The sequence below is a fragment of the Myodes glareolus genome, chromosome 17, assembly GCF_982192425.1.
Source record: "Myodes glareolus chromosome 17, mMyoGla1.1, whole genome shotgun sequence".
NCBI lineage: Eukaryota > Metazoa > Chordata > Mammalia > Rodentia > Cricetidae > Myodes > Myodes glareolus.
This window is the reverse complement of record NC_142042.1, coordinates 35,688,077-35,832,255: the sequence shown is the minus strand read 5'-3', so window position 1 is coordinate 35,832,255 and position 144,179 is coordinate 35,688,077. Positions and strand designations below refer to the sequence as shown.

The window sequence follows — 144,179 nt, the reverse complement described above, 5'->3', positions numbered from 1 at the left end:
TGAGCGCACACGCACAAATACACCTCCCCACCACCCCACTACCCCCACCACCCCATCCCCACCCCCACACAGTAAAATAAGATAAACAACTGCTCCACTTTGATAGTTTGAAGTAATGGGGTATCAGAAAGGTAGTTGAAAACACATACACAAACTGCTTTGGCTTAGGAAAACAAAAATCACTCCAATAGAGCCTTTTAGTTGTACAAGTGCAACCTGGTAGAGGAGGAGGGTAAAGATAAATTATATCACAACCTAGCCAATCACTTAAGCCTGTGCTTAAGAGCTCATTCATCCATTCTTAACTACTTGCTGGCTGGCTTTGTGGGGGGTCCCTAACAACCCTCCCAGTTCACTTCCTCACCACCGGGCCCCTCTTCCTCTTGCTTCCTCCCTTCTCTTTGACCTCCAGCTTTCAGTTCCTGTAACTTTTCTCATACAAGATAATTTAGCTTTGAAAGCTAAATTTCACATCAAAGGTCTTTTCCAAACAAAGAATGCCCTATTTGTGAACAAGTTGGCTTCCATCTTTAACGGTAATATTTTCAGACCTATTGTGCAAAATTTTGTGTGCCCTTTGTATGGATTTTTAGAATCTTAATTCTAGGATCAAAATGGGAGTCGGAAAGGTTTTAATTGACAGAGTCACTGAAGCTTGGAGGGATTGGTTTGTTGAGAAAGATCTTCTGACAGAGACTACAGAACCCTTGACAGCAAGGTGCAAGAAGAGCATTAGCCTTGCAAAAGAGGAGGCGGGCTCTGTGCTCTCAGAAGCAGGAGAGGACCTCCAGCTAAGCAGAAATGGGATATATTTTGAGTGGGGGAAATCCATTCAAGTTGGGAAATGACAGTAAAGTTGACCTTTCTACCCATCAATCAGAGCAGGGCTATGGTCCTCGGAGAGGACAAAGGATTTGAAAAAGCAACAAGAAATCAACCAGCAATTACCCCAAGGAAATTAGGGGGTGCACATTCTCAAATCATTCCTCCTTTTCTCCTTGCCCACCCCCTATTTCCCCTTACTGCATCAGACCTAGGGCTTCATGCATGTCAGGCAAGCCCTCAGCCCCTGCACAACATCCCTAGTCCAAGGCTGGATTCTTCCTCCTGAAACCATCTGCAGTGTACTCAAACACAATTATCTCATTAACTCGTAGAACAGTTCTTAAGTAGTGTTATTAAAATTCTGGTTCTGAGATGAGGAAATCAAAGCACAGACAAGTTTTAGAAACACAGTCCATTTTCCTCTGGCCTAAACCTACCGAGTTAAGCTTCCAGCCCAGCTGGTCACTACTTGCCTAATCCCACTCTCAAAACTGTCTCCCACTCTATAGGGCTCTATCTTTCTCGTTGTTTCTTAGTACGCTCGTGTTTTCTTTGCCCCTAGTTTCTAGGTCGAACTCCAGGCCTTCCCAGAAGGTCTTCCTGTAGCGGAAATACTGTTGGACAGAGCTGGGGAAATAGTCAATGAAGTACTCTCCTGGCAGAGGTTGATCCCCAGAACTCATTTAATGGCACACTCTTGTAATCTTGGCACTAGGGAAGCGTAGATAGGTAGATCCTTGAAACTAGGTGGCCAGAGACAGCTTAGTCTACATAAGGAACAACACCCCAAGGCTACCTCCTGGCCTCCACATTCACACTTGCCCCTATGAGTGCACACACACACACACACACACACACACACACACACACACACACACAATGTCATTTGCACAGGGAACTGCTTGTTATCTTCAAGGATTTTCTTGTGAACCTTTTCAGTGATGACTTCTCGGAGAGGAAGAATTTCTTGTTTGCGCATTGCATGCTGGGAATACGCATGTATGGTGCTACTATTAGCTCGCTCGATTTTTTTTTCCCAAGACAGGATTTCTCTTTGTAGTCCTCTTGGTTGTCCTGAAACTTTCTCTGTAGACCAGGCTGGCCTCAAATTCAGAGATCTGCTTGCCTCTGCCCCCAAGTGCTAGGACTAAAGGCGTGAGCCTCCACACCCAGCTACTGTTAGCTTTCTTGCTGTTATCCTGTGAGTACCTTTGTATCTACAATGATGTGTGCTCCTTAAGAATGCTATAGTCTCAAGGAGAATAGACAATACAATCTGCTCCCAATTCTTCCTTATCTGAGGAACCAAGATGTTCGATAAGAAATAGTTTTTGATAACAATGCTGATAAATAATTGTCAATAAATTCCTCTGCTGGAAATTCTATCATACTGACCAACGTCTAAAATATTTTACAAGGATTTTTAATCAAAAGCACACTTTTCCTAACATTGTATTGTTGTGTCTGGTGAACTATGTATTTTGCAACCTCATCTGTCAAAAGTTTAGCTCTTTTTTTTTTTTCGTTGCTCCTGAGTGACAAGGGGAAGGTTAGTCATTTTCTGCTCTTTTTCAATCATTCAGTTCCTTGCAACTAACCAGATTTACTTTGTCCCGATTTTCCAGAGTTTCTCTATCAAAGAGCACGAACGGCAATGTTATTAAGTCTAAGCTTTTTTTCCCCCCTCACTAAGGACTTAGCTCCTCTGAAGGCATCTCAATTTATTTGAGGGATATCCTAATGGACTTTAATTTCTCACTGTTCGTATGCTGTTACCATTTTAGACACATTTGCGTGCTCACACCCCCAAGAAAGAAAAGAGGCTAAGATACATTCAGTTAAAACCTCATTTAACTGGACAAGTTCCCAGTGGCCCCCCTCACGCGCTGCCACCTTAAGGTATTCCAAGAATCTCTTTGGGTTGTCTGTCTCGAGGGCCCTTCTTCCATCACTGTCTGCTTCAGATTGTCCCGCTCACTTTTACACCCTCCTGCTATTGTTCCAAACACAGAGCCTTTCCCCTTTCTTCTTTTTCAAGTGCGCTAGTTTTAGAAATTGAAGGTGTCGGTTTTTCCCAGGGTACCTTCAACTTATTCTCTGTGTGCGCGCGATGTTTCCTCATTTATTAGTTTGGGGCTGTCAATTCATTTCCTGGTCACAGAGGATTTTTAAGAGTCCTGAAATTGCCTGATTATCCACTTTGTCTCCTAAACCAGCCCTTTGTAGTAGTATCTGGTCTTCTAATCCTATTCAGCATCTTCATTCTGCTCTGTAATCTCCACCCCCCACCACCTTCCAAATGACTGAGCTGTAACCTTGTCTTCTCTCCCGGGCTTTTAGCATCTTGGTTGATTAAACCCGGGAGCTTCTTAGTTTCTTCTGATTAATTATCAAGTTGAAATTAAAAACAAACCAAAAAAAAAACCACTAAAATTTCTTTTTTGAATTCAATCTTTCCTTGCATGCCAAAAACTCACGCGGGGTAAACACACTGACTTTAAGAATAATCGAATTCCTATTTTTATGAAACAATCCCACTTCCCCTTCCCTCCCACAACCCCATCATTATCTTTGGTTATAGAATTGCTATGGTCTTAAATAATTTTGATACTCATCAAAATAACTTTCAAATACCTTTACAGTTTTCTTTTTTAGAATTATCTTGTTTTCCCAATACTTTCATCTAATGCTAATGCTTGCGCTTCTGGAATAAGCTGATAGAAATAATTTTCCAGCCAACCCAACCTTAGATGTGTTTTCCTGGCACAGCAGGGAGAGGGGCAGTTGTTTTGTTTTTATTTGGTTTTTTGTTTGTTTGTTTTAACAATAACTATGCAGACATTCTTATCTGGTATTCATAGTGGTCACGGAACATTTCAGAGAATGCCAAGAATAAAGGCATCTGCCTCAGAGTGAGACTTTGGGATATAAAAGGGTTAGGTTTTGAGCTCCTGCTCTGACAGAGCCCTAGAAAAGCAAGCATTTCTCAGTGACTTCTAGCGACTCTGAACCCCTTTGTTGTGGGCTAGTTTCCTCTGATTGTCATTCATTCTGAGCTCCTTCCTGATCCTCTGTCATGGCTAATTGTTTTTTTCCCACACTGCAGGCTTTTAATTTCCTCCTGTTGAGGCCACATCACCCAGGTCTACATTTCCTCAGCAATTTCTGACACAGCACCTTGCCTTCATTTCTACCCTTCCTCAGTTTGCTGATCCCCAAAATGGGAGTGCTATTTCTCCTGTGCTTCCCAAGGCCAGCTGCACCCAAGCCCAGACAGTCTTGGATAATCTTAGCAATAAAGAACCATAGCCAGCCTGGATTCTGAGGTTATTTTAATGGGCAGTCAATTAGACCCAACAGAAAGGTTAGAAGCTGCAAGCACACACCATGCCTCATCACATTCTCCCAAACAGCCTTTTGGCTCAGCTTTATCTTATATATGTTTATATAAGATACATTTATTTTATACATATTTTCCAAATGAAAATTCTAATTTACTGTATGGAACACTGTCATCCACAAGAGCAATTTTGCAAGTGACGTTTTGAGCAAACACATGAGCTCTATCAGAAAAGATGGATGCTCTCTGACCCGCTGTCCTAAAGCCCGGGGTTGACCTGAGAATCCCACCATGATGTACAGACTCACCAACAGCCTTTGCGTTGGGTTGAGATGAGAAACTTCATCTCTGCAACCTCAACCTTAAAAAGCAAACCAGCAAACAGCGGCTTTTATTTATTAGACCGGTGGGAAGGGTTTTATATTAAACATGGGACATCAGATGGTGAACCCAGAGTGTGAAGAGGTGGGTGGCTTTGGTTCAGACCCACTGTTGATATTTGGTGTCCTGGGCCGTGTGTCCGTGTCCCATTCCCCCCCCACACACACACATACTCCCAGTGTAATTGCTGCTTTTCCCTTTGGTGCAGGGCACCGGGCCTAGAAGGTCTTCTCACCGGAGTGGAGCAGCGGCTTTTGTTTTACGACCCAGGCTCTGATTACACCTGACAGAACTGAAACTGGTCTCTGGCACAGCTTAGCAGAGCCTTATCTTCTCCCACCAGCCACTCACTGTAGGAATGTCACTGACCGTGTCACTGTGGTTCCCCTTTGTACACTGCCTGGCATGGCAACCCAAAAACAAAACCAAAAAATTATTTTCCCCCTTCAAATTAGCTCCAAGGTGACTGCTTTCCCTTCCTTCCTTCCTTCCTTCCTTTCGTTCTTTCTTTTCTTTTCTTTCTTTTTTTTTAAAATAGGTCATCACCAAAAGATTTCTTCTTGAGACTAATCTTAATGTTTCTGCAGAGAGTCTCAGAGTTCACGAATAATCGCATTTAATAAAAATCTGCTTAAGAAAAAGATTCACATAACCTGGGCCATGGCAGTGATTTTGTGGTATTTGGACTCACGTCTACAAAAATATTTGCACAACAGTTGGGGAATTGTTGAGTGCATTCATCCCAAACATTCACACACATAAAACCCTGTAGGGGAAGAAAAATCATCACTGTTTTTTTCCCATCAGTGCCGCATGAGTAATGATTTAGCAACACCTAGAACAAGAAGATTGCTGGGTAGAAACTGAAGCGCACAGTCAGGTATAAAAACTTCAAGCAGCGCTGAAGTTATTTTCTCTCCCTGAAGAACACATACCTCAAGTGCAGCTCACTTTAACAGCTCACCAACTGACTGCACAGTTGCTGAAATCCAAAGTCATGGGCCTGCCTGGGCTGCTCCATCATCCAGCACCTGCTGCCAGCAGGCAGAAGCTAACACCCGGGAGATATCTCAGTTAGAGTACATAGGCACAAGGACCTGAATCCAATCTCCAAAAGCCAGGAAAATAGTGGGGCGTGGTCGAAACATACTTGCAATCCCAGTGCTAAGGACGAAGAAGAGATGGCTGGGTTTGCTGGCCAGCAGTCTAGCCTAACGAGAAAGCGCCAGACTGATGAGAGATTCTGTCTCAGTGAGCAAGGTGGGTGAGAAATGATACCCAAGGTTGACCTCTGACCTCCACACGCATGAATATATTTTAAGTGCATGCATGCACGTCAAATCACCTTGCTGGTGACACTGTCTGAACTGAGACGGACCCAGTTAGATACCGAGTCAACAGCCTACTGCCCGGTCATAAATCCAACATGGCTTCTCTGTAGGTTGACTTCAGGGCTTTGTTGTTGTTCACTTTGATGGTGGAGAATAGAACTCAGAGTCTTGGGCATGCTGAATACCACTCAGTCACATCCTTAAGCCCTTGATTTTGGTTTCAACAGTCAGTTCTCAGCTATCTGCTTTACAGACTGGGGAGGCATATAAAGGCAGAAACAAAACAGTAAGAGAAAACTGAATTTATATTTGCCTGGGGGAGCGTATGCTACGTTGGTGGGAGGGCTGTTTCTGACATCCCACACTGCTCGACAGGCCCTGGTCGTCCTGCGAGAGCAAAGAAGACTATTTGCTGGAAAGAATCTAGCCCTTGCCCATGGGTACACTTTAGTCTGTATCTCTCCAAGGATGGGTCCAGGCAGGTGTTTGGCTTGTTTGGATTCTTGGTTTTTACAAGTGAATACCAAGCTCTTATGTGCAGCCCTGTGTCTAGGCGGTACTACAGAGTTTCGACATGTGACTGCCAAGAAACCCTCATCCCTGACATTAGTGATGCTCACTCTTATGTGAGCTGAGGGCAATGTGACCTTTAGAGAGGAATGTAGTTCTGTGCTTTTTTTTTTTTTTTGCTTTTTGTTTTTAACCAGACATTTACTTACTTTGTGTGTGTGTGCACATGTGCATGCACGTGTGCAGAACTACATTTGAAGTCAATGAGTTTCCATTAGCTGTTTGCTGTGTGTAAATCAAGGGACCTTGAGTAGCACTGACTGTCAAACTAAGACTCTCCACAACTAAGTTCTTCTTAGCGACAAAATGATGTAACTCAAGTACACTATCTTTTAATTATCTGAGTTGATCCAGGATTTGATTTAAAATGCCTAAAACAATTGAATGACTGGGGCTAGTGAGATGGCTCAGTGGGTAAATGTGCTTACTGCCACCAAACCTGGTGACCTGAGTTTGATCCCTGGAACTCACGTGGTAGAAGGAGAGAACCAGTTCCCATAAGCTATCCTCTGACTTCCAAAAGTGTACCATAGTGTGTACAAGCACATGTGCACGTACTCCTTGACTTTAAATGTTACTCTTGATACTAGGGACACAGCAACAGTAAATGTGCGTTGAGGAAAAACTAATTCCTTCTGGTCAAGAGGTTGAAATCCCCCCCACACACACACACATTTCATGTTGGTGGAACAATCACCCGGCCAAGGGACCACCCCTCAGAAAAGCAGGCCCGCCCCTAGGAAGGCAGGCTTGCTAAAAGCTATGCTAAGAATATAGGCGGAATAATTATCCCTTTAGTGAGGTGTTGTGCGTTTCCTTCCCAAAATCCCCACCCCTTAGACCAGTCCCTGTGAGCTGCCATGAGGTTCACTGAGTCTGTCCGCCTAAGGGTGCAACTTTCCTTTTTCTCTCTTCTGAGTCTCTTTGGAGATAGGCCAGACCCTAAGTGTGCTTTTTTTTTTTTTTCTGGAACTCTTTCCCTAAGGCCTCCCTCCCTGCCATGTTGCTGCCTGCCTGCTGCTAGGTCACCAGCCTCCATGCCAGCTTAACTCCGACAACATGGCCTTTTTCTCCACTCTTCTCCCATAGGCAGCTGCTGAGACTTACGGCATGCCTATCCCGGGGGTTTTCTTCTGAGTGCCACAAACTGTACTTCCTTTTCAGTCCATTCATAAATTCTTTTTATTAAAGAACTAAGAACCTCAAGAGGGGACCCCAGTTTTCCGGGTATCATCTAACAGCAGAAAAATGGATATCCAGAGATTTTCAGTAACACCAAATTTCCTTCTGAGGCTTCATGGGAATTTTTTTCCCTACTCTCTAAGCTCCTGGCCTCTGGATGTATCTTACAAAAGACTGTGGGTCCCATAACTGGTCTGTTTTCTTTCTCTCACTGAGCCAAGTCTGTGGTCTCTTCAGTAACCACTGTGTCTTTGTGGTTGGAATTTCTGCCTTGCTCTTATTTTTCTTTGTTCTGATTAATTTCTTTTGATTCAATTATGTCGTTTGCTTTTAATAGATCACCTAAGGTATATTTTGAAACCAGACAGGGATTAAGTGGAATCTTTACATTAATAAAATCATTCTTATGGCATTTTCTAAGCAAATAACAGTAAGCTATACCACACACTTGCTGAATAGACTATCATTGGGTCAATGTCTTGGACACCTATGATAAAAGAGAGACTAGTAAGAGAAATCATACATATTTATTTACTGTAAGTTTTATGTAAACCAGACATAGCATGATCCTGGCACTCAAGAGGCAAGAGGTTCACTACAGGTGTGAAAACAGCCTGCTCTACCTACATAGTAAGTTCTGGGCCAGCCAGAGCTATGTTGTGAGACTCTTTCTCAAGAAAACACATGAGAAGTGGGACTAGGGAGATAACTCAGTTCTGAGTTCAGAACTCTAGCACCACATAAAAAGTCAGGCACTGAAGCCTGTGGTTGTATGCCCAGTGCTAGACAGGTAGAGGCGGGAACATCCCTGGGGTCTATTGGCCAAGCGCTCTAACCAATTAGTGAGCTCCAGTTTCAAAGAAAGACGCTGCCTGAAAATCCGAGGTAGAGAGCGATTGCAGAATATATCTCACACCAACCTCTAACCTTTATACATGTGTGTGCACACGTATACCTCCCCACATGAACATGTACACACATGGGGGGGGAGGAAGAGGAGAGAGGGAGGGAGAGAGAGAGAGAGAGAGAGAGAGAGAGAGAGAAAGAGAGAGAGAGAGAAAGAGAGAGAGAGAGAAAGAGAGAGAGAGACTTAAAAAGAAGAAAAACCCAAGCAAACAAAACAAAAACAATTTTGCTGGAAAGAAACCATTTGGAAATCAAAATTGGAAGAAATAGGGAAACCTATGTATTTTTATGTTGCTCATGAAGAAGTGGGCAGTCTTGCTGAATTCTGCCTGAATCATGGAGGGAAGATCTAATGGTGATAAATTAGGAAGCATATAGCAAGGCCCATCTCTTCATATTCCTCTGTGTCTTTATGTCTTCAAATACGAAGGTCTTCCTTTTTTGAGGGTACAACACAGATGTGTCTGGAATGAAAGATTATTATTATCATCATTTATCATTAATCAAATATTTTTGAAAGGTTTTCTGTATCATCAGATCAGGCCAAATTAATAAGACCAGGTTTAATTTGAGAAGAGCAACTACAGGGTGGTCTGGGAAAAGAGAAAGGAGAAACCACGTGACAGGTCTAGAGATCACATCCTAAATACCCTGTAGGTGTGGCTTTGAGCATCTCAGGGAGGAGCTGCCCCCTTGGTAGGCTTTCTGAGGGGTAGAGTTTGAAGAGGGAGGAGGGGGAGCTGAGGTAGAGCTTCCACTTAAACAATTATTTCATTATAATGAAAGATTATCTTCAGGATTGCAGAGGTGTGAGGGACAGGTGAAGCTAGCTTTCTTGCTACCATAATTTCTCAAATGTCAAGGCACCCAGTTACAAATGAATGAGCCTTGAATTCCAACAAGAGAAAAACCCAAAGGCATGAATAGCTGTGGGAGAATTTGGAAGGATGTTTAAGTATCCAGATAATCGGGAATTCTTTATAGAGTGACACCACAATTAAAAACATGCTTTGGGACAAGTTTATTTCAAACTTACTTGAGGTACAGAATAAGTTGAAAGACATGCTATCTCAGACTGGAAATGTACAGTATTCTTAATCTTGGATAGAATTTTTCTGCAGAGGAAACCAGGGTTTCCATGAAGTTGAGACGGTCCCATCTGCCCCTTCACTGCTGGGCAAGGGCCCGTCTAGGCTAAGGGTTGAAGCCAAGCTTGTTTCATCCAGAAGAAAGGTTTTACTCTGGGGGAATGCCGAAGCAAGGAGAAAAATCTGTTCCCCACAATACAATTCAAAACTTTATTACTTCCCCTTCATCTTGTCTTTCAGGATTAGTGCACTTGAACAAACTATTACTAGGGCCTTCTATCCATTCCTTTGCTTTCCGCGCTGCCCCGACTTGCTTGCTGGACAAGAAGGTATGAAAAGGTAGGAAGTGAATGCTTGGGCTTAAAGTTGAAGGAAGGCATGGAGGCAGGAGCACGAGGTGGCTGGTCACATGACACCTACAGTTGTGAAGGAAAGAGGACAGAAAAGGGACCAGGCTAAGAAATCTCATGGCTGGCTCCAGTGACCAGCTTCTTCCCACTGAGCTCATCTTCAAGGCTTTCCCCGCAGCTGAAGATCAAGTGTTCAAACCCGTGAGCCCATGGAGGACATTTCCCATCCAAACCACACTACTTCCCTCAATTATGAAGCTCATTCATGAAGACACAGTCTATTGGGTACATTCAACACCGTAGCTGTCTCTAGACATAAATAAACGATTCAGGATTCTTGTCCTCAAAAGGATCATCCAACTTGAGCTATTAGGCATGTTCATTCATTCAAACAGTGTTTCCTGAGTATCTGGAAAAGATAGAGATAATTGTGGGAGGGCTTCTAAGTTATAGTAGGGCACAAAGAGCCCACCCAAAGACGTCACTCAAGAGATAGATGAATGCTGCTGATCCAGGAGAGGAGGCTACTGTGCTGCTTGCTGATGGTGTGTGTGGCTCTCCAAGGTGGGCAAGCGAGGCTAGGGGAGGATGAGGGAGAGCATACAGAGAAAGCTGACAGACAAAGAACGTGGGTGAGCTTGTGCTACAGCAAGGCATTTCCTTTTCACCTGCATAGCCACATGGGCACACTCTCCACCCACTCCAAGTCTTAGCTTTAGGGAAGCTTACTCTCTCTACTCCATCTGAGTCGTAGCCTCCCTTCTGTCTGGTTGGCTTCCATCATATCTGTCACCTTTTATCATAGTGATAATTTGCCCTTTATTGTATTTCTATTAGTCATTCTGGCAATGCATGAACTTCGGAAAGAAGGAGATTTTTCTTTGTCTCTTTACTAGTACATCCCCAACATCAGCAACAGGGTCCAGCACTCAGTAGGTTTTCAATCAATAGCTGTTAATTGGGATGGTACTAGAAGTTAATGGTTGTTTTACAGAATCACGTGGTGTCAAGTAATTTATATTTTTGGGAGCTGACTCCAGATGCTGAATGAAAAGAGTGTCTTAAACCCAAAAGCCACTTTTCAATTGCTCTATAGCAATTTCCAAGCTAAGAGGGAGATTTGGCCAAGAAGTCGTATGCCAGGCCCCACCTTTTGTTCTTCCTTCTTCTTTTTAATCACCCAGGTGGAGGGAAGCAAACAAAATGGATACTATGGAGGCTTTAGGCACATGGGTGGGAGCCACAGAATGAAAGCCAAGCACACCATCAAGCAAGATTTGAGCCAGAGGCACATACTGTGCACATGACGACCGACAAAGCCCTAAATAACCGGGATCAGCTAAATGACAAGCTACAAAAGCCGTGTTTGTCTCTCGGTCCTCTTTGCTGAGGCTTGCTACAGCCTCAAGGAAGAAACTGTTTACTTTTCATATGGGATTTTTATTATTATTATTATTATTTTTCTGGTTTCACTCAAAAGCAAAGCAATTTGTACCGGCTACCTCTTTTTGAAGGAGTCTGTTGAAAGAAATCGCCCCGGGATGAGTGCTCGCAACCCATTAAGACAGGATTTACGGGTTACCACAGGCTTAGAAAGCCTGCTCTGGACTGATTCATTCATTCAGCAAATGTTTCTGGAACATTTTCTGTGTGCCTGGCCTCGCCGGAGAGTTAAAGGTGCAGTCCTTTTACTGACTCCTTATAAAGCGTGGCTGGTAGCTGAGGAAATTACATACCTGCACAAGAAGTCGAATAAAGACTTGACAGCGCACAATGTGCCCCCAGGCTCCTGGGCTTAAGCCACAAGCAGGTGGTGGAAGGCAGAGAGGGCTGTGGAGCCAGCTCCCCAAAGCACCCTCTGTCTGGGCGGTTTTCATTTCCCCAGACGGCCACACGATCACGGGAATACAGTCAGTCTTCCAAGGCTAACTGTGCTGCAGCTAAAGAAGTGGCCATTATTCTGAGATGATCCTTTTCACCAGAAAAGATAAATGTATTTTTCTTTAATAGCATAATCTTGAGAGTGGAATTTAGAAAAAAAAGTTCACATTTGTCAAAGCACAGAATTGACAACCCTACATTAGGCTGTATAGCTACTTTTGTAAATACTTGATACCCGTCCCCTCTAAGACACTGCTGCTGTGGAACAAGCAGAATCATAGCCGGGAGAGAGACTGGCCAGGTGGCATAAACCGGGTAAGATTTACAAGGGCAACGGGAGCAGATGCACATCCATATTAGGTCTTGGCTCGTTTTTGTTACACGGATTCAGTCTATGTGGAGATGGGGGGGGCGGGAGATGTAAATGTGGCTGTTGGGTTGGGATGGCTGCTTGGGAGTCCGCAGCTAGAACCATCTGTGGGACTGCTAGAGCAGTGTCCTCAGCCTTCCTGATGCTGTGCCCCTGTAATACAGTTCCTCATGTTGTGGTGATCCCAATCATAAAGTTGTTTTCTTGCACCTGGAAATAACCTAAATGCCCCTCGACCAAAGAATGGATAAGGAAAATGTGGTATATTTATGCAATGGAGTACTACACTGCAGAAAAAAATAACAACATCTTGCAATTTGTAGGCAAATGGATGGAGCTAGAAAACATCATATTGAGTGAGGTAACCCAGACTCAGAAAGACAAATATCATATGTACTCACTCGTAAGTGGCTTTTAGACATAAAGCAAAGAAAACCAGCCTCAATTTTACAATCCCAGAAAATCTAGACAACAATGAGGACCCTAAGAGAGACATACAATGATCTAATCTCCTTGGAAAATAGAAAAAGACAAGATCTCCTGAGTAAATTGGGAGCATGGAGACCATGGGAGAGGGTAGAAGGGGAGGGGAGAAGAAGGGAGGGAAGCAGAGAAAAATGTATTGCTCAATAACATCAATAAAATATTTAAAAAAGTTGTCTTCTTTAGAAAAGACAAGGGTAATAAATACAAGGAACTTCATAACAGTAATTTCATTACTGTTATGAATCGCAATGTAAATAGGCAATGCCCAAGAGATCATGACCCACACAGGTTGAGAATTGCTGCCCTAGAAGAATTATTATTGGAAAATTAGGTTGGTAAATATAACTTGGGCAGATCAAGGAGAGCATTAGAGCTCTAAGTGTGGGCATTAACTGGGAAGCAGGCAGTACTTTAATGACCAGCTGGAACGGGTTTTGGGGTTGTTTTTTTTTTTAGTTTAGTTTGTTTGTTTGTTGTTGCTTTGCTTTGGTTTGTGTTTTGGTTTTTTGAGACAGGGTTTCTCTGTGTTATAGCCCTGACTGTCCTGGAACTCGATTTGTAGACCAGGTTGGGCCGTGAACTCACAGAGATCTGCTTGCCTCTGCCTCCCAAATGCTGGGATCAAAGGCGCCACCACTGCCCAGCCCAACTGGAGGTTTTTAAAGCAGAAAGTGACATTACAGAACCATACTTTTCAACAATTAGTTGAAAAAATAGTCTTTTAAAATATTTTTAATGGCATTGCACCGTGTTACATAAGGCAGTTTTCCAATATAATGTACTTTGAGAACTGGCCCACACCACTCTACCCTCCAAAGATTCATCTTTATGGAAACTATGAACTTATGGTGATAATGACATCTTGCTCATTGTAGGTTAATCAATTTTAAATGTGCTAACTTTTCCAGTATGGAGTGTCAATAGTGGGGAGGTCTGATGAGGAGGCAGGGCAGGAGGAGCACAGCAAGCCCGCAATTTTCTGTTAACTTTTCTTGTGATCTCAGGACTGCCCCCAAAAGCTAAACTCTTTTTTGTTGTTGTTGTTGTTGTTGTTTCCTTTTGTTTTATTTTTTCCTTTTTTTCTTATAGATAAACCTGGCAGCTGAGTGCAAAGTGGAGAGGGTTTGGAGCCGACTAAGAATGTAAAGTTGCAAGTATAAGATATCAAGTACAGCCACTTGAAACAGGCCTCTCTATCCAAGCAAGGTATCCTGGAGCTTAGGGCTGCTCAGATAAATGGCAAACCCACCTTGAGAAGAGAGCCCTCCGAAAGACCAGGAGCTCAGCCAGGAAGCAGTTGCGACTTCTTAGACCTCAAACTCTTAGAGCCCAGAACAAAGCCTCAACAAAGAAAATGAAAACCAGCTCGCGATTTTGGACACTAATGGGAAGGAAAAGCTGTGGTATTTGATGATTCATGGGATGGGCGGAGAACGAGGTCATAGAGGTGACCCTGAGGTTTGACCAGCTGGGTGATAATTGTTTTGCAACCAGAAATAGGGGAAATCAAAACCTAAAAACGCTTGGGGGAGGAGACAAGAAGCTCAGCAGGATGGAGGTGCCATGTGCCTTTGGGTTGAAGCTACAGCACTTTGTGGAGATGGTGGGGGGGTAACACCGTCCGCATTTCCTGAAGGGGCAGACTCAAGCATACCCCCCACCACTCCCGTCCCCCACTCCCCCACCCCGCGCATTAATGGCTGTGAAGTAAATGGATGGGGTGTTCTAAGCCCGAGAGTTTCTGCATCTGAAGAGTACAGCCTCTGCCGGAGGATGTTTTTAATCCCGTGACACTTCCAGTCTTCTTCCCACTGGCCCAGAAATACGACCTCCCCGCCCCTGCACCCCTGCACCCTCACTCCCAAGCCCCAAGCCTCAGAATAAAGACAGGATGCAGTGGCTGCTGCTCACCTTTTCCGGGAGGGACCCAGAGGATGTTTACAGGAAAGATTTCTTGCTGCCCTTTGGCTTAGAGCATTCAGAATAGACATGGGGACCCCAGTGCAGGAGAAGGCCCAAGGGTCAGCTCAGATACAAGTAAAAGATAAAAGCAAAGTGGACTTCCCAAGAGACAGAGCAGGAGGGAGGGGCGAGACTGTCCCTTAGTGCGAGTGACATCGCAGATCCTTTCTCTCCCCTCTTCAGCCCTCCCTACCGTGTTTATTCCCTATTCTTTCAAAATTGGCTTCCAGCTACCAACAAAAATACTGACCCGGGCCTGGGCCAGGACCATCCTGTAACAAACGTATTTCTCCCAATCATCTGAAACAATAACCATTTTCAAAGCCTGCGTCATTGCTACTGCAGTTTGCTTCGGGTGCGATGAGGGAACTGATCAAGTCCACACCTAATTGGCGTGCAGTGGAGTTAGGTTAGACCAGCACTTCTGTTCAGTGGAGAGCTGGCCTCCAATGTCTAGATAAATCCTTACTTATGCCTTCCTCGCCTGGGTAGCTGTGACCACGGACCTAGTGTGATGATTAATATGGGCCGTCAACTCGACAAGATCCAGAATCATCTCACAGAGAGCCCTGGGCATGTTTGTGAGGGTGTTTCTAGGTTTGACCATTGAGCTGGGAAGACCCATCTTAAATGTGGTACCATTCTACAAGCTGGGATCCTGAGCAGAGTCAAAGGAAAGGAAGCCGCGTACCAGCTTTTGTCTGTCTCTGCATCCTGACCACAGATTGCATACAACTAGCTGCCTAACGCTTCCGCTGCCGTGATGGAATGGAATGTACCTCCTCCAACCGGAAGTGGCAATGGATCCTTCCTCACTTAGGTTGCTTTTTGTCAGGTTGCTTTTGGTCACAACAATAAAGAAAGCAATGAATACACCCGCTTTCTTATCTGAGAGGCAGAGCTAAAGGGTTGTCTCATGTCTACAAGGTGCCCATGAAAGCGATCAGCAGAGACGTGGAAAGCAGAGATCTGTGTGGAAGTCTTCTGTAATAAAAAGAAGGTAAATTTAACTTTTGGAAGAAAAAGAACCTGTAATAAAACACAGCTAGCAAGACTGACAGTCTGAGTTTGATCTCCAGGACCCACAGGTTTTCCACACCTGTGCCATCACACACACACACACACACACACACACACACACACACAATACTTTTTATTTTTGAGACAGGGTTTTTCTATGTAGCTCTGGATGTCCCTGACCTTGATCTGTAAACCAGGCTGGCCTCAAACTCAGAGATCCACCTGCTACTGCCTCCTGGGTGCTGGGATTGCCACTGTTTGCCTGGTTTGCAATGCATTTTTTAAAAAAGACCCCCGTGGTAAAATAAATAAATAAATAATTTTTTTAAAAAAAGCGCTCAGCTAAATCCCCTACCAGGGTCTTGAAACCTGTTAAAGCAAGGGAGTTAGAAAGTTGAGCTCCATCAGCTTCAAGGAGACCCTACTGCACAAATATCAAAGTAAGCGTTAGTCCTTCCTGTGCCAGGCCGCGAGCTCTCGATAGGTCCTGGGGTGTGGTGTATCTGGGACATCTGTGCTCGAGCTAGCGGAAGATCACCAAATACCAAAGCAAACTAAATTTTTCATGTAAAGAATGTGATCTGATTTGACAAAACGTCTCAAAGCTGATAAACAGCCGCACGGCGCTTGCAGACCTCTTTGAAAGAAGCCCTGGTCCAGGCGATAGATGAATATGTAGCTAGTGTTTTATCTTTCCATTTAAAACTTGTGATGTGTACACATAACTTACCATTGAGTGTCTTAACCAGCTTTTAAAAGATTTTATTATATTTAGTGTGTGTGTATATGTGTGTGCGCGCATGCATGCATGTGTGCGTGTGTGTGTGTGCACACACACACACACACTCATGTGTTCAAGTGTGGAAGCTGGAGATCCTTCTCGATCACTTTGTGTTTTGAGACAGTATCTCTCACTGAATCTGGAGCCAGCTTCCCCATTGGTTAGACCAGCCGGCCCATGATCTTCAGCAATCTGCCTGACTCTCCCTCTCTAGTGCTAGGGCTACAGATACACACTGTTGCACCCTGCTTTTCTGTGGGTTCTGGGATCTGAACCCAGGTCCTCAGTCTGAAAGGGCAGCCACTTTACTCACTGAGTCATTTCCCCAGCCCCAAGGCTTTTCTCTTCCTTAGTCTATGTCCTCAGGCTTCATCTAATGAGATAATAATTATCAGACTCTCCTTCCTTGCTATGGCTGAGTAATATTACCCTGTATATCTGTACGGCGTCTGTTTGTCCATCTCCTTGCTAATGACGCAACGCTTCTTCATCTTTTAGCTGTTGTGAACATGCTGCTTTGAGAGAGGGTAGAGAGCGAGCATTCAGACACAGCATTAGAACACATGCACCCTTAGGATTGCTGCTTAGGAATGTACCTGGCTTGCTGCTTTCCATTTGTTTACATGTGAATTAGATCAAACGGTGAAATAAATGCCCACAAACCAGAATCAAACTTGACTTCCTGTTTTCATTACCACAGAGGAAGACAGTGGGTCTGGGGTGCCCGAGATTTAGGGCATTGGTCCCTGTAGTCACTGTTTACATTATTATGTGTTATTGGGGCAAAGTCTTTCATGCTGGTGGGCCTATAATTCTTCATGACCTGTAAGAGTTGGATGAGCATTTTCTTTTTAGGGTAGTGGGTCAGTTCAGCCCATTTGCCAAGTCATAAAAAGTCTTGTACCTCACATCAACTGGGTCATTTGGTCATCCTATCTTCAGCAAAGAACCAAACCTGGCACCAGATGGAATGGGCCAAATTAAATGAAATACGGTTATTTATCCTCTTCTACCCACCCTCCCCCTCCCAGAAAAATTAAAAGAGAATCCAACAGCTGAGTCAGCCTAGGACAAAATTCCAAGCATGTAATTTTTAACAGGCTTTTGGGGAAAAGGTTGATTTTAGATCCGGTTAAGAAGTCATCCTCCACAAATGTTCTGGTTAGGGAGGTTTGTGTGTTAACCATTAGACACGAGCTGTTAAAATATCAACCGAGTAACTTAAAATATTTCCTAACTTTGAAAAATAGTTTGACTTCTCGAGAACACTAAACTGGAAGAAACATAGAGGTTTTGCGAGGGGGGGGTTGTTTGTTTGTTTGTTCTTATTTGTTCTCTCAAGGTTTGTATTACTATGCCCCAAGGCAGGCCACAGAACTTTTACCCAAATAAATAAAATTTAAGAGGTTCTTGTCTGATTCATAGCTATCAGGAAATTCTAGCCTGGACTATTTCAAAAGTTTCCCTCTCTTGCCCAGGAATGTGCTGGAATCCCAAATGAACACCTGTGATTCAGCTGGACCCCAGCCCCCATCAGCAGAGAAGGCTGGTGAGGGTGAAGCTGGTGAGGGTTTGAACACCGTTCTAGGAGTGGGAATGGCGTACCCAGCGACAGTTGGTGTGGACAGAAGAAATATTTCAGCTCAGCTCCTTTGCAGTTTTTTAGATTAAGAATATAATTCTCGGTCCATGAACAGCTACAATGCATGGCTGATTTGATGGGGTCTGGGCACGGGGTCCAAAAGACAAGGAAAAAGTAAAGCGAACAGAAACATGTCTCTGAGTCCAGCAATGAGAAGAGAATCCCCCATACTGATTATTTACGTCCTGGTGACTCTTTCCTTGCAATTAATTCACTCTCCACAGATTGAATTACATTTTACACCTTTGCACTCATATATAGTCCAAACCCATATATTAAGACAAAATATACAAGGTAAGAGCTCCTCATTCCCATTATAAGAATGTAGAAATAGACTCCAGAGAACATGAGTCCGATCCACAGACGTATACTATCTAGTGGCCATGCTTGGCTGGGCTCAACCCAGGTCTTCAGAATAGAGATCAAGACTCTTCATAATGCAAATGAAAGCTCTGTTTTTAAAATATTCCTTCTAGTAATTATTTTTGGCTAATCTTTCCCATACTAGCACTATTATCTAAAGATAATCATTAACAAGGGTTTTGGGGGAGTGTTAAAAGAATAGAGAGTCAAAAACAATGCTGGGTAACCGAACCAGAAGAGAAAGAGAAGCCAGCAGAGAGGTCTGAGTCTCGGGGTGGGAGTGGGGATGGGGTTTGGCCAGTGAGAGGGGGCACATAGCTAAGGGAGGTGATAGGGGGAAAGTTCATCTGCAAGTATAACTAAGAAAACCCAAGGTTAGTATTCAAGGGACTACTGATGGGCTCTGAGGACATAATCCCACAGAGTCATGGCACTGGGGATCAGTGGACCCAAATGCATACGCGTAGGTCCAGCACGCTCTCCAGATGTAGACTGCTGCTTCCTTCAACAACACTGAAAAACAAGGCAGTCAGCGAAGGAGGTTGGAAAGCACTACTGAGATTGAATCACCTTTTGGGGAGGTATTTGTGATAGGATTTCTCTGTGTAACTTTAGGAGCTGTCCTGGAACTCACTCTGTAGACCAGGCTGGCCTTGATCTCACAAAGATCTGCCTGCCTCTGCCTCCTGAGTGCTGGGATTGAAAACAAATCCTACTACCGCCTATCAAGGTTGAATCATCTCGAGAGAAGGTCTTAGAAGCCAATGAAGCCAGTGTTTAAGAGCGGTGGGTCATCTCTATGCTCTCTCTCTCTCTCTCCTAACTGTACATACATAGTTTTGTAAAGAAGGCTTCTAATTGGATTCGAAGCTGACTCCATGGAGAAACCGCATGCCTGGAAGTGTAAACCTGGCTAAGAACCCATGTCTGGGAGCTCACAGGCCCCAGGGGTAACCCTATTACTATTATTCTGCTAGATGGACATAGTATCAAACTGTCCTCTAAATTCGTATTTGTATCGCTGTAGATCATCGCAGCTCTTAGACCTCGTTGGAGGAGCTTCTTCGTGCAGTGGATGGGTTAACATGGAGACTCAAAGCTGGTCAGAGTCTGTGGAGCCCTCAGCCATATCAGAGACATATGCGTGCTTTCCAATTTTCAAGGCGTAGGGCCCGTTGCAGGAGAGGTTGTGGAAGGGCTGTGAGAATCAGAGGCTGGGGACCACAAAGCAATGTCTTTGGATTAGGACAGGACCGCTGTGCTTAGGAAAGCACAGCAGCTGTGTTGACCGGCACAAGGTCATTAGTCAACATTCTGGCGTGGCAGGGAAGGGACTCATGAGACCCACCCTCCAACTGAGGAGCTGTTGACAGGTGATGTCTTTGGGGGAGAGAGAGTCAGTTTGTTAGAGGGTGTGGTCTCTGGTAGATCAACTTTTTTTTAAAACCTTATGTGTGTATTTATTTACTCATATTAAATAACGAGAGTTGGAGAGGTATCTGTGGGTCATTTCAAATCTTCCTAAATTCTTTTCTCTGGCTATTATTCTTTTCCTTTTACTGGTGTGCACATGCGTGTGTGCACGCGCACACGCACACCACACTCAGCGTGAGGCTGGAAAAAGCGTGGATGTGTTTGGAAGAGCTGTGAGTATCATGGCAGTGAGCTGATAAGCGAGAAAGAGCATTTTCCAGCATGCTGGGCACTGAGATCAAAGCCCTCTGCAAATATTTTGATAGGAGGCAGCTGTGTTATAACAGAGTGCGCGCTGACTTTCTCTGCCAGGACCTTTACTGGGTTCTGGTCCCGCTGCCCTCTACTTCTGTGACCCTAGTGGAACTATTTATTTCTTCGAACCCTGTTTCCTCCCCAGGTAGAGATAGTGATGACGCCTCTTAAACTTTTGTTATGACAACAAATAAAGAAGCCTTAAAATCTGAAACAAGTGTTAGGGAGTATTACTCTGTATTTCTTTAAAAAGAAAATGGTTGACTGAGTCTCTGACTGAGCTTCCGACAAAGCAGATGCCACTGTGCACCTGGCAACGTGGATGAGAGAAAGGAAGACACTAGAAAGGGCAAGGATGACTAAGTTGCTTAGGGGTGCAATTGTCGGAACCCACACAAGCTCCTGAGGAGTCTTACAGAAAATGAGTGTCAGAAATGTCCACCCAGGGCGACAGTCCTTCCCAACAACCAGGTTAGGGTGACCTATGGTCATCAAAGCCCCCTCTTCAGCATGGCCCACATACGAATGCCATGTGTGTGTCACTGAAGCCCGAGAGGAGAAGGAAAAGGCAGGGTGTGCGATGCAGCCAGGCCATGGCAGGTAGCATGCTTGGGGCTGGCTCTAATGGTTCCCTGGAATGGTGACTGTGGTTAGAGATGAGAACAGGAGGATTTGAAGTGATGGACAAGATACAACTCCACCTGGGAAAAGCAAAATCAAAAATACTGACACGGCACGGCCTTGGGTATTTATATTAGGTATTCTATGCCATCTGTTTGTACAAAAGGAGGGCAGGAGGCTGCAGGCATTCATTTTTAATCCCATTTTTCAGATGCTCTGTATTCCTGTAGAATTAAGGATGATAAACACCTATGTTCGTGTGTGTGTGTGTGTGTGTGTGTGTATTTATAAAATGGTCCACCTGGCTTTTTGCATCAAAGAGACAGCATGAACTGACCGAAGAACCCAGACCAAGGCATCCTCAGATTTACTCCTCTCGTGTTGCTGTAGCTTCGCTTTCCGAAGGAAGAGACAGTTTGCCAGTAGGACATTTGAAACACTGGCTGTCCCTGCGGTTTAGCTATTTTGACTTTCTCCTGAGGAAACTCTGATTTCTCTGGTGAAGAAGGGAGAGAGCAGGAAAGCAAACCAGGAATGTTCCTATTCCTGAACTCAGAGTGCTACCACTCTCCCCAGTTACACTCTATTGCTGTTGGGGTTTGGGGGAATGGAAGGAGGTTCATTAAACAACCTATTTGGAAACACTTTACAAGTAAGGAGAGCTTGTGGTCGTTTGGGTATTAAGTGTTGATTGCTAATGTCTGTTCTCCTCTCAGGATTCTCCCAGAATCAAAGTAATTCGAGTTGTTCAAATTAAAAACAAAAGCAAAAAGCGGAGCATGGTCTGCCAGATTCTATGCAGATGGGCGCAAAGACCTCCTGCTAGCTCCCGAGTGCTAACCACTACTACCTTACAGGGAGAAACCGTATGAGCATCCAGGATCTGCCAGATGAACTAGCCCAAAACAGAAGTCTTGCTTTATTTATTGGATTGTCTTGTATTGGAAGGCCTCTTATGAAAATTATGACCGCTCTCCTCCCTTTAGGGCTTTCACTATTTTATTTTGTATTTTATGAGATGCTTTTTCCATTCTTTTTTCGCTTGTAAGAAACAGAACTTTAGTTGTTTTTTCCAAACAGTCAAATTTTCTGATCCCATTTATTCTATCCTGTCCCATTGTTTTGAAATATATGCTTATCTTAATTTATTCTTATATATGTTAACCAGTCTGTGTTACTGTTTGGTAACTGGTGATTCAATTATTGCCCCTTTTGTTTCTTTCATTTTCTTAGTTTTATGTATTTATGTTTTTGGAACATTCATAATCACTTCATATTTCATTGTAGAATCTCACGGAGTTTGGATTATGATTTGTCTCTATAATCTGCATAGAATATTATTTAAAATCATCTAGTTATGATGAGATAGAAAAGAGGAACAAACGTTTGAAAAGAGCAAGATGAGGGTTGCCACATTTTTCTTCAGGTGAGGGGGCAACCAAGAATTAATAACCTCAATCTCAAGTTTGGGTACTCTTAATCAGTGATGGGCTGTTTAGGAGCAAGCATGGAAAGTGATTTGCATGAACCTCGGCTGCCACTGGTTTTGCAAGAGGAGAGTAAAGAGGGGTGGTGGAGAAAGAGACAGAAAAAAACACTTTCATTTTTCAGTAAACTTAGGATAAAAATAACTGGTTTCCCTTGATTGAAAAGTTGCAAATGGTTTGCTGTTTTTGCTACTGTAAATATTTTTGTAAAATGAAATTATTGATGTGTCTGAAGAAAACTAAATCATAGCTGACCCCTGTATTGTGATGTGTGTATATCTACTATTGTGCTAGGGATGCCTTCCTAGTGACATTGAGCACTCAGTGGTACGAAGCCCTGTTTTCTAAGTGTGTGTATTTTCCTGTAGCATTTTCTTTCTTTGGAATTCAGCATTCCCAACTGCACTCCCCAGAGAATCTGGAAATGTTGGTGCACATCCATCTGGCAACTGAAGGATTTGTCAGAGTGTGGGAAACTTCAGAGGTTATTTTCAGGTTATGACATTTAAATATTTCTCTGCAGGTCCAAAGCAAAGTTTATCTTTTAAAACTATAAAGACACCAGAGTCTTAGTCCTCATTTAGAGAAGAAATTGCTCCCATCTTTAAAAAAATAGCATTTGAAATAAAATCCTGCGTTTGAAAATTGAAGAGCTAAAATTCAGATGAAGCAGCCTGAATGTTTCAAATTACCTCTTGGATTTTTTCTTCTTTTACTTAGTCATAAAACATTAAAGAACGCCTTAAGGAGAGGTCATGAGGGTGAATCCATGGATATTGTAAAACAAACTTTTGAGAGCTGGGTGTGGTAGTGCATGCTTATAATCTTAGCACTTGGGAGGTAGAGGCAGGAGGAACAGGATTTCAAGGCCAACCTCGGCTACATAGGGAGTTCAAGGTCAGCATGAGCTGTGTAAGATATTGTCTCAAAAAGAAAGCATCAAAAAATAAAGATAACACTCTTTTAAAATTTATATTTTATGTGTATGTGTGTTTGGTCAGCATGGATTCTATGCATGAGGTGCCCATGGAAGTCAGGCACCAGACTTCTTGGAACTAGAGTAACTGACCATTGTGAGCCATCATATGAGTGCTAGGAATCTAACCTGAGTCCTCCAGGAGACAGATCAGCAAAAATACTCTTAATCACTGAGCCATCTCTCCAACCCACCTGAAATAGTAATCTATAAATAATAGATACATATAGTCTGCGAACCCAGGCTTCAGCAAGGCTATCCCTGTCTACCCTGGGAATAACTCTAAGTTCTTTTTTCTGGGGCTTTTCAGTCTCAGGATGCTGCGTATTCATACCAAGTTTCTCCCATCCTTACTGTCTGCTTGAAGTTTCTCCCATCCTTACTGTCTGGTTGTTGAGGAAAGACCCAAAGAAACCGTATAAATCCCAAGGATACTCAAGGTCAGCTGCTGCAGCCAGGAAGACATGCTGCCCTGTGCATTGGCTGAGTATGGGATGGTCTCATCAAAGGCTTTTGGCTGCTATTTCCACAGTCCTTGTCAGCATTCAGAGCACTCCCTGTATTTCCTTCAGGCACATGAAACTGGACCTAGGCAATGCTAAATGAGTTGTTATTTCAGTCAACACTCACTGACCCCAACATGTGGGCAGATGTGGTAACCGTGTTATTCAAGAGTTGCCGGCAACCACCCATTCGGCTGCTCTTATCATGCATCGTATGTATGGTCAACCACAACGCATTATCTGAATCTCAAGGGAAGACCGTGAAAGTAAACATGAAATAGCAATGTAGTTTTGGAACATACCACTAAGTAGAATATACATATTTGAGCTGAGTAAGGTGGTACATGCCTTTAATTCCTGCTCTCTGGAGGGAGAGACAGGAGGATCAGGAGATCAAGGTCAGCTTCAGCCGCACAGGGAGATCTTGCCTCAAAATATCGAGGGCCTGGGATTGAGATTGCTGGCAGTGAACTGCTAGCCTTGAAAGCCTGAACTTCTGGCCTGAGTTCAATGCCCAGGGCCTGCAGTTTAAAGAGCTGGGTGTGGCGATGCACACTCGCAATTCCGGAGCTGGGGACGTGAAGACGGGAGGATCTCTTGGTGCTCTCTGGCCAACCAGCCTAGCCTCCTCGGTGAGTTCTGGCTGGCAAGGGGTCCTTTCCCAAATGATGAAGCAAGCAGAAATAAAGGGACAGCAACCGGAGAATGAGAACTTCCACATGCGTGTGCTGGACACACACTCACACAAACATGCACGCACATACATAGCTTTAAAAACAAGGGCTAGAGTATTGCTCAGTAGTAGAGCACTTGTCTAGCGCAAGTAAGGGCTTGGGTTTGATTCCCAGGCTTGTACACACACACACACACACACACACACACACACACACCACATATCCACCCACCCCCTACACACACAGAAAAAGAATATTCAGATTTTCAGTTTTTACTCCTCTTGACACTACCATTACCATTTTCTCCATCCAGTCTTAAGTCAATTTTATCTTAAAAAACATCTCTTTCCTTTTTTGTTTTGTTTTGTTTATTCGAGAAGAGTGTCTCTGTGTAAGTCTGTCTGGCCTGGCCTGACTGGCTTGAAATTTGCTCTGTAGACCAGGCTGGTCTCAAACTCACTGAGATCCACTTGCCTCTGCCTCCCAAGCACTAGAATTAAAGGTGCGAGCCACTATGGCCTATCTTTTCCATTTCTTTATATCCATTGGTATTATTAAGTTCATGGTTCAAGCCTCCTTTTCTCATCTGGTCCCCGGGAGAAGCCTGTTGAAATAGTCTCTCTCATCTTTCCAATATTTACTCTACTTGTAATATTTACCTGCTTAAAGAGTTTTCTGTGGCTCATTGGCCCAGATCATTGATTTTAATTTCTCTAACCTTGGTCCTTACCCATGCTTCCTGCCTCACTCCGTTGTTCATCCGTTGGTGCTTTGTCTCCTACTTCACAGAGATTCTAGCTCTGGTCTTTCTTCCCAGAGGCGATCGTGAAGACACTAAAGAACAGAAGCCCACAGCGAGAGCATGACCGCTCACAACGCTCACTACCAAGGACCCAGTGGTGAGCAGCAACTCTTGCTGCTCATTTCCAGTCTCCTGAGCAGGACCACCTCCGTAGGGAGCTCCGACGATGCTCCCTACAGTTCCCAGAGGACCAGCCATTGAGCCAAGGTTGGAAGGGAGGCGCCCTGTCCTTTAGAAAGGTTTATGGACCTGATCTTTTTCAGTACTCGCTCAGAGATGAAGCATTCACAAGACAGGCACTGCTCGCAGACCTGAAACGACCTCTTATGTTTTCTAAGATATTCTTGAAAAACCCACCACCTCATCTCTGGTTGCTCTATAAACACTTTTGTCTGTTTCTGTTTCCCAGAATTTTATCAGTAAAAGACATCTACCCCGCACACAGGCCCACCAGCAGATCAGTTTTGTGACCAGCCTTGATCTTTTTTTTTTTATTATTTTTATACTGACCAGGAAACCTTATGTCCTGAATTGACCTAAAAGTATGAGGAAAAGTTCCAGCATCTTTTCTAACAAGAAGGAAAGGAAATGATACACGGGCTACTCAATGCAAAACACTAACCTGGCCTTAAGGGAATTCTAAAGAAGGAGTAGACACAATCGCTGTCTGCAGAACTTAGAGCTGGATGTGGACGTTAAGATATGAATAGTTAGAATAATAACACTTACTAAGCAGTTGTAGTCTGGATTGTGTTCAAATAACAAACACCGTGGGAGTGAAGAGAAGAGAGCATGTTTTTTTCCTACATGGAAATGGGTCCTTTTTTTGTAATTTTATTTTCTGTTTATTGGTGTTTTGTATGCTTATGTGAGGGTGTCAGATTCCCTGGAACTTGGGAATTGAACCCGGGTCCTCTGGAAGAGCAGTCATTGCTCCAATTTCTCTCTGAGCCATCTCTCCAGCCCATGGAAATGGGTCTTAAAAGATGGTGTCCGCTTTAATCCATCAAAAGAACCAGCGTATGTGATGGATACAGAGGACATAGAAAAGGAATTAGCATGTGAGAGGCCCTAGGTTTGTGCTTTAGAAGCAAGGGAATAATAATAATAATAATAATAATAATAATAATAATAATAATAATAATAATAAAATAAGAGAACATAGGGAAGGCCTCAAAACTGGCATAAGGCTAAAATTGTAATTGTATCAACCTATAAAAAAGAAATGTACCCAAAAGCAGCATCAAAGAGTTAAACCAGAGATATGTAGCACTCTTAAGTTGCTGAACCGAAGTTTAATATAACCAGAGCAGCATTTAAAATTGTTCCGCAATTTGAAACAACCTCCAAGTCCCATTTAATCAGCTGGAAGCACAGCACTATCAGTCCTCCACTTACGGGGCTGTTTCGGGAGGAATGATATTTACATTGTGAACACTTATTATGTGTCCTAGGTTATCAGGTATTTCTTTTTAATCATGGTAAAATACAGATAGCAGAAACTTGCCATTTCAAATAAATTGCTTTTTAGAGTGCAGCTCATGGCTACCGACTGCATTCACTTTGTTGTAGCGCCCCATCCATTTCCAGAATGCTTTTCCTGTTGCAGATCTGAAACTGCACTCCTTGAGTAGCGACCCCCACTTCCTCGGCTCCCCGGCCTCTAGCAACCGTCAGGCTTTCAGACATGACTACATGAATGTGGTCACTGGGACTGGTTTATTTCATTCGGGATGCCTTCAAGATTCATCTGCGTTTTAGCCTGTCTGAGAATTTCTTTCCCACTTAAGACTGGATAACATTCTATCAAATATCTTATATTGTTGTTTCATCATGAGAAATTGGTTAATGACGTTAACGTGTCCAAAATAGCACAGCTGGCTAGAGAAAGAGCGTGGGGTGGAGGTGGAGGGTGCTGGGCTGATACACCCTAATTCCTAGCCCACCCACATTCCCTGTGTGTCCTACCTGATGCAGGCCAAGGGCTGTCCCCACACCTGGCACAGAAGGGCTACCGTAGGAAGGTTTTCTATTGTTTTTGATTATCTAACATCTTTTCTTCTTCCTTTAAGTGTTTGTTTATGAATGTGTTAAGTGCAATTGTGTGTGTGTGTGTGTGTGTGTGTGTGTGTGTGTGTGTGTGTGTGTGTGAAGGTCAAAAGGGCAACCTTAATGCCATCTATCTGCCTTGCTGTTTGAGACAGGGTCTCTCACTGGTCTAGGAGCTCGATGACTACACTAGGCAGTGCCTTCTACAGTTCTCAGAGGACCAGCCCTTGAGCCAGGGGTGGAAGTGAGGCGCTCTGTCCTTTAGAAAGGTTTCTTCTTCCCCAGTGCTGAGAGTCCAAACATGGGCCACCTCACTTGACTTTCAAAAATGGATTCTAAGTATTAAACTCGGGTCCTCATGCTTATAGGGCAAGAACTTTATCAACTGAGCCTCTCCTCAACCTTAAGGTAGTCTTCAAAATGTTTCCTCCTCCCCCCATTTCTCTCTTCTTCCCTCTTCTCATCCTCCCGCCTCTTCCTACCAGTGCTGGGGTGTTGAACCTAGGGCCTCCAACATGCTAAGCTTACGTTTTTGCCACTGAGCCACACCACCAGTCCATAATCCCCCTCTTCCTTGAGGAACGCCTGCTGTACCACCCACATGAGACCGGTCAGATCTGCACGCCTCATCCTTCAGCTGTGGCTGATTCCAGAGAGGTCACGTGGGTGTGGTCATGTCCTTTCCAACACTCTGAGGAGGGTGTGAGCCAAGAGTTACAGACGTCCACTTTAATCTTAGTGGGGAGATGGCAAGAGAAATACGATTCCGAGTGGCATCTGAGTTCCTAGATCTAGACCTGAAGCCCATTGCCTCTGTCAGCTTCCCAGAGACACGGGGGAATATACTTCTGAGCTTTGTGTTTAAGCTCATTGCAGTTGGGGGTCTGTAACTTGTCAGAGAGAGAGAGAGAGACCTGGCGAGCGTCAGAAAAATCAAGCACAGAGAGAAGAAAACGTTAGGACCTGTGGGATATAAACAAGGGGGAAACACCGGGGTCCTTCAGATACCTGGTGACCAAGGATGAAGCTACTTATAAAAAGGTAGAAGAAGTTGCCATGGGGAAAGATTCAGACTAGAAGGTGTCTGGTATCACAGGAATACAGACTTCTGAAGCCTGCTAGCCACTTTACCGGTCTTATAGAATCTCAACCTTGTGAACATATCCAAGATCTATCTGTAATGGGGCTTTGGGACTCTGACCTTTATCCCCACAACCGCACTCAGTAAGCTACTCTGAGTTTTTCTCCCAAGCTCTTTAAAGTTTTTCCTTGTCCGTGAACCTCCTCGTTTGTGCATTGATCATGCACTCTGGTGATGGCTTGTGGTACGTCAGGCATTGTCAGGACAGTGATTAAAAACACCCATGGTTCTCCATGTTTAAGGAGTTTTTGTTTAGTGGAGAAAACAGGCAAAGAATGGAGCATCAGCCAATAGATTATGATTAAAATGGTGTTAAGGTCTATGAAGAAGAGAGGAGGTGTTTCAGAAGAGGGCAGCATGAGAGGCCTAGAGACTGGTTTACACGGAGGAGAGAGGGAAGAAGGGAGCATATCTTCCCTGGGAAGTAGCTTTGGAGCTGAGTCTGGGCCCAGTGAACTGAGAGAAAGGTGGAAACCTGAGGACCTGGTCCCACTGCCCTTAAGAAATAGGTGAATCACCATGAACAGTGGAAGGCCAGGAGGCTTCCACACGCAGGGTCCTCGGAGCGCAAACCGATAAAATTGGCAGCTTAGGGACTCCAGAGTCACCTTGCAATGATCCTATGCATTTATTCACTAGTTCAAGCACACATTAAGATTTTTTTTCATGGAATTTATAGATGAGGAACATTTTGTTAAAAGTTGAAGTTTTGGCTGCCAGTGGACGCTTGCAGTTTTAATGCTGGAAGGCTGAGACTGGAGTAGCTTGTGTTCGAGGCCAACGCTGAGCTCTGTAGAGCGCTGTAGCAGGACCTGACTCTAAATAAAGAAAGACATAGATGACAGAGTTAATTAAACTGAAATGAATCTGGAGGTATCTGGGAGATGGAAGACAGCCTCCAGCCAGTTCTCAACAGGAGGGTGAATCCAGAGATTCGCCATAGTGGACTTGAGGAAATCCGTTCGACACGACCTAAGGGGAGCCTTTAGAAAGATTCGTTGCAGCTGGAAGTGTGGCTCCTAGTGAGGGACATTTGTTCTTGCAGAGGACCCAGTTCAATTCTCAGCATCCACATGGTGGCTCACGGTCACCTGTAACTCTTGTTCCAGAACCCCACACCCTGTTCTGGCCCCAGGCATGCACACAGTACACGTATGCACAGGCAGGGAAAACAGTCAGACACTTTAACCTAAATAAATGTTTTTGCTTTTAACTTAAAGAAAAAGATTTCTTTTTTAAGGCTCTTACCCTAGGGAGCTTTTTTTTTTCTGTTGTTTTTTACTCAGCTAAATCCAGTCCTCCTAAGCAAAGACAAAAGTCTTTTGCCCACATAAAACTAAGCAGCATGGTAGCCCAACACCAAACACAGTGTGGCTGCCCAGTCTCTCCAGATAAACACAAGGAAAGGTCATCCAAACACAGGAAGACAGCCATCCCCTTCCCTTTTCCTTTGCCCCCTCCCCTTCCTCCCCCTGCTTCTCTTATCCCCGAGGGTGGACCCAGCCTTTCCCAACGTTTATTCTGAGAGCCCCAGCTCTCACAGTGGAACGTGCTTCAGACATGGGAATACAGCAGCCGGGCCAACAGGGAAAACCAAAAATATAAACTGAGATATTTGATAGATTTCTGTTCTCCCTTCCCAAATTGTACCAGAACCGTCCACTAGTGCTGCTTTTACTGTTCTTGATGAAACTCAACCCTTTGGGGGAGGAGGGCGGCTGAAGTTGATAGAATTTGCTGGTTTGCACAAAAGTTGGTCTTGCTTAGAATCCCCGTGCCTTTTGCCTGATCCAGCACAAGAATGCAATAAATGTTAGAAAACAATAACCAAAGAACCCCACCTCTCTCAAACACTGGCAATGAGTTTAACAAGTTCCCCTGATATTACAGGGGAACTCAGAAGGCTAAATTTCCTTTCAATTTACTGCTGGAACTTCGTCAATAAGCAGGAATTCTAGAGCCTATAAATAAAGAGGCATTTTATCTTCTCCCGACACATTCTCATCAAAATCAGTGGCAGGAAAATAAACTTCTCATCACTTCGGTTTTCACTCCTCACTGGAGAGGGGGACAAAAGATTCCTGCTTCGGGATCGTGAGCCCCAGTGATTATAAACCCGTATTTGTGATGAAATGTTCGGAACCAATTTCAAAACAGACCCAGGGTTTGAAAGCAAAGCATGATGGTGACCTTTCTCATTAGCTGTTGCTCAAACAAAGATCTGTTCCAGCAATATCCGACGCTTCCTTCCTGCTGGGCCTCCACCCCATGCCATTTAAAACAGTGTGCCTCATCCAAACGGGAGCAGGGGGTGTGGTGTGGCTGCGTGTGAGAAACACGGTGTTTAGGCTTTAGTATTACTTTTGAAGGTTTTTCATGCTGTACTTGTTTTGTTTCCATGAGTTTATTGCCATGAGTTGGGGGTCATCAGATTAGCTATGAGAACCAACAACAAATGAACTCATTATATGTACCGTTACTCTTCTGTTTCTCTTTTTGAGCAATATAGTTTTTGTTGTTGTTTGTTTGTTTCTTGTTTTCCAAGACGAGTTCTCTCTCTGGCAGATCAGGCTGCCCTAGGGCTCGCTGTAGTCCAGGATAGCCTCAAATTTGCTTGCAGTCTACTTATTTCTGCCTTCCAGATGCAGGGAGGGACGCTCGGATGGGCTTGATGTGAATAACTGCCAGGCTCAGTTCACGTCACAGGTTCTGAATCCCAAGGACAGAGAGTTTTTTAGCTCATTGCTCTTTGGTATTTTTTTATGAACACTCTGGGGTGCAGAAAACAAGCAAAGATTATTTTTTAAGAATCATTTACTTGTTTTGTATAAAACGTTATTAGCATAAACAAATACAAACCCCAGCAAAGAATGTGAGAGAAGAACCATAGAAGGGTTCAGAGAAAGGGAGAAGGGTCGATGCTCCTGAATTAGGTAACAAAAGTTAAAGATGGTCACAGTCAAAATTATCTTTTTTAAAGATTTATTTAGTTTTACTTTATGTGTGTGTGTACTTTATCTGCATGTGTGTGCGTTTATTTCATGTGTTTGCAGACATCAGAAGAGGGCACTGGATCACCTGGAAACAGAATTACAGAGGGTTGTGAGCCACCATGTGGATGCTGGGAACCGAATCTGGGTCCTCTAGAAGAGTAACAGATCCTCTTGACTGGTGAGCCATCTCTCCAAACCCCAGCGTGATAGACCAACAAATAATGAGAATTTTGCTACCGACCAAACAGCCATCAATCCGTAACTAAAATGACAATAAATCTTAGTGCCACTCTGAATGAAGTCATTTATAATTTCTAAAATCAACATGAATTTGTAATAGAAGAAAATCTGATGCACGGCATTGTACAAAACTTTTCATTGCTTTACCACACAATCGGAGAGAGAGAATCTGCTCCCAGCTTTCCCAATAAGGGCCTACACTGCTGAGTAGGCTCAGCTCTACAGCAATTATTGAGACCAGAGAGAGAGAGAGAGACTCAGGACAGGAACTATTTGTTCTTCTTCAATAATGAGGCTAAGAAAAAGGGAGCTCTTATTTTCCCAAATAAAATCTGGGCGCTCCAAAGAAAGAAGAAAAGGAATGGTTAGCAGAGAGACAACCAACTCAGGGCTCAGCAGGCATTGTCATGGGGATCAGATGGGATGGATGTGCGGTAGTTTTAAGAGTGCTTAAGGACTGGAGAAGTGACAGCTGCTGCCGGACGCATTACTAAAAAACATTGTAAACGAGCTTAAAATTTTAAAAAAGAATTTATTGGTTCATATAACCCGAGAGTCCAAGGGCAGAGATAAATTCAAGCATACGAATATTTTCTTTCCATATGGTTCCCTGCGGGAGATGGCTGCTAAGTCCCAAGCCCATCTCTTGGCAGTGGAAGACTCCGTAGAAAGAGAGACCCTGACAATGTCCATGGATCAGAGTTCCCGGAAGAACTGTACCAGGTCTTGCTTGAGTCTCAACTCATCCATTAATCACCATGGATGGGTAGGAAAGGAAAGTAGACTACCTGGCTTGACTATGCCTCACTTGCAGGATGAGCCTTGCAAGAGACAACACAGAAATATTGTCAGTGAGACAAAGATTTTTCTAAACCAAACGGAGGTATTGAGGTTGCTATGGAGAGCTAAGTATGCTGAACATGATGGCAACATGTGGACGCTCACTTAGACTCTAGTTTAGATTTTTTTCTATTACTTGCAACCAAAAAGGTTTAGACTAAGTTTACCAAAACCATCTGCTTGGACATCGTTCTAGTTCTTCAACTTTTCATCTTTTTGGGTTTTCAAGACAGTGTTTCTCCGTAGCTCTGGCTGTCCTGGAACTCATTTTGAAGACCAGACTGGCCTTGAACTCAGAGATGCTCCTGACTCTGCTTCCCAAGCGCTCGGATTAAAGGTGTCTGCAGCCATTGCCTGATCAACTTCTTATCTTCTGAGCACATTTGTTCAGCTACTCCTTAGAAGGGTACTCAGTCCACACAGCACTCTATCTTCTCTGTAGTTACAGCCTCCTACTTTTAATTTCTTCCCTCTGTCACTTAAACTAAAGGTTCATCATTTCAAAAAACATCTTTGCTCCTTTTTGGTTAAAAAAAGAAAAAAGAAAAAAGAAAAGAAAAAAAGGTAAATTTTGTAAAAATTCATCCCATAATCTTAACTGCTAGATTTCTCTCTTCTTGACCATGAATAGTCAAGGAACAGAGAAGACAGTTTCACAAAAGACAGTTTGATTCCAATGATTCATGATCATACCTCCCCAGGACCAATGGTAATCTTTCTGCATTTGCTCTCCAACGAAAGCCTCAGACCTTTCTCACTATTCTCAGGCCTTTCACCAGCTTCATCTCCCATCTTAGAAATCGTGGATGGGGGCTGGAGAGATGGCTCAGAGGTTAAGAGCATTGCCTGCTCTTCCAAAGGTCCTGAGTTCAGTTCCCAGCAACCACATGGTGGCTCACAACCATCTGTAATGGGGTCTGGTGTCCTCTTCTGGTCTGCAGGCATACACACAGACAGAATATTGTATACATAATAAATAAATAAATAAATATTTTAAAAAAAAAGAAATCATGGATGTTCTTTGTTTTGTACAAAATGAAACTGGCAAACTTTTTGTAAAATATAACTTATTTTCTATCTTCGCCTCTCATAATATTTCCTTTTTTCTTTCCTTCCTCGTTCCCTCCCTCCCTTCCTCCCTTCCTCCTTCCCTCCCTTCTTTCCTTCCTTTCTTTCCTGAGACATGGTCTCATTGTGTAACTTAGAAGGACTTTGAATTTATGACCTCCCAAGTACTAGAATCACTAGAATTCCCTACTAGGTCTAGTTAACCTTTTCTACCTGTGCCCTCTCTGTTTATCTAAGACTTGAATTGTGACCCTCTCTTCACTTGTTCGAAGACTGCAGTCTCCGTTTCCCTGTCTCTGGCCTGCCTCTCCCATCCTCCAACCACACCAAGTTGGAGAGCTCATGGTTTACCTAGCCAATGCCTCCTTTTGATCTTCCTCCATTCTTCTCCACACTGGGACTGGCCAAAGTCTGGAGGAGAGAGTTCCACAGACACCTGCTTTCTCCTTTCCGGTCTCCTTCCGGCAGCGGATCTAGAGAGAGAAAAGCCGGAGAGAAAATCTGCTTCCGGAGCCTTCCGAAATGTCATTGCTGTTTAACTGAATTTTCTTTAACCCAACTCCTGAATTCTATATGTTTATCTTTCGTTCACCCTTTCCAGTGGTTTAGCCACGGGCGAGTAACCTGTGGTCCAGCAGATAGCTCCATACCCATGCCACCATACCACATGGGTGGCCCTCGTTAAGCCCAGTGGGTCACCAAGTACAAACAGAAACAACACAAAAGGACATTAAAGAAATATGGAGACTTGATGGAGGAGAGGAGATGGTGGGGATAGGAGGAGGATAAAAGAGAGCGGGGAGGGCTAAGTGTGGTCAGAATAGTGTTTATGTACATACACATACATACATGTGTGTATATTTATATGTGTATGTACACGTATTTTATATATATATATACACATACATACATACAAAAAACTATCAAACAATAAACTAATTTTGAAAGTACAAGTAAGAAAATTATTCCATATTTCTTACCCTGGGGTACTTTACAATCCTTTATCAGGTCTCTATCTTATAACTATAATAAGTAGTTTGTCCTCCTGATTCTTTGTTTCTTTCTTTTTATTTAGTCAGTGTGTCTGCCACATCATACATCTCCATCCCATTCATCTCCCCATCCCTTTGCATCCACCCTCTGTCTCTGAAAACCCTTGCCCAATAAAACAAAGTTTAAGAAAAAAAAAGGAAAAAATTAAGAATCTCGTCAAGGAAGCTGCAGTGTGGCAGAGTGAGTCACACAGTAAACCCCTTTGTCTGCCCTCCTAATTCTAATGTGGTCTTCTGTCTCTACAGAATATGGAATCCGCGTTAGAATCCTAACGGGCATGTCATCTGTTTCCTGTTGACTCTCCTGCTGTGATGAATTGTTTGCATCAGCCTATAAATATGCTCAGGCATCCTAGATGCACACGTCCGTCATCCTTTCCTGTTGTCTGTCAGTGTTAGCAGCCTGCGCGCTTGGCTACATGTTCTACCTTATCATCACTCAGAACCGTTCCGTCTCTGAAATCCTAAAGTCCAGCGTCTAAGCACAACTTGCCTACAAACGAGTGAGTATTTCTCAACTGCACTAAAGGCAGTGAGCACCTGGACAGTGCTCTACATTTCCTCCCACTTTGTTCTCATTTCCTTCTCCGGGCAGCTTAGAAGCCAGAGACCCCCCACCCTTGCCGCCTTTGTCACCAAATCCCTTCCTTTTCGATCTTTCACAAGCCTGTGTGGCAAAATCACAAAACCGCGCCAGCTCAACCGCTCATCTTCTCTACCTTTTGCCCCACAGCTATAAAGAACTACAGATATTTGTAGCATGTGGTGCCACTATTCTTTTAAGATCTCTAACGTCACCCGGCTGCGGTGGTGGTGGATACCTGTAATCCTAGCACTTGGGAGGCAGAGGCAGGCGGATCTCCGTGAGTTCAAGGCCAGCCTGGTCTACAACGTGAGTAGTTCCAGGACAGCTAGGGATGCACAGAGAAAATCTGCCTCAAAAAACAAACCAAAAGGAGAGAGAGAGAGAGAGAGAGAGAGAGAGAGAGAGATCTACAACACTTTCTTGGAATTGGAACTGCCCATCTCATCTGGTAGGCAAGAAGCCTGCCACTGAGAACCACCCCAATTGTCTCATGTCCTTCATGCTCTGTCTCTTGGAGATAGCCTCATCCACCGCCAATGGTCACTAGTATGACCAGCCTGTACATCGATGGTGCGGGAGAATTGTCTGTATTCTGTCAATCATGTTGGTGCGGGAGAATTGTCTGTATTCTGTCAATCATGTTTTAAATAAACGCTGATTAGCCAGGCAGGAGGTATAGGCAGGAAAACCAGACAGGAAGTGGAAATGATGCAAGGAGAGCAGGAGAATTCTGGTGAAGAGGAAGTTGATTCCTCGCACTCCTTCCCAGATCACCGAAGCAGGAGGATGTGAGCTGCCCCACTGAAAAAGGTACTGAGCCACATGGCTAAAATAGATTAGAAAAATGGGTTAATCAAGATGCGAGCGTTAGCTAATAAGAAGCCTGACCTAAAGGGCCAATCAGCTTTATAACTTACGGAGTTCTGTGGTTGATTTTCTCTGGGACTAAACAGCTGTGGGGTACTGGGAGGCACAGAAAACACAAACAAGCCGGCCCTCATGTTACAGAATGGCGCCCACGTGGATAACTGCATCCACAGAAAACCTGAGAAGGCTTGGGAAAGACTAGAGTAAAGCATTTTGGTTTTCAGCCGTAGCAGGAAAAAAGCTGCGCTGTTTTAAAATGTCGGCTTTCTGGGCTGTCCTGCCAGGGAAAAACTCTGACTCTTTCAAGCAGGCAGTCCGGACTATGGAAACACTGTTGCAGCTTGCTTCCTGGCAAGGACCTTGAAAAGCCACAGGAGCTTTTGACTGTTGTTTTCTCCATATTCCTTAGCAAATTAAAGACCCACATGGTCAGAAAGAGAGAGAGAGAGAGATATACAGTAAAGAGAAATTAAAAAAAAACCTCTAAATGATTTAAAATCCTTAAAAAAAAGAAAGAAAGAAAGAGAGTAATTGGATATGGTGGCACACACCTTTAATCCCAAGGCTTGGGAGGCAGAGGCAGACAGACCTCTGTAAATTCAAGGTGTGATGGCAGACACCTTTAATCCCAGCACTGGGGAGGCAGAGATAGACGGATCTCTGGGAGTTCAAGGATAGCCTGGTCTACAGAGGGAGTTCCAGGGCAAAGATATGCAGAGAACCTGTCTCAAAAAGCCAAAAGTTAAAAATAAAAAAATAGAGGTTAAAATAAAGCCACGTAAAGATGGAAAATACACAGAGAATCTTGATACTGTATGCTATTATGCTCTCTTTGAATTGTTTAAATGCTGAGAAAGGAGCAACAGCTGCTAAAAGATGTTTGCTTATAAATGCTGCAGAATTAACCCAAAATAGGTATTTTGAAAATACCTTGGCTTCAGAATTGAAGTCAAAAGGTATGTTACTTTGGAGAAGAGATTTTGCTTTTGTTTCCACAGAAAATGAGAGGCTCTGGATTTATTTGGAGTTAAGAAAAATCATCTTTGACCAAAGGAGACCACCTGAGCAATCTCCGGTAGGAACAGATGGCCCAGATGTCTGAGTTATTCATCCAGAACAGATTCAAGACTGCTGCCTGAAGATGATCAAGACTCACAGGATACTTTAGTCAGGACTTGATCATAACTCTAAATTTTCTTTAGGTTCCCATAAGATTACCAGCACCCCCAACCAGCTGGAAGTAGTCTGGAATACTACACCCACATTCCCAAAAATGGGCTATGGATATTTTCCTTTGTTTTTTTAAAAAAAGGGGGAAAGTGGTGCAGGAGAATTGTCTGTATTCTGTCAATCATGTTTTAAATAAACGCTGATTGGCCAGGCAGGAGGTATAGGCGGGAAAACCAGACAGGAAGTAGAAATGATGCAAGGAGAGCAGGAGAATTCTGGGGAAGAGGAAGTTGATTCCTCCCACTCCTGCCCAGACCACCGAAGCAACAGGATGTAAGCTGCCCCACTGAAAAAGGTACTGTGCCACATGGCTAAAATAGATCAGAAAAATGGGTTAATCAAGATGTGAGAGTTAGCTAATAAGTAGCCTGACCTAATGGGCCAATCAGCTTTATAATTTATAGAGATCTCAGTGTGATTCTTCTCTGGGACTAAACAGCTGGGGGGCAGGGCAGGACAGAAAAACACAAACAAGCCAGCCCCCTCATGTTACACATCGATGCTTGGTAAGTGTCAAATGTTATCCCTAAATTCCAAACTGTTGTAAAAATTGATGAGTCTTTTGTTCGCGTGTTTGATCAGCAGCCACAATGCAATCCGTTCTGTACTAAACAGCACTCTCCGTTCTAGGCTCAAGCCCTACTCTTTCATGTTGAACGGCACGGCACCGTTTTCCACTGTCCTAGTCTCTGAAACCCAACTTTCTAGAACCGTTTTACTAACACAGTAATTCCAACCTAGTCGTGTCTTTGTTTGCTTCTGTTTTGAGTCAAGGTCTCGCTATGTGGACCAGGCTGGCCTTACACTCAGAGAGATCTACCTGCCTCTGCCTCTCTAATGCTTTAAAGGCACAAGCTACCATGCCTTGTGGGACCCGTTCATTTATTATTGAGACCTTGTTGAATCTGTTTCTTTCTTAGCAGTTCTAAAACTTACTCCCTTTCTATTCCTTATGACCTCGTATCTCATATTCTCTCTCTCTCTCTCTCTCTCTCTCCCTCTCTCTCTCTCTCTCTCTCTCTCTCTCACACACACACTTTGGTTTTGATGGTTTCATTTAATTTTGATAGACTTTAAATTTTAAATCATCCTGCCTCAGACTCTCCAGTTCTAGGATTACAGGTACACCCACATGCTTGGCTCTCACCTCACTATCTCTTGCTTGTAACATTATATGCTTTTAATATTATAATGTTGTAACAGCCCTCTAACCAAGCTGTTATTTTTCTAATCTACCCCTCTCCCCAGCAACGAAATGATGATTGCAAAGCTAGAGTCTTACACGAGTTCTCTCTTCAGAAGCTTCAGCAATCCTGCGTTGTTCGGGATGCAGAACCCGTACACATCAACATCCTCTAAAAGCTCCCATGTGGTGCAAGCTCCTTTGTTTGCAAGAAATAAAAAAAAAATCTACCTGTGGTGACCTCTAGTGAAAAAGGAAGCATTTTTATTGGAAAGACGCTGTAGAAGTTCATGGGGCTGAGAGACAGACGCCAACAGCAGAAAGGTCCCCAGCTCTACTGTGCTGGTTGTGCCCTGACTTGGGTGACTTTCTCTCTCTGGGCGAATTTGTTAATAGGATTCAACTAAAAAGACTCTCCGAGTCTATGTCCCTCACTTCCATTTTCAAATTTCCAGAAACAATATATTTATTGGCGCAAAATGATCAAACGGTTAATCTCTAGATACATAGTAGTGTGTGCAAGGGAATCCACGACACAGATGTGGCCATGAGGATCTCTGCCTGCTATGCTTAGGCATCCTGCAGCAACTGGGACTCACTGAGAGCAGACTGCGTGTCTTAAAAAGTCTTCTGTATTCTGTCCTTTCGACCTTCCAGCTTTTTTTCTCCATCGATCCTTGAGTTGCATTTTATTTTGTAGGGAATGAATGTTTGGGTCTCCCCCAAATTCATGTGCTGAAGGCCTCAACCTCAGTGTGATTGTATTTGGAGATCATTCAAGGTAATTATGGTGAAATGAGGTCATAAGGGTGGAGGAATTTGATGTGATGAGTGGCCTTATAAGAAATGAATTCCCCCACATGCCAGGCGCATCACGTAAGGATGCAATAAGAAAACACTTGTCTGGAAGTCAGGAAAAGAGCCCTCACCCAAACCCACCATGTTGGTTTAATACTAATATAAGATTCCGAGCCTACAAAACTGTAAAGATGTACATTTCTGTAGTTTCATCAACTTCTGTGGTCTTTAGGTATGGTAGCCAGAGGTGACTAAGCTACTGTACTTCTCTCTGCCTTTGTTCCCTCTCCCTTCCTTCAGCTAGGAGCACTCTTCGCCGTTAAGAGTCGTTTAAAAGAGCTAACCGTTTCTTGATGAAGTTAGGTTAATCTCACATTCTTTGCCCACCTACCATAACTTTGTGAGCTCAGCTTGGTCACAGTTTTCATTCTTTTTGTTTTCTGTTCATTTGTCATTAACAATCTGTCTTTTCTAACTTGTGAGCTCTCTCTCTCTCTCTCTGTGTGTGTGTGTGTGTGAGAGAGAGAGAGAGAGAGAGAGAGAGAGACGTGTGAGTCTATGGAAGTAAATAGAGCGGTCGTCTCATTGTTGATTCCTAACATGTATTTATGGAGTGTGGAGTGAAGGACTGAAGCTTAGAGCTTCTAGTTCCATGCTCAATATATTTACAGAACCACTCCCACTCCTCCACCTGGGCATGGTGGCACAGGTCTTTAATCCCAGCACTTGAGAAACAGAGGCAGGCAGATTTCTGAGTTCGAGGCCAGCCCTGTCTACAGAACAAATTCCAGGACAGCCAGGGCTACACAGAGAAATATTGTCTTGAAAAAGAAAGGAAAAAAAAAGGAAGAAAGAAAGAGAAAAAGAGGGAGGGAGGGAGGGAGGAAGGAAGGAAGGAAGGAAGGAAGGAAGGAAGGAAGGAAGGAAGGAAAAACCAAACCAAACCACAAAACCAAACAAAAAGCCCAAGCCCTTTCCACCTGTGGTCACTGCACTGTGGCCCAGCTGAGTGGGTGTTTGACCTTCCCTCATGAAATCATGAACAGCCATAGAGCAATTATTTTCATCTTTTATTTTGTATCAACCATGACACGTCCCCCCCATGCTTTTGTACATGTTAAGAAGAATATAATTCTGTTGCCATTGTTGTCAAAGAAATCAGTTCGGTTTTCAAAAAGCAATGCGCTCTAAGCCTTCGTTAACAGATGTTCGGTATAAAGGAGTATTTGGAGTTCTGGTGCCTCCTGTGTGTATCAAATCACATCTGAAATATTATGTTCAATTCTGGGCAACAACCGCGCATTCCTTCCTTCAACAAATGTTTATGGAGTGCCTACACTGAGCCAAGCACCTTTATTCGATGCCAGAGGCTTAGACATTTAGAAGGCAGGATTGAATCTTTTTTCTTTTCTTTTTTCTTTTCTTTTTTTTTTTTTGCCACTTATCACGTGCATCAAGCCTGGGGACCGTAGGCTTTGTTGCAGAAACAATCCAAAACTGTCAGTAGCTGACCATACCCCATCTGTATTCCGCTTTTCTTCCTCACATTCATCGTTGCCTGTTAGTGTCTCTGCTCTGTCTGCTCTGTGTTCCCAGTCTGATAGCGCTGCTTTTGTGGCGGAGAGAAAGTCCAGCCGTCGCGATTCTTCAGTCTTCTGCTTCCAGACGATGCGTGTCGTTCCTGCTCACGTCTGAACCCCCAGGAAACAGTCAAGCCACCTGTCATCCTCCATGAGCCAACCTGCGAAGGTCCCCATTTTACCATCTTTAAGATGGTAAGAACAGTGTGGGCATTGAGGATGGAGGCGAGGCTAGAAAATAATCTAGCGGCAGGGGCGGAGAGATGACTCAGGGGGTTAACTGCTGGCGGCACAAGCATGAGGACCTGAGCTTGGATCCCCTGCTCCAATGTGAAAGGCTGCGCAGGGCAACATGTGCCTCTAATCTCAGTTCTGAGGGCTGGAATGTGTGGGTGCTGGGGAAGCTGGCCCGTCCAGCCAAAATGGCAGAACCCAGGACCATTGAGAGATTATTTCTCAAAATAAGAGAACTTCCACATGCACATGCATGAGAAAGTGCACTTAAACATACATGTGCACACACAGGCAATCAAACACATGCATGCAAGCATGCACCACTCTCACGCCCGCTCACACACTTACACACTTCTATTGAACGTTTACAAATTCTAAGCCAGGGGTGGAGGTGCACCTCTTTAGTCCCAGCACTCAGGAGGCAAAGGCTGGCTGGACCCTGAGTTCGAGGCCAGCCTGATCTACAGAGCGAGTTCCAAGACAGCCAGAGCTACACAGAGAAACCCTGCCTCAGACAGAAAGGAAAAAAAAGTTTAAAAATCCTGATAGTCACTACAAGAAATTGCTGTGGAAAAAAAAAACCAACTCTAATCCCTTATAAATAAATTATTTCCCTCTCTGAAGCTTTCTTTTTAAATTTTTTTTATTTAAAAGTTCTTTTTTATTTTACACATCCACCACAGTTCCCCCTCTCTCCCCTTTTCCCTCTCCCCCACCATCCCCCCACCCAACCCCCATTTCACCCCTCAGTTTTCTTTGAAGACCCACTAAACGGACTCAATTATGCTTCCAGCATTAGCTTGGCAACGTTTTCATCTCTGCTTTTCAACACTAGGCCAGAATCAAAGAAGTGAATGAACAAATAGATTGGATACAATGCTATGGTTTGTTATTTGTTTGGTTTTGCTTTCTTTCTGTGAGGTCCACTTTCCAAATAAGACTCTCAGCAGCTGGGTCTGGGGCCACGTTCCACAGCTTTTGCATCCTTGGAGAATGGGGCCAGGACTAGAGAGTGGCATGATGGTGGAGTGCCCACCCATCTGGTGCAGAACCCTGGCATGATGGTGGAGTGCCCACCCATCTGGTGCAGAACCCTGGGTTTCAGCCCCAGCCAGCAGGAAAAAGCAAGGACGGCCTCCCACCTCTAGACTTTCTGAGTATTGATGAGGATGTTCAGAAGCTGTTGGGATTTTGTCCTCTCTCCCTAGCACCCGTCGATTTTCTTATGCATACTATTTTCTATCAAATAATGTCAGAGCAAAAAGCACGTTTACACAAATTTACATGTAAAGAGGTCCGGATACTGGTAATATCACTTCTGGATTGGTCCACCAGAAAACTAAGTGGAATGCTAATTTATTATTTTTGCTTGTTTTTCATTACTTTTCATAGAATGATTAAAGGAAATGTGTGTGTGTGTGCGTATAAAAAACCGTATGTAAAGAGCTGAAACATCTTTTTTATGATGTACTTTGCTTCAGTTCCATTAAATATTTGGTAACTATGTGCGTTATCAGCAAACTTAGACACAATTATGTAATTGGGGGAATTCCAAAGTAAGACTTTGAAATCTAGCCTGTATCTTCTAATTTAACCTCTGAAGAATCCTCCTTTAAAGCGGGACACTAGAGCAATGTCTGAGAGTCACACGTGTGGCACTTGTCCAGGCTTCTGCAAGCCACACAGTCTTGGGCACCTTGTGTCCATGACAACCAGGTCGTCTTTCCCAGGGTTTCATCTGGTATGGAAGGTGTTGCTGACTATGTAAGGCTTCAGAGATGGGAACAGAGATACCCAGGGAGCTCTTGGGTACAGAAGCATAGAGCTGTCTGTGTTTGCTATTTCATTAAAATAGACTCACTAACAATAACAATTATGCAGAGCTGACACTGAGATTTAGAATGGTAATTTTATGCTGTTTACTTCAGCTTTAGGTCGCTGACCACTGGTCTATGTTTTTGCTAAATGTCTTAATTTGGTATTTATTTGTGAAGCTCTAAATATTAGGGCCTAGATTGCTAACGGAGAGTAAAGTTGGGGAAAATATATCGTTCCTCAGGGCAAGCGTACATATATCCGTTTTTCGAGAGAGAAAAATATTGATTTAGACTAGATGAGTGATTTAGATCTAACTTAATAAATTAGATCTCATTTTATGAAGATGGCCTCAGATATTAATTTCTGTCAGGAACAAGCCACATGGAGAAATCATATCCATCAGCTACACAGCTTTTCTTGTTTGTATGTATGCATACACGTGTGCATGTGCATATGTGGGTGCATGTGCGAGTGTCTGTGGGTGGGTCTGGAGGCCAGGGAACAACCCCAGAAGTCATTCTGAAGGCATGGACCCCCTGCTTCTGAGACAGGGTATCATCATCGTTGAATTTGCTAAGGCTAGGCTGACTGGCCAGTGGGTCTCAGGGCTCCATCTGCTTCTGCTTCCCCAACAGTGGGATTATAAGAGAGTATCTTGTTACCTGGGCTCAGGGGGTGGAATTCAGGTTCTTGTGCTTATCCAACACACGTTTTACTGACTGAGCTATCTCCCCAGCTCATTGTTTTTAAAAAAAGATGGAGTGCTAGGCTCCACCCCAGAAGTATGCATAAAATGTTTTGGATGGTGGGGCTAGAAATCTGTGAAGATTTTTTATTTTTATTTTTTGTTTTGGAGACAGAGTCTTTATATGCTGCCCCAGCTAAGCTAGTGGTTACTACGTAGCTTAAGCTATCCTCAGGTTCACAGCAAGTCTCCTGCCTCCTGGTGGGATTACAGGCATGTACCACCATGGTTATCTGGAAACTGTTTCTTAAAGTCCCTTTGTGATTCTGTTTATCTCCCATCTTCTGGAAGTATTGGTAACACCGAGGAGCTATGGTCTCTGTCCCCGGCAGAAAGGGCTACAACTGAGGCATTGATCATTCTGGTAGCTGGAAATTGGGTCAGAACCATCACTCTCCCTATCACTGAGATGTACCCCATGCTCTCATAGACAAGGAGTGATGCAAATTTGTGATCACAGAACACTCACTTGGAGACTTCAGCGATTGTATTCTCCGTCATAATAGCACTACACTCTTACATTCCAGGGTGGAGATCCCTTAGAGCAAGGCCGCTCAAACTGTCCTTGCTCAGGGTTGACTTTCAGCCACTTCAGCTGTAATCCGTCCTGTTGTTTACACTGTATAGCATTTGTCCAACCCTACGGACCTGGTCCCTGGCTGACTCTATCCAGAACCCCTTTTCCTTGAGTGCCTGTGAGCACTGTTGATTCTATCCAGAACCCCTTTCACTTGAGAGCTCATAAGCAGTACCTGCAGAGGAACTTATTTAATAAGAGAAGCCCATGTGTACATAACTCAAATTCTGAAATCCCCTATGATAACACTATTATGTGTGATTGCAATTCTCCAAATTCCTGTAGCTTATTTCCTGCCACCAGAGTGACGAATGCCCTGATAGGCTCTTGAATTTCTGTGATGCTCTGCCACGAAGTCCTGTAATTCATCTAGCTGACGGTGCTGATCTCGGGGTCAGTTCTAAGTGCTGGGCTGTTCCGAGAAAGAGCAGCCTCCAGCGCACTCCTGCCTGGTGCTTGCCCCGTGAGATATGATGGCATGAGGGCCCCAATTCCTTCCCTTCAGGCTGTCATGTTGGGCAAGCAGGGATTTATGTCATTTTTAGAAAACCACAGGTCCTTGTTTCATAGAGTTTACATGGGCACACACATCAATCTATGTATTTTATAAAGGCGTGGACATGGATACGTGTTTGTATTTGTGTGACTTTAAGACACAAATATCTCACTGCTTTTATGTCTCAAAGAGACATATTGTAATAGTCCCAACAAACACTGATCATCTGCAGAGATACACTTAGCCCTTGAAGAGATTGAACGATTTTACACAACAGGAAGTTATTACTCATCCAGGGAAGGAAGCTCCTGCAAGTTCAGGACTGAGGAACGGGATGGCCCAGCAGGATGGGAAGGAAAATAGCAGTGCATGTCACTTAGTTCTGACCCATCCTCTCAGGTAGAAAAGAGAGATGGACTGGACAGTAGTTTGAAGTTGTCATAAAAAAAAAAGTCGGGATAGCCAGACAGTGGTGGCCCACACTTTAATCCCAGCAGTTGGGAGACAGAGGCAGGCTGATTTCAGTGAGTTCAAGCCAGCCTGATCTACAAAGTGAGTTCGAGGATTCCAGGACAGCCAGGACATTATGTTACACAGAGAAACCCTGTCTTGAAGAAAAAAAAGAGTTGAGGTCAGCCCTGGGCATTCTTCATCTCCTAGAAACGGCCTGGCCTCCTTCCCCTCTACTTCTCTTCCTTTAGTCTTTATTTCCTTAACTTCAGGCCAAAAGTCTTCTGCATTTCTTTTGTACATGATAAATAAACATAATATTGATAATTTCAGCTATGTGTAATGGTGCAATTAAAGCATTAAACCTCTTATTTTTTTCTTTAGACAATGTCTCATGTATCACAGGCTAGCCTCAAACATGCTACATTTAGCTAAGCATGACCTTGAATGCTTAAGGACCTTCCAGTCCTTCCATCTTTACCTCCCAAGTATTGGGATCACGTGTGTGCACCATGACACCTGGTTTGCGAGGTACTAAAGGTCAAACCCAGGGCTTTGTACATGCAAGCATTTACTCTACTGAACTCCACCCCCAGCATCAAATTTCTCCAGTTTCTTAGTGGTAAATTCTATGAGTCTACTATGCCCGTGGTGGCTAGATAGCATGCTTACGAGAAAGATTAATAAGGGATTATGAACAAGAATTCCAGAAGTTCTTCCCACCACACCTGCAGCCAGTCTCTTCCTCTATGTTCCTTGAGCTCCTTTTCAACTGAATTTTTAAAAGATTTGCTTATTTATGAATATGTGTGCTCTGTTTGCATCTGTGCCTGCATGACGGGCAAGAACATTAGATCCCATTATAGACGGTTATGAACCACCATGTGGTTGCAAGGAATTGAACTCAGGGACTCTGGAAGAGCAGCCAGTGCTCTTAACCTCTGAGCCATCTCTCCAGCCCTTGACTGAAGAGATACGTGTATATGTGTGTGTGTGTGTGTGTGTGTGTGTGTGTGTGTGTGTGTGTGTGTGTGTGTATTACTGTGTAAAGTTTACTTGTTGTTCTGGGCTGAGAAGGAAATACCTGCTGACAGTTTCTGGCTTCTAGCTTGCTGTTTATTTGCTACATTTGCTAAAAGAAGCAAGCCAGACCACCACCACCACCAAAAAAGAAATTAAAAAAAAATGGAAAAATGAACAACAACAAAAAAAACCACCACTGAACAAAATGGCAAGTGAAATTGAAATGTAGAAACCTGTAGGTGTAACAAATGCCAAGAGATGGAAAGAGAAGCAAGAATTAAGTCTAATGAGGCAATACCAGCTGAAAAGAGTTTCTAAAGGGAAAGAGATAGCCCTTCTAGAACAGAGCAAACTCAGTGACAGACACACAGGAAGTGATGGGAATTTACTGAATAAACGAATGAGGGCCAAAGACTTGGAAAGGGTAGGGGCGCTCTAGCGACATCCTATAATAGCTGGCTGTGACCAGGATAGATGGCGGAGGCGGTACTAAGATGCCACGGAACAAACCTGGAACCCTAATCATAGCCCCAAAGAGCAATGCTTAGCAAATTCCCTACCAGATGGCTAGAAAGATCCTGAAGGCAATCTCCCTCCGGCTAAGAGGCCCTTCAGGGCTCCAGAGCAGGAATGAGGGTAGAGGTGAGATTCAGGAATTAAAACAGAAGTGTAGACCAGAGAGGAGAAACTATGAACAGAATTATCTGAGGGGAACAAGAAGCAACAGTGTATGCTCACCCTATATGGGTGAAATGCCACCTGTAACCAGCCTTAGAGGTGAAATACATGCAGACACTGTCTTAAAGGAAGGCAGTGAAGCAGAAGCTAGGCAGAGAGGTTGGGAGAGAGGAAGGTGGCATTCTAGGCCAGGGTTACGACACAGGCGAAGGGGCATGAGATTGCCGGGCCGGTAAACATGGTTTCATCCTCCTAGCAGCTGCCCACTAATCTGCAGAAGTATCGGTGCTGGTGGAGATTAGCCATCTGGAGCTAGCTCACAGCTGCGCTTTGAGGAGCGCAGTAGTAAGAGAGAAAAAGAAAGCATGAAAAACACAGCCTTGAACGAAAAGACCCAGGAAGCTAGGAAGTGGGACACTTCCATACAAGTATTAGCAGGACAAACAAGTCGCTAATCACTATGTGATTCTCCCAGGAATAAATTAACCGATGCTATCATCATCGGCTTATTCTCCTATGTATCAGAACTTAATGTTTCCCCCTAAAGATTCCTCAGATCCCATCTGTGCATTTATCCAATAGACTTGGAGACAATTACCATCGCTTTCTCTAAGGACTCTGATATACCAGGTAGCAATACCAGAAGAGCAGGCCCTATGCTTGGAGCTGTTAAGTATTTGTTTGTATTTATTGACAGCCAAGTTGGTTGGAAACCCATCTTTCCAGACTGGCGTACATACTTAGTAATTAAAGTTGGTGCTTTTATACAGCTGTAAAATATTTTAATATGAGCATGCCCTGAGGGTCTCAGGAGAGCTAGGTTTAATAAACTTAATAACCAATTAAGACACCTTTAACTTCACCCTCCATTAGGGTAATTTCTTTAGTGAGTTTCAGAACATCTCAGCATATTCCTTCCAGAGATGCGGTGAGAATCACGTGTGCAGGCACACACACACCTGATATGGATTTTAGCCTTCGATACTGAAAGTCCGGTGTTAACTGTGTCACCTTGGGAGACTCTGTAACTTGCTGTTTTTTCCCTAGGAGAGATTTAGACACGCTTCTCAATGACCCTTCCAGTTCTTATCTTTTACCCATGAAAGTAGAAAAGATGTTTGCTGTGTGTTCTCTTTCCTCTGAGGTTGAAACTTTCTACATTCTACCCTGCAAGGAAGCTCCTTAAGTCAGAAGTTGAACAACTCAAAATAGGTTCAGGAAGTCACTGAAAGTGACCAAACTCGCTAGGCCCAAACTGCTGAGAGTCACACTCAGAAGAGAAAAGCTGCAAAGAAGACTCGAACCAGACTAGCTGACTGGAAGAAGCAGAAGCAAACCAAGCTCCCTGGAAGAGGGTTAGAACAACAGAGCCTCTTGGAAGGGACACTCAGCTCCCTGGAATAGAGTTAGAACAACAGAGCCCCTTGGAAGGGACACTCACCAGCATGTTGAGCCGCTTGCAGGCTGGTCAGTGTGCTCCAGGTTCCCAGATTTTGTGAGTTGTCACCCATTCTGGGTGGGCTTTGGTGATGCAAGCATCTTTTAGTCATTTCTGCTCCTGTAAGTAACCCCTCATCCATAGTCCTGTTAAGTAATCCCAATAAAACTCATTGATCTCCAAGTTGAACTTTTGAGGTATCTTTACTTTGGTCTGTCATGAGCTCCTTATCTGGGGTGGATAGATGTGTGTGTTGTGCCTCCACAGGGAAAGTCTTGTCAGACAACATTGCTGTTAGTACTTCCCTTTAGGGAGGCGGGGTCCCCAGCCTGTTCAGAATATATAGTGTTGGGCTGTGTGTGTGTCTGTCTGGTCTCTCTCTGTATATGCTTAAATAAATCTCAAATGACCTGACAACTTTGCCCAAATTGTAGAATTACCTTAGTGAGTCATGTCGTCGGTGCACGGAGATTCCTGCAAAGGCTGTTTATTACCATTCAATGTACAGATACAGTTCGGAGGGCATTCAGAGTGGCCACGATGTACTGATTGTCTCAAAGCTGACTAGCCCCTCTACTCCAAAGAATTTGCAATGTTTTACTATCAGGAGCTACACCTTAAAGGACTCATCAGCAATTGGTAGCTCTTACCAATCTTACTCCCTGAAGTAGGGATCTTGGGGCAAAACAATTCACCAGCCTATGGCTCCCTTCCTTACTTCTGCCACCCATGCCAGGGCAACCCCACTGTGGGAAAATAACCTGGTAAGGAAGGAAGAGGGTATTACAGAGAAAATGAAAGGGGAAATTTAAAATATTACTTATCTCATTTGCTACAACTGAATAGTTCTTTTTCCCTGGAAGACTTATGGAATGGAACCCCCTACTTTTTCTTATTTTATATTACGATAAAACCAAGCAAGCATGCAAGATAGATTAAAAGGTTGTATAATTTACCTATTGCCTACAAAATACCCACTATTTAAATATACATATTATATATATATATAATATGTCTATATTTATATATATTTAAAACACCAGTTAAATGGATGTTTATCTTCACGTTTTATGGGCGTATGATCTGAGGAAAAGCAATGTCTGAACTTTCTCATTCAGAATGGCCAAGTGCTGATTATCCAAATCCATGACCAATCTGTCTTTCAGTTTCTTTGTGACATCGTTCCCTCCCTCTGCATATTCAACTCATCTTTAAGGAGTTGGCCTGCTTTCCAGTTTCCTCCAAGCTAGCTCTTCCCAGAAGGGCAACAACTTTTGTGTTGTTTTGTTGAAACTCAGTTTGAATTCCCAGAAACTTAGAAGCATCCACATTCAAATGTTAAAATACAAACACTTCCAAAATAAGATGAAACAGTACACTCTGCTCCAAAGAGGGGTGCACTAATTGGGGAAGACCCCGATGTGGCCTGTTTTCAGTTCACTGTTCATAAGGACCTCAGCAACAACTTGAGGGTCAAAGCTGCGGTCAGGCAGCACTAAGACAGAGCACTTGTTATGTAGGTGTTGGGTAAAGCTGGTGGTTTACAATGCTCAGGAATAGAGTGGGGGAAAAAACATAGAAAAGAGATTGAGCAAAATGCAATCTGAGAACCCTTTGTTCCTCCACTTTTCTATTCATCCATTTGGAGGGGATCCTAAGGAGATAACCCCCTACCCTGTAGTTTCAAGCAACACCTGCAATAACTTCATATCCTGATATGGCTTCCTTCTAAAATTGTTTTATAAATTCGTATTTGTGTGCATGTATGTGGTTGTGTGTGTATCTGTCTGTCTGACTGTGTGTGAATGTACGTCACATTTGCGGGTGCCCTCAGAGATCAGAAGAGGGCATTCGGTTATCTTGGATTTGGAGTTATGAGCCACCTACCCATGTGAGTGCTGGGAACTCAACTCTGGTCCTCTGAAAGAGCAGCTAAGCCATCTCTTTAGCACGCCTGTTTTTAGGTTGAAGACTTCTTTACTAGTTCTGTCGTTTTGAATCTACCCAAATATTTGCCCCAACTGAGATAAAAACCAAGACTCTCAGGTCTTTGGGGTCGTGAGTAAAGATGACTCGGGTTTGATGTCTGGAAACCGCATGGTAGAAGAATACTGACTTCCATAAGTTGTCCTCTGACCTAAACACGCGCGCATGCGCACACACACACAGTGGCCTAGCCCTGCCGGTCACTATCTTTCTTCTCTTCCTTTTCTAACTTCTGTTTATAGCCTTTGCTAGCTGGCACTTCCTGACCTACGGGACATTTAATATGAGCTCAAAAGATTGCCCAGCTGCTTGTTGTGTAGCTGCAGGCAGGGTGGAGCTTGCCTGTTTTCACTTATCTACAGGTGCTGGCCTTTGCTACGTAGAGCATGCCAAAAGCACGCGTACAGGCCCGCTCCATCCAAGACCACATTGTTCTTCTGTTACCTAGAGAGGAGCTGCAGACCAGGCTGTTCTCCGGCATATTAGGGCAGCAAAGTCGCCTCCCACACAACAACCTATGAGACAAGCTAATGGCCTTATATGGAAGTGACAGGAAGGTAGGAACTCTGGTAAAGGATCCTTAAAACCATTTAGATGTTCCCTTGCTCCTTACTGAGATGTTTGTACATGTAGTCATGGCAATAAACACTGACTAGCTGGCTGGGAAGGTTGAAAGCAACTTCAGAAATCCTCCTGCTGAGCGGTTTCCAAACATGGTTCACGCACATCAGAAACACTTGTGGAACTTGTTAAAAAGTTGGATTCTCTGGCACTTCGTGAGTGTTTTCAAAATTACCGTAACTAAGCTCAGGATCCCAGAATTCCATTTCAAATAGGGAGGGAGCAGTCCTGTTGCAGAACCCACGGGAGACCAGTGCACATGCGTCCGCTTTCTCTCCCGGTTGTGCTTTGGGCAAAGAGAGGGCAAATGAGGGGTGGCACCCTATCCCATAGGCTTCTGGTTTGGAGCAGGTAACATCAATCCCCATGAGCCTGCATGGAGTCATTAGCATCCATTAGCTGGTATTTTCCTAATCTTTTGTTTGGGGATGGGAGGTTATCCCCATGTAAACTCAGACTAGCCCCAAATTCATAATCCTGCCCCAGCCTCCTGAATGCCGAGATTCCAGGCATGTATCACCACACTTGGCCTGCTTTTCTTTGTAACTTATAGCAACCTTAACTGCGTTCCTTGCTATGTTTTCCTTATGTTATTTCTTATCTTTTTTTTTTAAAGATTCAATCAATATAAAGCTAGACCATTCTCTAGAAATAATGACTTTTGAGCTCAGTCACTTTTTGATGATTAAACTACTCAGATCTGAGGATTAGAGTCTAAAAGAGTAATTATATTTGAAAAAAAAAAAAACAAGAACAAAACCAAGGGTAGATCTTTCGAATGCCTAGTTTGCTATCAGGTGATTGTCTTGTATAAGCTTCAGTCATAACAGAAGGGGGCTCAACTGCACACATGTTCATCTCTCATGTCTCATGCATGTTATCCCATTGCCTCTCAAAGCAAACACAGCAGTTCTGTCACATTCAGTTTTTCTTTCTTTTTTGATTTTTTGAGACAAGTTTTCTTGCTTTCTCTTTGTAACTTTGGAGTCTGTCCTGGAACTCACTTTGTAGGCCAGGCTGGCTTCGAACTTCCGAGTACTCCCGAGTGCTGGGATTAAAGGCATGTGCCACCACTGCCTTTTATTTATTTATTTATTTATTTACTTACTTGCTTACTTACTTACTTATTTATTTATTTATCACAAAGGTTGGAGGAAAAGAACACTAAAAAGAAAATCAATTTCTTTTGGTAACAAGAAAAATCTAAGTGATAGCTAAGAGACCAAGCCAAAACTTTGCATGAATATATATATTTTTTTAACTTGTAAGCCCTGCTGCTGTAAAGCCTACTGGCCAATCCAAAATAAAAATGCTTGAATCCTATAATCAGAAAACCATTCAGCCGAGAAGATTGCAACTCATGCAAAGGAAGCCCGTGTTCTGACTCAGCTAACATTTCATTTAATAGTTTCTCTTGCTGACCACAGAACTAACTGGAATTTTAGCTTTCCTATAGTATTCCAGCCTTGGCACTGACCAGCAGTCTACCTTGTAGGACAAGTAGACAACGCCTACTCTAAATTTGTTAGGTATTCTCCGTCTAAGGACCTGCTGCTGGGACACTGCTCCTGTCTGCCCCATAGGCATTTATCGTGATTGTTAGTATAGAAGTCTACTCTCTCAAGTCTGGGTTTGTGAACTTGGCAATAATTGGAGTAATAATACTTACACATGGATTAGAGTCTGTGTAGATTTAAGCTAATGCTTCTGGAATTTTCATTTCCAAGAGAATAAACTACTTAGTTCTGTGTCACGTATAGTGCCCCTAGAAGCATTCCGCAAGAAAAGACAAGATATGTAAGTGACTTAGGGAAGGCAGGGCCACGAAGGAGGGAGCAAAGGAACAGCTGTCAGGCTGTGGCTCAGATCTGCCACACATAAGAGGAGCGAGAAGGGAGAACTGGGTGGATGGGATCTTAGACCGCAGTGAGACTCTATAGCCCTTTTGGTCAGGACAGTGGAGAGATCCAGAGCTAAGGTTGCTCACCCAGAGGAGTTTTACTTGGGTATACATTGGAACCCACCTCTGTTTTAATCACTGACTGGGATCAGCTGAATGCTCTGTGACTTTGGAGTGAACACTTGGATATCCAAGGTACAGTAGCTGGAGACTGTCGACCAACTCCCTCCTTGAATCCAATTCCCTTGAAGAAAGATAGGACCAATACATCTCAAACTACAAGACAGAATAAACATTTCTTCCTTATGTTGCTTCTTTTTTTTCCTTTTTTTTCTTTTTTTTTTTTTTTTTTTGGTTTTTCGAGACAGGGTTTCTCTGTAGCTTTGGTGCCTGTCCTGGAGCTAGCTCTTGTAGACCAGGCTGGACTCGAACTCACAAAGATCCGCCCGCCTCTGCCTCCCGAGTGCTGGGATTAAAGGCGTGCGCCACCACCGCCCAGCTCTTATGTTGCTTCTTGTGGAGTATTTTGTCACATCAATGAGAAAAGTAGCTATTAGTAATACAGGAGTGATGGAGAGATGATTCTATTTCTTCCTCTTGTATTCTTAGCGAGGACATAAGCTCATAAAAAGGTCTCTAAAGTCTTGTGTTCTGAATGATGGAGCTCCATCCTAGAGGGTATTACCAGCAAACCTGTATGCCTCAGCTGCACCTTCAGCCAGTCAGTTCTATGGAGGCAGGAGGGACTTTACATGCCATGGATGCTTGCTGAGGGACAGCTGATGGTGTAATTGTATTGGTGACCTGAAGATCTGGGCTATATGCTCATGAAATAGATTTGCTTTCCAGTGCTACATCCTATATACACCAAGTCCATCATTTAATGGGTTACTTCTCTGTCTGCTTGACTTTATGACTTGGCATGTCTAAAATAAAGCAAGCCCATAATGGAGAGTTTTGTGTACTTGATGTCTCATTATCATGAATTCCAAGTCTACAAGGACTCAGTTACACACCAAGAACTATTTCTCAAAAGGTGCATGTTTTCTTCGCTCTGTACAGCATGGTGATTCTCCAGGACTGCATAGTTCCATTTATGAGTCTTCCACTGCGCGCGCAGGGGGTGGGGGTAATCAGTAACTCTTCTTTTCCTGTCACTGACATCTCTACCCATTTAAGCCTGACAAGAGACATGGCTAAGCAGTCATATAAGCTTGTAATAGACCTTCTACAGAGCCTTAATCTGCTCTGGGTTCAACTCCATGATCTACAAATACCATGATTCTGGTATATGTAGCACACTATTCCTAGGCATGGAATGTGTTGCTTCTAGAAAGTGAAGGATGTCTTAGACTTGGGTTTCCTAACAAGGTAGAGAATGTGAGATAAGGTAAGGCATCTCTTGTTTTGAAGGCATATTCAAGCAAATTCCTGACCACTAGACCCCTCTCACACCAAACATTATTGAAATAGCAGATTTCTGACTCTTTGGAGATTCCCCTCCCATTTCAGAGTGCTTGTATCTGCCCAGTGTTTCCAGAATCATAACCACCTCTTTTAACTACTCTTTTGGTCTGTTCAGCAAAATGCTAGCAATGTTCTGGGGCAGTCGGAGAATCCAGGTCTCTTTTTCAAAGAATATTAAGACAAACAATAGAATAATGACCACGGATCTAGAACAAAACTGTAGTGAAGCTGCTACAGCACCATTTTCTGTCCTGTGTGTCCCCTAAAAGATGGCAACCTTCTAGCAACACTAGTAGAGGATGGCACGGTGTTCCTGAATATAGAATGTGTTGTTCCCAGAAATCCACAGGGTTGACAAGCTAGCAATGTAGAGAATGTACCTGTCTGTCCCCTTGGGCACCTTGATCATTTCCAGCTTCCAAATTTGCTAATCTCAATTACGTAGCGGGGGCCTAGAAAACCTACTTCCATTTGCATCTAAGCACCAGGTGGATCCTGTGAATTGGGACCCAGTCACAATTTCTGTTATAAGCTCAGGTACTACCCGTTATGTAGTTATTTGTTTATGCCTAACCAATTAACCTATGAGCTATTTGAGAGCTACGATTTGGTTAGATTTCATCTCTGTACCTTAGCACCTCTAACAGTGTGGCCTCACAGTAGGCACTCAATGCCTGAATAAATCTTTATTTATTATTTCAACTTGCATTACTTTATGAGTAAGATTTTCTCTCGACTGCTCTTTCCTCTCCTATCTTCTTATAAAAACATAGCAATTCTCCAGGTATAGTGGCTCAAGTTTGTCATTCCAGCACTCGAGGCAGAGACAGGAGGGTTGCTTCAGGTTCAAGGCTGGACCAGGCTACATGGAGAAGTCTACGTGCGTTCTAGGGGCTACAGAATGGGACTCTGTCTCGAAATAATACTCACAGGGGCTGTTGAAAGTTCAGTGGGTAAAAATCTTTGCTGTGCCAGCGTAAGACACTCTGTTCTGATCCCAGGACTCACGGAAAGAGCCGACTGTGGCCACATGCACCTACCGCCCCAGTGCTGAGGGGGCTGAAGCAAGAAGATCCCTGGGCCTTGTTGGCCATCAGCCTAGGTCCAGGTTCAGTGACAGACTTAAAGGCATAAGGCAGAGAATGACAGAGCAAATCCCTCAGGTCCTCCTCTGGCCTCCCTGTGAACCCACATGCACCTGTGCATATGCCACACATGTGGACACCGCACACAATACACACATACGCCAATAACGATAAGAATGATAAGAACCGCAAAGCAATAATAATATCAACCATACCTTTTGTTTCTTCTGTTCAGGTAACAGACAGTTGCCATCTCAGAGCAGACAAAAGGCTTGGTCCAATCCCGAAATCTTGTTTGTTCAGAGGTGAACGTAGTGGCTGCGGTGCTTGAATGAAAATGTGGCCCCCCCCCCAGGCCCACAGGGAGTGGCACAATTAGACTGTGTGGCCTTGTGGGAGGAAGTGTGTCTCTAGGGGACAGGCTTCGAGATTTCAGCAGCTCAAACCAGGCCCAGAGACTCACTGTCTCTTCCTGCAGATCCAGGGGTAGACCTCTCAGCTACATTTTCAGCACCATGCCTGCCTGCCCGCCACCAGGCTTCCCACTGTGATGATAATGGCTTAAACCTCTGAACTGTACGCCAGCCCCAATCAAATGGTTTCCTTTATAAGAGTTGCTGTGGCCATGGTGTCTCTTCACAGCAACAGAAACCCTAACTAAGACGGTGGCAGTCAGGATGACCTAAACTAAATAGGTGCTAGCCTATTGTGCTCCTTCAGTATCCTGTGGTCGGCTTTGGAGAGACCCATGCATTGTGTTGTAATTGTTCCTGGTCCCTGTATATCACAGCCCTGAGTTTAGATTCCTTAAAGGAAGGAACTTTGTCCTTTAATCATATATAACTAGGACATAGCTCAATGCCTGTCAAAGAATAGGAAGTAAATTAATTGAGTGACTGTTTATGAAGAAGTGAATCAAGTCACCTTCCAGGGGTCAGTAGCAGGCCACAGGTTTAATTTAGATAAAAAGCCTCTTCCTTCTGGATGCAGCTCAAAAGTGCCCTTTTCGAGCACCATGGTGATGGGTTCAGCTGTGGGACTGGTTTGGGGCCAAAACCCGAACTGACTCTGGGAGTTTTGAAAAAGAGCTTTTTCTGGACTTTCACCCCAGGGCATTCTTGCTCTGTGGAACATGTGATGAAGCTTCTGTTTCTTTAGAAATAAACATTGCCTCAAAATAGAGAAAGGGAAAAAATTATATTCTGTTGAGAGAATTAAGTTACCGTACCAGGAAAAATACAATCTTCCTACATAGTGTATGTGTATGTATTTATATACAGATTATGTACATATGGGTATGTGGACACATATATCTGCATACCACTAAAATCTAGCTTGGCTTAGCAGGAGAACATGAAAAGATAGATAGAGATATGGCCCAGTGATTTGTCTGTGTTTTTGTATCATATAAAACAACCCTCTATCAGAAGAGGGACTCAAAATCCCGTTCAAAGCTCTGATAACTTTCAGCATTTACCATTTAGTGTAGCCCTGGTTGTATATGTGGATTATTATGCTGAGATACGTCCCTACAACTATTTCCTTTAGGGCTTTTATCATGAAGGGACGTTGAGCTTTGTTAAAAGTCCTTCCACATCTGTCGAGATCATCATTTGATTCCTGTCCTTAAGTCTATGTGCTGCCAACTTATATCCCAGCACTCGGGAAACAGAAGCAGGAGGATCTCTGTGAGTTCGAGGTCAGCCTGGTCTACAAGAGCTAGCTCCAGGATGGGCTCCAAAGCTACAGAGAAACCCTGTCTCAAGAAAGAAAAAAAAAGTCTATGTGCTGTATTTCACTCCCTCATTTATAGATGTTGAAACAGCCTTAGACCCCTAGAATAAAGTCAACATGGACATGGTGTCTGATATTCACGTGTTCTTGAGCTTGGTTTGCAAGAAATCTACTGAGAAAGTTTGTATCTATGCTCAACAGGAAAACTGATTTATAGTTTTCTCAGTCTTGTGTCTATCTGTGTTGGCATTATGGTAATATGGCTTCACAGGATGAGTTTTGCAGTGTTGACTTCCCTTTCGACTTATTTATTTTTAAAATTTTATGTATTCCTTTTATGTGTACGGGTGCTTTGTCTGCATGTGTATCTGTGTGCCACATACAAGGCTGGTGCTCACAGAAGCCAGAGAACGCAACAGATCCCTTCGGACTGGAGTCACACATAGCTGTCGGTTGTCATGTAGATGCTGGAAATTGAACCCTGATCCACTGGAAGAACAGCTATGAAAGCACGATTAATAAAAACTCAAGAGTCAGAAACTGGGGTTCAACCTGAAGATCCGATAAACGAAACAGCCAGCCGCTGGCTCTTATCTCAACCTCACTCCGAAATGGTGATCTTGCCTCCAGGAATCTTAGAATGAGACTGTCTGAGAGCTGTTTCCTCCCATTTTGTAATCCTCTCTAGTTCTGGGATTAAAGGCATGCACCACTGGAATCAAAGCCAGGCACCACCTGGTTTCTATGGAACCTAGTGTGGTTACTGGGATTAAAGGTGTGTGTTACACTGCCTGGCTGTAAGGTTGCTCAGTGTGGCTGTGTTACTCTCCCGATCCCCAGGCAAGCTTTATTTATTAAAATACAATTGAAATGCCACTACAAGTCAGTATTCGTAACTGCCAAGCCATCTCTCCACCCCCTCTTTCTAATTTTTTTATTTTATTTTTGTAAAAATGGTCATAGATGTATACAATGAAATATGATCATATCCACCCTTCATTTCTTTCTGAGTCCCACTCTGTGCTAGCTAGTTTTATGTCAACTTGACACAAGTTAGAGACATTGGAGGGGAGGGAACCTCAACTGAAAAATTACCTCCATTAAGACCAGACTGTAGGCAAGCTTAACTTTTTTTCTTAACTAGTGGTTGATGGGGGAGGGCCCAGCCCATTATGGGTTGGACCACCCCTGGGCTGGTAGTCCTGGGTTTTATAAGAAAGCAGGATGAGAAAGTCATGAGGAGTAAGACAGTAAGCAGCATCCCTCCATGGCCTCTATATGAGGTTCTGCCTCTAGGCTTATAGGTGGGTCTTCTATCTATCTGTTGTTTCATTGGTTAATTAATAAAGAAAACTGCTTGGCCTGATAGGTCAGAACATAGGTAGGCGGGGAAGACAGAAAAGAATGCTAGGAAGAAGGGAAGTGAGTTAGACGACTCAGGTTAAGATCCTTCCTGGTAAGCCACCACCTCGTGGTGCTACACAGATTATTAGAAATGGGTTAATCAAGATGTGAGAGTTAGCCAATAAGAGGCTGAAACTAATGGGCCAAGCAGTGTTTTAAATGAATATTGTTTCCGTGTAATTATTTTGGGTAAAACTAGCCGGGCGGGAAGAGGCCCACTGCTCCATTTCACACAGGCTCCTGCATTGCTTGAGTTCCTGTCCTGATGGACTGGTACCTGGAAATATAGGAGACACAGACCTGCTTCTCCCAAGTTGCTTTTGGTCATGGTGTTTTATCCCAGGAACAGTAACTCTAACTAAGACACCCTCAACATGTTCTCCTCCCAACCCCATGTCTTCCTAGTCGTTTGAACAATAACTAAGGCCCATGCAGTGCTGCCCATATGTGCATGGCTCTGTTGCCAAACACTGAAGCATGAACAACCAACCGGTAGCCACACATCCAAATAACAATGATTTGTCCCCTCGCTAACAGCTATCAGTTGTCCATAGCTTCTCAGCTGGGGGTAGGGGTACACAATATTAGCCGGTTTGATCTTTCTGCAGATCATCATGCCTGCTGTGAGTTCATGTATGTAATAGCCGTGTCATGCCCAGAAAGCCGCATTTCTCGCATTCTTCAAGCTCTTACGTTCTTTCTGCCTCCTCTTTCCCAGTGTTGGCAAGGACAGAAAGTGAGGAGGTTGAGAGATGTCCCGTTTAAGGTGGTGCCCTCCCAGTCATTAACGCTCAGCACTTTGACCAGTTAGTTACATATCCCTACATTAGCTGCTGCTCATTATTAATGGAAGTTTATCTGACCAAGCTTGAGAGTAGCACAAGTCTATGGGTCATTTTTTCTTTGAATTATCATTCCCACGCTAGTCTTGACCCTGACTTGGGTGATTCCTTCTCTCTTTATCTTCCATGGGATACGATTTTCAGACTTTGATTTCCATTAACCAAGAGACATCTCCCCACCTGCCGCTACCACTCTTGAAGGATGTCAGGAATGGGGATTAAACAGTTAACTGAAGGTCTAAGAAAAGGTCACTGGGGTTTGGAGAGCATTTTAAGCAATCGCTGAAGGTTTGTGTCTTAGTTTCTTCAGATCTAAGAATTTCCCATTTTCCACATTCTTTTGCAAGACATGCCCTGCCTTTGTAGGGGAAAACAAAACCTTCCGGAGTTAAAATAACCGGTCCATACATCTTCTAGGGGAGAGCCAGATCCTAGGAGGAGGCAGAGCCTTTAGGAATGTCAGCTCATGCCTACCTGAGAGATTATGGATACAGCTCACAGGGAAGCCACGTCAAGCTAGCAATGCCAAGGCAGCGAGAATGCCAAGTGGAGAAGTGGGATATCAGAGTGGGCCGGAGGCCAGAGGGCAGGTCTATCGAGATGCCAGCAATGGAGCTTAAACTAATGGAGAGCAGGAAGGACTAAATGGAAGTAGGGCAGAGAAAGTATGTCTGGGGGAGTGAAACGGGGTTTATTACGATGAAACTGGCAAAGAGCCAGAGTCCGTCTATGTACAGCAGGCACACTCCCTTAGTATCCGAAGCAAGGCCTTGAAGTGTCAGTTTCTCGTCAGACTTGTAGTGCCTGGCCCAGGGTATGCTGGGAAGCGACTCAAGCCAGGTGCAAAGCTGGAACAGAAGAGGCAATTCAAAGACAAACGGCCATGAGAGACCAAGGAAATGCAAAGGCATGGTCAGTGTAGTCACATCTCTTAAGTATCAAAGTCACAGCTAACTCAGAAGAGAAGCAGAAAGGGATCATGTCAGTGACCTCTTCCAGAGACCAGGGATAGGGCGGACTGGAACTTTACAAGATTAGAAACTATATATCTATGGAGTGTAAGAGGAAGTAGAAATGAGCAATGGCTGCATAGGCCCTGGAAGTAGGGCATTCATAGGTGTTGCAGGGAAAGCAGATATCACTTTGATGGCAGAACATCACACGTGACTACCCAGAGTAAACTCAAGGGCCCTAGGGAAGCAAGTAGACAAGAGCCATAGAGGAATATCTGGGTCATTAAAGCACTTGTATATTAAGCTTGGGCTCACAAAGAGAAGTACATCTCCAAACTCCACTGGCCAGTCAGTCAAGGACAACTGAGATTCTACCCAATGGCATCTTCTCAGTCTAGCAATGAAGAGTGCAGGCTTGGGACAGCTGGGTACCAATGATGGAGCAAAGGGTGTATGTCATGAGAACCAACACAACCTAACACAGGAGGGCTTAGAGAGGAGCCAGCAAAGAGAGTCTGTGTGACTTACTCTAAGTTACAGGAAAAGAGATTAAAGACTGCTGTAATGAGGAGGCCAACCAAATAACTGTCTCAGCTACTATGTATAGATATATTCTTTCTGGAACTCTATTTGGCTTTACACAGAAAGAGTGATAAAAATCACATATCTAGCTCTTAACAAAAAACTTTCACATTTAGGAATCTAAACTAAGGAAATAAGAATTCCTACACTCAGTTTTATATACAAAGAAGCTCAACACTATATTATTAATATTATATTATTTGTGCCCAAAGAAAATTGGGAACAATAAAAACACTCAAAGAAAGAGAACTGGACAATCAGAAGAAACTTCTGGAAAACAAATTAATGGTTAAGGAGGTTTTTGTTGTAGATATGAGAGAGTGTACAGTCAGAGGCATCTGGAAGAGTCCAGAGCATGGAGGAAAAGCAGCCAATGAAACATGGCCAATAGACTGAACTGGGCCACGAGAAGGGATGGGGATTGGGTGTAGTGGAGATAGCAAGTGAGAGAGGAAGAGAAGAGAGAAGGGCAAGAGGGAGGGGCCCAAGAGAACCAACCATGCTGAAAAATAAAATATTCTATGGCCTCATCAAATCATACTTTTGAAGAATGCTAAATAGCACTGGAAAAAGTCTATATTGGAAATACATAGGAAACTCTCTCTCTCTCTCTCTCTCTCTCTCTCTCTCTCTCTCTCTCTCTCTCTCTCTCTCTGTGTGTGTGTGTGTGTGTGTGTGTTTTATGTAAAAATCCAAGAGAAAATAGGGCACTGCCTCCTTTTATGGTGTTTTGATGTGGGATTCCCCTCTGTATGCTGTGAATACCATTGGTTAATAAAAAACTGTCTTGGCCTGTGAAAGGGCAAAAGGATAGAGCTAGGCAGGGAAAACTAAACTGAATGCTGGGAGGAGGAAGTCAAAGTCAGAGGAGAAGCCATGGAACTGCAAGTAGAGACAGACATGCTGAAACCTTGTCAGTAGGCCACGAGCCTCGTGGTAAAATATAAAATAATGAAGATGGGTTAATTCTAGATGTAAGAGCTAACTAACAATATGCTTAAGTAATTGGCCAAGCAGTGATTTAATTAATACAGTTTCTGTGTTGTTATTTTAGGAGTCTGGGCAGCCGGGAAACAAGCGGCCTCCTTACTGCACTATTTCATAATCATGTATGGCATGTGAACATGGTCAGCATGACTTATAATACCTTTGAGTGCTGTTGTTCTTGATTTCAGGAAATAGCTAGGCACACAGAGCACAGACTTATATTTTTGAGTTACTAAAATTCTTCTTCAATTTTATTTGCCTTGATTATATTGGTGTGGCAGTATGTGTACATGTAACATAGTAAAGCCAAATACACACACACACACACACACACACACACACACACACACACACACATATTCTTTCATCATCTTCAAGTATGGAAATGAAATTACATCAAGTGTGATTGATGCGGTTGTAACCTATGTGCCTTAACATTAAAGCACAGTGGAACAGACAGCAAAGTGATGGGAGGGGGGTGGTATAGGTGAACTTTTGTGTTCTGTTTGCCATCTCCAGAATAAACAACACAGACTTAATATTAAATACAAATGCTTAGCTGTTAGCTCAGGCTTATTACTAACTATCCCTTACATTTTAAGTTAACCCATGGTCCTTATTTTCATTCTTCCATATGGTGGTACCTTTATTAGCATGTTCCATTCATGTTCTGTCCCCTCTGTGTCTGGCTGTCACTCCAGACTCTGCCCTTCTTTTTACAGTGTTCTCCTAGCCTGGCTCTACTGATTAACCTTATTCTGTACACTTATTGGCCAGTCAGATGCTTTATTAACCAATCACAACAACATCTATTCACACAGTGTAAAAGTGTAAAACATCTATTCCATAGCAGAGTGGGGCAAGTGAAAAGGACTGGCCAATACCACTGTCTAGGAGATAGACAGGAGATAGTAGCAAAAGTGTACCCTGGATACATTTGTCAGTGGCACAAGGGGGTTTTATGATCTGAAGTTTCAAGAACAGAAACATGCTTGCTTTGATTAACAGGATCATGGGCATACGTGGCTAAGGATGGAGGACTCATGTGACTCTAAGGAAGTCGGAAAACACCCGACACCGCACTGCTCTGCCTCGTGGAGACAGTGCATCTTTGGACAAATAGAAGCTGTTTTTGAATGCATTACAATTTGGCTCATTGTTTGGGCCTCTTGCTAACAACATCAGCTGCCCTGACCATTGACTGCTGTGCCATTTTTAAGCTGACACAGTTGCTGTTGGTCTGCGCTCTCCTGTTCCCTGCTACTAATAGACAGCTTCCTCTAGTCTTCTGTCTGTGGCCTCTGCTCACTAATAGTGTCTGCCACTCCATGTTTCTGCTTTCTGCATGTTACTCTTACCTCTGTCCCTGCTACAACATCACCACCCAAATCCCAAAATCTTTTATTTAAAGATAAGGCCTTACTGGTACTAGTAGCTATCCTTCTTATTTGGTAGAACTTCCTTACCAGACTCTTTCATAAAACGCCGACAGACCTATGGATGGGCTGTCCTCATAACGGTGGAAATCTGGTTGAGCCTGGCTGGCGATGGTAGGGCATAGGGGCCCGAGGCTCGCTCTTCTCAGAAGGAGCAATGGGCATTGCAGGAGCTGGAAGACTGAGAGGTTTTCTCCAGTGCAGAGTCCATCCAATCTGAAGCAGAACCCTTTGGCAGAGGTTAAAATAAGGCAGGGAAATGAAAACTGGAATAATAGTTCCCAAAGGGAAAGGGAGTGAACAGCTGGTCAGATAGATAGAACAAATATGTGCATGTACATCACACACACACAAGGAGAGAAAGGGAGAGAGAGAGAGAGAGAGAGAATGTAAATGTAAAAAAAAATACTACAAATCCCACTCCGATGATTTCCTTACTTTTGTCACTGAAATGTCAAAGAATATTGTTTATCACAAACTGGCACTTCGGTTTAAATTGCCATTCCTCTTCCTAGTCACCAGGCTTCTGACTTAAAGCCCTGAGTAAAAGTAAGAAAATATCTTCTTACAGACCCAGGAGTTTACAATTTCTTGGTGTTGAGAGTTCAAAAAGGATTCACCCAGTGAAAAATTGGTGAATTTTTGGTGAACCCCAGAGGACAAAGAAAGTTGATTCCTTTTGTGTTGGAAGCAGTGCTCATGGAGAAAGAAGTCTGAGTCAAGACTGACAAGACCTCGGGTCCCGGCTTTTCCAGTTACTACTAGGTGACCTGGTTCAGACTAATCAACCTGTAAGCCCCTGGCTTCCCGCGAGAAAAGTGGAGTAGTAATAGCTTTTTTCAGAGCTGTGCTTGCTGAAATCGTGGTGAGTGAAGACCTAAACCTATTACTCTGGATGGTCTCTTTACTGTGGGATGAGGTAATAGGAGGCCAAGCCACTCATTTCAGGCTATTGCTTTCTGGGTTTTGTTTATCATCCCGAGAACTGCCCAGAGCAGAAGGCTCTTGACTATGATAGTACATCAAAGTCTTTTTGTATGGGCTACATAGCAGTCAAGTTCTCTAAGAAGGGAAATCAGAGAGCATTCTAGAATTCAACGTCTCTCGTCTGTGCTTCTATAACACCACCCCCAGGAAGAAAAAGGTGCAGAATAAGTTATCGCAACAGTTCTGGGGTTCATTCAGCTGTCATAAGGGGTTATGGTGTAATTTACAGTAGTATAGTGTTTTATTCCTCTATAGGATGTGTGTCATGAGGCGATCACATATGTCATAATTACAGGTAGAGACACTGTCGTGAAAGGATGAGTTTGAGAGGAATACAAGCAAGTCTCTGAAAACCTTTAGTGTTTAGGAGTCTCCCTCCCTCAGTGAGCTTGCTTGTAAATCTCCCACGAATCAGAACACCTATGTTGTACAGATATATATTTAAGATAAAATACATCATGAACTATATAAAGATTAATACTGTTATATATATTCTCAGGTATTGGTTAAATTGAAACTGCATTTATGGAAGAAGAGAAAGTCAATTCTAACCACTCACACTGAAGAAATTCTGAGCCCAGAGCAGCAATGAGGATGTGACGTGTTGAGGATGTAACCTATGGAGAGATTCTGAAATGTTCTCCTCTGCCCATTTATATGTGTAAAATATCTATGTATATGTGTAAAATATTCATGTACTGTTTCCAGGATGGATATATTAAAGCTTGTTATTACTTAAAATATTTTATGAATACCAAAAATGCCTTTGCTTGATGGAAGTGGGTCATTTCAAAGTTATAGAGTAAAATAGAGCTAACCATCTAGGGCATATTGGAAAACCCCTGCTGAAGGAGACAGGTGACCTTGTCTAGAATTTAGTCTCTACTATTAAGTCATACAACTTTGAGCAAGTAGTTCATTCTCCTTGAGATATGTTTCCTTTAAACTGAATAAGAGTGTTAATAATAATTGACATTTCATAGACTTGCTTTGAAGATTAATTGAAATCAGGTGTGTGGAAGGACTTTGAACCCTAGAATCAGAAAAGAACACAAAAGTAAACACTTGTTGAGCTTATACTAGACCCCAAATACTATTTCTCCTATGGCTATTACAGTATTTCTACTAAGTAGCCACAAATACCCATCTCAGTTTCAGTGATACTATCCTCCACCTTGTCATACCTCCTTCATTTACTCACAAAGAATTTAGGGCACCCCTTCAAATGTGAGCAGGAACTCACCAACCCCCTCCCCTAAAAGAAATGCAGAATCCCAGTCTTGTAAGCTTCCTGCCTTCTGATTCGGATGACAGTATTACAATGAACATGACGCCCCGCATCATGGTCCACGTGACAGCAGGAGGGATACAGACTCACTGTGACTTGGATTAGAAAGAAGAAATGCCCCACTTCCAGGGTTGGATCATGGCAACTTCAAGCACAACTGAACCTAAAATCTTTACGGGGTAGGTGGAGCTGGTATTGTCGAAGTCTGAGAAATGACCTTGTGTTGCCAGGTTGATGGGATGAAGTACCCCAGCCTGAGTTGTCTAAACAACAGAAAGATGGTTTCCCATGATTCTGGAAGCTGGAAGTCCAAGATCCAGGTGCTGGCATGGATGCTTTCTTAGGAGGGTCCTAGATGCTTGCCTTCTCCCTGTGTTTCCCTGGATCTGCTGTGTGTCTGTGTCCTAACCTCCTCTTCTTCTACCAGCTGTTGAATGAGCATCATACTAAGACCCCGTTTTTACTCAGGTACTCTTTTAAAGGCCTTCCCTCCAGATACACTATCAGAATTCTGTGGTACATGATAGCACTTGGGGGAGTGGTAATGTGGGGTAGGACTTCAACACATTAATTTTGGAGGGGTACAGTTCAGCTTGTAATACTTTCTTGTTAAACCGAAGTAACTTTGTCCCCAAGAAAATTTCCCAAAGCCTGTCTCTGTGTCCCTCTGTCTCTCTCAGTTTCTCTATGTTTGCATTTGTCTCTCCGTGTGTGTGTGTGTGTACATACATCGGTGTGGCTAAATGCATGCATACACACACACACACACACACACACACACACACAGACACACATGAACACACACACACACGGGCATACGCACATATCCCTACCTTGTTTTCTTTCCCCTTTTCCTCCAGTTCTGCCTTGCTCCCAATTCCCAAAACTGCTTGGCACTTCAAACTCTGATTCATAAGTAAAACACTACTGTTGGCATCGGCAGCTTCATTATACTGTGGTACTGGCGTTTAAGATAAGTCCAGGACGTTGAAATACCAGTTCTCTGTGAAACACATTCAAAGGGTCCTTTTAGAATCCTCTGACCTTTGACCTATATCTATGCTTGCTCACTCTTTCCTTCTTCTTTCTTTCTTTCTTTCCTTCTTTTTTTTTTCTTTCTTTCTTTCTTTTCTCTCTCTCTCTCCCTCTTTCTTTCTTTCCTTAAGTATATACCAATCCACCATTTTTTTAGAGTCTGTTTTCTTGGTAGATTTATCTTTTAGTTACTTTTCCTGAAAGGAGCCCTTTTCCCACTGTTCTTGATCTTTAATCACTACCCAGAAAGAACTTCCTAGAACTCGGTGTGACCTTTCTGTTCCCACCCAGATGAACTCACAGGAGAGATCTTTAGATTCCAAAGCACATGCTGCTTTCCTGAGTGAGACAGCTCGCTGTCTGGCTGCCTTGCTGTTCCTCATGCTCCCCACCCCGCGTATACTAAGCCGACGGTTTCAGTGAGCTTACCCAACAGCTGTTTCACCGGGCTTTGGGCTGGTAGGATGGATAGTTATGTCTCTGACATCAGATGTTCATGTGCTGTGCAGCGTCCTGACAAAATCAAACACTGCGTTGAACATCGTACACTAAATACTGCATCAAGTACAATGAGGTGAAGGATGTCCATCTGCCAGTGAAGACCAGTCAGTTTTGTTTGTTTGGCTTAGTTGTTTCCTTTTTAAAGCAGCAACATTTTAAACCAAAACCTTAAAATTTTAATGTCTTTGAAGTAGAATTTTTTTCAATTATTAATTCATACTACTGTTCTCCCCACACCCTGGCCCCCGAAGTAGAATCTTACTATATCCTAGAATGGACTGGAACTTGTCCGGTGGCCTAGACTGCCCTTGACCTCTAGATTCTCTTGCCTCGGGCTCTGGGGTTCTGGGATTACAGGCATGTGTTCAACTCCTCCATTTTCTTCTTTAAGGTCCACATTGCCTGCTCTTGAGATAATTTCAGAGCAAAATAATCTAAACCCAAGTACCTAGATGGTAAAGTAACAACTGTACATTAATTCTTCTATGTTATCAAATGTAAAGTTCTCTTGAATTAACTTAAAAGCAGATTTGTAAATCAAATATCCTTCAGTGTTTATGAGCAGTTAATTTCCAATCCTCTGGCAAGCACACTACAGGCAGTCACCCCTATATAAATATGAAGTTAAGAAGACAAACACTCATTAAATTCGCTAGTGGTAGCATTGTTTCTCAGAAGGCTCAGCAATATTTGTTCAGTGAGTAGATAAAGGAAGAGATTGGCAATGTTTCCCTTGGGTTTTATTCTTTCCTGTAGCTAGCCAGCCTGCCCTTAGGTGGTGGTAGAGTGTGTGTGTGCGTGTGCGTGTGTGTGTGTGCCTGTGTATGTGCGTGCGTGCGTGTGTGTGTGTGTCTGTGTGTGTGAGAGCGCATGTGTGTGAGTGCCAGAATGCTGTAGAAGAACTTTCTGAGTCAACAGCAAACCAAGCTTCTCATTGGTGCTATGCTAAGCCACCCATTTTACGAAAGATTTTTTTGTATTACTTTATTTTTTTTTTAAAAAAAAAGTTTTATTGTTGATTTCCTCCAAGGAAATCTCACTGCAGGAAACAAACTACTCTTAAGGGCAGCTTGGCAGTAGACGCCAACAGAAAATAAATTCAGCAGCATTTTTGGAGGCTCCCTGTCTCATAATGTTGTGGCAGACCTCTTCCTGTGTGTGTGTGTGTGTGTGTGTGTGTGTGTGTGTGTGTGTGTGTGTGTATCCTCCTCCTTCTCCCTTTTTACCCTATAGGTCTTTTGTGTACATATTATGACTTCCAGTTTGCTTTGTCCAATTCTGAAGTACGAGTTTCTGTTTCATCTTTTGTTATGTTATATTATTATTCTACAGAAGCCTGTTTGTTTTCTAATGAGAGACAGAAAGGGGTGGATCCGGATGGGAGGGGAAGTGGGGAGGAACAGGAGGGGGGGTGGAAACTGTAATCCAGATAAACTATGTGAGAAAAAGAATCTCACTTCCATAAAGGGGGGGAAATAAGTTTTATTTTATATAAAAAACCCTTTTCAAATAAAAAATTATACACTAAAATTAACCAGACCCCAAATCTATACAACATAATGAACTTATATACAGTTAGAATTAAGAACTATTACTAAGTCAGAACTTCCGATTACTAGGAATCAATTTACAGAAAAAAATCTTATATTTAAGCATATTAGTATAGCTTACACATTCACATATTAAACTAAGACTGACTTAGGTGGGTCATCTGACATAATTTCATAGACTTACAGAGATTTTAAAACTGTAGCCAATATGCATAGAAAGAATCCTGGTCTTGGTTTCAGTCTACTTAGGCCAGTTACTAACCTGCAGCCTCTGAAGAAAGGAGCTTCCTATAAAATAATTCCTTTATTTTATTCCTATAATATAAAGGGGCTTTCACAGGCCCCTGAGTCAGAAAGCTGAAATTCCGACCAGGCAGTTGTGGCGCATGCCTTTAATCCCAGTACTTGGAAGGAAGGGCAGGAGGAGCTCTGGGAGTTCGAGGCCAGCCTGGTCTACAGAGAGAGTTCCAGGACAGTCTTCAAAGCTACACAGAGAAACCCTGTCTCGAAAACCTTTTTGGGAAAAAAAAAAAAAAAAAGGAAAGAAAAGAAAAGAACACTGGAATTCTGTTGGGGAAAACAGATGTCACTTGATCGTCGTCCAGGGAAGCTGAGAACAAGGAATGGAGGTTAGGGGTGGTTCTGCTTGCTTTCAGAGCCAGCTGACGTCCAGTGCAGTGGGTGAAAGAGAAACGGCAGCCGAGCAGTTTCACCTTTCTGCCTTTAAGGAAGAAGGAAATCACTTCAGATTCTGGAGTTATTTATGGCCCTTTCAGATTGACTTGGCATGTGTTATTACCTTGGTGATTACAGCTAGCATAAAACTGTCGCCTCTCACAGCAATATGGTTCTCTTATCTGATTGAAATTAATCCTTTCCACAGGAATATACTGTTTTTTACAGAGCATTTCACTGATCGGTTCACCCCAAGTCTTATTCCAAGATTTAGGGACACAGCCGTGAGCAAAACAGGCAAAGCTGCTGCTATTGTGGAGCACAGAAGTTCCTAAACACATACTCACATGTATTATAGATAGGACATGTATATATATATATATATGTATATATATATAACACTTGTATAACATGTATATATATATATATATATATATATATATATATATATATATATATATATAACTTGGTATCAAGTCAGTGGAGGATTGGGTGGCATGGTCAACTTTGAAGCAGAGCGAGAAATTTGAGGACACCCGAAGTGCAGCATGTCACTGATGTGGAGGACAATCTAAGAACAGGAAGCAATTCACATAGCTACAAGAGAGGAGCCTATATCAGACAGAGGGAGAAGCGAAGGTAAGAAAGACCTCGTGTGTCTGGAGAAGGGCAGGACAGACTGCCAAGGATAGAAGAGTGATTTCCCACTAGGAGAAATCTGGCCAAGTTTATCTTTATGCTAATATCAATTTTCCTCAAGTCAGGCGGACATTCTTTCTTTTTCAGTTGTAACAAATGTTCGTTGCTGTTGTGCCTGCGTTTACATCTGTGAGGGTGTGGGATCCTCTAGAACTGGACAGTTGTGAGCTGCCGTGTGGGTGCTGGGAATTGAAGCCCGGATCCTCTGGAAGAGCAGCTAATGCTCTGAACTGCGGAGCTACCATCTCTTCAGCCCCAGAGAGCCTTTCTGTATGGAGGGATTAGGATGCATTCTCAGCTGGAGAGTTCTTGCCTGGCATGTGCAAGGTCCTGAGTATGACTCCCAGCGCCACGAAAGAAATCGTTGTGTTTAAGCTTTTGTTATTTGCCTCCGTTTTTCATTTTTAAAATTTGACTAATAATTATATAAGACTGTGATTAAGTTACTGAATAGGAAGCAAACTTAATGCAGTGTCTGGCACAGAGCAAGGCAAGGAAGTCTGGTTAAAGCGATGACTCTCTTTGCAGACGTTGCAATAATGCGTTTGTTTTTTGTTTCTCGAAACTGGGTTTCTCTGTGTAGCCTTGACTGTCCTGGAGCTCACTCTGTAGACCAGGCTGGCCTCAAAATCATAAAGACCCACCTGTTTCTGCTTCCCAAATGCTGGAATTAAAGGTGTGTGCCCCCACTGCCCAGCCAATAGCTGCATTTTTGAGGCCACCGGCCAAACATACATACATACACACACACTAGCTATTTAGCTTTAGGGCAGTTTCCTTTCACACTTAGGATATTATGGAGGATTACAGTATGGAGTAACTCAAGCACAGATACATTTTTGTTTTTGTTTTGAGACAGGGTCTCATGTAGCCAAGGTTAGCCTGTATAAAGACTGGCCTTTGCTACTGGTCGTTTTTAACTCTTTGTTCTTGATTCTTGGGGAGCCCACTACCCAACTCCCAAAGAAATATACACACGGAGGCTTCTTTTTTCTTATGAATGCCCAGCCTTAGTTTGGTTTATTCCTAGCCAGCTTTCTTAGTTAATTATTCCATCTACCTTTCACCTCTGGGCTTTCTCCTTTCCTTACATCTGTGTATCTTTCACTCTTTGTCTGTGGCCGGCTGTGTGGTTGGGTGGCTGGCCCAGAGTGTCTTCCTCGTTCTCTTGCTCCTCCTTTTCTCATTCCTTGAACTCGTTTCTTTTTCTCCTTCTATTTATTCTCTCTGCCTGCCAGTCCTGCCTACCCTTTCTCCTGCCTCGCTATTGACCATTCACCTCTTTATTAGACCATCAGGCGGTTTAGACAGGCTAAGCAACACAGCTTCACAGAGTTAAACAAATGCAGCATAAAAGAATACAACATGGACTGGAGAGATGGTTCTGTGATTAAGAGCACTGGGTGCTCTTCCAGAGGTCCTGAGTTCAATTCCTGGTGACCGCATGGTGACTCACAACCATCCATAATGAGATCTAGTGCCCTCTTCTGGCCTGGAGGTACATGCAGATAGACCACTACATACATAATAAATAAATAAATCTTTTTTAAAAAAGAAGAATGCTACCCATCTTTGTATTATTAAACAAATGTCCCACCGCATAAACAAATGTAACACATCTTAAACTAATATTCTACAGCAGTCCTTAAACTCCTGATCCCCTTGCCTCCCAAGTACTACAATTATGGCCGTACACCCCTATGCCTAGAAATAGGCAGAGGTTTAAACAAGAGCATAGAGATTTATGCCACTGAAATTTCTATAGGAGAGGCTGGAGAAATATCTCAAAGGTTAAAAGCTCTTCCTAATCTTCCAACGGCCTGTTAGGTTCCCAGCACCCCTGTTAAGCAGCTTATAACTAGGGAGAGCTGATGTCCCCTTCTGGAATCGATGAGCACTGTGTACACACACACACACACACACACACACACACACCATTAAAATTTTAAAAATCTTTTAAGTTCTATAAGAATGTGTATAATAACATAAAAATAATGTACTCTAGTAGTAATGCTAATACCTTAATCTATCTAGAAATGAGTTTTATCTGAATACTCGTTTGACTTTTTCTTTGTTTATATTTCTTAGTCCGTTTCCTTTCTTGATGACAGCACAGACTCTGTGAATGTTTGTGATGGCTTTTCCCATTCATTCCCAGCGCATGAGCTGATTGATTCCTTGCTTCTCAATTGCAACCGTCTTAGAGTTAAGATTAATAACCTGCTTGGTGAGTTTTGTCCACTTTGGAATGTGAAGCCTCCCTGTTCCTGGTAGCCTGTCAGGTTTTCATCGCTCTTCCTAACTGCTCAGGCAGCGAGGTCAAGGGCAGCAGCAGACTAGGGCACCTGCCAGTTAGGGCTCCCCTGCCTTTTCCATCGGCTCTGCTTCTCTCCTAAGCAGTGGATCACGGTTTTATTGAATTTAAATAAAATTGGGAGTGGATTTAAAGTTCCCGAATATACCTGCTGTGCTTAGAACAGCGCCTGGCAAATTAGAAGTCTTCAATAAATGTTTGTGAAAGGAATAACAATTAGACAGTCCTGGTGAACAGCGTTGCAGTCTCCACTGCACAGACTGCTACTGAATCAGGAATAGAAGGACGAACACCCGTCCACTGAGGGACTGGGCCCTTGCTCCATCGTCCACATAGAACATGCACCTTTATAATTAGCCTTTCACCTCAGAGCACGTGATCTCAGGAACAGACTTTACTTTAGGCATGAGGTTTTTGTGACCATGGAATTGGTTCCACCATGTATGACGATGAAGTTGAACACAGATGGGGCGGGGGGAATCCCAGAAGAATTTTTACTCCCGAGTCTTCAGATCATCCCTTCAATATCTCTTCAGGAAATACTTAGTGGAGACCCAGACTGCATCTCCTTAGTATAAGCACTACTAAATAAGCATGGCCCCAAAACCCAAATGAATAGCCCATGTTCTTTCTCTCTCTTTTCCCCACCCCCAGTCAAAACCCCAGATCAATTTCAGCTGATCCTGAATTTGTGACCCTGGTGCCTCTACCTCTCCCACTTCCCTAGTGCAGAACTGCAGGAAAACAGCAAGAAGTAGTGTGAGTTTAGGGAGAAAAGGAAGACGCCCGAGTGGAACTGTTATCCTTTATCACAGAAGAAATGAGCAAATCAGAGACGGGAGAGTTATCAGTGTAGGCTGAAATTATAGATAGTAATATAACACCAACTGTTCTTAAAAAATAATGCCCAGTAATTCCTCTGATTCTTGTTTGTCTGCTTATTCCTGGCCTCCAAGGCCATAATCATGAGTCACTTTAACCTGCAAACATTTATTTATTTATTTTTACGGCATGATTCAGGGCATATTCTGGGATACTTTGGAGACTCTAACTAAAGTATTGACTTTTATTGTTTAGGATGTTTTTGCAAAACATCAGGGTTATATTCATTTTATGTTCATTTTTGTTATGTTATGTTCATTGGTCAGTTAATAATTGTACTTTTTAAAAAGAATTTGTTATTTTTATTTTATGTGTATGAATGTTTTCCTTGCCTGTGTGCCTGGTGCCTGCTAAGGCCAGAAGAGGGCGCTGGATCTCAGACCCAGAGTAAGGGCGGTTGTGAGCCACCACATAGGTGCTGGGAAGTGCACACCAGGTCCTCTTCAAGAATAGCAAGTTCTCTTCACCACTGGGCCAGTTCTCCAGACTTTGCCCTTTATTTTAGGATAAACCACCTTTGGTTTCCAGAAATGTTGTCATATATCATCCGTGATTAATAACGAGAACATGGGAAATGTATCTATCATCCACTTAGAAAAAAGGATTTAAGAGAAACGTGAAATTGAGGATTTTTTTTTCCAAATACCTTTTTGTGTTAGTTAGGGTTAAGTGTTGGCGTGACTGTGCCGTTGTTCTCCAGAACAACGTTGGGTTCCAGAGGTGTGGGAGAACGGCGCCGATAAGTGAAGCGGACTAAAGTCTCATGCGATAGCCAACTTTATTCAGAGCATCAGACAATTTATACTGTGAGGATTAAGAGGAGTCATATGACTAAACGTGTACAATCACAAGCGCAAGCCACATGCAACAGAAAAGACACACATGGCCAAAACATGATTTCCCAGAGAGGTGTATAAACAAACAACAATAGCGGGTTGTAATGAACAATCGGAAGTAAACTCACTCCTCACTGCTACACCTGGGAGGGACGCAAGAGCATAATCCAAGAACAAGTCTGTGTTTTTGAAGAAACTGAGGTCGCAAGACTCTTGTCTTGTTTTCTTAGAACTTTCTCACAGGCACTCAGAATTCTCCTGACAAGGCTTCATTCTTGGACTGTGTTCCGACAGGAATTAGAATCACCTGAAAGGTAAAACCCTGCGTGTACCTGTGGGACATTATTTTGATTAAACGGACCAAGGTGGGGCAGCCTGCCCACTGTAGGTGCTACTGTTCCCTAGGCAGGGCATCATGGACTGTGTAAGAGTGGAGCAAGTGGCCGAGGACTAGCAAGCATCTTCGCTCTCTTCTTCCAGCTGTGAGGCTAAGAGACTAGCTGTTTCAACCCCATGGTGCCTTGCATATTGTGAGCTAAAGAAAATCTTTCCTTAAGTTGCTTTGACTGGAGTATTTTACACAGAAACAGGAAAAGAAGACAAGACGCCTTTCTATAAATTTTCCTATTTGTCAACTAGTATTCTTGGGAGCGTTATGTCTCAGCACCAACAGGAAAGGTATTCTTGGTATAGCTAAGTTAGATGTGCCACACTCAATACATTTCCCTTCCCATCTATGACACATAAACCAGCATCTCTGCTTTTTTGTTCTTATCCTCACCGACCACATTAATGGTCCTTGTATCTGGAACATTCGAGGATAAGTATGCTGTATGGTTAGAGGGTTGTGTAGTGAATGAACACTTATCTAATACATCTGTGTAGCGAGATACTATGCATAATAGCTGATGTAACCGAGTAATTTAGTTTTCGGAAAATGTCAGCTGAAGAAAGAACACAGTGGGACAATTTCAAAGTGAGTCATAAGTTTGGTCTTGAAAGGTAAAAGGACGGAGGAGGAAGGAAGTCACCCAAACAAGCTCAAGACTAAAGTCCTAACTGGAAAAGTATTCATAGTGCCTGCAAAACGGCCAATTAGACCAGGACGGAAGGGTGGTTCCCATATGGAGTTTTGGATTTTTTTTTTCTTGGTGGGTCCGATTGCCGAGTTGGGACCAACCCGAACCACAGGGACTTTGGGACCTTGATCACCCCCAGACGCCTAGTGGGGGAAGAGAGCAAGGCCGGCCCAAACCCACACCTGTTTTGGTCCCGCCCCCGCAGCAGTTGGCTCCGCCTCCCTAGTGCGAGAGCCAATGGGCTGGACTCCAGGAGGCGGGCCCCAGAGGGCGTGAGGCGTGCGGCGTGGGGCGCGAGGCCGGGGCGGGGCGTCGCGTCCGCGGCTGGCGCGGTCGTGGCGGTGGCTGCTGGGGAGGTGGCGGCGGCGGCGGCTCGACTGGGCGTCCGCGGGCCAGCCGTGGGGGATGGGGGCGGCGAGCTCCAGCCGGCAGAGGGGGCGGCGGCCGTGAGTGTGGGTCTGGCCTCAGGGACGCGGGATGGAGCCCCACGGTGAGTGAGGGGAAGCGGCTCGGGCTCCCGCCGTGCCCCGGGGCGGACGCTTTGGGGTCTGGGGTCCCGGAGGCGCGGGGCGGAGGCGGCTGCGGGCAAGGCCGGGAGCTTCGCCCTTCAAGTCCCCTCCACCTCCGAGGGTCGGACGGGGAGGGCCGGGGCGAACGCTTGCGGGGACGTTGCGGACCCTGGTGCCCGCGCGGGGATCGGCGTCGGAGATCGGGCAGAGGCTCGCCGGAGTGACCGTTCACGTCCCGGGTCCTTTTCCAGCCTCCGCACGCGCCTGCCCGAGACGCTCGTGCTCCCGGAGCTTCCCCGTTGCTTTTCTTTCTCGGGTCTCCACGTCCGCGTTCCCTGGGACCCTGTTAGGAAGTTTGGTGGCGTTCTCACTAACTCCACTGTGACAGATGCAGAGGCTGAGGAACGGTAACGCCACCTCCTGCCCCGTTCTCACTTTCCTTCTGGCACGTCTTATCCTGGAGCCGGCTGTTTGTCACACACCGCCCCCCCTCCCGTGCCCTGCCCCCCTCCCAGGCGTTTCTGTCACTTTCCTGCTTGCATTCCTTGGGCTCTGGTCACCCTTTTCCCAGCTGTGGCCCTGGGGTAAATTGTGTGCTTTGCAAGACGAGGAATTGATAAACTGAGATTACAGTTAACCACCAGGGGAGCCTGCCCCTGAAAGTTTTATTGCTGAGAATGTCCCAGGACTTGGTCTTTGATGGAAACCTGGTGTCCTGGAGTCCTGTCTTGCTTCCACAAAACGAAGTTGCTCAAGGCTTCTGGTCTTGGGGCTCTTTTGACAATACCCTGAGTTTATCTCACTTTTTTTTTTTAAACCACTAGCCGTCTGTCGAGATCAAAGATTGGGTTTCACACCGTGTTCTTTTGATATCTTTTAAGGGGAGGGAAAATGTTATGCGTTTCTCGAACGTTCGAAGACCATAGTGGAGCCCAGCAGGTTTTGTTTTGTTTACCTTTTTCTTATGTGGGAATTCGGTTTACCTTCTCATTGAATTTCTTATGAAAAAAATTCAAAATTAGATCTGAAACCCCAACATGAGATTTAGGTCACTTTCTTCCCGTGATTTCTTTAGGCAGTTTGCCAGAAATGCCTACTTAGAAATGCTTCAAGTACTGTGCAAGGAAGGAGCCCTGACACTTAAGCCTCATTACACGTAGAGTGCCCAGAGCTCTGGTCTCTTGATTTTGAGAAGCTTGAGAGTGAACTTGAGTAAGGTAGGCACAGATAGAAAATGCTTCAAATCCCCAAACTGGCAGAAAATAGAACTTCGTCTGGGAAGAAGAAAGCACCCTTGGGCAAATACATGTTGGCTGTTCTGTTTCTCTTCAAATAGAGCTTATACCTGACTTTCCAGTGGCTTCATCTCCTCTGTAAAAGCTGTTCCTGCAGCAACTGCTGTTGGTCTTAAGGATTTAGAACTATCCTGAGTAAAGTTCAAGCCCAGAAAGCGTCGTGGAAGGAGTTTTATTTTATCTTATGCCTTTGATCAACTATTCCACATTCACTGAGAAGACTTGACAAGATCCCAGTATGCTAGAGAGAACCCCTGACAACCTTTCCATGTATTGGGTAACTAGAGACAATATGGGATATAGCCCAAAGCATAATGTTATAGAAAGAAGTGTGTTGAATGTCCTGTGGGAAAGTTGAGGCATGGTTTGTTTAGTGGGTACAATGAAAAGGTCTCTTGGAAGAAGTGTCTGTGTGAGTTTGAAAGCTCAGAGAATGGGTTTTCAGTCCATACAGAAGAAAGAGCCCTCCTGGGCAGAACTGCAGGCTATCTCCACTGTACACCCGGATGTCACGGATCCAGTTCTGCATTCGAGCATTAAGGGCGGTTTTCTTGCTTGAGTTTTTGTTGTTGCTTATTTTTTTAAAATTTCCCACTCACTTCCACCGTGGTCATGAGTCACATACATTTGTTGGTAAAGAAACAAGGCGGGTTGCAGATCATTCTGTTATAATAAGATTTTTGTGGAGGGTTAGCATTTTATTGTTTCTCTTTATTACTGCTGTGATAAGGAAAAGAGCCAGCCTGTGCAGAGTAGACGCTGGGTGATACTGCTTCCTTTGTAATAGTCTTTCTCTCAAGACACGTGTCAGTGTGTGTTCTTGAGGAAGTTTTCAAATACCAGTCTCCCTTTTAAAGAGGTAATCAATACTTTATATGCTTTTAAAAATTTTGTTGATTTTATGTATACATGTGTGCCTGAGTGTATGTATGTGTGTACATGTGTGCAGGAGCCTGTGAAGGTTAGATAAGGTATCATAGCCCCTGGAACTGGAGTGACAGATGGTTGTGAGCTGCCTTCTGAGTGCTGGGAACCAAACCCAGAACCTCTGGAACAGTGTGCCTGGTGAACCATCTCTCCAGCCCACATGAAACGGTTGGGGAAGGAGTGATCAGAGTTCCAGGGATTTTCAGTCACAACATTGTATAGTTTTGCTTATTATTCATCTGTCGATATTTGCTTAATGTGTTTGATTTTGTGTATCCCTGACTGGTTTCCGAATAAAAAATGGGAAGGGGAGAATAAAAGGGAGTATTGTGAGGACTGGTGGGAGGGTCTTGAGTGATCCCGAGGTAGATCTGGTGGGTAGACTCTAGGAAAACAAAACAGTTTTTTAATATGGAAAATTTCAAGCATATATGAAAGTATATAAATAATAATAAATACAAATAATATAAAGGAATTTCTCTATATCCAGCTTCAGCATCACAGAATATCAATTTATGACCAGTCTTTTTTCCCAGTGCTGTGAATTGAACCCAAAACCTCAAACATCGTAGGCAAGTGCTCTCCCACTGAGCAGTTCCCCCAGATCCTTTTAAGATACACCTTTAATTTTGAGGGAATATCTTAAATCTCTGAACTTGTTTTTCTGCAACTGGAATATCTGGGATTGTAAGCATGTATCACAAAGTCTGGCCATTCTATTTATGTCACCCCTTCAATCAGCCTTCCATATTATTTTGTTATAAATCTTAGACATCATATTATTTGTCCATAAAATTTCAGCATGTTTTTCCCAAAGTAAGGTTATTAAATATAACACCAACATTTTACATAACTCAGTCCAGTGTTTAGTCAAATTATAGGTCATTTTTTAATAGCTGGAGTCAAGGTACAGATAAGTTTCATATATTGTAATTGATATGTACACATTGACATACACATAATTTATGAATAATTTATACATAATAGAACTTATAGTTCATAAGTGTACACTTTGAATTTTGACAAATGATTTCTACCCATGTAGTCACTATAATAATAAAAAATTTTTAGAATGATGTTTGCATTTATTTATTCAATTTATTCATACTAATTTGTAATTTCTCCCACATCTACATACTACCATTTTATAGACAACCAATTATAATGCTTTTTACTACTAAATACTAGCTTTAATGTTTCCAAAGTTTCATATAAATATAATTATGCTAATATACATAAATTGTTTTTCTACATTTTTGACCTGACTTTTTTGACTTAGCCAAATGCTTTAATTTTTTTTAGATTTTTTTTTTTAAATGTGTGTGAGTGCTTTGCTTGAGTATGTATGTGTATGTGTCACATGCATACCTGGTGCTCTGTGAAGAGCATGCTGAATTCCCTGGAACTGATCGTGCGGATGGTTGGAAGCCGCCTTGAGTGCTGGGAACCCAGGCCAGTCCCTTACAAAAGCACCAAGTGCTCTTAGCCGTGGAGCTGCCTCTCCGGCCTTCAGCACAGTGCTTTTAAGATTCATCCATGAGTTCTTGCTACGTTGTGGGCATCTTTTGTTAGTGGTGGTATCTCAGTTTAAGATTGTACCCCCACTCTATCAGCTTACCTGTTGAGGGATATTGGCTGTTTGCAGTTTCTGAATGCTTTAAAAATATTTGTAAACAAGATTGAAGTGAATGTATGTTTATATTTCTTGTGTGTGTATGTAAAGGAGAGATTTAACTCTATAAGAAGCTGCCAGATTGTGTTCCTCTAACTGTGTGCCTTGCATGGCGATACTGTATTCAGTTACTATTGCTCTATATTCTCAACAACATGTAATATTTTGGTTTAGCTGAAATTAAAGTTTCTTGTGATTATTAGCATCTCAGTTTAGTTTAAATTTGCATCTTCTTGATACTGAACACTATTCCAAGTGCATGTTTCCCAGCTGTGTTCCTCCTTCTGTAAATCATTTCTTCATTACTTACTGAGTTTATTAGTTTGTGAGTGATGTTAGTATTCAGGCATCTGCACTGGCCTGCCCTTGGGCTTCTGACAGGGTATGTCCTCAGCTGCAGCCACTAAGAGCACTTTGCTGTGTTCCCTTTAAAAGGGACCCTGTCCACCTTCCCCCCTTCCTCTCTCTCTTTCGCCCTCCCCCTCTCTCTTCTTCTCTCTCCCCCCCTCCCTCCCTCCTTCTCGCTTTCTCTCCCCCTCCCTGTCTCTCTGTCACTCCCCCTTCTCTCTCTTTCTCTCTCTGCCTCTCTTTTTTCTTCTGCTGCTCCTGTCCCCAGAGGCCAGTTTCCTCCTCTTTCCTTTTCCTATGTTCCCTTTCCCCTAATAAAACCCCTCCATGTGAACTCTGTTGCATGGCATCTTTCTCTTGCGCGCCTGTTTTATTTATTTGTTTGTTTGTTTGTTTGTTTGTTTATTACAACAAATGGTCTTGACATAATTCAGATACAAACGCTTTGTCAAACTTTTTTCCAATTTTAGCTCACATTTCATATTTTAAAAGGATATTTTAAAGAATAAAAGTTAATTTTCATCCAGTTTGCCAATGTTTTCTTTTATTGTTTTTGCTTTTGGGGGTCTGTCAGGGAAATCATTTTTGTCTTTAGTTTCAAAAAATATCCTGGAATTTTTGAATGCAAACGGTAAATATTTTAGTCCATACTGACTCAACTGCTAAACACTGCTCCTATGGCTAAAAAGAAATTATATACAATACATAAAAACATGGCTGAAATCCTAGAAATAACCTTACTTTTAAAAATAGGCTTCTGTTTTCTATTCCTCTAAATTTGAAGAATTGGTGTTTAGATTTTATGTTTAGGTCTAGAGGACCTATCAAGTAAATTGGTATACTGTGAATACTGTTGATACTTATTTTCATCGCATACAGTTATCAATTATTTATTGAAAGATTACTTTTTCTTCTGTGTAAAAATCAGTTGACCTATATATTTGGTTTTACTTTTGGACTCTATTGCTGTATATTGTCAATATGTCAGAAATCATACTATCTTGATTCCTGTGGCTGAACAGTAAATCTTAAAGTAGTCTTAAGTTACCCAGTTAAAATTTTTTTGTTTATATATGTAACATTTTAATATAAAATTTAAGGTCAGGCGGGGTGTAGTACCACATGCCTTTAATCTAGCACTTGGGAGGCAGAGGCAGGCAGAGCTCTGTGAGTTTGAGGTCTGCCTGGTCTACAGAGGGAGTTCCAGGACACCCAGGACTACATAGTGAGACTGTCTCAGAAGAAAATAAAATAAATAAGGCCCACAGTGACTCCTTGAAACTATAATTAGAGGTAGGAAAACTGTCATGAGCTCAAGACTAGTGTGGGCTACATAGCGAATGCCAGATTTTCTAGTTTTATTTCTGACTAAAAGCAGCGTAGGAGGAGAGGGCTTATCTCACTTACACTTTAAAGTTACAGTCCCATATTGAGGGATGTCGAGGCAGTCACATCACATCCACAGTCAAGGGCAGAGAAATGAATGGATCCTTCCTTGCTTCTGCTTGCCACTTACAGACTTTCTCTGGTCCAGGAAATGGTACTGCCTGCAAGTGGGCTGGGTCTTCCCAGAACAATTAGCTAAAAAGACCAGTCCTCTATAGAGATGTCCATAGACCGACCTGATAGAGACCCTTCCCCGCTAATTCTAAGCTGTAGTAAGTTGATGGGTTTTTGTTTTGGTTTTTTGTTTGTTTATTGTTATTATTATTATTGTTGTTGTTGTTGGTTTTTGTTTTTGTTGTTTTGGTTTTTCAAGACAGGTTTGTCTGTATAGGAGTCCTGGCTGTCCTGGAATTTGCTTGGTAGACCAGGCTGGCTTCAAACTCACTGAGATCCTCCTGTCTCTGCCTTCCTAGTGCTGGGAGTAAAGGTGGACACCACCACTGCCCTGCAATGGGGTCTTTTTGTTTGGTTGGGGTGTTTGTTTGTTTGTTTGTTTGTTTTCCCCGAGACAGGTTTTCTCTGTTGCTTTGGAGCCTGTCCTGGAACTAGCTCTTGTAGACCAGCCTGGCCTCGAACTCGCAAATATCAGCCTGCCTCTGCCTCCCAAGTGCTGTAATTAAAGGCGTGCGCCACCACCACCCGACTTAGTAATTTGTTTTTCAAGACATGGTTTCTCTGTGTACCTCTGGTTGTCCTAGAACTTGCTTTGTAGACGACGCTGACCTCAAACTCAAAGAGAGCCCTCTGCCTCTGCCTCTTGAGTGCAGGGATTAAAGGCATGAGCCAACACTGCCCAGCTGCAAGTTGATGTTTTAAATTTGACCAACATTAGACTGTGGTATGAGAGCTGCCTTTTTTTTTTAAAGATATTGAACCTTCTTATTCATGAAAATGATCGCTTTATTGTGGATTTAGTCAATTATTTGATTTCTTGCAGTAGTGGTTTTTTTTTAAAATTTATTTTTATTTTAAATTATTTGTATGTGTGTTGCTTGTATACGTGTGTTTGGTACTTTTTAGAGGCCAGAGAACATCATGTCTCCTGGAGCTGAAGTTAGAAGCACTTTTAAGCCACCAGATGTGGGTGCTGGGAACTAACTTAGGTTATCTCTTTCATCCCTGCTGAGCCATCCGGCCATCCAGTCTAGCAGTGGTGTTTCATGGTTACCAGTTTAGGGCAAATTTTGTTAAGCTTCTCCCTGAAATGTCTTGGTTTTGTTTGCTTGTTGTTTGTTATGAAATTGTAAATGGCATTGGTTTTTAAATTTTCATTATTCAACTGTTAGTTTATAAAGTTGATGTGATGCATGTATTGTGTTCTGTTCTTGTTAAAATGTTGTTAATAAATTCTTCAGGCTTTTCTTTTAGGTACACAATTTTATCATCTCTGAGTGAAGTGGTCTACTTCTCTTTTAGTTTGGATGTATTTTATTTCTTACTATACTGCTTTAAACTTTGATTAACAGCAGTGTTTTCACCATGAGCTATAATGGTGACGGAGGCTTTTTATGCCTTTTATCAGATTGAGGACATTCCCTTCTAGTTTAACTTTGCAGACTTTTTAATGATCATGAATGGGCAAGGAAGTTTGTTAGATGCTTCTTCTGCATCTTTTGAAATGGTCATCTGAGTTCTTCTAGTGTTGTTACTTTTACATCCCTGGAACAAGCTCTTTTTAAATATTATCTTGTTATAGTTTGTGTGTAAATACTGCATTTGAGGAATTTGATCTGTGATATTGTTGTGTCATTGTTTGGTTTTAGTATCAGGAGAATGCTGCTTCAAAAATATTTGGAAAGATTCTTCCTCTGTTTTGCGAGTGTTTGCATATATTATTTTTCTGGTTCAATGGATTTTTATCAGTTAAACACAGTAGATTTGCAATTTTTGTTTCAGGAAGTTTTAAATTATGAATTCAATTTTTAAAGCATGTATAAGGACTACTTAGATTTTCTGTTTCTTTTGTTGGGTTTCTTTGAAATTGTTCAGCTTAAAGTTGCTGTAAATTCCTTTGTAGTCCTTTAATATCTATTGGGTCTGTATATGATTTTCCGTCTTTCACTTATACTAGTAGTTTGTGTTTATTGCTGTCTTTATTTTTTAATAAGTCTGGCTAAATCGTTATCAATTTAATATCTTTTTTTTCTTCAGAGATAGGGTTTCTTTGTGTAGCCTTGACTGTTCTAGAACTAGCTCTGTAGACCAGGCTGGCCTTGAACTCACAGAGACCCCTCCTGCCTCAGTCTCCTGAGTCCTGGGATTAAAAGCATGCACCACTACCTCCAAGCATGTTTTTATTTTCATTCAATTTAAAATACTTTAAAACTTCACATGTAGAAATTTGCCCTATGTATTAAAAACATGTTTTGTAATTAATAAATATTTGGAGATTCCACAGATACCTTTATTGTCTGTTGAAGTCACATTTAATCTTGCCTAGGTTAGAAAACTTATAGTTCATTATTTAAATTACTTATTGGAAGTAATTGTATAATCCCATATATGGTCTATTTTAGTGATTGTGTATTCTGCCATTTTGGGGTGGAATTTTCTGTAGTCTGTCTTGTCAAATTTGTTAATATTGTTTTTCAGATCTTTTAAAGCCCTAATAATTGTATGGTTTTATTGTGTTGATGCTGAGAGAAGAGTGGTCTAGAATGTGCCATTAGGTAAAAGTTGGGAGATTGTAGAGTTTACTCCATTGAAAGTTCAAAGACTGTAGAATTTATTTTATTGGTTAGTGATTCCATCTCTCAAAGACTAGTACTGTCCCTTGCTCTGTGTAGTCCAGCATCTGAAAATAGTATCAATGCCTCCCCCCACCCCAGCTTTTCTAGTTGTTTAGTAAATGGACAAATCTGTTGATATTTATCCTTGCACTGTATCTTTTAAGGATTTCTTTGCCTTAGAATAGTGTCTCATTATGTAGACCTAGCTGGCCTTGAACTCATAGATCTACCTACTTGTTCTACTACCAGTGATCCTCTTTTAAGACTTTTTAATCTAGACAATTTTCTTTACCTGTTTTCTTGTAACTTTTGTTGAAGAAATTGTGTTTACTCAGTTCAGGTTTTGCTGGGGCATACTGTGATAGAATTTGGCATAATTTTCTCTCTACAGTTTATAAAGTATAAGTATAAAGCAGTTGGAATCTAGAGTAGAGTAATGTTATCTTGTCCTTTTGAGGCTGTCTGGGCTAGAGAGATGGTTCAGTGCTTAAGAGAGCTGGCTGCTCTTCCAAAGGACCAGGGTTCAATTCCCAGCACCCACATGGCAGCTCACAACTGCCTTTAAGTACAGTTCTAGGGACTCTGATACCCTCATAGGGACATACTTGCAGGCAAGAGTGGGCTGTTCTATGCTTGAAGGTGTTTAGCATGCCCATGGGTTTTACCCACTAGATGTCAGTAGAACCCCTTCCTCCACTGTGACAACCAAAAATGACTCCAGATGTTAAATGCTTTAGGACTGTGTTTTGCTATGAAAAATAGAGGCTGCCTAATACACAACACACTTAGGAATGTGAAAACATCTGCTTAACAAAACTAGCAATCAGGTGATATCACCATTATATATAGGAATATAATTATTCAGACATTTTGAAGAGAGTGTATAAAGGACATTTAGAAATTTGATGCTTCACAGAATGGAAATTCACAGGAACTAAATAGAGTGCAAGTTACCATTTTAGGAAAGAAAAATGCTAGAAACAGTCAAACAAAGAATGGTAAAAACACAATAATTCCTTTTCAATTATAGGTTGCTTACAGAATGATTTTTCTGCAACTTATTGAGAAATTTGAGATGTTGGATTTCTGGTTTTTACTTTTGTGAGGGGGCTTTATAGTTTTATTATAAATCAATTTTAAGTAGAAAAGTATTATTTCAGTGTTGTGCTTTTTATGCTTAAACTTATTTGTGTCATATAAAATTACTTTAAAATATAGATTTATAAGATAGTCCTTTTAATTTAAAAATGAGCTTATTTTAGTGAATATTTGCAAATATCCTTTAGATGAAGAATGGTAACTAATATTCTTTAGATGACTGAAGTATTAAGTTTGTAAGATACCAGAATTTCCCATAACCAACCCTACTTATAATGTAACATCTCATATCCATTCACCTATTCTGTGTCAGGTTCTGTGGACAGTGGCTGGCTGTTTGGATAAAGGTGGAGAGAATTAGAGTCAGATCTCCTGTAGAAAATGTCAACAACCACTCAGGGCAGATGGTTTTCCAAGACCATCTTCTCTCTGTAGCCCTGGTTGTTCTGGAACTCGCTTTGTAGAGTTCCTAATTAACCTCAAACTCAACAGAGGACACCTCCCCCCCCCCACCTCTGCCTCCTCAGTGCTAGGATTAAAGGTGTGCACATGGCACATACTTTCTTCTCTTGATGTCCTTGGCCTTCAGAATCCTTTCTTCTCCCTTAGTTTTGAGTGACCAGTGGTTTCATGAGTTGTTCATGGTGCATTATTCTTCTCCAGTGATATTTAAGGGAATGTTGGTTTTTTTTAAAAAAAACATGTTTTCAATATTATTATTGCTTTAAATTTTGATATAGTTAAATTTGCTGCTTTATTAGTACATTTTAAACAATTAAATCTGAAAAGCTAAAACAGAAACTGTAGTGCTAAGTGACCAAGGAGCACTTGTTCTCCAACTGTCTCTGCTAGGTAACAGCCCAAAGTATGCTTGCCTTATTACTTCCCCTGTCTTTGCTTGTTTCTCCCGTGGTGGTTTGTTTGTTTGTTTGTTTGCCTTAATTCTACAACCCACGATTTTTTTTCTCCTCTCCCCACACTACCCTGGATCCCTTTGCTCCCACATGTGGTCATTTTTTTGTCTCCCCACTATTCTCATAGGCACCTTCCCCCATGTTTTCCTCTCTATTCGTGTATTGAATTCAAGAGCCCTTGTATTCTGGGGACCCTGCTGATTTTCTGTTTGTTTGCTTATTTATTTACTTATCTATCTATCTACTTATTTATTGAGGGATGTTTCTCTGTGCAACAGCTCTGGATGTCCTGGAACTCACTTTGTAGACCAGGCTGGCCTCAAACTGCCTCCCAAGTGCTGGAATTAAAGGCATGAGCCACCATGACCCGCCAGTGTAGCTCATTCTTTTGTAAGTGTTGGGCTAGGCCGTGTTACAAGTTACCTGTGAGGAGCCTTTGTCTTCCTCTTTATCACTCCGGGTTTGGCGATGGGGGATGAAAGTGGTCCAGGAAAAACAGATTAATCATCCTAGAGCTCCCATCAGCCAAATCCAGTTCTCAGGTGACTTTTCCTAAGCACTGTCTCCAGTAAGGAGACCCTGTCAGGCCAAAAACTGTTGACAGACAGACTAGGACTATCACACCCTGGGCTCCTCTACCTGTTGTTTGCGCTGCCACCGCCCCCACGAGTGTGAGCCAATGGACTGGGCTCCAGGGGGTGGGCTGAGGCGGGATGAGGGTGGGGCCAGGGCGGAGCACCGTTGAGGCAGCTGCTGCGCGGCAGTGCTGGCTTAGCCCGGCATGGGGGATGGAGGCAGCAAATTTCTGCTCTAGGCGGCTACAGCCGCGAGGCCGTGAGAGTTCCTCTGGAGTTGGCGCTGGAGATACAGGATGGAGCCCCGGGGTGAGTGAGGGGCGGTGGTGCTCGGTTCCACTGAGGCTGCTGGGTTGGGGTTCCTGTGAATTGCTGTCGAGCCTGGGTCCGAATACGAGCTTCGGACCTGGACTGTGAACACCGACCTGTGGGGGTGAGCAGACCCAAGTAAAGACGCGCAGTTAGGGCATATTTTCCTACAGTGTTCTGAAACTTCACACATTATAACTCCTTTAATTCTCAGGACAGGTCTCATCCCTCAATTCATTTCTTACACGGGAAAGGTGAGGTTAAAAGCTGTCCATACAAAGTAGTATTTGCCAGGATCAAGGCTTTAAACCTAGGCGCCCTTGCCCCAGAATCCATGCTCTGGAACACAGTCTGCTCCCGCCAACCCGCCTGCAATTCTCACTCCAGATGGGTGCTCAGTTCCGAGGTATTTTAGGAGTTCCGTCGTGCGTATTCTCATCTGGTTTGTGTTTAGAAGGGTGTTCTTTTTGAACGCTCCTCAGTGTCACGGGGTGTTCTAATTTTGCTTTGGATATGTTTGGAGGTTTGATGGTTTAATTGTAAGACGTGTTAGGAGGGACGTGCTCGGGATTGAGGATTTTGGAAGTGGAATCCTAGTTGCTGTTGACAGTCTCTGCTTATCAGTTTTTCACTCCTGGGAGATAATTCACCAAACACCTTTTTAGAGAACAGACGTCACCTGCTAAGGCTTTCGACTCGGTGACTCTATCTCTTGTCTATTGTGTCCTTTTGTCGGTCGCTATCCATGTTTACTGTCCCTTTTCGTTTCTTTTTTCTTTTCTCTATATTTAAATCAGGGATGGGGAACGTGTGCTTTGGCGTTTTGTAGCTTTGGCTGCTCAGAAGTGCGCTTTCCCTGCCAGGAATGCTAAACATTCTGAAGGCGTGGGAGGCAGGGCAGCGCCCCCTCTCCCCCCCTCCCCATTTCCCCCACCATCACCTTTGTAAAATTTTTATTCTTTAAAATTATCATGCTGGATTTAAACTGCACAGAAATGAAGTGTATGTGTGTTCTGTGTCTTACTTTAGAAATTGTTAAGAATAAAGCTGTTTCTGACATGTTCCCATTCCGTTTTTGTAGAGTGCTTTTTAAAAGTATAATTAAAGACATTTAGACTTGTCTCTGTGTTTTTTGCAATGTTTTTAAATAGATTCTCAAAAACTCAGAAATTATGTTGAAATAGCAGAGTTCTGAAGTTTATGTAACTTTTAAAAGTGTAAGTAGGAAGAATTAAAGTACACATATTTGGGGCACTTTTACATTCCAGTTAGCTTTCTGATTCTGTCATATACATTATAGAGTGTGTGAGGGAATTTTGATTGACACGGACTGCTGAAGCCTTGTAAAAGTCACCATTTGGGAGTTTAGGAAATTTGTGTGCACGGTTTTTTTCCTAGTGGTTGGTTAGACCCAGGGCCTCTTGCCAGGCAGGGCTTTCCCACTGAGCTATGAATCCATATTTGTCATGCACATATGATTTAAAGCTTAGAGTGTACAAAGTAGTTTTTGTATGTTTTCTACTAGCTATAAAATTCCTTAAGACATAGATAATACAATTTTTAATGTTCATGGCTTGGAGTTGGAAGAGATGAGAATTAGTTTCACAGGTATTTTGTTCAGCAGTCTGTTTGCACAGTTCAAACTTCACTTGGAAGCATTTACTAGGTTTCCATGAAATCAGTTAAGCTTTTGGAATTGTTTCCAGTCCTATATTTCTTGCTTACAATCTATAGACTTATGAAGCCGCAGCTGTTTATTACTTAAATATGTTTAAGAACAATTTCCCACAATAAAGTACTCCAGTAATAATAACTCACAATTACTGAGTCTTCATGCCAGGCACTGTGCTAAGTACTTTCCATGCATTACTATCTAATTTAATTAAATTACCAGTTGCAATCTATTATTAACTATACTTTATATTACCACTAACCAGGGAATATTCATTTTGGCGCATGGGAAAGTAGTGTATAGGATCTTGCAGAGTGTATATTGTCCAGACTTTCTCATTGTCATAGTTCAATTATGAAAGTACGATTTTAATTTTAAACATCTTTTCAATTGTAATGTTACCCCTTTAAAGTTTTAAAAGAAAAACTGTGAAAACTTTCTAAAACTTAGTACATTCAGTATAATGCATATTTCAAGCCTTTTCCCCCATATGTGTTCATTTGTATGTTAACAGATTTTCTAAGTCTAGTCTAAAGGTTAGAAGCCTTTTTGAAACAAAGTTTACAACTTTGAGTTGCTAATTTGACACACATTGTTCTGTTCTTTTTATTCATGAATTGTTTTTAAACTTGTTATGTCTTTTGTTTCTTAAAGTCTTTTTATCAGTGGCTGTGACTAATTGTCTAGTTTACTAAATTTAAAGGCACCATAAACAAACAGAAAGATTTTATTATGTAAACTGCAAAGGTGATAAAGTTTGGTAGCATATTAGTAGCATCTTCAGTGCTACTAAAGATCTGCCCAAACAATATACTGTAGTATTATTTTATTTATTTTTGTTAGTTGAAATGGATACTTTAATATTAATGACCAAAAATTATCCTGGGTTCATTTTGGACATTAAACATTTAAGGAATAATTTGAGTTTTAAAGTTGATTTAAATATACAAGATATAGGTTTAAATAATTTGAAATTGACAAAACACATTGACTAAAGGAATTTTTAAAGCTATTAAAAGGTAATAACATCCTATTTACATAATCAGAGAAATACTAATACTACTTTCAGGCCTGGTGTGGTAGTGCATGCCTTTAATCTCAGTACTCAGGGAGGCAGAGTCAGGTGGATTTCTGTGAGTTTAAGGTCAGCCTGTCTACAGAGTGAGTTCAAGGACAGTCAGGGATACACAGAGAAACCCTGTTTGAAAAAAACAAAACTTAAAAAAAAAGAAATACAACTTTGATTTTTGTTTTATGTAATTTTGTGCCTTAGTATAATTTCATATGCTTCTTTTAAAGAATATTTTAGGGATAGAATTTTAAGTGATTTTTCTCTTAAATATTACAACGTAATTTTGTGTTTTCTATAAAATTATTACAGTAAGCTTGCAAGCCTGTTCATTACTATTCTTGCTAATTCATTCATTTTGCAGACAGTTCAAAGTAGGCCATCCCTAATATGCTTACTGTAGTGTAAGCACAGAATACATGGTTAACAAGCCGTTATGGTCTTGATTGTAGTCTAGATCTGGAATTATCGGAGAAGGCATTTATTTGAACTATAGTAAATACAAAGTGAAATTTTCAGATACTGCAGGACTACTGGAGATTTGATCAGGTGGGTGGTGGTGATACAGGAAGATTTCTTTAAGAGAATGATTTTTGAGCTGTCAGCGAAGTAAACTCGGGAGTAAAATCTGAGAGTGTCCAGGTGGATGAAACCTCATGTGATGGACAGGATCCTCAGCTAAAAAGATGAACTAGGGGCTGAAATAGAGATAGCTGAGGGCCTAAGAGAACACACTTCTCTTATAGAAGAACTAAATTTTGTTTCCAGTAGCCATGTCAGGCAGCTTACAACCGCCTGTAACTCCTGCTCCATGGGGATCCAGGTCAGCTTCTCTGGCCTATTTGGGTATCTGCACTCGTGTGTGCGCGCACACACACACACACACACTCACACACAATAACTGAATATAAATAATAATAAAAATAAATAAAATATGAATAGGATAGAATAAGAAAGTATACAAATATGTCACCTGGGCCCTTAGAATATATGTTTTGTGAAACAGATGCATTTGTGTGTGTACTATGCATCAGATGACACACTCTGTGTGTACTAGTCATGCATTTGTGTGTACTATGCATCAAATGACATACTCTGTGTGTACTAGTCATGGTGCATAATTGCTTCATGCTGTGTCCTTTAGTAAACAAAAATGGTCTGAAAATGAAAAGGGTGTGTGTGGCAAAATGTGAGCCCAGATGTTTTTGTAGAGGCAGATCGGAGCCAGCTATCATTTTGAACCTCATAGACTGTGGCGTTTACCTCTGTCCTTTTGAAAAATACTGAGCAAAGAAGGAATACTAAGAGATATGTTTCATAGGTTCATAACACAAAAATGCAAGTTGACAAATCCTTAGGAAATTAGGATAGTAGTTTAATAAGAAACAATGGTAGTTCATTAGTGTAGTACCGGTAAAAGTAAGAGGGGTAGACTAAAGAATTGTAATTGGAAACCAAAAGTCTAATATGTCAGATATGTTATGAATAGACAATGTATCTTACATTTAGCAAAGATATTATTACATGCAACTTTCTTCTGTTTATTACATGGAGGTCCTCAGCTGTTCTGTCATTCTGAAAGTATCCAAATACTCATAGCATGTTTGGAAAACTTTTTAATGATGTTTGAACTAATTTAATATTCCTTTTTTTTTCCCTATTGAGGCAGGGTCTCTCTACATACATAGTCCTGGCTGTCCTAAAGCTCACTATGTTGCCCAGGCTGGCCTCTCTTACCTCTGCCACAGGATTGCTGGGATTAAAGGTGTGCACTGCCATACCAGGCTTTTTTTTTTTTTTTTTTGCCTCTCTTGTTTGCTTCATGGTTTCAAGAGATGTAACCAAAATTAGGACTTTCAATTCTGGAATGTTTAAAGATAAAAGACAAAAATTCGAGTTCCAATAGATTGGGCTTAGATGTCTTAACAGAAAACCCCCCTTTTTTGTGTGATCTCTTTTAATCTTCATGTAAGCCTACAAATTAATTATATAGATTACTCATCTGGGATTACATATTTGGTATTAGTTTTTTCTTACACCAAATATTGCCCCTTAACTATATCATCTTGAAATTACAAAACAAATTACTCTCATAATCGCAAATTTATTTGTTCAGTCATAGTATGTGAGATTATTGGCCATTCTTTGAGCTTCTTTCAACAAAGAAATTTTCTTGACACGTTTTGATAAGCTAGATATGTACGTGTTCATGTATATGCATTCTCAGAAAATGACTCTAATTGAGCTAATGTGCTGACTGTACACTTGGGTGTCCTTCTCTTGTCTAACTCTGATAGTAATCTCTGGAGCAGGTGTGGTCAGTGTGTTCTCCATAAATGAGCACAGCACAGTGAAGACATGATTTAACAGCTTGTGTGGTCACACAGTAAGCGGGAGACGAAGATTTGGTAAACTTTTCTCTCAAAATATGTCTCATCTTTAGTTTTGAAGGCAATTCTGCAAAGGGAAAATATGACCTTCTTCTGAGTGATGCCTCAGGAGTATCTTTACAATTTTTTTTTTTTTAAAAATCTGTATCTTAAAAATTAAAGTCAGAGGCCAGAGAGCTGGTTCATCAGTTAAGAGCACTTCCAGGGGACCTGAGTTCAATTCTGAGCACCCATATGGCAGCTCACAACTGTCTGTAACCCCAACTCCAGGGATGTGACACCCTCACACAGACATGCATGCAGGCAAAAGACCAGTGTACAAAAAATAAAAGTAATAAATAATTTTTTATAAAGAATTAAAGCCAAGTAATTGTGAACACAGATTCGGGTATCACGGCTTATCTAGGTTTTCACTTAAGTTATCAGTTGAGAATATATGTATGTTTTACTCTCTGAACCTCAGCTTCCATACATTGTGAAGTGAAAAGAAAAGTAGCTTGCACATCCTAGGGTTTGCTTGTCATAGAGAGTTGTCAGATTGTAGACATTTAATGGAGGCTGCTGTCATTCATAGTCCAGTGTTTTGTCTAAAACTAGAATACTAAGGTGGGTTGTGGGCTATTATTGAAACCTAGTATGATGCTGCTTGGCTGATGTAGTATTTTCCTCTCTCTGTTTTTTTGTCCCCTTAAGGATTTCAGTTTTTCTGACTGTTAAGTGAGAGGATGATTGCTCACAAACAGAAAAAGGCAAAGAAAAAACGTGTTTGGGCATCAGGCCAACTCTCTGCTGCCGTTACACCTTCTGAAATGGGGCTCAAGTCCGTAAGTTCCAACTCCATTTTTGATCCGGAATACATCAAGGAGCTGGTGAATGATATCAGGAAGTTCTCCCATATGTTACTATATTTGAAAGAAGCTATTCTTTCAGGTTTGTCAACTGTTTTCTCAGTATTGTTATGGGTTAATTTGTAAAACCTAAAATCAGCCTAGTCATGATAAATATGCATACAATGGCAAGAGCAGGGCATTCTTCATTACTAATTTTTTACTCCCCCCATGTTAAATGCTTACAATGTAAATGTTTTTGTAGTCAGATAACAGTATAATAATATAAGCCTTGTTAAGTGTGAGGGAACAAGAGCACAAAAGAAAAAATAGTTTTGAATTTCAAGCAGTTAAGTATGTTTTTACGTTGGCTCAGAACTTGAGAACATTGAAGTTTTAATAATCCTGGTAATAATTACTGATCTGTGATAAACAGACAAACTAACAATTGGTAATTTACATTGCTGACACTTTTTGTCTAAAGTTTGCTTTTTATATTTTTGCCAAAATTTAATCTAAACTGACTCAATGAATTTTTTCTTAATAATAGACTTAATGTTCTGATAATCTGTAATCTTCCTGAAATAAGGAATAAGCACAGAATTTATTCTCTTACCTAATTAGAATGGGTAATGAAACATGAGACTTGATTCTCCTGAAGCAAAGAACTGCATATCACTCACTTGACTGGAGAACCTAAGTCTTTCAGTGAATGCCACTTGAACATCCACATTTGATGTCAGTGAGAATTAATGTTCCAGAGACCATCCTCTTCTTTAGTGATAAATAGCAGTTCACAGTGGCTTTTTCAGACATGGAGGGTAAAAATCTCTGCTGTTTATATGACCCTCTTGGGCCTCATAGAAATTTATCAGATTTCAGTAAATATGTTTGGGCGTATAACTAGAACACTTACTTTCTAAAACTATATCTTAGGTTTGTACTGAGTTTGTTTTCTTTCTAATTTAACTATAATTTTCAGCCTGAAATTTCCAAAATAATTGGATTGAAATGGAAGGTTCAAAATTTTAGTATTTACATTTGCCATCATGTATTCTTTGGGATTGTGTAAATATTATTAAAGAAATTGCTCACAGTCCTATTTAGTTTAATAGCTTGATCTTGACTAACTTGATCTTGTCTAACTATGGATGAGTAGACGGCAGTAAAGCTAGAAAGACACTGTGAACACATTACTGTACTCACTACATCTCCACACTGACAAACTTGCCATTTAGTCAGAGGAGTATGGCATCATAATAAAGTCTTGTTTTTAACTAGGATATTTTTAAGTTGTCATTTTTATTCTTTTTGATGTATAGTCTATTACTGGTTGATTTTAAACGTTATCTAAAATGATATCTTAGGTATTATATTATTTACCTCAGTTGTGGTAATGTGTGATTTAATGTTTCCAATTAAGTAAGTTTAGTTATCTTTTGTTTCACAGATTTAAAATAAGTTGTGTCACTTTTTATCTAAAAATTTGAGTTTCATTCAATGTATGAGTAGATAATCCAGAGACTAAGAAGATTCTCACCAGTCCTCAGAAAGAAAAGTATATATTTGTATACTTACATAAGTATAAGATACAGAAGGAGACTACTCTTTGAGATAAAAGGGTTCATGTAGGCCTCTTGGTGGTGGTAGTGATGGCGGCACACACCTTAATCCCAGCACTAGGGAGGCAGAGGCTGGTGGATCTCTGAGTTAGAGGCCAGCCTGGTCAGAGCAAGTTCTAGGACAGCCAGGACTACACAGAGAAACCCTGTTGTGAAAAACAAAACCCAGAAAAGGTATATGTGGAAGTAGATTTATTCAGTGAAATTTAATTTAAAGATCGGTATGCACATTATTCTTTTAGTAAGAAAGTTAGTACTTAAGGCAATAGATTATCACTACTACCTCAAAAACTTTTAAATTAGAGTTTTGTTTATTTGTTTTTTTTTTTTAATGACAAACCAGTGTCAGTAAAGTAGCTCAGTGATAGAGTGCTTGCCTCACAAGTATGAGAATAAGAGTGTGGAAGCCAGGCAGTTCTAGCACTGGTGGCAAAGATAGGACACTAGAGACAAGCTGACTGGTGAGCTGTGTTCAGTAAGACACCTTCAAAGTGGAGAGAACACACAGAAGATACTCTGAGTCAACTTGAGGCCTCCACACACAGCATGCATGTGCATGTGTGCACCCATAGGAACATATGTGTGTGAATTCCTGTAGTGCAAGAAGGGGCGATGGAGAAAGGCTGAAGTGAGACATGGTTCAGTGTATTTATTTATCTTCAAGTTTTGTAATACAGAGTATCCCCTTTTTCCCCCAAGATTTAACAAATTTTTATTTATGTCCTAAGCAGAACTATGACGTTCATTTTAGTTGTTTTTACGAACTAATTGGAAGAAATAAGTAATTATCAAAGACCTCTGAATTCCTAACAGGAGATCTGTAGTTTCACTCCTGTGTTCTCTTCCTCCCTCCTCCCTTCCCCTCCCCCTCCATTGCCCCCTGTACCTCATCTGCACATGCTCTAGCTGACTCTAAATTTACAAATAAACGAACTCCTTAAAGTGAAAGATCCGAGGACTGAACACATGCTCTACCTAAGATATGTGAATGAGTCAGGTTTTCCTTCACTGCTTATCTCTAAGGTGAGGTTTCCCTGTAGTCTTAGACATTAGCAGGTGTGGAATTTTAAGTTTGAGATTTCTATCTAGTGTCATTAAGGTACATTATGAATAATTAAAGGGATAAATTGTGCATCTTATATTAAAAGACTGAAGGTACTCACTTATGCACATGTACTTTGCATTTAATTATGTAGATTTATATGTTTAATTGTAGATTAACATATATGGAATATAAGTATTAATTCAAGTTTGCACACCTTCCCGCCACCCAGTAGGAATAATCTATTCTGCTTTCCAGATAACAAATTCACAAATGTTCTCCTAGTTTATGCAGTAATTTTTAGAAAAGACTTACTTTGTATGTGTAAGTTGTTTTGCCTATGTGTATACCACATGTGGTACGTGCTCATAGGCCAGAAAAGGGTGTAGGATGCTCCTAGAGCTGGAGTAATAGAAGTTATGAGCTACCTGATGCGGATGCTGGGAACCAAGCCCCCACGTCCTCTGCAAAGAGCAGCAAACGCTCTTAACTGCCATCATTATATTATTATAACTACATATATATAATATATATTATATATAATATATATATTATAACTACATATTATAACTACATTATATTGTAGTTTTAAAGCATTCCTCTGAAATCTAGGAATTTGAAAATTTTAAGACTGTTTAATTACATAGACGAAATACTGCAAAATGTTTAGTTTTTCTGCTACTTCATGTTTGAAAATGTAGAATGATATAAAATATATTTATAGGAAAAACAAGTTGTGATTGTTCTTGTAACTTTGCTTTTGTTTATATACCATGATTTTAAATGAATTTTAATTGGAGTCTGCCAATGTAAGTATGGTACTTTGTCCTCATTTTTGCTGTGCTGTGCTGTTTTGTTTGAGACATGGTCTTACTATGAAGCTCAGGTTGAACTTGAACTAGTGACTTCCTTCTGAGCCTCTTAGTTCTGGAGATTAAAAGTATACATCTCAGCCGGGCAGTGGTGGTGCATGCCTTTAATCCCAGCACTCGGGAGGCAGAGGCAGGCGGATCTATGTGAGTTCGAGGCCAGCCTGGTCTACAAGAGCTAGTTCCAGGACAGGCTCCAAAGCCACAGAGAAACCCTATATTGAAAAACCCAAAAAAAAAAAAAAAAAAAAAAACCACCACCAACAAAACGAATACATGCTTCACCTTCTCTCCTCTCTCCACCTTTCCTTTTTCAAAGTTTTTTAAATAGACGGGGATGGAAGACACGAGTTTATTATGAAAGCCAGGTATGGAGGCACACGCCTTTAATCCCCGCACTTGGGAGGCAGAGGCAGGCGGATCTCTGTGAGTTAGGGAGTCTGGTCTACAGAGAGAGTTCCAGGATAGCCAGGGCTACACAGAGAAATCCTGACTCAGGGAAAAACAAAGCAAAACAAAAAAATCCATCAACAACAACAAAATGTTTACTATGAGAGTCAGACTAATTAGTTAAATTGTCAAAACAAAAACAACTTTGGAGACTGGAGAGATGACTCTTAGCCAGTGGTGGCTCATATTTTTAATCCTAATACTTGGGAGGCAGGTGGATCACTGTGAGCTTGTGGCCAGCCTGGTCTACAGAGTGTGTTCCAGGATAGCTGGGTCTACACAGAAATCCTGTCTTGAAAAATAAAACAAAAACAAACCTGACACACAATTCTTAAAGTTGTGACTTATAACAAATCCTAGGTTCTAGATTTGACAGAACCATAGTCAGAAGAGATTATTAAGTTTCTAAAACAAGTTTTATTGACTAGCAGACATTAACTAAAGTGTTAATATGATGAATAGCATGGCCTGTTGTGATACATTCTGTATGGATTCAGTTTCAGTTAACATCCTGACCTGTAGGTTAACTCACTTTTCCCCACGGGATGTGTATGGGATGTGTAGCATCTTAGACTGTCCATTTTTACCATCAGCAGCTAATTAAAGCCTCTCAGTCTGCCAGTTTGTAAGAAACTAGGAACATTAGGCTGCTACCCTTACCTGTGTTCTGGTCTATGTCTGTCTCCGAGAAGTATCTTTAGACAGACTTTCAAATCTGTGTCACTAAGAGAAGTTAATGTGAACGTTAATTGGGTGTGGTTCAGTGGCTAAAACGTGCAGTAAATTTCCAAGAAATGAAGGGTGGAATACAAGTAGAGCTCATTTATTATACTTGTACCGCTTCTTATGGTATTTTGGTATTCTACATTTGACTAGAAGGAAATTCTAGGGTTTAACAGCATTTATAGTAATAACTTATATATTTAATGGAAATTAAAGCCTGCTAAATCATGTGTTGCAGAGTATCTATCAGTAATCTATAATTTCTTTATCCACATGGCAGTTTATCATAAAGATTCAACTCATGGATGATGTGATACTCCCAGGACTTGGGAGGCTGAGGCAGGAAGATGGCAAATTCAAGGTTACATATATTGCAAGACCCTATCCCAGTGAAACAGCTGCAAGCTGTAGGTAGGACCCCTGCCTCAGAGTCCTCACTGTGCCTCTTGATGGCTCTTTGTAGTCTGAACCAAGGTATTTCTGTTAACAACAGGGTCATTTCTTTATGATCCTTTACTAGTTACAAGGTGGCAGGAGCACTGCCCTCACTGGGTTTCTGTTACTGAGTTTTTCATGTAAAACTCGGGATAAGTGCTTTAGATGTCAGCTGTTGGGGCTTTAGAGTTGCTGGGTAGCTGGCTGAAGAAAGCTGCTGTTTAGAGTTCACAGCTATCCTCCATCAGAAGTCATACAGCAAAAAGGAGGCTTGCTCCTGTCATCTTCTGATTGCTTTTTTCCTGTTGTTTTTACTTTGTTCCCTGGAGAGGTCAGACTGAAATAACAAAACCTTTTTTTTTTTTTAATCAAGGAAAACACCATGATTTTTTCCATGTATTTATTCAGGCAGTCCCATGAAGTGTTTGCAATATAAAATAAGCACCATGGTATTGTGTTAGTGCCTGAGAACCGAAAAGTAGAGCTGGTTAATCTGTTATCACTTAATTAGTTGACTGTAGCAGAAAATAAATGGCACAGATGGATAAAACAATAAATTAAAATTCAGTTGGTCACGTTAAAGGGGTAGATACACAAACACTGTTGTATTAGGAAACTGGTATTAAGAGAAGTTAAGCTTCCTTATGTTTGCGGCTGTAATTCTTTTACAGCATAAAACAAAGGGCAGTCATTACATTTATAATGTGACTACATTCAAAGTTGTCTTGTATTTAGTTGTAGGACTATATGATGCAATATATTCCAGTTTTTATTTACTAATGTTGATTTTTACAGTAGAATGAAATTCAAACTTTACTATTTCTTTTTAATTAACCAAATATTGTGGGACCATCTATACATATATTCATTACTAAATAATTCTCTGTGAAGCATGTCTGGTTTCTGTTTGTTGGTTTTGGTTTTTGGTTTTTGGTTTTTGAGATAGGGTTTCTCCGTAGGTTTGAAGCCTGTCCTGGAACTAGCTCTTGTACTAGTCTCGAACTCACAGAGATCCGATTGCCTCTGCCTCCTGAGTGCTGAGATTACAACCGTGCACCACCATCACCCAGCTACAGCTTGTCTGTTTTCAAAGGCATTTTGTTTGAATGGCTTTTGGGTTTACTAGTAAGGATCTTATTTGTATGCATTAAGACAAAAGGCAATTTCATGTTGATTAGTTGATCCTCACGGCAACCTATGAGATAGGTAGAGGAAATACCAGTTCTCTGTTACGGATGACGAATACAAGTTCAAGAAGCCCAGCCCTTGATTTCAATGAAGTGGAGACCTGGGGTTGGATGCTGTAGTCTAAGTCTGCAGGTTTCTGCTGCGTGCAGTGCGCAGTGCTCGCAGCCCTTTGCTTCAAGTGATCTTGCCGCTGTTCTTTTGTTTATTTGGGGTCAGTTTCTTTTTCTTGGAGGGGAAATAATTGGTGTTGCTTAAAGGAACTGTTTAAGCTCCTTGGCCGTTTTGAAAGGTTGCCAGTTGCATAGTAGGGTAGAAAACCTTTACTTCATAAAAAGACTTTGAGGTAGCTTTATTACAAGAGGGAGGAATGTTTGGTGTAAAACCTTTTTTTGTGAACAGTTCATGGTACAGATAGCGGAGAGCTTGCTAATTTGTGAAGTCTCTGGTAAAGTATTAAGCAGGATAGATTAATATCCTAGTATGAATCTTCTAGATTAGCCTTTTCTTTATTCTCATCTCTATTGGTTTATAGACACTTTCAGAAGTCCATACTAAATCATAGGGAACTGGAAGTATCTGGAGTACAATTTGAGGTTTTATGAAATGTATTTTAAGCAACTCATTTGCTGCCTTTCAGAATGTGGGTTTGGAACAACTTCAGTGTCTGTTTGTAGGGTCTCCTATGTTGGAATAAAGGAGGAGTTTCAAGCTGGTAGACCGTTTATGCTTCTAGTTACTGGGATGTGCTGTGGCATTAAAGGAAAAGGCCCTCTAGTAGGGAGTACACTGCAGCTAACTCTTGAAGAGACCCTTGGGTTCGGGCTCACAGTGGGTAGTCAGCCCCCAAGGCGGGCATATGATGGGCAGCGCATGGTGGTTGGAGCGTGTGATAAAGGAGAGGAAGGTCTGGGTCTCCGTTGTCCTCCCGGCACTACCTGCTAAAGTCCGTGTTCTCTCCCTAAAGGGCCACTCTGGGACCACCTGCTTAACAGATAGGCCCTCATCCTCACATTTCTTTCCCAATAGTGGTGTTAGTAAGAGGACTGTTTGGAGATGGGAGAATTTATTTTTTATTCTAAAGATAGTTTTTCTTTATTATCTTTCATTGTTTCTAAAAATATTTAATTATGAAATACTGACTTTCCAATTTTGGTTGATTTTAAAGCTATTTCAATAGAAGCATTTTAAAAGTAAGAACATGAATTCTGGAATTGTATGCTCTGGGCTCAAATTTTGCTTTACAGTTTAATAACCTGATAAATTTAGTGTGTTTTAGTATTCTCATCTGTGTAATATTTTTTAAAAATTTTCTGCTTAATAAGATTGTGGATATTAAATGAAATATTTTTAAGTATTTTAAGACAGTATTTACATTTTTGGATCAGGGGTCATTTCAAGACAGGGTTTCTCCATGTAGCCCTTGGTGCTCTGGAACTCACTCTGTAGACCAGGCGGCCTTGAACTCAGAAATTTGCCTGCCTCTGCCTCCCAAGTGCTAGGATTAAAGGTGTGCGCCACTATGTCCAGCATCCCTTGATCTTTTTTTTTTTTTTTTTTTTTTTTTTCTGAGCAACCATTGGAGGCTGTCCTGGAATTAGCTCTTGTAGACCAAGCTGGCCTTGAATTCACAGTGATCCACCTGCCTCTGCCTCCCAAGTGCTAGGATTACAGGCATGCATGCCACTGCCCAGCTTCCCATAAATATTTTTAAGCATGCCTAATCTGTACGAAGCTCTTACTAAACATTACTGAGCATTTAGCACTATACAAGGAAAAATTCTATCAGAATGTAATATTTAAGGTGCTTGTATTGTTTCACAGTTTTAAAGATGTATGAGTACACGTTCATGTACTCATGATGGTGATCCAAGGATGAGTTATGTTAGTGTGATTGTGGACAACACCCTCCATTTGTACTCTAGCAAGCATTTTGGTTTGCATGAGAAGTTGCATGGTCACAACTTCACAGAGGCTGTGACACTCTGGTCTGCATATTCTGACCAGGAGTGGCCTGGGGTTAGGTCTGTGGGCCCGGAGAGAACACTGCTAAGCACACTGGGCCTGCTGGAACTTTTGCAAGAGTAGGTAGAAGTCTAGATTCTTTAAATGTTCACCCAGTTTTTTCATCACTAACAACTAATTTAGCTTTTGTAAAAGCAAAAACTTAACTAAAGACCTGTGTATCTTATAATAAGTTAATTATGTCCAGGTTTTTAAATGTACAGATCAAATGATGCTCCTTACATATATGCCTGTGGATTTGTGGTTTCTAACTAAGAATTAATGCAGAGAACTAATTCTAATGTGGAAACTTAACTTTTTAAAAATTGGTTAATACATCAGACTTTTTAGGGATTTTGAGTTTGTTACCATGTATATTTGAAGACATAAGGTAGGGAATGGTCCCATTTATTTACCTTGAGAAGTCTGAAGAGCATGTTTAAACAGAGAAAAATGAAGAAATAGTGTTAAATTGGCTACACTGTGATAGCCTTTGAAATTCTTTTGATTGCTTCTTCTTTGTCATGTTCATTATATTATTATTACTATATGTTCATGCATGCATTTGTGTGTGTGTGCCACAGAACACATTTGGAGGTCTGAGGACAACTTTGGGGGATCGATTCTCTCTACATTCATGTAGGTACTAGAGACTGAGTTCAGGTTGCCAGGTCCTCAGAGCAAGCAAGCACCTTTGCCCACTGATCCATCCCACTAGTTCTATTTTTGGATATTTTGGTTTTGGTTTTCTATTTGTCTTTTGTGACAAAGTTTCTCTGTGTAGTCCTGGCTGTCACAGTATTCACTCTGTAGACCAGACTGCCTCGGAACTCAGATCTGCCTGCCTGTGCCTCCAGAGTGCTGGGATTAAAGGCATGCGCCTGCGCAACCACCACCACCGCCTGGTCTGTTGTCTTTAAACAGGGTTCTGTGTGACTCCAGCTGACCTCAGACTCCCTAGTAGCTGTGAATGACCTTGAACTCCTACTATCTTCTGCCTCCACCTCCCAAATGCTTGGATTAAGGTTACACAACCATATCTGGCCCTAAAATCCTTAATGAATTAAGTGACAAAGGACTTTCTGAAAGTGATAAACTTGGTATGTAATTACAATAGTTAAAATTAGAACTGTCCGTGTTGGAGGCAGAAGTCACAGAGCCAGTGCTTTTACACAGAGTATCTTCGTGTCTGTTGCAGCTTAGATTTCTTGAACTTTGCATTGTAAATTAATTTTTAAATTTTCTCGTTTTCCTTTTAAAGACTGTTTTAAAGAAGTCATTCATATACGTCTGGATGAACTTCTCCGTGTTTTAAAATCTATAATGAATAAGCATCAGAACCTCAATTCTGTAGATCTTCACAATGCTGCAGAAATGCTTACTTCAAAAGTAAAAGGTAAGACATGTGTACAAAGGGTGGGCCATTGAGGCCAGAGGACCCTGCGACACCCTTACATTTAGCTCATACTGACTGTAGAGCCACCTCGTGGCATTGCAGGATTTGTCTGAATAAAGAATTTTGTGTATTTTGATATATGGATATACCCACCAATTCACACCTGAAGATTTCTTTATCTTAAAAATAAAAATTGTTAGACATGGTAAAAATTCTTACTTCAGTCAAACTACCAATGTTTAAAACTTGAGTTTTGTCAGTGAGTTCACCCCACTAAGGTTGTTTATTACTGTCTGCGGATCCTTTGCTGTGTGAAGACAGTCATGTTAGAAATGGTCGTTTGTAGTGACTCCAGATGGAGGAAAACAAGGCGCAGTTTGGTATGTGGAAAGGAAATTACAATTTTATCGGGTGTGTGTGGAGACGTGTGTGTGTGTGTGTGTGTGTGTGTGTGTGTGTGTGTGTGTGTGTTTACACACACACACACATTTATACACTAAAACAGAATTGAAAATTAGGACATTGGCCTAATTGAAATTGTTAAAAGTATTCTGGACTACATATATAAGGAAGACTGAGTGAAGGGAGTATGAGATAGGTTAGGACATTGTGAGAAACAGTAGACTAGATAAACATGGAAGATGTGAGCTTGAGGTAGAAGGTGGATATGGTCAGGCATTTGTCAGAAGGGGTTTGAAGATGTAAGGAAGAGAGAAGATTGACAGTGAAGATGGACAGGCTGGAGGAACATCTACCAGGCAGGAAGAGAAATGCAGTTTCAGAGGTGCGAAGTTTTAAGAAGTGCTCATCAGTGAAAAATGCCACTGACGAGACAGCATGGCTTCAGATGATGGCACTATAAAAAGTAGCTGCAGTGATGCGTGGAAGGTCAGAGGCACCAAGGTGGCCCAAGGTGACACAGTAAGCTGCCCATCCGAGGTGAAAGAAAGACTCATCAGAAGGAGAGGCTACCGGTCCAACAGTTTGACAATGGGGCGCAGGCTCTAAGAGCTGGCAAGGGTGAGGCTGCAGTATAGGTGGACCCTGGTAGAATTCTGGGTATAAAGAACTTGGTGAGGGTGCTGACCATGCTCATATTCGGGAAAAGGCAGAAAGGAAGTAAAAACATTTCAATAAAAATGTAGACTATATCCCCCCCATCTATCCTCCCCCCCCCCCCGCCACACACACACATTTCTTTCCTGACTTAAGACTTTTCCTGTTTGTGTGGTTTCCTTTTTTCTATTTGAAGCGCTGGGAGGGAAAAAGTGCTGTAGACAATTTTAAGTGGAAAACAGGGGTAGCTTATTTTGTGCTTTTTAAAAATGTGCTTAGTAACCAAATTTGTTTTCAAGTAGGTTGTTTACAAGTGCCATTTAACTTTACTTAGATATGGAAATTTGTGTCTATAGATAGTAAAATTTCCATGCTTGGAAATAGCGACTTAGTTCAATTGTTGTCAGTGGCTATTGTGTGTGGTCAGGATGTCCTGGGGAAGGAGTGCACAGCCTGTGGCTGGGTCCACATTCCAGAAACAGACCTGAAGCGGGTGCTCTTAACATAGAGCAAGCTTTTTGAATATTATTTCTCAAGGTCTCAGAATTATTGCTACTATTTTACTGTGGTGTTAGATGAAATTGGAAAAAGAAAGATAAAATTGATTTGTTGGTGGAAAACTTTCTGTAGGATTCCAGTGAAACCAGAAAATGTTAAAAAGGGTTGGGGCTTTTTTGTTTTATTTTTGAGGCCCTCCAAAATTACTGAGTGACCTGAAAAGTCGAGGTTAAATCAGAATTTATTTAATAGTAATTTAGTTTTCAAAGCCTGAAAAGGCAAGGAATAGGTAGAAACCATTTCTCTGAATTTAGGAACCAAAAGTCTAAATGTGTTGATATTTCCATCTTTGGTACAGGGGATCCCTGTAAATGTACATTCCTATTTTCTTCATTTGGAGAGAAACTTCAAGAAAATCTAGTGTGTGACAGGATCAGAAAGGTGTAGAAATGTAGGAGTCATCTAGACCATTACACAGTCTTAGCTCACTACAGTTGTGTCTTTAAGAACCGCAGTGACCTGAGTAGCTGTCTTACTTTGGACACATTAACTGTCAAATGACAGATTTCAAAATTGCCAGACTGTTCAAAACAAATTAAAAAACATAACACATAATAACTTGAGGGCTATGTAGCCCTGTTTGTGTTGCCACAGGTTTGAATTCACACAATGTATCTAGTTTTAAAACGGAATCTTTCCGTTGCCTTTTTTAAATTTTTTACTGTAAACATAGAATTTACCTTGTAATAACTTTAAAAGACAAGTCCTTAGCTTTCTCCCATTCATGCTGGCAGTGATTTGTAGTTCCTGTGTCTCTTTCTGTTTCCAAGCAGGAAGTTCAGTTGACAAAATATTTGCAATATGGTAAGAGAGATACAGACTATTTCTGAAGCAGATAAAGATGTCTACAGATGTCAGTAATTTATGATGTACTTAGTATTTTCAACTGTTTGGGTCAGTTTTATTGATAATATAAATGAAAAGAAATTTTTGTGTCTTTCATCTGTATATTGCCCTGTATTTATGTTGGCAAACTGACAAAGAAAAACCTTAATTGCACACAATTTTGAAGCTTCATCTTTCTCTTCTGCAAACCTAATTTTTCAACATGAAGTTCATTCATACAGTTCAAAATAAAAATGGCTCCAGAAGATATTCAGTAGTGAAGCTTGCTTTTTCAGACCTTAGCCATTCATTCTGGCTCTGCAATAGACCATGACTATCATTGATTTCTTTTGAATCTTTCCAGAGTTACATCACACATATAAACAAGCAAGCATGTGTATGGTTCTCCTTCTTTACCTCGGTGCTAAACAAATGATTGTACTCTACTGCTTGTTCATTTGTCTGCACATAAAATGTTGCCCAGTTCTTTGGCTTTTATTTTTTCCAAAACTGCATGAATATACATAATGCTGACAGACTATATTAAACAGCTCATTCCTGGAGGATGCTAGCATTGTTTCCTACTGCTGCTTCTGTGTGAAGCCGTGCAAATTCCTAGTATGTGGTATTGAGAGAGCTTGTGTCCTTGTAGTTTTGGTACTGCCAGGCATCCTGTAAGACTCTGCCCTCTGATGCTGTGAAAGGGGCTGATTCCCCTGCCTCTGCCAGCAGTGCTAGTAGTCAGTATTTGTTACTCAGGCTTGTAGTCTTGGTATAGATTTGATCTGCATTTTCTCCATTGTGAGTGCAATTGAATATGTTTCAAGAGTCATTTGTATACATCCTTTTATTTGAATTGGTCTATTTTCTCTTGGTGTTTGATAGTTTTTAAATATAAATGATTTACAGAAACTCTTTTGTATTTCTATCATTTTACTGCAAGCTATAACTTTACTCATTCTGTGATTTATCTTTTGGTTTATTTTTGCATTTTAACGTATCAATTTTTTGTAATAACGTGAGTTTTAGTTATTAGAGTGGCCTTCCTTACTCTGTTTCACCATTCTCTAGACTTTTTTTTCCTAAAGTTTTATGGTATCATTTGTTAAATCTAAAGCTTAGAGAGGCAAAATGTGTGTTTTTTTAAATGAAGCCGGTAGTAGTAGTAGTAAGAATGAAAAGAAAGGAAACATTTTAGAAGCAAAACGTGGAGCTAAGCAATGTATAGGAAAAAGCAAGAAGAAAGTAGAAGAAACGTGAAAGAAACCATTGTAAATGTTAGTCTGTAGCATGCAACACCAGACAAGTGGTTCCTCGGTGGTACAGAAGTGATGGAGTTCTCTGGGGCTGGTGAGGTATAGAAGGTGCAGTCTAAGATGAGCTCTGTGGGGTAAAAAGTCTACAGATGGGTGCAGAACTGAGGAAGGGTTCACCTACCTACTGATCCCAGCCTCTGTACCCTAAGAGACTTGATGTTTCTCATTCTGTCCTTGATGTGCTGCCTCACATGTAAAGACAGTAAGTTCAGGTAGTCTTTTAGCCCTGGAAATGGTCAAGGTCAGAACTGAACCCTCCTCTCAAACTTCAAAACTTTACTCTTCCGTGTAGTTTAACAAATAACTTTTAAGAGAGTAGAGTATTTCGTGTGGAAGGAAGTGGTTAACTTTGTAATAATTAGTAAGTATAGCTAATATTATTTAGGTTGTTAAGCTCGTTACATGGATGAACTCACATAATCGTCACAATTCTGAGATTAATAAACCTGTCAGATCAGCTCTCCCTGGGCAGATAAGGAAGTCAAGTGTCCTGAGAGGTTTGTCCAAGGTTGTTGGCGTATTAAGTGGTAGAACAGCTGAAAGTTGAAGCTAAGTCAAAGATATTAAAGAGTAAGGTAAAGAACACTTCCGGTACTCCCTGATGGAAAGTTGGTACTGATGGTGCTATTTGATCCTAGTTTTCCAAGACCATTTAGTTCCCACAGCAACTTCTGAAGTTGTAATTAATCCACTTTATCAATGAGAAAACTGGGGCTACAGTTGTTAATGCTTCAAATATAGGAAGAGAAGGAGCTAATGCTTAGCCTAGGTAGGCTGTTTGTAGAACCTGTCTTCTTACTCAGGAGTCAGCAATGAGAGTTAGGAGGCCAAGTGAAGTTTTATGGGAACACAGGCACTTTCATTCCTTTCTGTATGGTCTGTGGCTTCCTTCATCAGAATGTAAACCCAGACATTTACTAAAAAATAATGTTGGTACAGGGCTCTGAAGAAACAGAATAAGAAGACATCTTATTGTCCAAAGACTTTTCTGAAACTGAGCAGGGGCACCAAGGATGAAGCATATTAGAATACAGAGCGGCTTTGAAGGGGAGGGAACGGCATTCTCTGGAATTCTCACTAGGTGACTGAAACCTCATTCAATAGAAAGGAAGACAAAGAAAGATGGTTCAAAATTATTACCTTTTCATTATTTTTACAGTCATTATAATAATTGTGTTTCCCAATTGTGTTTAATGTCATGAAAAGATACACCAATAAGAAAGGAAGAATTATAACAGTAGTGTTATAAAGTACTCTCCAATGAAAAATTAAAAGTGGTTTTATTGAGATCTAATTGATAGAAAGCAAGCTGCTCCTGTTTTAATGCTACTGTTTAATAAATGCTGCTGCATGGACATTATTGTGCAACTGTTTGCCACAGTTAAATGCTAGAACAGTCAGATAACACTTCTCCTGCTGAGATTCTTCTCTCTGCCTGTGTCATCTTCTGTACAGATTCTGATGCTCTGTGTATTCATTTCCACTCTGTTCAAAGTACTTATAATTCCGCTCTTTGTATTCGGTCCATGGGTTACATAGAAATATGCAGTTAATTTCCAAGTATTCCAGAATTACTACTTTTTTGGGGGGGATGATATAGAGCTTATATATGGGTACTGGGTAGGGTATAAGGGTAAGGAGAATTTGGAGGGAAGAAAGAAAGAGAGAGAGATAGAGGGACAGAGAAAGAAAGGAAAGAGGAAAGGGGAGAAGAGGAGAAGGCAGATGCTGCCTCTTCAAAAGAAGAAGGGGCAGAGAGCTCAAGAATTTTTTCATTTCCTTCTAATCTTGATTCCATGTAGTCAGAGTACATTTTGAATAATTTGTATAAGTTATGCTTATTGAGAGGTATTTTATGACCCATAATATGGCTGTGTTACTAAACATGTACTTGATAAGAATTTGTGTCTTGTACATTTTGCTCCTGGGTAGAGTTGTACAGAATGTCTATCTTGTCAAGTTGGTTGATAAATATCATTCAGATTTTATATCCTTCTTTATTTTATGTTTTATGTCACTTATTAAGAGGAGTATTAAAGTTTCTGTCACCGAGAATATATCCTTTTTTTCATGTAGTTATGTCTGTCAGTTTTTGCTTAAGAATTTTGCAGCTCTATACATTTATAAATACATACACAAAATAAAATTATTGTGTCCTCCTTCACTGATTCTTCAGATTATAACATTTTAAAAAATACTTCTGGACATGTCCTTTGGAAATCTACTTTGTGTAATATTAGGCAGTAAACTGAGGCAGTTTTTTAGCTTACCATGGTCAGTTTCTTGTCTTTCAAAAATTACTGCTTTTTAGCTGGGTATAATGGTGCACTCCTTTAATCCCAGTGCTCAAAGGTAGAGGAAAGTGGATCTCTGAGCTCAAGGCCAGCCTGCTCTACATGAGTTTCAGGACAGCCTGGTCTACACAGAAGCCCAAATCCTGTCTTGAAAAAATAACACCAAAAAGATTACTGCCTTTTGTTGCCTAATAATCTAATGTCTTAGAAACGGTTTCTTCTTCAGTTTGCACAGGACTCTGTTTTGTTTTTAGTTATCTTACGCAGAAGTAGAATCTTCTTCTCCCACTTGACTGGGGCAAATGTCTAGAAACATTCTTATTATTTGCAGTAACTGAATCTTAAGGTTTTGGTTTTTTTTATAAGGGATATTTAGAAAAGTTTGAAAAGTAGGGACCTGAGTGCCCTACCCCGTAGTCTGCAAAGGTGTATCCATACGGCAATTTCAGGGGTTCTTGCTTCCTAACCTTATTTGCATATTTGATTCAACTTCTGTAAAAAGTAAAAACCTATGAAATCTGAATCTTTGGGGATGAAGCTATTTTCCAAACTCCAGCCAAGTTTTAAAATGACTTGTGAAGCAGAGGGTGGCTTTCCAGCTTCCTCACCGTCTTCTGTGAGCAGAGCAGTGCGGGGAGCCCAGGTTCTTACAGCGGAACGTGGGTTATTTAAAGAAAAAAAGCCCAGTTCCACCTTCATATTTTGTCTTGGTAAATTGTATCTTTGTTTTTAACAACAGTACACATAAAGAAGTTAAAATAATCTTTTCAGGTTGTATTTTATAATATTCTTTAACAAAATGCAAAATGTCAAAATATCCGTCTTGTAAACAAAAACAGCTATGTTAGTTGACATGTACCTCAGAATCCAAGAGCCTGTCGGCAGGAAATACAGCTATGTATAAGTAGGATATTAACTTCTCTAAAGTACTGGATTTTATTTTATTTTTTGTCTTTTCCATTTCTTTCTTTCTTTCTTTCTTTTATTTTATTTTATTGAGCTCTTCATTTTTCTCTGCTGTTCTCCCTGCCTCTCCCCTCTGCTTTAACCTTCCACCATGGTCCCCATGCTCCCAATTTACTTAGGAGATCTTGTCTTTTTCTACTTCCCATGTAGATAAGATCTATGTATGTCTCTCTTAGGGTCTTCATCCTCATTGTTTTCTAATTTCTCTGGGATTGTGATTTGTGGGCTGATTTTCTTTGCTTTATGTTTAAAAACCACTTATGAGTGAGTACATGTGATAATTGTCTTTCTGGGTCTGGATTACCTAACTCATAATGATGTTTTCTAGCTCCATCCATTTGCCTGCAAAACTCAAGATGTCGTTATTTTTTTCTGCTGTGTAGAACTCCATTGTGTGAATGTACCACATTTTCCTTATCTGTTCTTTGGTTGAGGGGCATTTAAGTTGTTTCCAGGTTCTGGCTATGACAAACAAAGCTGCTATGAACATAGTTGAGGACATGTACTTGAGCATCCTTTGGATATATACCCAAAAGTGGTGTTACTGGGTCTTGAGGAAGAAGTACTAGATTTTAAATGTGATGCTGTCATACATTCTATGGTATACACAGTGTATCTATGACTCCAGTTGTTGATAATTTATATTAAGTTTTATACTTCATAATGACTTCAGTGGGCCAGCATCTTTAGCTGTTTTTAAAAATGCTAGAGTAGTGAGAAAAAAATAACTCAGAACACTTCATAAAGAGGACTCTGGACTCCCAAGACTGAATTCACAGAGTCACTGTTTAGATGTGCTGGATTATATAATGCACACAGTAATCGACTTACAATTCTAGTTACTTCTGTGCAAACTGATACTTTTGCATAATTTCCATAATAAGGAAACTTAATTATTCTATCAATTTTGTATATTTGATTTTAAGTTTCTGAATCTTTTAGTGCTTTTTGAAGTAATAGCGATTAAAAGAGTTAATGGCTTTGTATAAATCCATTTGTTGTATAAATACATTTGTTAAATGTATTTTCTTCTACTTACTGCAACTGATTTTTGCTTATAGCTGTGAACTTTACAGAAGTTAATGAAGAAAACAAAAACTATCTATTTCAAGAAGTGTTTTCCTCCATTGAAACTTTGGCATTTACTTTTGGAAATATGTAAGTAAAGACTATCATTTAAGTTAGTGAACCTGATTGTCTTAGTGAAAATATGTAGTCCACAAATTTGTCAGATATGTGAAAAATGAAATAAGAGTATCATATATCATCCCAACTTGGCAAGAGCTGCCTTCTGTGTGACTTTATTGACTGTATTTGCGAGTATCTGTAGCTCTTAGCAGCAGCCCCCATTTGCAAGTGGCTGTGTCTGGTTTATGTGATGAGAACAGTTTATTCTAGATATAGATTGAAGCTAAGAGACAGACATGTAATAACTTTTCTTTTTTATTTCCATGCTTTTTTAAACCTCTCTGGATAGCCTCACAAACTTCCTTATGGGAGATGTTGGCAATGGTTCAGTACTGCGACTGCCTGTTTCTCGAGGAAGTAAGGTAGGCCCAGCTTTGTGAAAACCAAGTCTCTATTATTACTAACTTACTGTCACAGCTGCTTCCTGATACAGATCTTAACACTGACAGGTTTGAACTTTGTAGATTACCTTATCATTTTGAGGCTAAGCAAAGAAAATTAGTTTGTTTTATATATAATAAAATGATTAGCTTCTGTAGCAATAATTTGGTTATACTTTTCTAAGTGATGTTGTATTAAGAAAGTAGCCTAATTCATGCATCAATGTTATATGGTCCAAAAGAGAAAATTTTTTAGGGGGATGGGAATATGAGTGTGGGTATATGTATGAACATGTGGAGACCAGAGATGGACATAGAAAATAGCTTTCTATCCTCTTTATATAGAGGGACAAATTAAGGTTAGGTAACCCTAAATGTTCAATTCAATGTCATATGCCTAATAGAGCTAAACTTTAGACCCTGGTGTCTTTGATCCCATTTCTCACTGAATCTGCATACACTGTATTGCCCAGCTGTATAGATCAGATTTGTCTTAAGAATTTATTTAACCACACACCTTTAGTCCTGGCACTTTGGAGGCAGAGGCAGGCAGATCTCTATGAGTTTGAGGCCAGCTTGGTCTATATGGTAAGTTCCAAGCCAGCTGAAGCTATATACTAAGAGCCTTTATTCAAACAACAAAAAATCTTCAACTGATGATGGAAGTACAAAATAATCCCATACTAGTTCAGAATTATGTATAATAAAGGGTTATTTATTTAGGGATAGACTCACAGATCATAGTTCTAGATCACAGTCCTGCACAAATGGGGAGCAGAAATCAAATCTAGCAGCCGGAAGCTAGAGAGGAAGTGTATGCTTTACAGCTGCATTTATAGTATAAGAGACCATGCCCAAGAGGGCTGGTATCTTAAAGGCTATTGGCTGAAGGAGCTCCCACAGCACCTACCCTTTTTTTTTAAATAAGAGAGTTCCAAGCCCAATACAAAACTATATACACTAGGAACAGATATCAAGTATAAGATTAGAATTGCAATCAGCATAAACAATATTAAGCAAGGAGCATGTGCTAAATGTTTTAATAATTATTCTATCCTAAGGAGTCTAAGCCTTGTGTTAGAAATGGCTCAGCTAGCTCAGTCAGGAGAGCATGAGACTCTTGATCTCAGGATTGTGGGTTTGAGCCCCATGTTGGGCGCCCATCTGTTTTAGGAGGCCAGCTTGTTTGTTCCTGGCTGCCCAGACTTGAAACAACCACTCAAAAACTGTATTATTTAAATCACTGCTTAGCCAATCACTAAACATATTGCTAGCTAGCTCTTATATCTCTTGTTAACCCATTTCTTTTAATTTGTGTATCACCACATGGCTGTGACTTACCGGGTAATGTTCCATCTGGCATCTGTCTGCAGCGAGGCTACATGGCTTCTCCTTGACTCCACCTTCTTCCTCCCAGCATTCAGTTTAGATTTCCCCCTGCCTAGCTCTATTCTGCCCTATTACAGGCCAAAACAGCTTTTTTTAAATTAATTTACCAATAAAAGCAACAATATACAGAAGAACTTCCCACACCAATCAACAACCAAACAAAAAATTTATTTAGCAATTGAGATAATATTTTTAAACACTATCTAATAAGGTATAGCCATTATGTTAGTAGTTCTTTAAATTGATAAGTAAAATTAAAAGTTCACTTTCTAGTTGGTTAGTCGTGTTCTAAATGCTTGTGTACCTGGTATCTGATAGACACACACACACAGTAAAATATGCAATGCCAATTTTATCACAAGAAATTTTATATTAAGCTACCTAAAAAACTTGGAAAGACATACATACCTGTGATAAAGTAGAAAAAGATGGCTGGATGTCCTCTTAAGTTTGAAGTCTGTTGTAACTGCTTCTTTAACTTCTGAACCTTTCTAGATCTGTAGAATTTGAAGTTTTATATGGATCTGTTGATGTTACTAATCAGGTTAAATGAGTTCATTGTTGAATGTTGGGAACTATAGTTGTTACAGTGTTGTGGTATTTAAGCAGACTTCTTAGACGCTTTGAGTTTTAAATACTTGAAATTCTTGAAAAAGAATTATGTCAGAGTAATAAAATTGAAAACAGAATTTTTGGAAACAACGGTATGTTGTTTTCTGCTCTAATCTTAAATTTCTTTTCTTCCATGTATTTAGTCTTTTGAAAACATTTCTGTGGACTCAGCGGACTTACCCAATGAAAAAGGTAGTGTTCAGAACTTTATTAGATAGTTTGCATTTTCTTTCAATAAGTATTTTGTATCGCTTAATCTCTTTGTACTTTGGAATCTAGTATATTCATTTTTAATACAAAAGTATACCAAAAGTTTTACATATAAAGCATAAAGAGAGCCGAGTGGTGGTGGTGCATGCCTTTAATCCCAGCACTCAAGAGGCAGAGTTAGAGGCCAGCCTGGTCTACAGAGTGAGTTTCAGGACAGCCAGAGCTACACAAAGAAACCTGACTCAAAAAAACAAAAACAAAAAAGTGTGTGTGTGTGTGTGTGTGTGCGCGCGCACGTGTGTGTGTGCACGTGTGTGCGTGTGTGTAAGAAACCTTGCTTGAGTAGATGGTATGATGATGCAAACATCATAATTACATACAGATTGTAACTCAACAAACAATAGAAATACATATTCATATAAAAATACAGGAGCTGGACATACAGTCGCTCAGTGGTTAGGAGCATTTACTATTCTGGCAAAGGACCTGGGGTTGGTTTCTGGCACACACAGGGCAGTTCACAACTGTCTGTACCTCTAGTTTCAGGGGATTTGACTCCCACTTCTGGCTCTGTGGGCACCAGGCATGCATATAGTGTCCACCATTCATATTTTAAAGATTTATAAATACAGTATAATTTTAAGTATAAACAGTGGCCTTTTATAGATTTGTCCTTTGAATTTTTAACTAGTTTTTGTTGATTAATTTCTAAGGATCCAAGTACTTCTTTTTTAGAGTTATTATGTATTCATACTTAACTTATACTTATTTTGATGTTTGTATTTTCAGGAAATTTCTCCCCTATAGAACTAGACAACTTGCTGTTAAAGAACACTGACTCTGTAGAATTGGCTTTGTCCTATGCTAAAACATGGTCAAAATATACCAAGAACATAGTGTCGTGGGTTGAAAAAAAGCTCAACTTGGGTGAGTTCTCTATTAAAGTATCTAGCTTTAAACATTAGCACTAACTTGTTTATGGTTCATTTTCTGCAGAGTGAAAGTTTAATGATTTCTAATTAGTGGTTATTTTAGTAAATAGAATTTCCTTTTGTGATGGGCTTTCTTATACTAAATATACAAAGTAGACATTTTATGTAGGCTGCTGGAGGTAGACACACAAAGAACACTGTCTCTGCCTGTGAAGAGGTCTTACTATAATGGAGTGAAAGCACAGCCCATAATAAGGTAAAGGAGGAGAGCCACGGTGGATACACAAGCAGAAAGGAAGCATGGCAGAAACAGCTCAGTAGTTTTTACTGTGTTTTACAGCTGAGAAAATGTTTTTGTATCCATTATTTTACCTAATCCCCTAATACTTGGAAAGCAGGCAAGACAGGATTGTTATGCCCATTTTCTAGCACCATTCCTAAGGGGCACAGCAGGTTTGCTTATAAACATGTGGCATATTTGGAGGGGCATAGGGTTCCTCAGTGCCTGTGATCAGACTCACTGGGTTAGATCTCGCTCTGACAAGTGAGAGTTGTGCATGTGTGTTTGCAGAGCTCCCCTGCTGATTCCGGTGAGCAGTTAGATTAAGGATTGCTTACTTATACCATGGTGCATACTGATATGTGTGATCACTTTTTAATTGAAGAAGCACAAATAATCTTAGCGCATATATAGAGAAGAATGTTAATTTTTGTCTTTTAAACCTTTTCAGAATTGGAATCCACTAGAAATATTGTAAAATTGGCAGAGGCAACTAGATCTAGCATTGGAATACAAGTAAGTGTTCTGTGAACTCCTCAGGTTGTACCAAGAGACTACTTAGTTAACCTTCCAATCAGTTCATAGAGAAAAAGGACTTATTGAAAAAGGGCAAATTTAAGTGACTATTCCTTAGGAATAAAACCAGAGTGTTTACAATTTTATACAAATACCTATTTTGAAACTGATTTGCTAACTAGTCCATAGTTTCAATATTTTTCTCGCATAGACACAAGTCATTTTACTAGAAAAAATAATCTAAAGTTATCTTTTTGAAGAACAGGGATCTGTCTAGAACTCCAATACCATTCTTTTCTCTAACATGTCAAATTTAGGTATTGAACTTTAGCATATCAGGCAAGTACCTCTAGTATCATGCTATTGTAAAACTTCCCTTTCAACTTTAAATTCTAGGAGTTTATGCCACTGCAGTCTCTGTTTACCAACGCTCTTCTTAATGACATACATAGCAGCAACCTGTTGCAACAAACAATTGCAGCCCTCCAAGCCAATAAATTTGTGCAGGTAAAAATTATACCTCTCTCTCTCTCTCTCTCTCTCTCTCTCTCTCTCTCTCTCTCTCTCTCTCTCTCTCGCCTGTCCTGGAACTCACTCCATACAGCATATTTTTAATAGCATACCTTTACAAAACAACTTACTTCTTTTTAATATCCTTAATAGCCTCTACTTGGGAGGAAGAATGAAATGGAAAAGCAAAGGAAAGAAATAAAAGAGCTTTGGAAACAGCAACAGAATAAACTGGTTAGTATTATAAACTGGGTAGTATTATACTAGAATTTCACGTGTTTGTTTATGAACATCTAAAATCACCTACTGTAAATAAACTACCTGTCTTACTCTGGGTTCCCTAATGTACTGCCTTGTAATCTGTAGAATGTTCTTTTCTGTGTAGCTTGAAACAGAGACAGCTCTTAAAAAGGCAAAATTGCTATGCATGCAGCGTCAAGATGAATATGAAAAAGCAAAGTCGTCCATGTTTCGTGTGGAAGAGGAGCAGCTAAGCTCAAGTGCTGGATTAGCAAAAAATCTGAACAAACAACTAGAAAAAAAGCGGAGGCTGGAAGAAGAGGCTCTTCAGAAGGTAGCATTTTTGTTATGTGAAGCTTGAACCAGTATTCTGTGCTTCAGATTAGGCTTCAAACTTCCCAGGAGTCGGGTCACCAGGAAAGCATGCTCGGGCTGCTGGGGCTCACCCAGAGTTCCTTACTCTGCTGGTAGACATCCACACTCTGGCAAGCTATGCTGGGATGCTTGGGAGTTTGTGAAAGAGGGATCTTAGGATAGTGGTTTCTTATTTCTGATTCGATTATAAAGTCTGTGTTCTAGGGAAGTCTGTGTTACATACTGCTGACAAGAATAAGCCAAGGCTTTGTATCATTTATGTATATATTAAGTTTAATTTGACAAATTCTGTAAAACAAATGGTAAATATAAGTAGGAAGTGCTTTTTAAAATAGAAATGAAAATATTTTGTATGCAAACAGTATAGTAATTGCAAATTACCCCCAGCAATTAAAATCAAATGCTCTTAAATTGCCAACCAAAATGATGCTATTTATCTTTAAATTATTTTATTATTTAAAATACATTTCATAGTACTATATTTAAAATAAAAATATTTCAGAATTTTCATAAAGACTTCCCAGTTTTTTAAAATATATCTTTATAGTAAGTTTTTTGATATAAATTCTAATGATTATTGTTATTTGTTTCTGTGATGTATTGAAGGTAGAAGAAGCAAATGAGCACTATAAAGTCTGTGTAACAAATGTTGAAGAAAGACGGAATGATCTAGAAAATACCAAGAGAGAAATTTTAACACAACTTCGGACACTTGTTTTCCAGTGTGACCTTACACTTAAAGCTGTAAGTTGTTTCTCCATTTATTTAAAGACAACAGGGAAAAAGTCTTGGAAACCATAAGTTTTAGTTGCTGAGAGATATAAATTTTGAGATTCAGAGAACATGGACTTTCGGTTTCTAATAGTGATCTATAATTTGAGTTACCTCTTTTCTTTTTATTGAGACGGGATCTGGTAAAACTGAACCAAAAACAATTTATGTAAAGACAAAGGATCCTAGGTCACATTTCATTTATGTCTTTCAAGTATTTTATTTATTTATTTATATTGATTTTTCAAGTATGTTATAAAGAGTTTTTATATTCAACAGGCTCTTTTATCATGTAGTTGACAAATATGTGAATATAAATCTGTTAACTGTCATCATAGTTGGGAACCAGATTCTCATCACTCAGTATTTGTTGTAGGAGGTCGCTTGTTTGTTCCCAGCTGCTCAGTACCGAAATAACCACACAGAAACTGTATTAATTAAAATCACTGCTTGGCCCATTAGCTCTAGCTTCTTATTGGCTAACTCTTACATAGTAACTTAACCCATTTCTATTAATCTGTGTTTTATGGCCACGAGGCTGTGGATTACTGAGTAAAGTTCCAGCGTCTGGCTCCAGGGGGCTACATGGCTTCTCTATGACTCCACTTTCTTTCTCCCAGCATTCAGTTTAGTTTTCCCCACCTAGTTCTACTCTGCCCTAGAAAGGCCAAGGCAGTTTCTTTATTCACCAGTGGTATTCACAGCATGCAGAGGGGAATACCCCATCACCTCCCCTTTTAAATAAAAGGAAGGTTTTAACTTTAACATAGCAAGATTACATACAACAAAACAGGTATCAAGCAAGAATAACTGTTACAACATTTATATCTACTTTATCTTTCATCATAACTAAGGAAAACTATAACTATATATCCTTCGACTCCATCAGAGACTCCAGAAGGATCTAATATTACCTATGTAAACAGAAAGGGTATTTATTGTAAGCAACTTCCAACTCAAATTGAGAGAGACATCTTTCTGCCTGGACAGTCACCCAAAGTTCTTCTGTACTATTGGGGCATCTGTCTTCAGCCTACAGGCCCATAGTATCCAGCAGACTTTTCCATGAAGCAGGAAATTTCAAAGACAATTCCACCTATATTGGCAGTTTGTCAGTCACTTTCTTCTGTGTCCTGCAGAATGTCTGGCAGACTCTTTCATGAAGCAGGAACGCTGAAGGACTGTCTTACCTTTAGGCAAGTTCAGCATCCATTTCTCTGTGGGTCCTGCATTTCTATACAGCATAACATCAAGCAGTCCAGGCAAGAGCAGTTTCTTGCCCAAATGGCTAACCAACGAGCCTCTTCAATGCCCATCATCCTCTTGAAATATTTGGTGCTGCCAAAAGCAGATGTGTCTCATTGTCATGAAAAGTCCTAAGTTTTTAAACATTTTAAATGCCATATTCTGTAGTCTTTGAAAGGTTTGAAGAATGTCTGTCCATCTGAAATACATCTCTCTACCTCTAGAAAATCTAACATGACTACAAGCTTGACTATTATAGATGATTATCTATTAACCTATATTTCTTAATTATACATTACATTTTTGAATGAGCTGGACAACACAATAACTTAATCATGATCAGAAATACATATACACAGTATAACAAAATTGACCTTAAATTTGTATCAATAAACCAAGATCCATAGCAATGCAAATCTCTATAGTAAATGTCTCCTATGTGTTGTCAGTTGCTGCACATATACCTAATCCCTAGCAATAGTGATGTGTTCTCCATCTTGTTAATTATCTATAAAAATATTAGAATAAAGTTTTTTGTATCTCATGTTTTCTAACTTTTCCAGTCTCATAAATGAACTAATAAATTGTACATGACCTTTTGAAACAGACTGCTTTTAACAGCCTACTGTATCAACATCCATTTGTCTGTGGATATGTGTGTTGTTTGTAGTTTGGGGATCATTATGAATAAAGCTCCAAAAATTATTTGTTGACAAATTTTTGTTGAACATAGTTTTCATATTTTAGAGAATACACAGAAGTACAACTTTCAAATGCATGGTTAACTCAATAAGAAACTACAAGATAGTTTTCCAGAGTGGCTCTAGTCAGTATGATTAGAATTAGAATCAGAATTCTAGCTCTGTGTCCTTGATATTGTGACATGCTTTAGCTGCTTTAATAGTTTCAAGTGCTTATTTACAATTTGGCTATTTTAAATTTTAATTGCTTTTTTTGTTGTCATTTTTGTATGATTGAGGTTGCATATATTTTCTCTCATTTCAAAGCTTTTCTGTTACACTTTTAGCAGTATCTTGTAGGGAGACGTTTTTGATTTTGTTAAGTCTATCTTGTTTGGGTCATGCTTTTGATGTTATGTCTAAGAATATTTCACTTACCACAAGGTCAGAGAGTTTCCCCCTTTGTTTTGTACTAAAAATTGTAGAGTTTGACACTTACATATATAGTCCATGTTGAGTTCATCTTTGTGCAAGGTGTGAATGGAAGTTGTTTTTGGCATATAGACATTATATTAAAATCATACCTAAAGGATTTTAATAAATGCCAGCACAAAAAGGGTAGTGCCAGAGAAAGAATTTATTTCTTATGTTTCCCAGTAGAAGAGAAAATAAAACACACAATACTACAAAGGGAATGGCAGCTTTGGCAGGCAGAAAGTCTTTTCTGTGTAGCATTGGCTGTCCTGGAACTCACAGAGATCCTCCTGCCTCGGCCTCCGAACCTCTATTGGAAATTAGATATAGTGAGTGTACACCTGTAATCCTAGCGTTTGAGAGCTAGCAGGCAGGAGGATCAAATCCAGTGCCATAATCACAACAAATAGGGAAAATTCCTAAAATGTTGGGGCTCCCTCAAGAAAGTCAAAGTAAATACAAGAGTACACATAGTTTGGCTTGCCTGCTTTGCAGAATTCAATGAGCTTTGGGAATGAGACATGAGACTTTCAACCTTATACTCTTGGTTCACTTTGGGCAGAGGAAATTGTCTTGATGTAGTAGACACATTGGTCAGGACTATGAACTTGGGACTTCCTAGTCTTGTATATGAAGATGTGATGTTCTCCAAGCTCTTGTCTTTTCAAGTGCTATTTCTCCCTGGCCAGCTTTTAAAGATGTAGGTAGGTAGGTCGGTAGGTAGGTCGGTCGGTAGGTAGGTAGGTAGGTCGATCAATAGGTAGGTAGGTAGGTAGGTAGGTAGGTAGGTAGGTAGGTAGGTAGATAGATAGATAGATAGATAGATAGATAGATAGATAGATAGATAGATAGATAGAGGAAGAAATATAATCAGTACAGACCTCTCCCAACAGAATAGGTTGAAAACACTATGCTATTTCCAATAAATTACCTTTGCATCTTTTTCAAAATCAGTTGACCATATTTATATGTATATACTTCTGAATTCTCTCTCTTGATTCTGTTGCTTTATATTGAAAATCAAATGTGAGCACAGTTTTATTCTTTTTAAGAGTTATATTTGAAGTCTTTTAATGTTCCATAAAATGGCTAGAATCAGCTTGTCTATATTTTAAAAAATCTCATCACCATTTTCAGTGGGATATTTTAAGTCTTAGATCAGATTGTGAAGAGTTAACTATGAGTTTGTACATTTCTCTATTTACTTAAGTCACTGATTTTTAAAATCAGAATTTTGTTTTAAGCATAAGAATCTTTGACAGGTCTATGTATTTATTCTGGGAGCTATTGAGAGTAATCTATATACATGCATAACTTAGATGTCCATTCCACTTAATTTCAAATTCTACTTGCTTCATAATGTTCAGAGACATAGATAATTTTTGCATGATCTTTTTATCTTGGAACCTTGGTAAATGCCTTTATTTTAGGGACTTTTATAGATTCTTCAGGTTTTTCTACATAGAAAATGTTTGCAGTAAGGGCAAACTGTGTGTCTTTCTCTTTTATTTATTTTTTTATTGCATCTTTTAATTTTCTTTTAGGGCTGTCAATTAAATAGGAGTGGTGAAAGGCGATTTCTTTGTCTTAGTCTTGGTCTTGGAAGAAAAGCATTAGGCCAGGCTTTGTGGCGCACACCTTCAATCCCAGCGCTTGGGGCGCAGAGACAGGAGGATCTCAGTAAGTTTAAGGCCAGCCTGGTTACAAAGTTCCAGGACAGCCAGGCCGGTTACACAGAGAAACCCTGTCTCAAAAAACCAAGAGAGAGAGAGAGAGAGAGAGAGAGAGAGAGAGAGAGAGAGAAGAAGAAGAAGAAGAAGAAGAAGAAGAAGAAGAAGAAGAAGAAGAAGAAGAAGAAGAAGAAGAAGAAAAGCATTAGTCTTTTACTATTTAAATAGGATGGTAGCTATAGATTCTTTGAATATGCCCCACATATAGTTAAGAAATTTCTTTTTTCTGTGTTGCTGCAAGTTTTTTCCGTTATTCTATGTAATCTTGTATTTTATCTTCTTATTCTCCTTCCTTCCTCTCTTTCTCCCTTTTCTCATTTCTCTCCCTCCGTTTCCCCTTTTATTGTCTTTTGTTTTGGTTAGGGTAATCTTCTTTCATAAAATGAGGTGAGAAAATATTCTTAAGCTTTGTTTGGGGGCAGGGTTTATCAAATTGATGTTATTTCTTCCTTATCTAGCAGGCATGTATGGCTTCTAGGGTTTAGATTTTAAAAGAATTTTTTTCCTACATATTAATTTCTTTGATATATTCAAGTTATTTCTTAGGTGAAGTTTGGTAGCTTATAGCTTGTATAGAATAGATCTCTTTCAACTTGACACATATACATCAAATTGTGTATGTAGTATGTATATGGTTGCTGTAGCTTTGGTCCCTCGACTGTCTTCAGTGGGTAGAGTGATGCTTCCTCTTTCATTCTTAATGTTAATAATTTGCACACACACTCCCCCAGTCTTGCAAGAAGTTTATGCATTTCATTGATCTTTCCTGAAAAAGAAAATTTAGTTGATTCCCAGTTGTATTAGTTTTTACTTGCTGTTTTTTCTTAACTTTCATGATTTAGTCCTTCTAATTAAGCTCTTCATTTAGTCCTGCATTCATCTCTCCTATAAAATTTATAATACTTCAAATTACCTCCTAAAGATTACTTACCTACAACTCACAAATTTTGAAATGTGTTTTCCTTTTTAGTTTCCTTTAGTTCAAAACATTTTCTAAGTTCCCTAGAGATTTGCTTTTTGAAGGATGGGTAATGTTAACACTTCTTATTTGATTTTTCTGAGTATTTGAATATTTTCCAGCTATTTTTAAATAATAACTTCTAGTTTAATTCTATTGTGGAAGGGGAAATTAGTTATATTATTTCAGGCTTCTTAAATTTATTACATTTTTTAAATTTTTGTTAAAAAGCAAAGAACAGAAGTTGATAAATTTTAAAAAGTAAGGAAGAAAACACAATGAAATTGAAAGGTGGTTTGAAAATATTAATTATGAGTGTTCCTTGAATGTACTTTAAAGGAATGTGTGTTCTTTTACTGTTGGCTGGTGTTTTGTGGATATCAATTCTTTAGTCTGTGTTGTGGTTTATTTCTTCTGTATTCTTGATTAGTTGTACTTAACTGTGTCTGTCTACTGAGAGGGGTTCAGAGATCCTCAGCATACTGTGTGTCCAGTAACGTCAGCTTTTGCTTTGTGTATTTTGAAATCTGTTACTAGTTGCTTCTACATTAACAAATGTTATGCCATCATAGCAGATTGGTCTTTCCTCTTTTGAAATATCTCTTTCCTAGTTTGTTTTTCTTTTGCTCAGGTAAAACAGTGCCTGAAATAAACTTGGAGAAGAAAGGGTTTTTTGGCTTAGAGGCTGTAGGCCAACATCAAGGAAACCAGGGCAGGAACCAACAGGCAGGAACTGAAGCAGAGATCACAAAGGAAAGAAAGCTGCATTCTAGCTTTCTTTCCAAGGCTTGCTCATTTTAATGTCTTATATGGCCTGCTTCTGCCTTCCAAGTGCTGGGATTAAAAGCACATGCTACCATGCCAGGCCTCCAACAATCTCTTTATTCTGGTAAATTTCCTTGCCTTTTAGTCTTTATTTAGTTTGATATGATACAGCTATTTCAGTTTACTTTTAATTAATTTGATCATAGTTTATTTTCCCTTTTCTTTAAGAATGATTTTTTTATGTGAATGGGTGTTGTATGTATGTATGTGTGTGTGTCTTGTATGTATGTTTGTGTTGTATATGTGTGTCTAGATGTCCACAGAAGTCAAAAAAGAGGGCATTGAATTTCCTGGAACAGGCATTACAAATGACTGTAAGCCACTGTTGGTACTAAGGACTGAACCCTGGTCCTCTGCAGGAGCAGCAAATGCTTTTAACTGCTGCAACATCTCTTCAGCCCCTTTCCCTTCTATTTTTAAACATATTTAAAATGAGCTTCTTATATAGCCTACAAATAGCATTTACTTTAGTCTTGAGTTTTAAACATCTCTTGACAGTCTTGTGTGAGTGTTTAGATCATTCATGTGTAATGTAAACCCATGGTCAGTTATAGACCTGCCTTATTATTTCCTTCTTAATTATAACCCCTTTCATCTACTTTTGTCTCCCGGGATTGTTTTCATTTATCTGAACTGTTTATCAACATTCCAACTTGTTTACTTCATTCATATTTTGGGGTTAATTCTTTCTCTAAATTTTGTAGTTTTGAACTAAGAATTGAAATGCAGATATGCATGCTGTGTATTTGCAGTTACCAGTTTGCCTCCATAGATGTGAATTCCAAATCTCTGGATTCAACAATAAGTAGAAACAAAAATTTGATCTCTATTGATATATTCAGACCTTTTCTCATTGCCATTCCTTAAGAAATGCAGTGTAACAGCTCTTCCCATTGCATTTGTGTAGCGTTTGTAGCTGTTATGTGTAATCTCCAGATAAATCTCATGGGAGGATAAGCCTAGGCCAACCACAAATGCCATTTTCTTGAAGAGACTTAACTATCCATGATGTGAGTATCTGAGGGTCCCCTGGATAGATACCCAGTTCTCATGAGTACTGAGTAACAGGTGCATATTCAAATGAAGACAGGGTCTCACTGTCTCAAACTTGCAACCCTGTGTACCTTTATTGCCCGGGTACTAGGATTACAGAAGTGTGCCAGTGTGCATAGCTTTGTATTATTCTTACCCAGTCCTCTAAGAACCAGTATTTTAGTACTTCAAGTGGAATGCCTTAGCGCATCTAAGTCCCTTTACTGAATTGTAGTGGGTATGTGACTATTAAAAACCTCACCAAACTGTCTATATTCTTATGTGTGTCGTGGGGGTGTGTGTTTGTTTGCTTTTCTATCATTTTAATTGAAATAATATTATTTCCTCTTTTCCTTTCTTCCCTCCAAACCATCCCATACCCCTCTGCCCATTTAACCCTTCTTGTTCTCTTTCAAATTCATGGCCTTTTTTTAAAAAAAATTGCTGCATATGTATGTGTATGTGTGTGTACATATGTATTCATTAAATATGAAGTCCCCCAGCTTAACAAGTTCTATTAAGATTTTTCATCTTTACAATGGTTTTATCGAAATATTAAATATTCCACTTACCATAGTTTAGTGAATATAGTCACATTATAAGCTGAGGAGTATTAAATTGTCCTTTTGATTTGCCTTCAAGTACACTACCTCTATTTTGTTATTTTCCTTTTCCAATATAGTTCTTCAGTAACTTTGTTTTAGAAATTTTATTTTTCAATACTGAAACTTCCTTTTTTGCTTGTCATCAGTTTTTTTGTGATTGTGTCCTTCCAGGTTTCAAACTCATTTGCCCCCTCTATGTATATGAGTGTGTGTGTGCCTGTGTATGTAATTGTACACATGGGAGGCCAGAGGGGTATCATTCCTCAAGAGCCATCCACTCTTTTCTTTTGAGACAGTGTCTCTCACTGAGTAGACTGGGATGGCTAGCTATCAAACACCAGAGACGTGGTCCTTCTTCCTTTCCAGTGCTGGGGTGTAAGGCCGCCATATTTGTTTTTTGTTGTTGTTTTCTTGTGTTTTAAACATGAATTCTGGAGTTTAAACTCGAGACAAGCATTCCCCCATCTCTCCAGTTCTTCCCTTACCTCGAAAGCTCATTTTAGCAACTGCCATCGAAGCTTCATCCTAGTGCCTGAGTTACCTCAGCTTGGCATCTGTCTTTTTCAGGGGTTAAGAGTTTCCTGGTATTTCAGTATCAGGAAATACACGAGTAATTTTGTATATTACCTTTTCCTGGGAAGACATCAGCAGCAAATGTTTGCTTGCTTCTAATAAAGTACCAATAACTGCCAAAAGAACACTGGAGTCTAGTTTAGTGATCCGGTCAGTTTAACTGGGGTTTATAGAAGCATGGACAACCATAGAAACTAAGCTACAAAGGAGTAGTTTTCCCCCCAACAGTTGTTTGCTTATATGTCCTTTAGGGGAAGAGTCTGGTGTGTGCCCACCCCCAGCAACTGTTAACTGCCTGTGTTTCCTTGGGCTGGGGTGGGGAGGGGAGGAGAGTCACAGCTGCTGAGAGTTCAAGAAGGCCACATCATGCCCAGAGGACAGCATTCCACAACACGTTTTGAATGCTATCCTAGGTATTTCCAGTGTTGTTTTGTGTGACACTGGATCCTAATGCTGTTTTAAAATATCCATGACCACTGAACTAGGAGTTCACCCTCCTAACTTTTTGCCTGTCACCTTGGTCTGTCTGGGAAGCAGAAGTGTAGGGCTTTCTACTGTCTGCTCTCCAAAAAGTCGGAGACAGCAATTCTTGATCATTAAGTGGAGGAGGTGGCGGGGGATGCAGGACTAAAGAGAAGAGTGAAAAGCTCCAGGAGGTTCAACAGCCACCACCAATCTTTAAACACAGTTCATCTGTCTTAAAGGAGTGATCACTGCAGGGTTTTAGATATATTCAGTTCCTGTAACTGCCATCACTGCTCCAGGTTTGTGCCCCAGGGATTATAGGAGTGCAGCAGGAGAAGATGGAACAGAGAAAACAGGTCTTTCTTCCTACTTTTGAATTACATTTCCTGCCCCTTGGCTGTTCTGGTCCACAGGGGCCCTCTCTCGAAGCTCTGTGTATCCATACCTGATCCATACTGGTGGGAATCAGCGCAAGCTGGAAAAAAGAATGAGTGGGAAAGCAAGGAATGCACCTAAAATTGTCATCTATTCCCATATCTTTAGATAGGTGGTATTAGTATGGATTCTCAACAGGACTTTTCAGTGGGTTCCATCTCAGTGAGAAATTTTTAAAACGTTTTCAGCTCTTAAAGTTGTAAGCCATTTTTTAAATCAAATTTTGATTATTAGCTTGCAAGTTTATAAAATAAAATATTTATAAAATGCCCTTCCCCTCAAAGCATATCTGATAATAGCTGTGATTGAGTACATATCTGTCTGTATATTAAGATATCTAGCTACGTGAACGTACCTAGTTCTCAGAAGGCCGTAGTAGGTAAGCATAGTTTTAGCTCATTTTACTGATGTAGAAGCAGAAGTTTAGACATTCTTTCTTCCCAGTGCATGGTCTTCGGACCCATCACCATGCTGCTGTTCTTGTAGCCTATAAATAATGTAGAGGTTTGGGTTTTGAACCAGACTTGGGAATCGGAATCTGCATTTGAACAAAATCTCTCAAATGATCCATTGAACTTGACTTTTTCAAATTTCTGGGACAGAGAAATTATAACTAATTTGATCACTGTCTCTCACCCATATATATTACTCTTTGGATCAGGCAAGTTCAACTTACCATTAGCGTAAGGCTGCCCTAATATAGCTAGTCATTGGATTAAACTGTACCAAATCAACGCTGAATTTTCTTTGTTAATTGAAGAGTTAAAGCACAAACTCTTCTTTCAAATACGACTTTTGCTCACTGACATCCTTAGAGAAATGTGTTATCCACTCGGAAAGGACTGTGGGAATGAGTTCCTCCTGTCATCTGATAGACCCTGAGTGGTGAAGAAAAAGCACAAGAGTCTTTTTGAAACAACATTAATCAAACTTTGGCATTTTTTATGTTGTTTTCTTTAAGTATATTCACCACAGAGAATCCAGAGTGGCTTTTTAAGGACTAAATGAGTCCACGCTTTGCTTAGCTGGCTTCCTTCAGACTCCATGGTTGAACTGACTACTACCATTCTTGCCCTTGTGTCCAACAGAAGCTCTGCTTCCTCGAGTGTGCTTTAGATCACTGACTTTTTGTCTGCTCTGGAACACAAGTGTATCCCACCCACTGTCCACCCTTTGGTTTGAGTTGGCCTTCTCCTTGGAGCTATGTCCTGGCTCTCCTCACATGGCCATGTTTCACGTGTCAGCTCTTCAACCTTCCCTAACCTACATACATGCTGATACTCCATGGGTTAGCAGTAGCTGCTTTTTAATTTGTCATTGGTGTATTTGGGGGTTGTGTGTATTTGTGTGTATGTATGAGGAGAGATGGTCATGCCATAGCATTTGAGTGGAGAGCAGAGAACAACTTTCTGGAGTCAGGTTCTTCCCTCCTCCTTTACATGGGTTCCAGGACTTGAACTCCGGTCACCAGGCTTGTGTGGGTAAGTGCTTTTACCAGCTGAGCCATCTCACCGGCACAAGTTGACATTTTTATATAACGTTTGTAGCATTCTTTACTACCACAAAGTATTTTAGGAACCACCCTTAGGATCATACATACATGGATGAGTATCCCATCGATTTGCTATAATATACTAACGTATAGTGTGTGTTTGAAGTTAGTTAATATTAAACTCAGATATTTTATGAATTCTGGCATATTATGTGAGCTTTATAACCACTGTTGTAGTCATTACTGTAAGTAGTAGGAATTGACAGTTGTCTAAACTTAGTAGACTAATGTATCCACCCAGCTAATTAGGAGACTGAGACAGAAATATCTAACATTATAGGCCAGCATGGGCAACATAACAAGACCTCATGTCAAAGAAAAGAACTTTTAAAAAGGAAAGAACGAAAATAGTCGAAATAATGCTGCTTATGAGTGAAAGATCCCCCACCCATGTGTTTATCATTTTGGAGTTTAGACAATTGTGGTTCAACCATCAAAGTACAGAGTTAGGGATCCTCAGACACATCATGCCCTAAAGCTCTTAACTAGCAAGGATAGGGTTGTAATTTAAAGCCCATTTTGTTGGAACTGATCGCGATTAGCTGTTAGATTAAAGCTGCTGTTTGATTTCCGTTCTAAGTTGTGCACGCCACAGTCAGCATAGCGTGCTGGTAGTGATACTTAGCGTGGTGTGTGTCAGATGCACGACCTGTGTACTGGCGTGTGGTTTACGGAAATGTGTTTACATAGCATTTTGTATCTCATGAGTTATGTCTGTCTGTCTGTCTTTGACTGCAGGTAACAGTTAACCTCTTCCATATGCAGCAGCTACAGGCTGCGTCCCTTGCCAGCAGCTTACAGTCTCTCTGTGACACTGCCAAACTCTATGACCCGGGTCAGGAGTACAGTGAATTCGTGAAAGCCACAAGCTCGAGTGAGCTAGAAGAAAAGGTTGATGGGTAAGAATTTATGTATAGGTGAAATGGTATCAAGAGAGAAAACGTTTGCTGAGTTCCTAGGTTTGTAAGGAATTGTCTTTTCTTACACTGATATATAACTTTAATTTTTTTGATACTTTCATATTATTTTGTAGTTTCTTAACACATTTAAGGAGTAGATGTACCATACTTGAGAATGAAGCTTTCCATTTTCACACAGACTTCACTCTGAGTCTTAAAAATCCTTTGGGCAGAACAAATGATGACCTACATATTTTGAATATAAAAACTTAACCTACATTTTCCACTAATGTTAGATTAGAGAAGTTCAATCATAACATTGACTATTATTTTATTACACCTCTTTCCTATTTCAGCTGTTATAAGTCCACATTATGTAAAGGCTTTATTCACGTCTTTAAAAGAAGCTGAACTATATAATAGTCATTCATATTTAGTAAGCTTGCTTATTCTATTCATCAAATTAATAAGTTTTCTTAATAGACTATTAGTGCTGAGCTTTATTTACTTTTTCCCCATAGGAATGTAAATAAAAAAATAAGCAGTAGTCCCCAGACACCTGGATACGGACCTGCTGGCTCTCTAGAGGATGTGGCGCGCCTGCCTGACAGTTGCAGTAAGCTGGAAGAGGACAGGTGCTCCAGCAGTGCCGACATGACAGGTGCGCTTCCTACAGTAGGGCGCTCAGATGCGGTTCCTAATTTGAGCTCCGGAATTAGGCTACTGTTAGATCATTTACAGTGCTAACCACTGTGCTGTCTCCAAAGTCCATAATTAGCCATCATTATTCTTTTTACATAATGTCATTATTTCACCTTATGAAATCTACCCATAGACAAGTTTTTAACTATTCTTTCTTCATAGGTCCTTCTTTCATAAGATCATGGAAGTTCGGGATGTTCAGTGACTCTGAGAGCACTGGAGGGAGCAGTGAATCTAGATCTCTGGATTCAGAGTCTATAAGTCCAGGTATATACATATTTAAGTCTAACTGAAAATTCAGTGAAAGATTGAAATTGTCCATTTGGAATATTTTTAATGAGCATATTTTTAGGATGATCTATCTCTGACTTAAGAAAATATATATACATATGTGTAATTTAAAGAAAAATGATGAAGCCTTTATATGGAATCATCACCTAGCCCAGCAAGTCGTACATGAGAAGCCCCACTGCTACACATGTATAAGTAACATACATACGTATATACATACACATATATGTATATATGTGCACATGTATGTTGTGTGTGTGTGTGTGTGTATGTATCACCTCCAATCCCACCAGAATAAATCATTCTATAACTAGTTTAAATGTTTATGGTGACATATTTTGTGAACTTCACCCTCTTTTGGATGCTATAAAAATAAAATCCTTCCCTTACTTTTGATTTGGTATTGGGGATTGGACTTGAAACCTCTTGCATATACACTAAGCCTGTTTTTTTCATTTTTTGTTTTTTGAGACAGTCTCACCAAGCTACCCAGGCAGGCCTTGAATTTATTCTATAGTCCAGGCAAGCTTTGAGTCCTGTATTCTTCCTTCTTCAATCTCCCAAGTAGCTGGGATTACAGCCTATATATATAGCGCCACTAAGTCTGGCAGACTTCCTTCACCCATGTTGATGTGAATAGCTATCTCCATGCTGATACCGTGTAATAACTTAGTAACAAAAGATGATTAAAATATGAGTAGAAGATGTTGCCTGCCTTTGCTATGCCTGTATCCTCAAGTACTTACTGTCAGAACTGGGTAGGTAGTAAGGTCTCATAAGACTATGTAATCTTTTCATTTTTCGAAACAGGATTTCTCTGTGTAGCACCAGGCTGGCCTTAAACTCACAAAGATCTACATGCCTCTGCCTCCGGAGTGCTGGGATTAAAGGTATGCACCACCACCACCCAGCCTTTTTGTTTGTTTGTTTGTTCTTTTAATTAGATTCTCTTACATTCTTTTTGTTGTCAGGAATGGATAATGTTACCTAGATTTTGAGAGTAGTAGAAAAAAATGTGTAATTCCAAGATTGTTATCATTACTTATTTTCACTGTTCTTCAATGTAATGGTATCCACAATTTTCTTTTAGGAGACTTTCATCGGAAACTTCCACGCACTCCGTCCAGTGGAACCATGTCTTCTGCTGATGATCTAGATGAACGAGAGCCACCATCCCCTTCAGAAGCTGGTATTATATCCATCTCTATTAGAGCCCCCTAAACCAATTGAATTTAGTGGCAATGCATCATACTAGATCATTACTTTGTTATATGTATCTTATATATAGCTGCATGTTTGTTTATAAGTATGCATTGATACTTAATGACTTAATGACCTGAGTTTTTGAATAGACGATTGAAGTATTGTCCACAAGAATAAGGAGTAAAGCTTCTAGATCTCAAACATACCGGCAGTGTGTTGGATAACAGTTTGTATATGGTGTTCTCTCATGAGTTCAACATGGTGACTTTCTGTTAAAAGGGTGGCAGTGCATGAAAAATTCTGGAAAAGCTCAGTCTTAATAGTGCAGGGGCTATGGGCAAACAATTCAGTGGGAAAACTTTTCTGTACTATGCACGAAACCCGGACTTCTAGCCCGGATACTGCAAAGCAACCATTAGAGTAGTAAAGGAATGTCAGGTAAATGAGCCTGACGAGGGCAGGAAAGCTGTGGGCGCTAAAGACATAGAAGTCAGTGACTTAATGACTGAGTTAAACTCATAGAAATTAGGTTTTGTGTCTTTGGTACATTCGTATGTCTGTCTTTGGGGGCAGGATTTCCCAAATTAATAAGAATCTGGCTTCTACTATGGTTTAAAAATATACCTAACTAGTATTAATCTGTAATTTTATAAGGCTAGTTCTGTCTTTAATGCACATACTGCTGACTTGCTGGCTTCATGTTACTAGCTCTTTTGAAGTAGTAATTGAGTTTTCTTAGGAATATAATGCCACCCATAAACACACTTTCCTGCTCTGTACAGAACACTGTCATAAAAGCATAAACTTGCTCATCCTGAGAACATCGTGTCATGGTATCTTAGAATTAGCTCACTGGTTTGTCGGTGACTGTACAGCTAAACCATTTGATGAAAGTGTGTGGTTTTATCTATAAGTTGGATGATTTTGATATTAGAAACCCCAGATAATAGTTTTTTTGTAGCATGTAGATAACTGAAAAGTCTAAGCATTACTCAGAACAAATAAGTTTTTTCATCTTTTCATTCCCATGTACTGTTTCTGTTACAAGGACCCAATTCCCTTGGAGCATTTAAGAAAACATTGATGTCAAAGGCAGCTCTCACGCACAAGTTTCGCAAGTTGAGATCCCCCACAAAATGTCGGGATTGTGAAGGCATCGTAATGTTCCCAGGTGTTGAATGTGAAGAGGTGAGATCTGTTTGGAATTGCATTGATCCTCTCACTTGTTTAGTTGGTGGATTTACCACTTTTTTTGATTAGAATATAAAATGATAGATTTTGTTGTGGCATCTTCATACGTTTGCATCATTCAATAGTATTGTTTTATTTCACTATATACATTGCATTTTTGTTAGGATTTTATTTATTAGGTTCTTTTACAAATACATTTTTTTTTACTTTATGTATATTGCTGGTTTTCCTGCATGTATGTCTGTGCACTAAATGTGTGCAAGCCTTTGGAGGCCAGAGAAGGATGTCAGATACCCTGGGACTGGAGTTAAGATGATTGATTGTGAGCCATCCTGTGGGTGCTGTGAGTTGAATGTCAGCGTCCGGAAGAGCAGTCAGTGCTTTTAACTGTTGTGCCATCTCTTCACTCCTACAAATATAACTTTGATAAGTTGTACTGTAGTGTATTTTTGTTTTGTATTTTGTTTGGTAGTTAGAGCTATTCTAACTAACATTACCAATAATGCACTCTAAACTTTTTCAATTATGTTACCAATCTATAGTTTGCTAAATTGTGAATAGTTTGAAGGTGAGCTAATGAGTTTTAAACTGTTATCTTCTTGTAGTGTCTTCTTGTATGTCACCGAAAGTGTTTGGAGAATTTAGTCATCATTTGTGGTCATCAAAAGCTTCAGGGGAAAATGCACATATTTGGAGCAGAATTTATACAAGTTGCAAAAAAAGAACCAGATGGCATCCCTTTCGTACTAAAAATATGTGCCTCAGAAATTGAAAATAGAGCCTTGTGTCTCCAGGTACCTCTTAAAATTTAAAAAAAAAATGAAGTAGACACATTAAGTATGTTTAGATGTCTACAGTGGCCATGTGAACTAAAGCAGAATTTGTTTCTCTATTCAAGGGAATTTACCGTGTTTGTGGAAACAAAATAAAAACTGAAAAACTGTGCCAAGCTTTGGAAAATGGAATGCACTTAGTAGACATTTCAGAATTCAGTTCACATGACATCTGTGATGTCTTGAAATTATACCTACGACAGGTAAAGTTATTATAATCCATCATCATATTGAAACAGTAAACATGATATGTATTTTGTTTTTCAGTTCATAACCTTTGTACACATGTATTTTCATTGACATAGACCATACTGATGTATAGGTCATAGCACAAATAAGTCAGATATACAATTAACAATAGTAATAACAAAACACTGATTTCTCATCTCAGTATACGAACATAGAATATTACTCTACCTTACAAAAGACCTCCATGTGTCTTTTCCAGTTCTAGCCTCCTGACTCCACATGGAAGCTCTTCCCTAACCATTTAGGGAATAAACGTTTTCCTGGACCTAAAGAAGTAAATAACGTGAAATGTTTGTACTAAGTTTTAGGAACTTGACTTTGAAAGCATAGTTTAGCTTTGTAAGGGAAGGCCAGTGTGGAATCTGTTTCATGAATATTCAGTGCACAGAGCAGTGTTTGAATCATAGTTTAGTTTTGTCTTCCCTGATGTTTCAAAATAGCTATTTTAGATAATCAGTGGGGAAAAAAACCTTTAAGTACATATTTGGGTCAAGAAGCAAAGCTATCCTGTAAGCTGAGTACTAGAAAACTAACAGAAATATGGTCAGGAAGTAGGCCATTCTCTGCTCTCTTTTTCTGTGCTTAGTATTGGATCTGCAATTGGGAGCCTGCTACAAAGAAAACATATCTATGGGGTAAAATAAGTGGCCTCAAGCAGAAGCTTATGGAGAGTTATGGGTATTTGGCACAGTGCTGTGAACCAGGTACAAAAACTGCTTGGACCAAGCCCATCTGGCATTCTGTTCTCTGGTGAAACTGAAGAGATAGTGGCAAAGAGAGCAGTGCTTTCTCTCTCACTCAGCAGTGAGTGTATCCTCAACCTATCAGTCTGTGGAGTTCTGTTCCATCTGCATCCTTTTGTCCATTTACAAAAGATACAGCTGCTATCTTGAGATTTCTTTTTGTGAAGAAAATACCCCACATTTTTGTTTCTCTTTTCCCTGTTTTGCTCATGTCTGTTCTTGTGATGTAAATGGAACGACAGTGTAGATAGTAAATGTCTTCACTTTGCAGGTCAAACTTTGCTTTGGGTGCTTTTGGCAGCCTGTGCTGGCTCTGGGGTCTGCTCCCCTGTCTCTGCTCATTCTCCCGCTTTTGCTGTCCCGCAGTACTTTGTAGAAGATCCCCTGGGCTCCATCTCTTCCCACTGTTGTAACTTCTCTATCTCTAAGATCCCTCTTTAATCTCTGCGAACTCGCATGGTCTGTTCCTTCTGATTCATGTGGCTTCATCTGTGAATTATAGTAGATTAGTTTTAATAAATCAGTGCTGACTTTGGGATAGTAATGAATATATATAGACATAGGTTAGCATTTTAAATCCCTTGTGGAACCTTCAGGTTTAGAGTTTCATCGTCTGTGAATTAATGTCTTAACTCACGACAATGATTTCAGATTATCTTGATAGGTCATATCTGTAGTAGCATATACATTTAATATTTTTTAATGTGTGTGGATGTTTTGCCTGCATGTATGTCTATATCACATGTATGCCCAAGGAGGCCGGATAAGCCCAGTTAGATCCTCTGACTGGAGTTACAGATGGTCATGAATAACTGTGTGAGAACTGGGCATGGAACCCAGGTCCTCTAGAAAAGCAGCCAGTGCTCTTAACCACTGAGCCATCTCTTCAGCCCCAAAACACATGGTTAAAGGCCTGCTTTAAATCTTGTTAACCTAAAAGAACATGATAAATCATTGGTTAGCTATAAGTAATAGTTAACATTCTAGCAGGAGAAAAAACAACAATATTCATAATGTAATTTTATTCTTTCAGCTCCCAGAACCATTTATTTTATTCAGATTATACAAAGAATTTATAGACCTTGCAAAAGAGATACAACATGTAAATGAAGAACAAGAAGCAAAAAAGGATAGCCCCGAAGACAGAAAACACCCACATGTGTGTATAGAAATCAATCGAATTCTTCTGAGGAGCAAAGACCTACTGAGACAGTTGCCAGCATCAAATTTTAATAGTCTTCATTATCTCATAGTACATCTTAAGCGGTAAGAGTTTTATATAAGTAGAACCTCGTTTAGTGGGTAGTTTTTTTTGTTGAATAAAATGTAGCAACTTTTACCATTTTTAATGCTATATTTTAAGTATACTCATGTAGTTTTTAAATGAATTTCATTTTTATAACATGTTAGAGGAAAGGGAGTGAGTGTTCATTCAGGCAGCCAACTTCATCCTCAGATCCCTGCTGTGTGCCTGCCTCTAATTGGAGAAATGGGATGGAAGCAGGATTTCTGTTATCTGTAGGCTTACAGCCCTGCATACACACACGGTACAGCATGATTTGTTCAATAAGCATGCAAAGGAAGGTGGGGTAAGTCAGAGGAAGCAGCCCTCAAGTAAGGCTTAAAGAACTCAGTAGTGACTCAGTTGTCCAAGAATGCTCAGAAGAGCATTCCAGGCAGAGGATAACAGACACAGATAGGTGGGAGCCGTTTGTACTTAGGAAATAAAGTAATGTGGTTAGGCCTCACTACAGAATGCATAGGGGGAACTGATAAGATCTTGCATACCTAACAGTGGGGTGTGCCATCTTGCTTCTGTACCACTAAAGATTTTTGAACCAGGAATTTTACACGATCGGATTTGTCTGTAAAATCTTTCTAGGAGGAATAAGGAGAATGGCTGGAGTGGAGCCCTTAACTCAGGGTCTTGTCTCCATGAGTGTCATAGAAACAGGGTGATAAGAGCTGAAAGGAAACGTAATGTGAGAGTGACTGTATAATACGGAGGCAGTGGAGGGAGTCATCTAGGCTTGAAAAATAGCCTTGTTATAAGAAATTGACAGTAATATTCTGTCACCACTATAAAGACCTGGAAGCATATACAGAAGTAATCTTTAAGATCCCTTCTTTATCTGCAGGGAAACAGCAGTAATTCCTTTTACTCGGTTTTTATCCTAAAACAAAAATGCTAAGCCATATTTGGCATGTGGTCAATATTTTAATCAAGTAAATGTGTATTTTTCTTAGACCTCTCTCACAACTTGACCCTTGACCCTTCCCTAGGCTTTTGTAGCTTGTGTGTGTTCAAGCAGTCAACATGGTCCCTTGGGTACCTCCTGTGTACCAAGCTCTCGCTAGAGAAACAGGATGGAGACAGGGTTTCCATCTGCTCTTTCCAAGTCTCATAAAGTTTTATGTGTTGTGCTTTGCAGGGTGGTAGATCATGCAGAAGAAAACAAGATGAATTCTAAGAACTTGGGGGTGATATTTGGACCAAGTCTCATTAGGCCAAGGCCCACAACTGCTCCGGTCACCATCTCTTCTCTTGCTGAGTACTCTAACCAGGCGCGGTTAGTAGAGTTCCTCATTACTCACTCACAGAAGATCTTCGATGGGTCCCTCCAGCCTCAAGATGTTGCTGTATCAAATACAGGAGCTATTGCACCTCATATTGATCAAGGGTATCTTCCAAGACCTCTGTTGTCACCAGATGAAAGAGACTCAGATCATTCTATGAAGCCACTATTTTTTTCTTCAAAGGAAGTAAGTTATTTCTTTTTAAAATAAATTGTGTGTGTGTGTGTGTGTGTGTGTGTGTGTGTGTGTCCAAGGATGCACACAAACAAAAAGACAGGCTTGTGAATGGTGTGGCACTAGGGTAGAAGCCAGAGGACAACCCTGGGGAGTTGATTTTCACCATCCACCAGTGTTGAGTCAGGGTCTGTCTGGTTTCTGCTACTGTGCTGTATGATCTAAGTTAACTGGCTCGCAAGCTTCTGAGCAGTTCCTGGTCTCTGCCTCTGACCTCACTGTAAATGCATTAGGATCTCAGACAGGCCTCCACATCCAGTCTTTTACATTGGCTCTAGAGGGTCACACTGGTTGTCAGGCTTGGGTGAACAGTACATTTTCCTGTTAAGCCAAAGTTTTAACTGTTACAGAATTGCGTTAGAACTGTATGGTGTTAGTAAATTATGTCAGTAAATTAATGGTCTTTGAACTGTTTCTTTTGAAATATGCTTTGCTTCTACAAGTGTGAACATTCTCTTCCATTAGCAGGATTTTCATACTGCAGACTGTGAGAACAAAACTTTTGAATTAGCTCCATCATTTGAAGACTCAGAACGCAAGCAAAATGCACTGGGAAAATCTGATGCTTTTCTTGTTGGTGAGTAGCCATATGAAAAGAAGCTGGGTACGAAATTAAAACTTTACAAATAAATTATTATTAAAAGCCAAGGTGAGTGCCCCAGGTTCAATCCCCAGTACTGCAGAAACCAGCACAAGCCAAGGAAAGTCCAAACTTCCACATTTTATTAAGAAAGTCTATACCAGCCACTGAGAAAATTACCTTTTAGTGTACCTTACATACTTCTATTTTTTTCCATTTGTATGTGTGATATGTGTGTGTGAGCATCCATATTTTTCATATATGTGGGCACATGCATATGGATGTCCAGGGTTGGTGTTGTGAATCTCCTTTGATTACTCTTCTACCTTCTTTATTAAGGCAGTGTCTCCTAATCAAACCCAGTGCTTGCTGATGGGGCTAGTCCTGGTAGCCAGCTTGCTCTGGTGATCGCCTGTCTCTACCTTCTGAGGCTGGAGTCATAGGCAAGCTGCCAGCCATCCCCAACATTAACATGGGTTCTAGGAAAGCATACCCTGGTCCTCATTGTGGGTGGGACTAGTGATTTAACTATTGAGTCATTTCCCAGCCCTTACATTTATAAAAGATACTTTAGAGATCCTAAGTGGTTTTGTGCTCCTGCTAAAATTCTGTTTTTGTTTGACTTCTGCTTCTTGTTCATTTAAGTCAAGGCAGAAGATCTTAAGCAGCATGCAAATGGAGAGCTTGTTTTGTAATGTGGTTCAAGGCATTGCCGAGTCAAAGCAGAGTCCTGAAAGTGGGGCTGGAAAGACGGCTCAGTGGTTTAGAGCACTGGCTAGAGTTGCTCTTTTGGAGACTTACGTTTAATTCCCAGCACCTAATGGTGACTTAAAAATCATCTGTAACTTCATTTTCAGAGGATCTGATGTCCTCTTCTGGCCTTCACTGGCCCCAGGCATTCGTGTGTTGCACATATGTACACGCATGAAACACTCACACACATGAAATAAATCTTTTTTTAAAAAAAGATTTTTTTAATTTTTAACAAAAGTTCTAAAAATAGAAGTTTATACTACAAAACTACAAGCGTTTTTTCGTGTGCTTTTCTTGTGGGCTCCCTTTAGCACTCTGCACACCTGTGTGTACACCCTTTGTTTCCTTGATATGATCTCTCCATCAGCAGTTTTCCTCTGATTTTGTTGAATGGTAGCTGTCACACTGATGGAAATGCTTATATTTTTACTGTAATTCTGTAATCCAGTTTGGCAGAAAGGTCAGATGTGATGTGTAATCAAATATCAGGGAGCAGAACCTGCTTGACTTTTGTACTTGACGCCCTGCATCCGCTGTGCCCATAATACCTGAGAACAACTGGAAGGCAGGGAAGCTGAGAGGGCCGCGTGCCTCAGTGGGAAGGTGTGCTGGAGTAGAGCCTTCACGTCATGGTGAAGAAGCAGAGGGAGGAAGCAGTACAGAAAGGGTCAGGGTAATATATAGTCCCCAAGGACGTGTCACTTGTGACCTGCATCCTCCAACTGCACCTCACCTGCTGTAACAGCTTCCCAGTAGCCATTATAATATGAATCCAGCAAGAGATTAATACCAGACCAGCAAGTTGGTTCATCGGGTAAAGGCATTTGCCACACAAGTCAGGTGACCTGAGTTCAAAAGAACCCGTCTCCACAGAGTTGTCCTCTGGTCACCATAGGCTTACCATGCACATACACACAATCATCTCTTAAAGAGATCAATCCATTTAATGGGTTAGTGTAGTGTGAATCCATGAGAGTCTAGGAGAGCTTCCAAAGGATGTATTTAGATGTAAACTAGGGGTAAACACGCAATGATACAGTTCAGCTTAGCCGCTGCCACAGTTGTTCTGCCCAAGGGGAGCGAGCACCAGCAGCAAGCTGCCTTCCCCTTAGCCTGTCGGCTATCATGTAACAGACAAGACCACGCCCTAGAGCCCCAAGTCATTGGCTAACCGGATTGAAATCTCATGGCAGGTTAGAGCCAGCGTGGCCCTAATTATCACTGGGAACATTACTGTAGTCACCCCAGAGGTCTGCTGTTCAACCCAGTAAGTTGACAGTTAAGATTAATATCGCATTCCATTGCTCAGATTTGATCTTCATAGCAATCTGTACTGGAAAGTAGATGGCGTTGGTCTCACTCATAGCTCACAGTCTGAGAGAGAAAAATGATACCAAAAGTCATATGTTTAATGAATTATTCAGATCGGATTTGAATCTAACTCTGATTTATAAATCTAACCTATTTTTTTTCATGCCCTATGAAATTAGGTTCCCAGTTAGGAATAATAATAAACAAATAATTTGAAGATATTATTTAGTGTTCATTGTATACAAGAAAGTTCTAGGTACTTGTTAGACCATTTAGATCACATAACAACTTAGATGCATTCTTATGTGACGAGTGAAGCCAGGTAGAGACAGTGCGTGACCTGTCCAGTGAAGATCAGGACCAAGAACTGACCAGGCAGACTTAGAGCCTACACTACGTTCTGTTATGCTAGCAACTCTTCTTGCAGAAATGAAGGAATGCGCGTGCTTTGGTTCTTGCAGGCCACTGCAGTGAGTAAGGTCCCTTAGCATATTCTATAAATGTGGGGAAGAACCCAGGGAAGAAAGATCATCTGGGTGCTGGAGAGATGGCTCATTGGAAAGAGTGACTTCTGAGTTGCCTGCATTCCATTTCCAGTTCCCACATCAGGCTGCTTAGAGCTGCACAGAGCTTCAGCTCCAGCTCCAGAGGGATTCAGCACCTAGTCTGAGAGCACCCGTGCACGTGTGCACACAGACAAACATCATTCATCTTTTTCACAAATAAAAAGGTCACCAGTCCAAGGTGAACAGAGGTCAGATGAGATGATGACCGTCAGTGATGCTGGTGGTCACTGTAACCATGTCCAACCTGTCCAGGAATGTGGGGAAATACCTGGTCACAGGGTCACAGCCAGCTGCTCCTTCAGAGTCAGAACAGTATCATTTGCTGTGTCTTAGCATCAAAGAGATGGGGACCCTGGGCAGTACCTTTGCAAGAATTGAAAAGGACAGAATACGGGGATCTAAGCACTTGGGGTGAGAAAGTGTGGCCTTGAGACCACCTGTGATTCAATGACAGTGTTTTCATCCTTAGTTTGACCTACTGGATGTTACAGTTTATTATCTGAGAACTGTGGAATAAATACAGCTAAAGACAGACCAGGTGGGGTGTCTTGAGATCTTGGGATTCAGGGCATGCCTGCATTTGGTTGGGCTAAGGTGGTATAATTTTTCTGAGTTAACTCACCAGTATCTGCCTGTTGAATCTTTTGACCTAGAAAGTACTCGTTCATGGGGAGCGCATTAAAACAAATTACTAGACAAGTAGTTTTTGTTTTTGTTCTGCTTTAAACTAATTGCAAGTGCTTTAATGGCTGTTTTTTAAAACTTAAAATTATAAATGAACTTTAAAATTCAAACTGTGTCTTTAAAGAACTGCTAGGTCTTCTGTGTAGTCAAGTGAGAGTACCATGCTGGACATTTAAATGACTTTTGTTATCTAATGTCTTCTGTCTTGCGCAGACTCTAATGCTAATAGTCAGTGTGCCACTCTCTTTTCCAGACAACAGAGTACATTTGCCTTTTGACCGAGAGCTTGAGTCAGCATCCCAAAAGATGGAAGGTGTTTGTAAAAGCCCCAAGCTACTTCTTCTGAAATCTGATAAGGCAGCAAACAGTGTGCAGAGACACACTCCAAGGACCAAGATGAGACCTGTAAGTTTGCCTGTAGATCGGCTGCTGCTTCTTGCAAGTTCTCCTACTGAGAAGAGCAGCAGGAATATAGGAAATGGCGAGTCAGACAGATTTGGCAAGAATCCTGCCTTTGAAGGACTTCATAGAAAAGACAACTCAAACACTAGTAGCTCCAAAGTTAATGGCTTTGACCAGCAAAGTGTACAGAAATCCTGGGATAAGCAATATGAACGGAACAGTTTTACTGCCAAGACTACGATGATTGTGCCCAGTACACACTCAGAGAAGGGGTTGACAGCAAACGTTGGGAGTAGTGAGGACCGTTCCAGTAGTGCCGCACAGGCCAGTAACCTGCAGGGAGAACCACCCAAGTCAGCACGGGACACATCAGAGCGGAGGGCCTCGGACTCCTGCCCTGTCGCTGCTGTCAGAGCACCCAGAACGCTGCAGCCCCAGCACTGGACAACATTTTACAAACCGCCTAATCCCACCCTCAGTGTCAGGGGGACTGAGGAGAAAACAGCAGTGCCCTCGGCAGCTGTGCCTCCTGCCACCCTGCATGTTCCCCAAAGTCCTGTGGTGAAGTCAGACCCAGACGCGAGGGTCCTGTCGACTTGCTCTGTGCAGCCAAGTGGTCAACCTAAAGAGAACTCTGAGGAGCCTGGGCTGTCTGAGGGGACTCCAACCTGCCAGAGACCACGGCTAAAACGAATGCAGCAGTTTGAAGACCTTGAAGATGAAATTCCACAGTTTGTGTAGGGTTGTCAGAACTCAGATACCCTGTTTTGTTTTGTTTGCAAGAGGAATGTCTGGACAGGGCCCTTTGTATAGGATTGCCAGAGCTGTGTGTGAGTGGTTGTGTTGTTTGTCGGTCATGTGGGACGGGAGAGCAACCTGACAAGACTGCATTTATGCCTCGCTTGATGATCTTTGAAGCTGTAAAGAAAATGCGTGGATTCGTGGTTTTTAGAGTTGATTTTCCCCATAAAATGATCCATTTAAATTCATCCTTAATATATGGTAGCTTTTAGCAGGGGTGCAGCTGAGGAAAATGAGCTTTATTGTGCAGAGTGAGGTCAAGTGCATATTTATAAAGTCCTTCTGAAACTTGTTCCTGGAAGATGTCATGTGCTGTGATTTCCCCACAGTTTCCTAGGACGTCTTTAACCATTTGTGCTTCTGAGTTGTATGTAAGCTTTTATTTTTCAATTGGAAATTCACCTTTTAATATTTACATAATGGCCAAAGGATTTGCCAATCTGTATTTAATTATATTTTAATTGCCAATTTTTACATGTGGTTTAACTGTACCCAAAAAATGCACTTAAACCTGAACTATATAGTTCCGTTACCTTTTATTTGGCTTTAGATGTTTTAATACATTTGGTAAGGGTTTGAGGGTTTTGTTTTATCTTTTAGTTTTGTCTATATAAACTTTTGTTTTTTAACAGTTCTGAACTTTAAATATTTTGTATAGTGGTCCAGAAAAGATGCTATTTTCAAAAGTTTTTAAATTCAGTACATTTCCTCTTTTTATTGCCCAGGTTTTGTTTAAACTGTTCCTTTTATAAGAAATGTTTTGACTTATGAATCATTTTGTATACTTTTTCTACCTGACTTTCAACCATTGAAAATGTATAGTTCATTCAAGAGAGTGAAGAGTTATTTAAGTTGATCCCCAGAGTTTAGAAATTTGAGAGATGTAGATGATCAGATCCGTGTCTTAAAAAAACAAAACCCTTGTTTTCCGAACCTGTACATTACTGTTACCTTCTGTGTCGTCGTTTTGTCTAAAATAGGATGTAAAAGGGACAAACAAATACAGTAGCCTTTTGTATGTGTGACTTATATGCTTTTGTATGACCTTGTTATATTTGATAAATATATGTACATATTCACTTGTTAAATTATTTGAGGTTCTCATGGCTTGTCTGACACTGCTCTGCCTAAGCTGTGCTCTTGGCTGTAATCAACCATTGACCTAGGGTCATGCATCCCTTCACTACAGCGTGGGGTGTTTGTAGCAGGTTATGTTGGCATCTCTGTCTTTCAGAGCTGGGGGGATAGTAACCAGCTTTTTCACAGTCAACTTTGTTTTTATTCTTACCACACACCCTATTGCTGTGAAAACCTAAAATGAGTCAGCCAGCATTTATTGAGCCCCTTCTGTATCCGCAGATTTACAAAGTTTCAATAAGTTTTCATCCCAACCTATATGTGCAGGTGAGCGTGTTATTCCCCTCCACTGACGGCAGTAGACACTCAGGTGACACACTTCCAGGTTCCACAGGTTCACGGCAGAGTTAGACCTAAAACAAAAGGATTCTCTGATTTTGATGGTTGGTGCTCTTAGCGACTGCGATAGTAGTCAGTATTATCAGAGAGTATTTAACTATAACAGATACTCCTCTAAAAATTCTTACTGTGAACTACACCTCAAGATGACTGTGTGAATCATTTTTACATGTGTGACTCAGGAAGGAGCAGTAAGCATGTTCATTCTGTTACGCTGGTGTGCATAGCTGGCCGTCTCCACAACCTCACCATCCCACTCTAAGACTGGTAAAGTGTACTTTTAATTCCAGTTCGAGTGTCTGGGGACAACGCAGTCAGTGAGTCTCCTCACGTGAAGCTGCCTCTGTTCCCCACTTTGCCAGTGGTTCTGCAGATCTCTCTTCCATTAGGGCTTCCTGACTCTGGCCCAGCTTATTCTGTTTTCCTGGGAGAAGTAAGCAGAAATGCACGCGCTGTGCCTGCCACCCAGTAGCGGCAGCCACCCCCTGGGAGTAATTTTATGACATCCGGAAATGGACATGAGCAGGGGGAAGGAGCAGAAGCTAGGAGTCCTGAAAAGGAGCTTCCAGACCTCCAGAAAGCTTTATGGCAAGCAGTTATGAAAAATTGATCATACTTCCCTAAACAGACTTAACAGGACTTGTGATTATTTTAAATAACTTTGCTCTATTATAGGCAGGCTAATTCTTTTACTGTGGAGATTTGCCTAGTGATCTCACAAGCAGAATGACTTGCACCTCACTATTTACGGCTGTCGTTGTGTCGTGGCATCGACATAGCTACATCTCTTCACTTTAACTGCCGTGTATTTTTAAGTAAGTTATGGCTCATGTAATTGTTTTTTCCCTTTCCTGAAGATAGGAAGTAATTTTGCGTGCTGGTGTTCTTGGTGCAATGTGTTGGTTCAGACCACAGTCTGCAGAGTTCTCACAGTCGGTACACAGAAGTCAGTTTCCCTGTGAATCAGCAATTAACAGAAATGAAAGCT

At 41.0% G+C, this 144,179-nt stretch overlaps 1 protein-coding gene and 2 long non-coding RNA genes across 7 annotated transcripts in view; all 3 read left to right on the top strand.

Annotated features, from left to right (window-relative positions):
• LOC148119361 (uncharacterized) overlaps positions 1–17,146 on the top strand; it is an 18,960-nt gene extending 1,814 nt beyond the window's left edge. Inside the window, exon 2 of the long non-coding RNA XR_015735250.1 lies at positions 13,800–17,146. This is a non-coding gene — a long non-coding RNA (uncharacterized LOC148119361). The remainder of the gene's footprint in view (positions 1–13,799) is intronic.
• A 1,679-nt stretch (positions 17,147–18,825) lies between these two features.
• On the top strand, positions 18,826–39,006 carry LOC146891220 (uncharacterized). The gene is made up of 3 exons (XR_015735316.1): positions 18,826–19,059; positions 34,899–35,155; positions 38,584–39,006. It is a non-coding gene; the product is annotated as an uncharacterized LOC146891220 (long non-coding RNA).
• Positions 39,007–75,562: 36,556 nt separating this feature from the next.
• On the top strand, positions 75,563–142,806 carry Arhgap29 (Rho GTPase activating protein 29). Of its 5 annotated transcripts, none has more exons than XM_085677766.2 (23): positions 75,563–75,688; positions 92,845–93,081; positions 102,570–102,704; positions 110,781–110,877; positions 111,197–111,269; positions 113,432–113,480; positions 114,288–114,425; positions 115,162–115,226; positions 115,623–115,733; positions 115,890–115,970; positions 116,122–116,310; positions 116,958–117,095; positions 128,435–128,595; positions 129,117–129,256; positions 129,460–129,564; positions 130,679–130,777; positions 131,840–131,979; positions 132,588–132,776; positions 132,881–133,018; positions 134,841–135,073; positions 136,240–136,570; positions 137,084–137,195; positions 140,766–142,806. In XM_085677766.2, exons 2-23 carry the CDS (start codon positions 92,877–92,879, stop codon positions 141,653–141,655), a joined length of 3,819 nt encoding a protein of 1,272 aa, XP_085533892.2. In that variant the 5' UTR covers positions 75,563–75,688; positions 92,845–92,876; the 3' UTR covers positions 141,656–142,806. The 5 variants fall into 5 exon arrangements, with proteins under 5 accessions (XP_085533892.2, XP_048312669.3, XP_048312667.3 ...); XM_048456712.3 differs by lacking the exon at positions 75,563–75,688 and adding an exon at positions 86,882–87,020 and having other exon boundaries at positions 137,087–137,195; XM_048456710.3 differs by lacking the exon at positions 75,563–75,688 and adding an exon at positions 86,882–87,020.
• The last annotated feature ends 1,373 nt before the right edge of the window (positions 142,807–144,179 follow it).

Bases quoted from the DNA above. Each gene is read 5' to 3' on its own strand.
- Arhgap29 (XM_085677766.2), top strand. From the start codon at position 92,877: ATGATTGCTCACAAACAGAAAAAGGCAAAGAAAAAACGTGTTTGGGCA. The intron at 102,705-110,780 runs GTAAGACATGTG...TTTTGCTTATAG, and splicing joins GCTTACTTCAAAAGTAAAAG to CTGTGAACTTTACAGAAGTT. The intron at 130,778-131,839 runs GTATTATATCCA...TTCTGTTACAAG, and splicing joins ACCATCCCCTTCAGAAGCTG to GACCCAATTCCCTTGGAGCA.